Source organism: Caloenas nicobarica, chromosome 6, assembly GCF_036013445.1.
Source record: "Caloenas nicobarica isolate bCalNic1 chromosome 6, bCalNic1.hap1, whole genome shotgun sequence".
Taxonomy (NCBI): domain Eukaryota; kingdom Metazoa; phylum Chordata; class Aves; order Columbiformes; family Columbidae; genus Caloenas; species Caloenas nicobarica.
In genome coordinates, this window is record NC_088250.1 from 10798056 (window position 1) to 10919951 (window position 121896).

Consider the following 121896-nt stretch of genomic DNA (forward strand, 5'->3'; position numbering starts at 1 on the left):
AAAACAAACCGTCTAATTTTCCACAAACCCTTTGAAATCATGTCCCTTCAAGCTTGCGAAAATGTCTGAAAGTACAGAAATGTTCTTCTATACAACTCATTCAGTGGGAACCCCTACAGCAGAAAGAAGTAAACCAAAAAACTCTTGCCCAGAGATTGGGAATTTTCCAATTCAGGCTTTTGTGGCTCCCACCCATCTGCACTAGTACAATAGCGGGGCCATGTTTGGCTCCGTGGCAAACTCAAATGCAATTGGCAGAAATGGGGAAAGATATATAATTGTGTTTCTCCGGGGAAAGTGGTCATTAGGAGGGTATTATCTGGATAGTGGTTATATAAACTGTGGCTGAATGGGCTCTATTTACAATAAGAAAAATTGCCAGAAAGTGATCAGAACATATGCGATCTGATGAAAAGGCTGCACTTCAGCAACATGAAAAGCCAATAATCTGTGAGGAAGTAGCTGTTTGATAGCTAGGAATTTTAAGCAGGGATAGTTCTGGGGGAGGGATTTCAAATCCAATCAGACCATCAGTTTCAAAATTTCTCCGCAGTCCCAGACCTTGTCTGAAATTTGGAGTAACAGACAGAGAGCAGGCTGCTGCAGCCCCCGGGCCAGGTTCGAGCCTGATTTGTACTTTCTGCAAATCCACAGTGTTTACAATAGCTAATTCCTTGCCTTCACAAAGGCAAAGTCCTGTCCTCACACATTCAGTACTGAGGAGGTCCTACACATCTGAAAGAAGGAATCTGTCCCATTACACCACAATTTGTCTCATTAAGCCAATGCCAAACATGACATCTCTGTAATAACTTGTAACAGCCCTGAGACTCAGTCTCTCAATATCTCTTCTACATTCCCAGCCACAAAGCACTGGATCAGCCCCAGCCAAAGCCCTCTTCACATCTTGCTGAAAAAGATTGTGTGAATGACTACAAGATATACACAGGAGGTTTCATCTTTGATACAGAATCACAGAATCACAGAATGTCAGGGATTGGAAGGGACCTCAAAAGCTCATCCAGTCCAATCCCCCTGCCAGAGCAGGAACACCCAGATGAGGTTACACAGGAAGGTGTCCAGGCGGGTTTTGAATGTCTCCAGAGAAGGAGACTCCACAACCTCCCTGGGCAGCCTGTTCCAGGCTCTGTCACCCTGACTGAGAAGAAGTTTCTTCTCAAATTTAAGTGGAACCTCTTGTGTTCCAGCCTGAACCCATTACCCCTTGTCCTATCATTGGTTGTCACCGAGAAGAGCCTGGCTCCATCCTCGTGACACCCACCCTTTATATATTTATAAACATTAATGAGGTCACCCCTCAGTCTCCTCTTCTCCAAGCTAAAGAGACCCAGCTCTCTCAGCCTTTCCTCATAAGGGAGATGCTCCACTCCCTTAATCATCTTTGTGGCCCTGCGCTGGACTCTCTCCAGCAGTTCCCTGTCCTTCTGGAACTGAGGGGCCCAGAACTGACACAATATTCCAGATGCGGTCTCACCAGGGCAGAGTAGAGGGGAAGGAGAACCTCTCTTGACCTACTAACCACCCCCCTTCTAATATACCCCAGGATGCCATTGGCCTTCTTGGCCACAAGGGCACAGTGCTGGCAGCCTGAATTGGAAAATTCCCAATCTCTGGGCAAGAGAAATTCAGCCAGTTCTGCTGGATTTTTTTTTTTAAATGCATTGTTCTCTCTCTCTCAAAAAAAGAAAAATCTTCCAGCTGCCCTACAGTTATATAAGGTTGTATTTACTCAATATTTAGATAGGTGACCTTTAAGGAAAACATGGGGCATCAATGATTCAATAAAGTGTTTCCTTTCCTCTCAGTTAATGGTGCACAATATCCAGTTCTGCAAATGGCTGGAGGCTGGTTTTGGTAAGGTGATAATAAGATGGCCCAGCTGTTCCACCTATTTGTATTGTTTGAAAACCTAATGTTAAACCACTGGGCACAAAAGAAATAATTTTTATAAAGCTGTTTGAAATTTTCTTTAATTTATCAGCTTTCAAAATAGCCCCTCTTTTTACAAACACTGTTGCAGCACTCATACTAAGAGATTTTAGGGCTTTTCTGCAGCATTTGTAAAACCTAAATGATTTTCAAGACCGCTTTTTGAAGATTAATGAGAATAGCAATTTCTCTTTGAAATAAAAGAGTACTCACATGCAATTTCTAAGATGTTGCCAAAATTGAACAAAAAAAGCCCTCACAACATAGAACATCTCGACCAGCCATTTGAATGCTGCAGAAGTGTTCTGGTAAAGGTCTGCTTAGCATATTCACACACTATGCAAACTTCCCCACCAGCTCAGCCAGAAATTGGATGCTGTTCGTCCTGTTTTGGCAAAGAGATGTCTGGTAGCATGGACCACAGCTTTAACTGGATGACTACCTTGTTGGTACCATTTGTTTCATAGAAAAATAAACAGAACACCTACTCTGCCATTCATTAATGCATTGCATTCCCATGACAGCTGGTAGCCATTGCTTACTTCCTTAAATATTAGGATATAAGTATCCTTGCTTCTTTTCCCAGATGTAATTTATGAGAGTCAGTGCACGGAGAGAAGAAAAGAAGCTACGAATCTATTTGACCCTTCCATATCTGAGGAAATGATCCTCTGGGATCTCCATAATCCCAAAGAAATTAATGCAAAGCCTTCCAAGAGGATTCACCAGGCCTCAAGTCAGAAACACCATCCCCATCACAGATATTCACAGATGTATTCTTACAGCACTCTAAGAGAACAGGGCACACCTGTGTTTTCCTCTTTATCAGGGGAGACTGAGATAAAAGCCAGGGTTTGAATGGGATTAAGACTCCTAAAATGGCCAGTGGTACAATGTATGACTTACAAAAGCATGCAACTATAAAACTTTCCCTGATCTGCATCTTTACATACCTCATTTCCTGAAAAATTTGGCCCTAGGTGACTACTGCTCTGGATGCCATCTGCTTTCCACAGCCCTTTTCCCCTTTTAGCTGTCAGAATAGCAGGACCACCATGGCTGAGGCAGCAGCACGGAGCTGCTCCTTTGCATGTGCTGTTCATGGCTTGTACCTGAGCACCACGCAGATGCACCGGCGCAAACCAACAGCCCACAACAGGATTGCAGAGCTCCCACTGAGGATGTGGCTTGCCCACAGCACACTTAACTACTGGAGATTAGGCGTAAAAAATAAAGAAACCAGCATTGCCCTGGCAACTGAGGTTGCATTTGCAGGATTGCCAGCAAACAGGGAGGGCAAGAAGGAGGTGCAATTTAAAAAAAAAAAAAAAAAAGTCAGTAAAACCTTTTTGCTGGTAAGCAGAGCACATTTTTGGTTGTGTGACTGAAAGGCAACAAGCAGAGAGCCAAAGACAATAAGCGCAAAGGCATTGTCACAGAGCCTCTTTTCAGATTAAACTTAATTTCCCACTAGCTTGTCATTACTTTGATTATAGGACTGTTACTATTGTTGCAGCGTAGCTTGAGAAGTAATGCTGCCAACACATGAGTACACTGCAGCCCCTAACCAAGCAGAATTTCTAGGACATGCACCACTATTAGTCGCTGGAAGGACTCGAGAAAACTGGCTCCAATCTGCAAGATGCCAGTTTGCTACAGGCATTAGGAAAGGGAAATTGTACCGTAACTCCACGCAAGGAAAACCATGGTATAGCTTAGTGGTGTTAGAATGGGACTCAAAAACCTCAAGTTTAAGTGTTGACTTCTCAAAGGGCTTGTTGCATGAGGCAGGATGGGGAGGCTGTCCAGGGTTTTTTGTCCTTTTTCTGTGTCCACCACAGACACTAAGGGAAACCAGGGGCAAAAGAAGGGGACACTGTTGGCTCTCTGGTATGCTATGAGACCTCAAGGGCCAAGGAGATCCATGGATAAAGCACAAGCATTTTCCTCACAATCACAGACATTCGCAAATCAGCACTATCAATCTGCTTTGAACAAGCCACAGATGACTTGATGAAGCCAGCGCTGTAACAATCTAGAGAACCTGCTGCCAAGCTAGCTACTCACTATCTGGCTATAAATCTTGACCTGACATATGCATGTGCTATGTTTTCCAGCTTTCTGGCTTTTTATCCTTTGTTTTGTAATCCCAGAATGACTGCAATTAAGGAATACTATCTCATCAAAATGCCTAGCAGCACACTAACTTGTAAACACTTGTAATAAGTACGGCTAATAAAATACAGTTTATTAGCCAACCTTCTACAGTATTTTTACAGCCTTTTCCACTCATCATTGAGAAAAATAAATCCTTCGTAGCTGTGCTGGAGCTGGCATTGCTGCCAACCTCCCTTGGTCTCACCTGTAACGAGGTAACTAAAGACCTTATAGGAGCAGTAGGGTTTTTTATTGCCTGCCACAATCCCATCCTCTGCTCTTCCGACTGACTCAGAGAAGAACTGCTACAAATGTTGTTTCCAAAACAGATCACCAACGAAACCTGCTTTTGTTGTGTCAAATGATGGAAAAATTCAGAATCTCAGCTGCTTGACAGTCCTTGCTGCCTGTCCCAGGATGCCAAGGAAAAATCTGGTGGCCTCTCAGAAGTCTGGTGACTCAAAATCCCTGGTCAGGAGTGTGAAAGAGCAGCCTGTGAATTACTGTATTTAAAATGGCAACAAGCAAATAGCTGGAAGTGGGGTGGGGAGCAGCCTTCCCTCCATAAAATTCTCAGGAATCAATTAGTCTGTAGTGATGGTAGATAAGCGGTGATTTGTTTGGGGTTTAAGGGAACTATAAACATTTTGCTTTTATTTATTTACTTTCCTCGTTCTCAGCCACCAGCTGGGCAAATGATCCACAAAATAGGAACATTGTAAAAGGCTTAAACCATTGATTCAAAAGAGATTGTTTTACTTAGTGGAAAAACCATGCATAGTCTTCTCTAGCACAAGATGCTGTTTTGTAGCAAAGCTTTTTTTTGCAAAGGTACTTGGTGAGGTCAATTATCATGATATATGGAGTTACTTTCCTTGAGATAAACATAAAACCAAATGCTTGGCAGTAAACATAAACCTCCCAAGTTTTCCTCCTTTTTCTGTCCTTTTATCTCTTTTATTACCACATTCAGAAGTATAAATCGGTAATTTATTGAAAAATGAATGGTAACGTTTACTGAAGTGGCACTATTTGCGACCTGTTTTACTGTGAAGAGAGTATGGTTTTAGGAGCTTCTTTATATTTTCTAACACAAGCATAAACAAAAATGATCCTGAAAAGATGACTTTGATATTTTCCCTCTTTTCTTGTTTTCTTTAAAAAAAAGGAAACACTGAAATAAACCCATGAAAAGGAATAAGATTTTTTTGTGTGAATACTTTTCCCCAGCAGGTCCCAATGTGGCATATGAGCACTGCAGCCCGGAGGAGATACTATTGAGAAAGAGATGTATCCAGGGCACCTGGGAACCAGCCCCCAAAAAAACCTCAGCAGCCTCAGTGTGGGATCCTTATACAGAGTAACAAAAATCCCTTCGACCCCATGTACCAATTTAGACTACTGACCTACTTAAGGTAGCAAACTCATCAAAGGGATTACCCCTTATTAGCACCCAAGCTGCCAGGTTACACTTACTACCAGGTGTACATCCCTGGAAGGAGCAGGTCACTCCTTTGGGTAACGCTAGCAGTTGTTTGCCAGAGCAGAGCAGGGTTTGCAGGGAAGGTGAATTGCTGTTAGTGGCACAATTTACATACCTGGAAAAAAAGAAAAATATCCTTCCTCATGTTATAAAGCAACCCGTGTGCTTAGAGGGCATGTGAGAAAACCACTGAGCAGGAGCTCTGACCAGACAGACCAGACGAGCTGCTCGTCCAGCTTCCCCAAGTGCCTCCTGTCAGTGGAGGGTCACGTAAATCACAGTGTGCTAGAGGAGGAGTTCAACGTTATCATCCCCTCCAGCTGGGATCAAAGTGGTATGTGGTGCTGCTAACTACAAAATGCGGTAAATGCATATTCTACCACAAAACCTTTCAAGGTTCCCTATAGAGAATAACCTCCTGGTCTTCCTGAGGCTCTTCCTTACCCAAGCACCTACAGATGAGCTGCTGAACTGAGCAATTGAGGACATTCCTGACTGCCACTAACACATTTTAATGAAAACCATTTTATTAATATTTTCACATCTGTAAAGTAATTCAGCTGGACTGGAAAATGTCCACATAAATTCTCTGTGACTACACAACTTACACTCTAATTCTTCCATTTCTACAGAGCAAATCACTCCTATCTTCTGCTATGTCCCGGAGCTGAATAGACAGTGATAACTTTCCATGGGACACATAATTAAATTAAATCCATTCAATTCCAGAAGTTATCACAATTCAGAGCAAGCTAAACTCTCAAGGTTTGTAATAAAGGGCCTAATACTTTATATAATTTGCATAATGACAAGCGTATGAAAATTGTATAGGATTTTTCCCTAAGAGCAGGATCCTGCATTGAGAGGAAACATTTCCTTATTATAAATGCATCCTCTGAAGCACTCTAACCCTCTAAAAATACAGCTTAAGAGTGAAGTCAGACTGTATTAAGTACTATCCTATTTTATACAGACCTTACGCAACCTCCTCCACCAGATGCCTTACACAGTGCCCCCTAAGGATTCAGGCATCCTTGAAGTCATCCTCTCACCAGTGGAGAACCACATGTGAGTGGATTTGGGGGGTGGATTTGGATTAGGTTCTCTGAATAACTGGATTTTATACAGCTGCCCATTGCTATGGGTTAATGTCAGAGACGGAAGGCCGAACACCTCCACTGTGCATGGCAGGGGAATGCTGCGGGATCTGTGTTTCAGAGGGTGACGCCCCAAAAAAAAATAATGAGGCGATGAGCCCTGCTCCTCAGTTGAGTCCCAGGTGCACTGCTGCTGAGCACAGCCCTGAGCCTGCAGCGTTTGGAAGCTGTTGTGATGGTTTAGAGACATTTGGATATGACGCTTGAGACCTTGGCCTCATCAGATAGCACCTGAGAGAACTAATGTAGGATAAAAAACAGTTCCTTTTCTGGATATCTTCTGATGCAAATAGTGACTATGCAAAGGGAAAACAAACTCAAACCCTGAGCAGTGAAAGGAAGGTCATGCAACAGGTGAAGACCAGGGGTTACACCTTGACCCTTTCCTGCTGGCTAGAAAGGCCCTTGGAGAAGACTATTGTTAAAGTGGGCATGATACTGCAAGTCTAATGGCCAGGGGGGGTTGTTTGGGCAAATCCCAACTGTCCAGGAATGTCTGTTTACAGAGAATGAGACATGGCTTGTATTCAGCAAGTCATACCCTGGCTCTTTAGGAAGTCTGTAGCACTTGCAAGTCCCACTCAGTGTCCAAATCAAGCTTAGCAGAAGTCATAGCTCTAATGATTGGAAGGTCAGACTCAAGCCCAGCAAACAGCTGAGAAAAGGTTTCTAAATCAGCATAACAGCAACTAAAGACAACTACCATTAGTTATTGTAACACACAAGCAAAACTGTAATACATCCTGCCCTCTACACAGGTTTAATTCTCTGATTAGTACCAGAAAACCATTCAAAAAAGAATCCATACACAGCACTCAGACTGAAAGCATGAGTTTGAAAATCTAACCAGTGTGGAGGTGCTTTCTCCATCCTCTTCTCTGACAAACCTAACATTTCTGTTTATACTCTGGGAGAAGCCATTCTGTTTAGTTAATCCTGATCTGTTGAAGAAGATAAATCAATGCGTGTCACTTCTTAGTAATTCCTTAGAGTGAACAGCCTTAGCAATGGGTTTTCTCTGGCAAAGAATGTAACAAAAAGTGATTGTGGTAAATGAAGGAATTCTGCAGAAAAGCCACTCCCAATTTAAAGCAGATAATGAGCACCAGAGCTAGTGTGGAAGCAATTAATTCTAATCACTTATGAAACAATAAAATTCAATTATGGGTTATTTGAAAACTAAAAACCCAACAATTATTGTTAATAGGCTTTTGTTGATGGCAGATAGTGAACAGAATTTGTTAAAGCTGTTTTTTCTGCAGTTGATTTAAGAAAAAAATCCCAGCTTTTAGTTAAGGATACCTAGGCTTACACTAATATAATAAACAGTGCTATTGCACTATTAGATGCCATAGGACAGAAATGCAGTCTTTGAGGAACTCTCCAATATGCTTTTACATAATTGGCATTCCCCTCTCTGCTGAGGTCTCAGGTCTTTATTATATGTTCAGAGGTACTTTCATCTCAGAACAGCTGGATGTCTCCAGCTTCCTTTCAGGTACATTCACGCTAGTAAGAACAGAAATTGCAAGTGCTGGTTTTGTCGTGCACTCACTCAGGTGCTGCAGAAGAACTGTAGTTGAGGAGTAACAGTGGTGGTAATCCAGCCCACAGCACCACCAGGTGACTCCTGCTCTGTGTCCCACATTCACTCTCGTCCTGCACTAGATGCTGCTGCAATTTCAAACAGAAAATGAACTGCTTCCCCTCCAGTCTAGCAGTGTATCTCACCCAGTCTGAACTGCATGAGGAGAGCATGAGGATGGAGAAGGACCATCAGTTAAATTCTGGTATTTCTCATTTTGATGCTCCACTCCTCTGTTTCTCTCCCAGATAGCTACAGAGCATGACTTCTCTTGTAATAACTTCCAGCCCTTTCAAAGTATAACAACCTCTGAGGTTTTCATATATCTACCAGAAATGACTTAAAAGTATTTACTAACAAATGTAAGCCAACCAGTCCAGAATTTGCCCAGTGACTTATATGTCAGTCCTTTTTCCGCTGTTCTCTCTACCTGGGTACTTAGGGGCAGTGCCTAAGTGCCCTTTGGAGTCTGTAGGTTCTCTGTCTGGTTTGCACAGTGTTCAGATGTTGAATGGCGTTACTAGACTATAGGTTACTGATGTCCATGATAACATGGGCACATACTTCCTACTCACCACCATTACAGGACTTCTTTGCTTACCTGTGCCAAGCTCTAACAGCCACATTCTGTTGTCCATATGAAAACTGCACAGGAGACACTCCCCACGAGACACTCTCACTGAGGCACCATGTGTTTGAGTATCCGAATGAGATATAAACGATACAGCATTGCTGAGACCTTCATTTCAGGATTAACAGCTCAGGCTAAGCTGCAAAACAGATAAACACTTGTACCTTTATAGCTGTTGGAAGAACACTACAAAATATTTCAATGCTTATTTTAGGATATACTAAGAACTCAGACCCACTGGCAGTAAGAACACACTATTTATTTGCTTTCAGATGGCCACATTGCTGCATTTAAAACATGACTAAAGGCTCAGGTTTGACCCTCAGCAGAGGCCACATTTTGACCACTTCACCTCCAGCATCCTGTCTCCCAAGGATCACGAAAGGCAGCAAACACTTCAACCCAAGCCCCATGATGCTTAGTCAGAACATAACCCACTTTTCCAAGAGTTGTTCCAAGCGCATCTGTCATAAGAGGATGGATGCAACGCCTCTCAAAGATGGTGACTAGCAGAAGACTGTTTTAAGCTATAATGAGGTCTCATTACTACAAGAGATCTTGAAGGACAAGAGCTTGGCAGCATTTATTAATGCTCAGGAAGCCAGAAAATAAAAGAAGATTGCCTAGAGCTGGAAGAGCAAATGTTTTTTCCTGAAAAGGCATCTGATTCTCTATGATTAATATCTTGGGCAATCATTTACACCAAAGGCTAAAAGTGGTGTAAAATCAGCACGGCAACATTATGCTGGCTTTGCACTACTGTAGGCAACTCTGTAGAGAATTACAAAAAACACAGCCCTAGAATTTAAGAAACTTCACACTATAGGAGTGAAAAAATTGACCTTTAATAACAAGAAACATTCCCTGGGAGAATGAATTTTACCAGAACTACAAACTCTTGGCACTCCTTGCAGCTCCCTGCAAAACAGCTGCACTCGCTACTCTTGAATACTTAGACAATCCAGAGCATTCATCCAACATTATGATAATCCTGAAGCACTAGCATTACTCCTTAGCAGTTATTCATCTTTTCCCCAAAGTACATTATCATAAAGTTTGAACATACTTTGCAACAAATGCTTTTGTCGCTCAGTTTCATCTTTACAAACTTCCCTGAATTAAAAGAGTTTATCTCAACTGGCATTATCAGTCTACAGAATTCAATGTATTTTAATTACGAGGATAAGTGAGAGTTTAGCCTACCTAGTTAATGACAAAATATCATGTTCTCCATTTAATTAGGACACATTAAAAGGTTCATATTTAAATTCTCTTCAATGTAAGGGTGAAACAAATGTTACGATGCAACTAGATTATTCCCTGCAAATTACATTATGCAGCATTAAATGCTGAGATGCAGAAGGAAGAAAAACAGAGGCTTTGGATACTATTTGGCAGCTGACTGTTGTGGCATCACAGATTTCCATGTCTTGCAGATGGCTACAGCAGTAGCATTCATATGTATGGCATGGCAGCGCCTCCTGTCCTTGCAGAGATGACAACAGCACTGATTACCTCTGCTGAAAGCTTCCCAAGCTCCAGGGCTGCTCTGACTACAATTTGGTGTTATAAAGACTATAAACAGGAGCCAGAGGGGCTCTCTCCTTTTACCACCTCACCTTGGCTGTTGCATGAGCTCACCCTCCTGTTCTGGTTGTTGGCATCTGACTGGGGTCCAGGCGGCAGCCGTGCATCGCGCCGCCGGGATCACGCACACTGCAGGTGTGGGGTTTAGTACAGTGCTGACTTCCAATCCCTCCCCTGCTTTGATGGATCACTTGATCATAAAGATATAGAGGTGCTAATCTCCTAGCCAGACTCCTAGATGCCTCTGATGCAAGCACAGAGAACCAAAGCACAAATAGGCTTTTAAACCTTGAGAGTGCAAAATACACTTGGTACGTGGGGGAAGGAAAAAAAGACACCTTACAGGCTGGTGGCAACACCCAGGCCAGGAAAACCCAACGACCTGCAAACAAAGCAAGACACATTCCTCTGCTCACGGCTGAGAGTTCTTTTGGATCACGCAGGCTACTCCCTGGGACTTCCAGAAACCTGATTTTGACTGTTTCAAATGGTCTCAGAGCAAAGAAGTTTCTTAAAGCTTTTCTATGTATATTTTTTTTTACTTATATAAAGCATATTGTTTTATCTCGCTGTGTTTTAAGACCTCTACCAAGCAGAAAGTGGTAGCAATAAGTAGTATACACTCTCTTACATCCTTTTCTTATTGCTTTCAACGTGCCAAATTATCACTGTTTTGCTACTAACCTCTGCAGGGGCTGCCCAAGCAATCTCCAAGTGATATAAATGGTGCTAACTTGAGAAGAGTAAACCCAGGAAGGTGATCAACTGGATAAAAAGCCTGACCTCAATATTCAGCAGGGCCTCCCGGGAAACTGAGCCTCCAGCGCTTCCCAGCACACTGGACAACTGTGGCTCCAGAGAGTGGCTCAGCAGACTGACTACTGAGAAAAAAACATCTCTCTTACTAAAAATTAGGTCTCTTCATATTTCATCGTGGCTCTTGTCACTTTTTCTTGTGCTTATCTCAAAAGTTTTGCTTTGTACTGTCTCTTATACCTTCATGTGTCTCTTTATCAACACTCTTTTAAGACAGTAAAAAGAATAAAATGATTTGACTGCTCATAGATTAGCAAATTTCTTGCTCTGAATAGCATGCTCTTTCATCAGTCATTGTCACCCTCCGCAAGATTAATAAGAAAAAGAAATTTATAAGGCAGAATCTGTTGAAAGCAGAGATGAGCTTGTAACAAAGGATACTAATTGTAACTTTTTTTTTAAGATCTGAATTGATCCCAACAGCTGTAGATACTTCAAAATCTTTTCCTATAGTGTCTGCACCTTCATCACACAAAGAAGAAAAGTATATTGAGAAACAAAGTCAGCCAGATTCAGTGTTTGCACGGGGTAAGTTGGGGGATGATTTCCTGGCTCCTTCGGGCTGTGATAGGAGCTGGAGTTCCACCCCACATCAGTCAGAGCAAAAAGAACCTTTTTCCTTCAACAGGGGAAGGGGAGGAGACGACAAAAGGAGATGAAGGAAAAGACAGCTCAGTAAATGTTGTATTATATATATACACCTATATACGTATATATATATATATATATATATAAGTGGGTCTGATTAAGTGTGGAAGGACATTAGTATCACCTGCTTCAGAGGAGTGGGGAAGGGACCAGTGTTCAGCACCAGCAGCAAAATATTAACACCACTGCATAATTACAGAGTACTCAGCATACATTCAGCCCTGCTGTGTTTTTCTACCAAATTCCACCTTAATCACATGAGGGTCTGTGGACACCAAAGAAGCTGTGGTTTAAGTATCTGGAGCTGCTGCAGTAAGGAACAACAGGAATGTATAGATACATGTATACATAGATACATATACACCCATACTGTTAGCTAATTGGCAGAAGCACCATTTGAGAAAATTGAATTAAAAGCAGTGAACGTTTTCCCGTTTTCCAAAACTGGCAGCCTCCTCTTTGAAGTTCCCATCTCTTCAACGCTTCTTAGCCTGCTGCTCTATCATCTGGCTCCTCACTTAAATTTTCCTGGGGGATCAGGACTTCTCCTTCCTCTCGTGTACATGTGGCTGAAGAGAAAGAGCATTCACTCTGTCCTGCTGCTCTTTTCCCACCACCTCCTCACTTCTGAGGAATACAACAGCTCTACATCAAATAATGCATCTACTGTCAAACATAAGACTGATGGTTCCCCAACAGACTAGCGTTCATCTATGTTTTTCAAAAAAAAAAAAATGAAAAGAAGGGCAGAATGCAGGCCACATAGAATTTAAGAATGAGTAGTGTGACACTCCAGAGCATTTATTTCATTTTCAGTTAATGAGAACAGTGACAAAATAGAAGCAGAAGAACAAGAGAATGCAGATGTTTTAAGATGTTGCTTTGTTTACTACTAGAGGTAAAAACAGGGTGGGAGGATGTGAGGTGACACCAGTTGTTATCAGTATTCTGTCACTGAAAAATAAAGTGCAGGACGCATTTACAGAGTGCTGCTTCATTAACCACCATTAGTCATTCACTTCACAACTGAATGGGTGAACAGCTGATGACTTTGGGCTCTTCTGAAGGTTTTTTTTTTATTGTTGTTTTTGTTGGTTGTGGTTTTGTTTTTGTGGGTTTGTTTTTGGTTTTTTCAGTGACATCTCTACTCTAAAAGTGCAAAGCTCTCCCTGTGCACAGCAGGCAGGGTTGTGTTCATCACAAAAGTTAGTAGCGAAGAAATGCCTATGACAAGAGAACTTGGGATGTTAACCAGATCAGAAATAAGTCCAGACCTCATTCAAAATTTGGTCTGGGCGCTTAGCACCAATTGTTCAGAGATTCCCATGGTACCTACAGACATCCCAACCTCTGTCCACTCCTTTGCACCTTTCAATAACAGCTCTCGTGAGATTTAAATCCTTCCTGAAATGTTTTAGCAATAATTTTTAAAATGCCAGACTATCTATCCACCCTTATTCTCTCTCAACACTCAAAGCTTCTTGGGACCCAAGGGAACTTGAGAGCACGTGCGAGAAGCAGCCTAGGTTTGCTCATCTCCCCAAGCCAGTGCACTATTTCAGTGGTGATAGCTTCAGAAAAAGCAATTCTGGGCAGTATCCAGCTCTACCACCATAGACTTAGCACTAGCTGGCAGCAGCAGTTCTTGGCAGGACCTGCAGGTATTGGGGAATCATAAGAGGCGGTACCTACAAACTAGCAGAGCCCTTGGGCAGACAGAGTGTGGCTGCAGGAAAATGCTCCACTTTAGCTTACTCTAGTGAGTATCAGAGATGTCCAACTTTGAGTCTTCCCAACTCCAGGGTGTGCTGTCTACATACTGCAACATGGAGGAGGGTTGGGAAGACAGACTTATATGTTTCTTAGCAGGTCAATGTTTTGAGACAGGCACTGTATGTGCTTCTGGATGCAGTACCACTGGCCATAGAGCTGCTGAAGTCTTTTGCCACGCAGACAGCAAGCAATGACATGCACCACATGGCACAGTAGGTGTCTGCTCTGTGGACAGCATTTGCAGGCATTGCCAGAGCTGAAAAAGCAGCAGAGAAGGCTCAAACGAAAGCAAAGGGGTCACTTAATTGGGAGGGGTAAAGCACTGCAACACTTTCACCTCATTTTGAAAGGATTCAATTTTAATGCCCTCAATCATGGCATAAAATGTTGGACAGCAACACACAGAAGTCTTTGGGGAGTTCTCCATTTTTGAAGCCAGACGCAAAGCTGGGAGAATGCCTTTATGATAAAGAGACAGATGCCTGAATTCAGAATGTTGAACCAGAATTTTAAAAATAATAATAACAGTCTGAAGGAGTGAGCAGAACTTGGAAGCAATTCCAGGACACATACATACAGCCTTCCTCTCCCAGGCTGAAAAAGATGATTCCTGGCCAGGGTTAAAAACCAAACAAAAAGTAGCTGCATCATGCCTGTCAGCTGTTGCAGGGAATCATGGAGAATTGATGACCATCCATCTTCACAGAGCTGCGATCACAATTATCACCATGACAGACATCCATGGTATCATCAGGTGGATCTAGCAGGAGGATGGCTAATTGTTATGTAAATTTGTAGAATCCTCAATAATCAGCAATGGAAAGAGAAAGCTACTTGTCTTTCTATGGGAGTTTAGGGTCAGGCTCTAGTAGTCCAGCATGAGAATAGCTGGGAGCATGGACCTAAGGAACGCATTTCTAAGGAGGAGCAGGCTTAGTTATGAAAAGAACAACCCTGATGCAGGACCACTTGTGTCTCCTTTCATCTCCTCTGCCATGGTGGTGTCTGATCTACTCCTCTAGTAAGTAACTAATATTTCATCTTATGTGGAAATGGGGAGAAGATGATGGAGAGGCTGAGGAGAGGGTAGCTTTCCAATGAGCCATCACAAGTATTGCCTAGGAATTAGTTTGTGAGAGTTGGAAAAACAGTGTAGATACTATAAAATATATGCAAAGATGGTCAGATGAATGGTCTGAGATCTACTCTCTTTTCTGGTGCCAGAGGCAGATGGCAGGTTGGAGACGAACTTCTATGCAGTGTTTTCATTGTCAAACTGTCTGTAGTGGAAGAGACTCCTGGAGTCCAATTTCCCAGAGTATTTGACAGCTTCGGCAAAAAGCTTTGTCACCTGTCAATACAAAGCAGAGGAAGACTGAGCATTGCAAAGCCTTCTGCCAAAGGCTGAGTAACAGAGCAGGCTCCACATTTCTACACTGTCACCCTGAAACTGCCCTGTGAGGGTCCAGTCCTTGAGTCTACCCAAATCAATACCAATTTCTAGGTGACTGTGTTGGGTCCAGCGCTCTGGAGCCTGCCTGTCCAGCTGGAGAGACGTAGAGGTGCCAGGCTGCTTTGGCAAGACAGCTCTGTCCCACCGAGAGCTGTTGTTTCCTCCTATGGACCAAGCCCTTAAGAGAACACAGAATCGCTTTCCTCTCTCAAACTCAAGAGATTAAACTCTGTAATCAAAAGGGTTAAACGAAATGCATCAAGCAGGTGTGGTAATAAATTTTGGACGGGGACTCCTGTTCTGGTTCTCAGTGTGTGTTTCACTAGTAGCCAAAGGGTGAGTCTTCAGTTTCCCATTCCTGCTAATCATGTTTGGCATTATCCCGCTGGTGAACTTACAGCTTGGCATTCTCTCTGCTCTCCCCTCACTCTAATTACAACAGAAGATTTTGCACAGCTGGACACCAGTTCAAGTCACTGGGTTCCATGTCAGCACCCACTGAAATCAAGAGGAATTTGGCTGCTGTGCTTAATGAGAGCCAGATGAGGCTCTTCTGTGACAGTTGAAGCCACTTGCAAAGGAAGTCAAGGTACTGCTGGCAGCTGGAGTCCCACTTCACATGACCACATATCTCTTCCCCTATCAGTACGTGAAAGGAGTTTGTCAGGAGCTACAAACACATAATGACTGCCAACTGGGGACTACAACAGGACAGGCAGCAATTCCATGTTGATGGCACTTTGGAACTGGATGTTGCCCCAAGGATCATTCAAGAAAGCCCAGCTACATCCTGGTTTAAGGACCATACTAGAAAAACACCCCATTTAAAAAACTGTTCCCATGCATAATTTATACCTGTTACAGGCAAGCCCGTGCAAGAAGTTTGTTCTTAAGTGAAACTGATATAGCAGCAACTTCAGCTGCAGTACAGGACTCAGTATTTTCTTTTTTGTTTGTTTTACTTCAAGCAATGTATTTTGTATAGTAGCAAAAAGAAAATACATTCAAGCAATCGTGTTGCCATGACTCTCAGGCACATTATTATTTGTCAGAGATAATGAGGGTCCAAACACACTGGAATCTAAGGTCACAAGTGCTTGAAAGCTCTGAAGGCTCTTATTACTAAGAGGAGAAAGAACAAGATGGGAAGTACCTGGAAATTAGTGAGCAGAGCAATCCCGCTGTCAATAGCCATCCTCCGGATCACATAATTATCATGGACAAACTTGGTGTTGCTGTTAGGCAGGTTAATCACCAGATCTATTATCCCATCTCTTAACAACCTGAAGAGACAATGCACAACACAGTATCACAGTGTGTCTTGCTTAATGAAAATCTATGCTGAATAGCACAGGCATGCAGGTAAACAATAATGAAAAATTTTCATTTGAGTTTAGTCTTACATCCCAAGAAAGGAGGGTTGAGGGGTTAAGGCACTAAGAATTTGGGCTTTATTTCTATTCTATTCAGTGATACAAAGCAATATTCAGCCTTCATACAGCTCAGCACAACTCTGTTAAAGGCATGACTGACTGCCATTAAAAGCTAAATATTCAGGTCCCACATACCCTTGTGTTAAAATGCAACATGGAGCAATACATCCAAGCCATATTAAATAGGCCTGTTCAATGAGATGTTCATTAATTAAGCTGAAACCTCCCTGCTGCGGCAATTCCAGACAGAATCAGATGAAACAAACATTTTGAATTGAATCCGAAGTCCCATTAAATCACTATCATTGATCTCAACAGGGCCAGCAATTTGCCCTTTGTATTTGCTGTCCTGGATGTTAATACATATTTGACAAGCTATTACTCTTACCGCCTGACTGGAGGGAGGCTCGGACTCTGTCTTTCCTGTGATGGCCATGCCACAGGATTTGCTGGGATACCGTTAGCATTGAGCCAGTCTGAGGTTGCTTCTGTGGCATAAAGCTGTTAAAGGGGGGGAAAAAAAAAAAAAAAAAAAAAAAGGGTTACTTACTCTGTGCTTCATAATACCAAGACTTTTCATTTAACTCATGTGGGTCTGACCCAACAGATAGCCTGGTTGTCAGAGCTGATTTTGGAGGGCAATTTTCATCACGAGGGTGTCTCTCCATACAGATAGACACACAAAGAACAGCATGACCTTCCCAACTTTCTATTACCTGTGATTTGCTGGTGGATGATAGTCAATGAATAGTAGTAACACATCCAGAAGCAGTTAAGTGGCTTAGGAAAACCCAAGTTCCTCTGACTTTCAATAGCGCTTAAGTTCAATCACTAAAAATTTTTTTGCCTTTTTTTTTTTCTCTTGCCTAGCACTAAGTTTTGAAAGGCAGAACTGTAAATCCAGTAGTTATACTAAAGCCACTGAGGAAAACAGTACTTAAATACTTAATACTAAAAAGCTCTTGCCAGTCTTCTGTGGCCATGCTATTAGTTACCTTTCAGTAGGGATATGGATGCAAATTGATGCAGAAGAGTTACAAGAGGGATGTAAACAGCACAAATTTTATATGCCACAGCTTGTGAATATCACTGAAGATAAAGGACTGTAATGGCCTTCTCCATATCAAAGGCTTCCCCTTCTTCCCCTCCTGTTGTACATGGCATCCTGCTGGCACTTTTGTTTCTTGGAGAACTACTGATAGCAGAGCCAGGGTTGTTCTTGCCCTCATGACTCAGTCCTATTTGTTGAATTAAACAATCATGAAAACGTTTAGTTGGGTGATACCTGCTGACTTTACGGATCACTCAGCTAAAAATACCTCTTGTACTTCGAAAACTTCATTTCTTTCTCTGCCTCCAAATAAACTCCAAAGTTCTTCATTCCTGTAGCAGGCTGAGTACCTTTCAGAATTTGAACATTCTCTAGCTTTAAATAACTGAAAGCACCTACCTTGAAACCTTCCTCATGCAGTAGTTCTGCTACGCTGAGGAATCTGGGGTGGAAGGACTTCTGGAAAAGGAAATTTATTAGAGAGAGCATCAATGCTAGGACTTGGAAGGAGTGTTTTGTTAGGGAACAAGAAGCTCCTCTAGACGGTGCTAAGAGGCAAATGCAGCTTTCTGTGCTGAGACCTGAATGTTCAGGTACTTAAGGCACCTTTAAAAGACTCTCTCATAAAACGCACATAGATCCACCATAATTTAGAAGAAATAACGATAAGATGACCTGTAGACACCCTGTAGACATCTGAATTTGAACAAGCCATTTCAGAGCAACAGGTGAGTGAAAATTTGATCCCAGCATAACTTTCTTCTGGATGCTACAGCAATGCAAAGATTAGATGCTACACATGCCCTTCTCACTGCCAAGGCAGGCCAAACTTTGCTTTTAACCTTAGCTTGGTCTGGCCATTTGGAAGAAGGATTATTGCAAGTTCCCTTGTCCCTGCTGGAGCTACTGATGGCTTAACCTTTATGGGTGACAGAAGGATATTCTGAAGGGTGAATGACTTCCTATGAAGGAGTCAACAGTTTTGTTTGTGGGTTGGTTGTTTGGTTGGGGTTTTTTTGAGCATTCTAGAAAGAGCCTCATTCTGAAAGCCATCTCATTCTGTACACTAACTGGAAAATATAAATACACAATGTGACAGGGTTGGCAGCTTCCCAGTCAGAGAGAACGGTTCTGCCTTCTGGTCAGAGGGGCTGAATTTCACAACATTATTATAAACTTCTGTCAAATATGTACTGAACACTTGTGACACATAAAACAGCCTCTCCATGAAAAGAAATTACAGCTGTCAGCTTGCGTCGGAGCAGCCTCAGATTTACAACCTGGCTGAAAGAACCCGTGTAAGAAACCATTAGTTACTAAAGGTGAAAAGTACAAGCAGATTTATTTAGTGTAAGATATTTATTGTAGGAGAATTTTATCCTTTTTCCTTTATCAGAAAAGTTCTATTTCTTATGACCTCTCTCTCATTTGCTAGCATGCATTGCTATTTGTAAAGGGCCACATCCTCAGTTAATTCAATGGAGCTATACCAGTTCTCACAAAGATCCAGCTCAAAACAAAGCCAGCTCATCTCCTGTGATAATCTTGAATTCTGTATCCAAATCCAGCGTGGAGCATGTAAAAATTCTGATGTGTAAGGAACCAAGGCAGAAGGTTACCTTGAAACAACAGACTCGGAGTGCTGGGATTTAAAAATAAAATACTCCATCAATGCTTTCCGCATCTCGTGGTCACCAGCACAGATGTAAGACAGATGCACTCCATCTCGGAGATATCACTGAATAGCCCAATCAGGAAAGAAAATAAAATGAGCTTTTCAACTCCTCTTGCATAAAATATAAATTATTTAATGGCAGACTCAGGGTTTCAGCATCATAGATTTCTCCAAATTATGAAAAGAAAAGAGGTCAGATTATCAGCTTGCACAAACCAGCAGAGATGCATTTGTCTAACAAGAAAGCCGTACTCCATTTACTCGAGGAGAGCATCGGGCCTTTAAAATCCTGCAGAACCTCAACCTGTGCAATGTCAGTGTGAAGCACTTGTAGGGAAATGATGTCTCTCTCTCTGCTGTTGCTAGCTACACCTGGTTGACTTTCACCTTCTTGAAGGCAGCCTTCTCTCACCTCAACATAAAGGTGCAGTAAACAGAATAACCTAAATATTTTGAGGCTAGATACTTTTGAAGGAAGTAGAATTCATGACGATTTGGCTTATTTCCCTCTCTGCAAGAGCTAAAAGTCCAGTCTGAAAATCAGAGCAAGCTGGTAGTCGTGAAGCAATGAAGCCTCTGAAAGCGGGGTGTGTTTTGAGCTCACCATCCACTGCAGATGAAACATAGCACCTCCTTCAGAGACAAGCAAGTGGGCCGGTGTACGTCCTCCTGACAAGAACCAGCCCCGAGTGCACCGGGACAGCTGCAGAAGCCATCCCGCAGTTTGAAAGCCAGGGGCCTCTGCCCGGGGAAGGACCTGCAACCCGTCACCCCCTCACAGCAGTGACATTTAAATATTGAGCGATCATGGAAAGGAGTGACCTGGTATCTCTCCTTCTGAGCCTGTCCTCCTCCTCTGAGAATACGCTGACAAGTTTGCCAGTTTGAGGCAGATGACCCCGTGTTTGTGATTAAGATGAGAACAACGCTGCTGGTGTTCACAGCCCACCTTGTGGCTCCTGTTTCTGCAGCGAGAGGCTCCCTATTCCTCCAGCCTGGAACGCTCAGAGAAAACCACTCACAGTCTACACGTCAGGCCTAAGTCAGCATTTCAACCTGCCCTTCTCACAAGACACTATTTCCTCTCTGTTTCAAAACAGACCATTTAAAAGTAGGTAGGTGACAAATTCCAGAGCAGTGAGGGAGCAATATGTGGTCCTCAGCATTAACTTCACACTTCTTGTTTTGGACTTCAATTATCTAAGAAATATGCTGAGATGAAGAGAGACCTTTAAGCGATTGATCTGTTGTTTTCAAGTTTCTTTTGCAAGAAAATAAACTGTAAACCATTCATTAAAAAGGACAGAATCTTGTTACTTCTAAAAGGTTTGCAGGGTTGAGCTTCTGGAGTTTGGTTTTTTGTTGTTGGTGGGTTTTGTTGGGGTTTTTTGTTTGTTTTGGTTTTTTAAGACCTTTGTACAAAGAACCTTTGGCTCGGTTTAACAGCTGCTGACACAGAACCCACATAAATGCTTTCTATAGCTAAAATTACTCTTTGCTGCCTGTTCCCTTTTAGGTGCTATCAGGAAAATAGAACTAAATTTTAAACACTGTGCTCTCTCCTTTTTTCTTCTTTCGGATTTTCTTTTCCACTTTTTAAAATGCTGTTTTAAAATCTAAAGTGATTAGATATACAGTAGCCATACAGTACCAACTGCCCAGAGTTTCATACTGAACTTTTAAACTTTAGGTAGCAAAGACTTTTCTGCTAATTTGAGGTAACTTAGAGCAAAAGCTTCAATCCATAGGTGTGTGTACATATGTGTATGTTTAAGGACTAAGCAGTAATCTGTGTCAGCAGAAGTAATGTTCCTTTCTGGGCACTTTTCACACACTTCCTTCACATCCTCTGCTGGCACAGAGAGCCCAACACATTTTTCACACCCCAGCTGCCTGACAGGAAAATCCATCTATTCTATTCTTCTAATTTGCTTTATGCAGACATGTAGGGCATAAGATTGTTATAAGCACAACATGGAAATAGCAGGAGGCAATGAGTTGTTTTTATGAGGCCTGAGAATGTTCCAGTTGCAGTGGAAATGTCTGAATGTTTTGAGGAACACGCACGCATCTCAAGGTTTACTAGTGTATCTGACTTGAGTACCTCCTGCAGTTGGTAACTATCCTATGATAAAGAACCAACACTTCTTGCTTTTCTGCCTAGCTACCTTTTCATCTTGAAACACACATCCTCTTTACCGATACAGAAGCATGAATGGTGCGGGGCTGTTCCTAAGGCAAACCCATGGGGAACTCCCTCACGCAAAGGCTGTTTGCAGAAGTCACTGCACTGGAGGACATTCCTGTAATAACACCGTTTAAACTTTCTGTCACATATAACAATTTTGAGGGATGCTGGCAGCAAGAGATGAAACCCTAAAGCCCAAGTTCTAGTGTGGTATGGAATCACTGGAACTGCAGAACATGTGTCTGAGAGACTGCCCCTAAGAGGAGAGGGGTCTGGCAAAATACAGAAACCAGAAACATTACTACACAAATGTAGCATTGGTTCTTCCTTTCTGAGATACTTACAATATTGGCCACACACCATCATCAAACAGGGAAAGGAATAATGGCAGCCATGCCTCTGGGCAGCCAGCAGAGAGCGTTTCCTGCACTGTTGGACGATGCTACAGCTCTGCCTGGAATGAAATGTGTGCATCTACGGGGAAAGCTCAGCAGGCCCAGCTTTGCAGTATGGAAACTGTCTCACTGTTTTTGGGGAGTGGAGAGGAACTGGTTTCAAAAGTGCAAGAGGCAACGTACAGATGAAAGGAGTTTATATGTCAGGACTGGACCTGGCTCCCATTCGGGTGGGAACAATGAGTGGGCTCTGAGTTCCAGCTGGGACGTTTCTCTGAACTGACCATCTATGGGCTTGGTTCCCACAGGAAGGTGGTTTCTAACTCTGATCCCAGGCCTCTGCTTGCAGCAATCACGCGAGTTTGCCCCCATACTTCTGCAGCTCCCAGTAGAAACTATCAGGAGTCAGAGAATCCAGTAAAGATCTCTCCATGGTGTTTATTCCTCATTGTCTTACTGCACTTCAAGTTGGATTGCAGAGAAACACATTTAGGCCATAAAAACACATGAATGAAAACAAGGCAACAGTTACTGAGTTTTCCTGTGTCAGTCCTTTCTTAGTGTTGATTTTTAGGACTCACCTGGATTCCAACCAAAATTCCTTTCTTCGGAAATGTAAACCCTGCAGCAAGCATAGCCTTCTGGAAGGCAGTGTACACATCCTCGCCAAAGCACGCGACCTAGGAAAAGGCACAAAGGAGTTGGCATGAGAGGAAAAAAAACCAAACAAGCACAACCCAATAGCTTTGCTTTGAAAAGAAAACAGGAATGAAATTTTTGAACAGGTTCTTTTGACTTCTGCATGCAGAATCAGACTGCTTTTGCATGGAGTCTGCAGGCAGGAGGCAGGGGGAGTAAATCAGAGAGTCATTGCAGAAAAATCTCATCATTTTAATGAAGCAATAACGAAGGAATAAGCAACGCTTTAATTTCAAACAGCACACTGAGGAGCAACAACAATTGATTCCACTGAGTTATGGGAATGCTGTACACAGCCTCTGCTCCAGTGTTTGTGAGTGCCCTGCAAATTGTTTAAAGTTATATAACGCTTAACGGTGAGTGTTCTGCACGCAGGCACGTTTCTCTGTGTGTACACTGCAAACTAGAGTAAGACAGTGCTTGTGCTGTCAGGTACTTCTGGCATTTCTTGTGAAGATAAACCAAGGTATATAAAGATGCTTTTCAATTAGAAGTCCACAGATGTATGAAATCCAACTAATATGAAATTCAACTAGGATGTTGAATAATATACTTGGGAAAACAACAAAGCAATCATGCCAATTCATAATAATTTATTTTATATAAACAAAAGCCTGATAAAGAAATTGATCAAAATCATTTAGCAGTCTCCATCATTCAGAACTGCCTGTGGAACTCAGTTGCTTACAGGCTGTCATGCAGTAATGATCTTCTGTAGAACTAAACTGTGTTCCTTATCAAAGTTTGGAATTCTGATGACAAAAAGAGGAATGCATGAGCTTTTGTGAAAGCTAAAACAGGAAAGAAAAAAAACAACAAAAAAACCCCCCCAAACCCTCACTTTCTCTGGACAGCTCCACACTTGTCGAAAAACAGAAGCCGAAACTGTCACAGATTTTTCTCTTTGAAATAACAAATCTGCACACACGTACAGATGGGATAAAGGGACTGATTGAGAATTGCTCTCCATTTTCCTCTTGTGGTCCTTCCCATCACAGAGTGAGCCCTCACATTCATGGTCTCACCGTTACCATGGTGAGCAGAAACCAGTATATCATGTAAGAAGAACAAACAATGATTCGCCAGATCTTCTGAAGTAAAAAAAAGAACCAAACAAACAAAAATCCCACAAGGGAAGGGATAAAAAAAAAAATCATGACAACTTGTATCTCAGCCTTTCTCTAAAAACTCATTTCTGAGCATCCAGTCTGTTTTACAGTGTATCTGGCTGCAGGGTTCCGTGGTCCTGGACTTTCTTGGGTAGTGGAGAGTCCCCTGCCTGGTAGGCTTGGCCCAGGGGTTTGCAGCCTGCTGGGAGATGTTTATCATTACAGCATGGTCAGAACCGCCACAATACTCAAAGGGACCCCCAGCACTGTGTCTTCTACTGTTGTGGGAACCATGACTCCCAGCAAAATACATCTCTGCCAGACAGATGTGACAAATTCAAGCCCAAATCAAGCCATGAGTGTGAAAAATGCCTTTGAGGAATAACTGAGCATTTTACCCAAAGCAAGTGATTATCCTTACTTTCCTCACAAGAAAGACTTTCATAACTGTCACATTTTATGGCATTTGTGAATATGGATCTTTCCAAATCATAAAAGTTAATAATCCCTCCTTTATGACCAGCATAATCTCTAACTCCATACAAAGCTCAGTAAAATAATTCTTGCTCTTAGTTACATTTTTATTATTTTTTTGGGGGGGAGGAGGTATCCTTATAGTCAATTTTGTTCTGAAAATAAAGAAGTCATGGAAATCACTTGACTTTTTTCTGCCCATTAACTACACTGAAAGGAAATCTTCTGCAATACTCATTTCCCACACATTAGGAAGAGCAAAATAAAGTAATTCTGAAGAGATGTAGGAGACCTAAGGCTGTCGCTACCTTGTATCTGAGTATAGTGCTTTTTCATACTAACATAAGTCTTTCCTCATGAAAACAGCTCATGTAGATATAGGCAAGTCCATATCAAGCGGAGCGGCCCAGGCTCTGCTACCTGCCTAGCTATGGTAGAGCACTGTTAAGCCTAATCTAACTGTGTCAGTATTTAATCACTTCCCAAGCGGGCTGTCTAGCCCAGTTTCTTGCTACTGCAACTCTTTTCTAGAAGTAACAGAGCAAGCAAGATTACAGATGGCTTCTGTATATCTGTGGAAGCCATTGACAGCTCAGCAATAACTCATGAACAAACCCTTTCGTTCTAGATGAGTTAATATCTCTTCAAGTGACGTAGATGGAAACCTGTTCCCCTTGGTGAGGGTTCCCATGAGTGCTGAGCCTGCGCAGGGAGAGGAACAGCTTTGTGCCTTTACGGTGTGCCATGCATAACCAAGAGACATTTCAGAAGCACCTCCCAGCCCATCTGCAGAGCGAGAGGGGAAGGGAGCCCCATCTCCCTCTCATCCGACTGACAGCCGACACTGCAGCCAGCACATTTTATTCACTCTTTCTTGCCTTTTGCACCTTGGGACATGCCTTCATGGTTACCAGGCAACAACAATAACAACACCACACATATTTGCTGCCTTTAACTAACTAGCATGTTCCAAGACCAAACACTCATGGCCTGGAGTCTCGATACTGCTGTTCTGGCATGTGCCGATGGCGGGGTTTGAAAGCTGTAAGTGCTTATCTGTCTAGAAGCAGGTGATTCATAAAATGGACTGATGCACTGAGAACCTCCCAGAACCCGACGGCTCTCAGATAAACTCATTTCAGGCTGTCACATCAACCAGGTCCAACTCAGGCAGCTGACATGCAGGTAAAGAGGGACATCCAGTGGCTGAATAAACTGGATTTCACAGGACAATGTGTTTTTTTACAGCTAAGAAAGATGTTTTCAATTTTCTGAAGCAGCTACAGATGCCATCATGATTCAGGCAGTAATAAGATCACTTTCAAAGATTCATGATGTTTAAAGGCAACTTGGTTTTAAAAAAAAAATAGCAAATCTGAAAGATACCTCCCCAGTAGAGGCCATTTCACATCGGAGAACAGGGTCAGCATCTCTCAGCCGGGACCAAGAAAACATTGGGGCCTGGTGAAAGAAAGAGAGGGGAGGAGGAAAGAGAACGAAAATTTAATGGATCATTTAAAACAAACCAACCAACCAACCTACAAACAAACCAAAAACAACCAAAAACCCTCAACATCCAGTTATACTTGGAAGTGACAGAAAGAGACAGACATGAATTAATCAAAAAAAAAGCACTGGTCAAGGCTGCTAAGCAAAGGAGCACTTGGCAAATGAGTTGCCCCAAAATCTTGATGATGGACTGGAACAAGTAAACATGTATTTCACCAATAAATCATCCTTCTGACTCTTACAGGCTTGCTCACACTCTGATGGCAGATTGCTAATCTGTGGTAGCCCACTATCTTTTTTACGACACATTTTAAAACAGAAAGGCTGTGAAGGATCTAATTTATGAAACAAGGAGAGATACTGTCTGAAGCCAGTCAGTTTTACTGAGAAAACTGTTCTCCAACAAAAAATTTTCATACACAGGAATCAAACCATTCCACAATACACTCTTTTGGAGTAAACCAGATGAAAATTTGCATGTGATTTTCAGATTTTCCCTCTTCCCCCCAAAATACAAACCCATAACTTTTTTTTCTTTTGTATGAAAATATTAAAACTCCTGATCCCTATCATTATCTGGAGACTTCAGTCACTGCGGTCTGACTTCTTTTGTCTAATTTGACCTTAAAAAAAATAGGAGAGAAAGAAACACTCTGTTAAAGAGCCAATGACCACATGTGGCAAACATCGAACAAATTTTCTGTTAAGGAATAATTTTCTATAGGGCTTCTCTACCCCTTAAACTACTAATGGTATTTGCACAAAGACAGCATCCTTGCTGCTTTACAAATAATCTATTTTTAAATCCAAAGATAGAATTCTGTTCTGGAAGTCTCTGAGGGTAACACTGCAGACAGGACAGCTGCTGTTTCATGACACCTAACAACGACCAACTAAAATGTGACAGCAGAAATTCACTGTGAAGGGTTTCACAAAAAAAGTCATGTGTCTTCGTGACTTTTAGATCAGTTTGCTTCTTCCATAAGTAAAGAGAAAATTTTTACAGTGGCCAAGCCTGCAGTCTCAAGCTGAGATATGTCAGTCAAGGTGCATTATTTTTAATAGAAATATTGTCTGAAAGGCAACAAGGCACCAGCTTTCCACCAGCTCCCTAACTTTCATCTGCCATGAACATGAAAATGCATCAGCAGGAGCAGACTCTGGTAGTGCAAATAAATCCTATTTAAAACATAGTCAGTCCTGCTCTATCCAGGATTTAATCTTGGTCAGGCCATGATACTTGTGTCACTCTGCAAGCAAACACAACAAACAAAATTTCAGTCACTAAAGCTGAAGCGGTGGGACTCCAAATCCGCAAAAGACCAGCTACGTTGAGACAGAAGAGTTTCATATTCTCTTTTCAGAGCATTTAAGAACTGCTGAAGAAACAAAATCCCATTTCCATGCATATATTCCTAGCAATAAAAACGTAAGAGGACAGAAGATATGATGCCTGAATGACGAGAACCAGGTTTAACTGGAATGTTTTTCAAAGTTTAGGATTTTTAAAGGCATTAGCAGGCTTTTTGTATTTGGTAAATCCGCACAGAACACAAGCAGTATAAAAGGCTTTGTAGTGAAATCTTCAAGAATGTAGTTGGGTTTTCCACTCTGCAGCCAGCATTCCCAGGAGAGACAAAACTCTTGACAGTTTAGCTAACAACAGTGCAGAAGCCCCTTGTCTATATAATAGAAATTTATATTAAAAAAATCGAGACTTAAAAAATTAAAAAGTCTCAGATTAGAATTTCAGATAATGCTTATCTGTGGCATCAAAATAAAATGTAAAGCTATTTCTAGACTGACTGGCTTGCCAATAACCTGAGCTGGCCTGGGCCACAGATTTGGCTTGCATTACAATAGGTATCAATATTTTATTAGCAGAAAGATGTTAGGTGTTTTACATTTCCTCAATTTTCACTTGATTTGGAACCTATTAAAGCTTGAAAGTTTCTGTACAAACAGTTCTCATTATCCATTGTATTTTCTGCACTGGTGTTCCAGATTGTTATGATGAGGAACTTTATTTTTTTTTCTTTGACTAAGCATTCAAAAATACCTACAGTCCACTTCGGTATCTTGGGTGCTATATAAAGCTTAGTAATTATGAAAAGTAAAATCTTAGCCACAGTGAAATCAAAGGATCTGAGACTTTCGCCCTCATTTTAACTGGTGGTGCATATAAAGGGATTCTATGCATTCAATGGCCCATGTCACTGATCCCGAAGATAAAATCTGGGAGGCACTCGAAACACAAATCTGTACATGTCCACACATATATTAAGTAGTATTATGAAATAGCCTGAACTTCAGTGTTCAATTCTGCATGCGCATATTTATTATGCAGTTCATAAACATGATTTAGAGTAGGACAGAAGAAAGAAATAAACAGAGACTGATTTTGCCAATAATCACCGGAAAATTTTCCTTTGATTTTTTTTCCCTGTACATTTTTTCCCAATGTACATCATCTTAACAGAAACTGCAAAAGGTCAATTTGGCCTTTGTCCAATGAGCAAATTGTTCTCTCTGGGCATTGAAGTACTAATTGCCTATTAACGTGCTAGGTGCTGGTTCTGTTGTGGGTTTTTTTGGGGCTCTTTTGAAAACTATACCTTAATCCCAACATATTTAGAGGGAATAATGGGATGTTCCAGCGTGGGGAGGGATGACTCGTTAACCTCTTTTCCAATCATGACTTTTGTGGCTATGTCGATGAAGTCCACACCCAGAGTCTTTGACACAAAAGGGAAGGAGCGTGAAGCCCGCAAGTTGCACTCTATCACCTGACGGGATTAAAAAAGAGAAACAGCAGGGTCAGGCACTCTGTGGTGAAGAAATAGATTGATTCACATGTCTGGAAATCAGTCCTTACTCCTCCTGGCAGAGATGCTCTTCAGACTGCACAGAAATCATGTTTGATGTTACAAACAGCGAGGAGGGATGGGTAGTGGCCAGCTTGAGATACAAGGAGTCTGGTGTTCTGCAGCCGTTTCATCTCTATTGTCTGAAAATTAGAACTTTGGAAAATGTGTTGTACTATACCATAAGTTAATGTTCAAGAGGTGTGGAAACTTGGCATTAGGTACAATCTTTAGAAGCCCACCTTGTTCTTTTTCCATGGTAATGGCACTCTGTGAATAACTGGACTACCTTTATTGACTTTCCTCATCTGTAGGCCGAAGTCATTCAGTGACCCAAGCAAGAAACAAAGAAGTTCTGTATCCTGCTGAGAAGCCACCAGGGAGAACAATAGTAAAAGAATTGCTGTAAGTGAGAATGAAGGGGAAGTGAAGGGGGATAAGAACAGGTAAGTTAAGACAGAATGGAAAAAAGGTGCTATCCAGAGAAAAAGCAAGCACAGCTGAGGGAAAGCAAGGAAGGAAGAACTCCATTCTGTCCCTTTGTGGAGTTTCTGAATAACTACATGTGAAACAGAACAAAGGTGAAGAACGGTAAGTAGATTTTTCTCGACTAACAGCCCAAACAGGATCATTCACCAATAATGCATCTCTACCATGCATGTTTTCTTTCCATTCACCATTTCCTCAGTCATACTCTGCTCACATTCTTCTGACCTTCTTCCATTAGCCAGCTGTTACCCATAAAGGGTCAGACATCTCCTGTACTTCTGTTACTTATAGCTACTATGGCTACACTATTTAGGTAACCATCTTAATGGCTTATATTAAAGACTTAAACACTTAAACTGCCTTGCTTTCTTTCTGATGACTTGGAAGGCTTATTTTAATGATTGAAATAGCTAAAGATGAGCAAGGATATCAGAGATCTAAAAGCAAAGATATTCAGTTCATAGGATGAGGCGCAGGCCCAGTGCTGTCCATCTAATTCAAAACTGATGATTTTGGGAAGGACAACAGTCCACAATGAAACAAAGCTACTGCTGAGAGACAACACAGCCAGGCTCACCTCACCCCCCATGGCTGCACTGCATAGGGAGGGGAGGATGCTCCCTCCCACACGGGCAGGGACAGCTGCGTGACCAGGGTGGCACGGGTGACCCACACATCATCAGGCAAGGCAGGTTAGAAACGCACCACTGCTACTGCCACCGAGTTTTCACAGCAGGGACTGCAGGAGCCATACACCTCACTACCCAGAGCAGAGCCTGAATTCCTCCAACAATTAAAAGATTTCTTACCAACACATCGTTGCCTCGCACCAAAAACTGAATGTTGAATGGACCAGTGATGGCAAAGGCCTTTGCAATCTTTTTTGTAGCAGCTTTTACCTACAAAAATACATAAATAAAAATGTGTGTATATATATACATAAAACAAATAATTAAATCCCACAAAATAGACAGCATCATGTCAATAAATCACCTCACATGTGGATTCCTTTAAAAGTCACATCTCTCTGCCCTACCATATTTTTTGTCTATGCCTTCATTTTGGCAACAGCATTATCTTTCAGAAGCAAACATGTTTAATTTGCTCGGCAATGTAGAGTGTGAAGTGCCATTTGAGGGCAGAAGTAAAAAAGCAGCTTTGTGTGTGTGAGAAAACAAGGGAAAGAGAGAGAAAGAGAGAATAAAAGCCTGCCCTGTCTGTAGGAATTGCTACACTGCACACTGGAGTCTCTATACCTTTCTTGGTGAAATAATGAATGTTTTGTCATTTGAGATTTTCCACTTCGTTTTACAAGTGTCCCAAGAGGCTTTCACCAACATGCCTGTCCCATCACAAACCAGCGGGAGGTGTGTCAGTAGAAACACTCAGAAACAAATTGGGACAAAACACTATGGTTGTATTTTCTAAGTTTGTCAAGAAATCATGTGCCATTTCAGCACAAGGGTTTGAATAGTTTTGCTCCAGAAGATGACTATTTTCAGAAACGAGGCCCTCGACATTCTTGTAGAGCTGAAGCACAGACCATTGCATTACTGCTCTTGTTAGCTTCCAAGCAAATCCTTTCCAGGATCATATCATAGGAGATGGCACATTTCTTTTAGATAACACATTTTGACAATTAACTCTGTATCACTAGGTTTATTCTTGAAAGGGAAAAACGTCGAGTTTAGGTGAGGTTTGTTCATCCTGATATCCTTTCCAGAAAAGGGAGGAGGCTAGAAAGTCATACACCTGATGTAATCATTTAAGGATTGTGAGAGAAGAGGAAGTGGAAATGAACCATGGCATACATATGGATTAGACACTTCTCTGCTGCTACGGAAGCTGGTCCTAAACCAATGAAACAAAAAAATCCAGTGGGTTTGAAAGTACGTATATCTATTGCTTAAATTAATGGGATACAGTTCAGATGATCTTATGTATAGGATAGCTAACCGCAGGGGGCACAATGACATCCTACGTTTGCACATTTCATACTGGCCTATAAAAAACATAAGTGATTTGGTTTCTCCTTTGGTGATGGAGTTCTTCCAAGCAAAAGGGGAAAGTAGATGCAAACTCTTGTTTTCTATTCTCTTATCAGCGCTAGTGCAACACCTACCTTCTCCAAGGCCCCTTGGCTAATAGTCTGTGCAGGTAGCATGAGGGTGGCATCTCCAGAGTGAACACCTGCATCCTCCACATGCTCCGAAATAGCATGTGAGATCACCTGCAGACAGCAACAAGAGAGCAGTTGGTCACCGCATCCTCTCTCATGAGCTGTCTCCCATCTCCGTGTCCTCTGCTAAGTACAGCCCAGCACAGTCTTCTGAACAGAGATGTATCCAAAAGAGGATACAGACAGGGGAAAAAAAAGGGAATCACACAAGATGTTGAGGAGAATAGGCCTAAAGCAGACACAAGGCATATGAACAAGGGGATCACGTTAGTGTCTTCCATATTGCAGTAAAGCAAACTGCAAACATCATGAAAACCTACCACACTCTGGAGATCCTAAGGCATCCTTCTTCTCTCCAACACATGTTGACTCAGAAGGTAAAAGTTAGTTAGGCTTTAAACCAGCTCTCTAACTTCTGCTTGCCATGAACACAAAATAGTTGTCATTTCCTAGCAGAAACAAATATGGCCTAACACAATAATTTTTACATTTTTTTTTCCCACTCTTTTGTGGTGTTTTAGTCATGCAGAAAAGTGAGCAGAGGAAATTGAGGCCTAAGGATTTAAATTGAATTAATTGTATCAAGGTGCACTGCCTCAACACCAAAAAAGCGATCTTTTCTGCTGGTTAAAAATGAAGACCGAAAACAGAATACTTCTGTTAAATAAGAAGCTTGTGATTTTTTTGGTAAGAACTGTCTTTGATTAGTAATGAAATGCAAAGTGAAGTTGTAATAATAAAACAACTGTGGTAATATTGTAACACATGCTGATACAATTGTGATGAAAGTCATTTGTGAAGCCAGTGACTTGTGTATCCAGTGAAAAATTATATTCTAATTCACATGATTAAATATTGCTTAATAAAGGAACTATTTAGATGCATACGATAAGGTAGGTTGAGCTTTACAAGTATGATGTTTTTGAACCTGAGTTCATCTTTTCATGTTTCTTTACTCATCTCAGCATGAAACTATGGCCGTATAGTAAATCATTCAAACCACATATTTTTGCAAGTCTCCAATTCTGAAGGGAAAAAAAGTTTAATATTAAAGAAAATCAAAGTTCTTACTCTTCCTGCCTTGGCTACAGCATCCATTTCCACCTCACGGGCATCTTCGATAAATTTAGTGAGTACCACAGGATGATCCTGTCACCAAGACAAGAAGAAAGAATAAAGTTTTTATTTGAGAGTATTTGGGGAAGATCCAAGCACTCTACTATTCATCACTGGAAAAGCTTTGGAATCAGAATCCCACAAGACAAATCTATTAATAGCCTTATTTCCACAGATGAGTGAACTTTGCAAAAAAAAATATTAGGGGGAAATTTAGTTTGATTTCCCTAAAGCCACTGATGCATCAGTTTGAGTCCTCCATAATGTCACCATGACAGGGAAATCTGGAGCAAAACCACAAAGAGCTTTTAGGTGAGACCATGGTAGGAAGATGATTCATGATCCAGTGACCTCTGCTCCTGTCTCCTAAAGATGCTCCTTACCTCCAAGATCTTAAATTCTTCCTTCTTGAGCCTCCCAGTCACCTCGCTGGTGACTTACTTCGAGTGGTTGATTCTTGGCATACTTGATGACTTTGTATAGTGGCCATTTCCTCTTTTTAAAAGTCATACATTTAAGGCAACAGATCCATTATTTTCTCATTTCTCTGCCTCGTTTCCTAAGTCTCCCAAGGGAGAAGTTGCCACTAATTTTAGCTGGCCAGGAACAACCTGTCCTCGACACCCAGTACATTCACTTCTATACATGGTTTTCCTGTTTTCTTTCCTGCTTGTTTCCGGGATGCTAGCACACATTTCCCACTCTTCTTCCAGCCATCTGCTCCAACAGACAGTTAAAAATCTAATCCACATTCTTCCAGGCCAGCTTTATGTCTCAACATTTTACCTGTCCCATCCACTATTAACTGCCTGTTATTTATTAGAGAATAAAATGGAATAAATGACAGTCTGTGTGTGCTCAAAAGGCTCCTCTTGAAAAAATATAAAGCAACTCCAAAAGTTACCAGACACAGTTCCTTACATTTATCAGTGCAAGGGTAAATTCACAGGCAAGGACAATGTTGCAGCCTACACTGTTTCATAAATTTAGTGGCTTCTGTCCTTTAACTTTCTGTCTTGCTGCAGTTTTTCACCAGAAGATTTTATATGTGCATACAACATTGTTTATTCCAATCTGTCTCAACTCGCACAAGAAGTTTTGAACGCTACTGACAACATAAATGTGATAATGACACAAGACCATAACAGCAAAGTAGCTAAAACAACAGAACAATGCTGGTCAGGCACCCTATCTGGAGATGCTCTGTTCGGTGGAGTAGAATTAGGTAAGGCTTTGTAATCAGAAAAAAACCCAAGTGTGTGTCCCACAAAGATGCTCATATTCAGTTGTATGCTCACAGCTAATATTGCTAGCTTCTGTGGAAGTACTCACAGGCCACAATGCCTTGGATAAGGCTAAAAACCCCTCCCTAATTTAGGAGCAGAATAGAGTAATTTTGTTCTGGTTTGTTTTCTGCTAACTTACCTTCAACTATACTATGGCTTTTGTCAATATGAAAGTACAGGATGAAGAAAGAAGTCTTCCCTCAGCAGTTTGACTACACTAGAAAAAATTTAGCATGTAAGTCTAGTGTAAATCTCTGCAGGATCAGGGCCAGAGCACCCAAAGACTCATGGCATGCAGTTGGTCACATTTGCAGCAAGCTTCAGTTCCTTATTTGTGTAGCAGAACTGGACATCATAAGGATCCCATGGGAAAAATCCACTCTTTCCCCTAGGAATACATCACATATTGCCAGGACTCTATAACTTCAGGTCCCAGCAGGGCATCATGTACCAGGGGTGAGACCTCTCAGCAATGAAGAACAACCTCGCCCAACTCAAGTCAATCAAGCTGGGACAAGTTAAGCTGATCAAGGGCCACTTTCCTAGGCTTCAGCCTCCCACAGGGCACCCACTGCCACCATAAAGCCATCCAGCAGCAAAAGTGACCTGTCCCACTGAACGTGGCTTAAGGCTGCTGCCTTGCCTGCTTATGTGAGCATGGGGGGAAACACAATGCAGGGTACTCAAGATGAAGTACAGAGAGAAGCCAGGTGTTCTGGGAGGCTGAGCATTGCTGAGAATCTGGTTCCTACCACGAGCTGACCTCTAGTCTTCTGAGGATTAGTTACATGATTTCTTCTGATGGAAGTAACAGTGGTACTCTCCTGCTTTCAAAAAACCCTTTAAATTTGTTCCAAGATCATAACAACTGGTCCGCTTGCTTCCACACTAGCCCATCCTTCAGGATACTATAACTTTGCAAACTCTCTCCATTTCGTTCCATCTCTTCTTGCTGAAATGCTAAACTTCCACCATGTGCCTCATACAATTCAAAACCACCTGGTTTTGTTATTGTTCAAGGTTTAACCACCTAAGAAATCCCCTGAGTAAGCAGTAATGTGCCTGGTTTCCATAGCCAGTTGTGTTTTCAGGGAGTTCCTCTTTGACTTGTTTTTTAACTCCAAGATTCCTATGACAGTATATGACAGTAGTGGTTATGGTGCTACAGGACTGTTCTGAACAGTGATCATCCAAAAAAAAAACCCAACCAACAAAAACCCACCAAAAAAACCCAACAAAAAAACCCCAAAACCAAACAAACAAAAACAAACAACAAACAAAGGTGGGAAAACCTTAAGAAGAAAACAGACCAAAAGGCAAAGCCAAACTCAGAGACTGTTGAAAGGCCAGACTTCATATTCTGTACGTTCTTCATTCAACTTCAATCATTTAACTTTTTCCTCCTCCAATATTCCTATTTCTCCAAACATCCCTTGTACAATAACACTGATAGAAGGTATAGAGGAAATTCAGGCTTTGAGTTGATGTTCTGAAGCATTCATGTCTTTGGGCAATTGCTCAGATTTTTCTGAAGTACTAGACCAAATCCTTCCCTTTGCTAGAAAAAAAGACACTTAAAAAAAATTCCTCAAATTAGCTTTTGAAAAACATTTAGAAAGGAAACCAGAGCTCTCATCTTCTGCATTACATGGTCTGCAGATCAATAATCCCACTGGATTAACACTAAGCAGGCAGCAGTCTTGCTTTTGTATCAGAGGAAAACGGAACTCAGTACATGATTTGTAGTGTTAAATGTCACAGCAAAATCTTGCAAATGTTCCTGCATTTAAAAGCGTTAAAAAAAAAAAAAAGTAATTGGTGAGAGAGAAGGTACCAAGATGAAGTTTTAATGTGTTCAAAGAAGACAGGCAAAACAGTTCAGAAATTGAGTGAAAGATGCTATCAGTTCTATGCTAGATGGTATACCCTGCTACTAGCAAGCTTGGATGGTGTAGGAAGGGTCTCAGCCCGCTACACTACACCTGTTTGTATAATTAATACTTCAGAAATGGATGCCTGGTACAAGAGCTTACTGCTGGCCCCGCTCCATCCAAGTATCCCAGCGGTTTCAGTAAAGGTGCTTGCACAGGTTCCCAGAGTCTGCCCATTAGAGAACAAACTGAGGGGTCAAACTCCAAGTTCACTGGCTCCTCTCCAAACAAGGAAGAGAAAGAGCAAGGAAGACACAATACAGAAACAAAGGGATGGAAAACACAGTAGAGGTGAAACAAATACAGCAAACACAAAAAGAAAAAGCAGTAGCAGAATGAAGATTATTACCTGAGAGACTCTGGTGGCTTCTGCTAAGAACTTCTTCATTTCCTCTTCAGTGAATACTACATTCATGGCAGACCCACTGTGAGAACAAAAAATAAAACAGGTAAGCTTCCCTCGTGAGTTCAAGGGAGGTATCAGTGTGTTAGACACCACAGCACAGGGCTGCCAACTACCTTTATATGACAGACTAGCCAAGCAAAGTCCTGACTCAAGCCACTTGCTCTGCTCTTGGCTGAAAGAAAGGCAGAGCTGGTGCCTCATAAACCTCCATTATACTTCCCAGGGAAGACAGGCGACCTCCAGAACCATAACAAAGAATCAAAACAAGAATTGTGGTTGTGTAGCCTTAGCACTGCTGCCAAATCCCCTTTCGGACTCTTTACAGCTCCCCTAAGCTGGAGGAGATGCCTGTTCAGCCAGCTAGCTCCCCTAAGGACCCAGACTTTCCCCACATGTGCACATTGGCTGTGAGCTCAGGACAAAACAGATGCTTTGCTCACTGTAGGCCCATTGCTCATCAGTGACAGATGAAGCGAGGAATGCACAGGCCACTGGTGATGGTTGTGATAGAGTAAATGCAGATGAAAGTGGACAGTAAAGCTACTTTGAAATGTAGCTGTCAGTATCTGAGAGGGGGATCTGAGAGAACACGGGTGGAGAGTCAGTGATTCAGGCCCCTTTTAAGGACAAGAAGCTTTTAAAAAAAGATGTCGCATTGGTCATTTCTACCATTGGTGCTCAGCTTCCCCTTTGCTTCGGTGGGCAAGCCCACAGAGGCTGTGGGGAAAAGTGCAGAAAGAATTTATCCCACAAAAATCAGTCACTTCAGCCTAAAACAAATAGACACAAGTACCTAGGTGGTTATACTTACCGGACTACCTCTTCAGCTGATGTAAATCAATAGAGTTCAATTAAATCCATGGGCCTTTGTCAGTAGCACCACTGAGGATGTGAGCAGGCACCCACAGTACATAACTAGTGGGGAAACGCATTTAGTTTTCAAAGGCAACTGGCAAATACTGAAGGCCACATCTGTTCAAAGGACGAAGAAGTCTAGCAGTGGACCTGCTGCTGTTGTCCAAATAAAGGCCAGACAGTGTGCTCTGCCAGAGCTTTTCACTTTCTGTTTCCTCAAGTCTGACAGTCTGCAGTTTCATCTTTCTACCTGAAGTCCCCTTAAACTGTCCAAACACCCTTTAGCAAATACCTACATGGAAATGGCCTACATGAATTTAATACGGATGGAAACAACAGGCTAAAAGTGTTCCCTATCTGGAGAATGACATCAGGAGCAGTTTCTAACTTATCCTCCTGATCTGAGCCCTGGTTTTTAACTTTGCTTTATAACCTCACTGCACGATTCAGGGATTGGGTAGAAAAGTCACATTCCACAGTCACTTCTAAAGGATATTTCCTTGAGAGTTGAACATACAACAAATCCTTCTCCTCTTCTTCTTTTTAAATAATTTTTTTTGCTCCCCTGAAAATGAATACTGTGCCTCTTCATTTTGGTATTTGTCTCTTTTTCATATGAAAAGCATCCTGTCTTAAATTTATTTTCACTTGTAAATTGTGCCCAAACTGCCTCTCTGTGCCTAGTCATCCAGCTATGAAGAACAGCCTTGCAGAGAAGAATGATCACTCAGAACATGCCGGTTTGCTGTGTGTATGCACTGGTGTAACTTCTTCAAGAATTCTAGCTGTTGGACGTGTGTGGCTCTGTACAATGGCTATTTAAAGAGGAGCAGCTGCCACAGTGCAGGGACATAAAATACACCTGTAAGCAGAGAAGCTTAGCAAATAAGAAGCTGAATTCAAAAGGTGCGCTGCTGTTTTCTGAAAACAGATGCCAACCCAAATAAATGGTCTCAGCATGTTCCCTGTTGTTTTTCCTAGTGACAAAAAATCTTCTGGTTTAATTGTACAAGTGGTCGTCTCAGGAATCTTAAGGAATATCGCAGATAGTCCATGTTTTTGGCCTTGAGATACGAAAAAGGTAATGCAGCTAAACAGATACTGTTACGATTATGTTCCACCTTTGATCTCTGCCTGATGGACATAAGGGATCCATTGGCTTCCTTTATTGGTTTGAGCGGTTGTCCCACCTGTTAAGAAGCACAGTTAGTGCTTCACAGTTAGAAACACACATAGTGTTTTCCACACTCTTCCTTGTCTCAAAAAGGCTTTCGTAGTTCATAACCCCAACTTGATGAGCTCTGATGGCTGAGCCTTACCTCAGAACATAGGAAGGCCTCAGCAAACATGGGTAACTCACAGAGCTTGCAAATTCAACCGCATCTCTCTAAAGAAAGGGAGGAAGAACATTCTGTGAACACCAAAATATTTTGAAGTCATACCAAAATTTCAACTCTAATTGCATTTGCACTTTACTAGCCATTAAGACTAGGGGAGGGCAGGAGAGGGAAGTCAGGGACTATAGTCTGGGCTGAACATAATACATGACTTCTCTGTTCCAGAGTTGTCATCTTCAGACCTCCCCTGTCCATAGAGCTTCACCAGGAAAAAAGAGCAGTGCCAACACATCTCTATTCCTTTGCAATCTCTACCTGCTAAAATAGTTTAAGGCCAGCAGGATAAAGTAGATTATCCTGTCAGTAGCACTAACTTCTCCTGGGTATATACCCCACGTTGTGTAAAGGTGATTTAAAGACAATTCCCTTCCAGTTTCCACCCCTCTCCCAGTGATGCTATAGCATCACTTTACAGGGATCAAAAAGTTTTTTGCCATCAGCAATAAAAAACTGTCAAATGTCTCTGGAATCTTGAAATGCATCAGTAAGTGAGTCCCCCCGAGCAGATGTCCATAACAATCCCCAGCCACTTCATCATTTCCCAGATGCACATCCCAACTTACCAGTGTGCTGACTGTCTTCCAGGGAGCCTGGGCCACACGCAGCTCATCCAGAACAGCTGAGAACATGGAGCGATCTTCTGCTCGGTCAATCTGCAAAGGACTTGTGCCAAGGATCTTCACTCCGCTCTGGTGCAGTGGCACTGCCAAGTTATTGGGAATCTGCCCACCTACAGAAATAACGCAACCGCTGCATCCCTGTTGGCAGAGAGAAAGGAGCACAGTCATGTCCAAGTCAGCTTAACATTAAGAGCTGTGATAATTAGGAATCCAATATTTAGACTGCATCACTTTTGAGGTTGCTGTGACCAAAGGCAGATCATAATTGTGCTGATCCAGAGGCACCCAGGCTGCAAAGTGTGATTCAGACGTGTAGCCTCTCCAAAACAGCAATATCCTCCTTGATGTCACTCAGACAACAGTAACTTAAGATAAAATTCCCCAGGAAACCAAAGAAATCTGCAGTGTTCACATGTCTTTTGACATGAAGCCAAGATTTAACTTCCGCTAAAACCACAGACTGTTACCTTGTTTACATGTAATGTTTAGGTGCTTCTGCTTTCCTAGCGATGACAAGCGCTGAGCTGACGCACACTCCAGTGCTTTGCAGAGGAAGGGTGCTGCACTATGAAAAACCTCATGCCTCACAACAAAACTCAAAACTCCATTCAGTAGGGTCAGGTCTCCCTCCTGTGTTCTCCTACACATGCGGACATGGGCACCATCACTCCTGCCCCCCTGCTGCAACCTTTGCATGTGGTAGCATGAACAAACAAGATGTTCTAGGTCCTCTTTCTTTCTCAGTCCAGCTTTTCTGAGAAAACAGCCTCTCCCATGCACAGGCAGAGACTTCCTGAGTGGCAGATTTCATGCAAATTCTTTTTCACTACACATTTGCAAGGCAGTAACCTCAAGCAGAGAGGCAATGGGAAACAACTGGATTTTTTTTTTCCTGCCAGCACTGCTATTTGCTAGGCAAACCACCTTTCCTATCCCAGAAGCCAGTCTTTAAGGTGTGTTTATGGCTGAACCTTTGCTGGCCTGTACAAAGCAAAACACAGTCTAGATCAACAGAGCCCAGTCCATCAGACAGCCTGCAGTGGTGAATCACTCTGGATATACCTGGCCCTTTATTTTAACTCATCCTGGTTACTCCTGACTAGCTCCTCAGTTCTGGTAGCGGATTTGATACCAACAAGTATTTCAGTGAAACTGTCACATGTGCTCCTTTCTACGCAGGTTATTTGCAAGCACTTCAGTTCTGGAAGCGGAGAGGCAGGGGAGGTGGCACAGCGTCCACCAGCCGCAGTGGCACATCTCATGTCTGTCACTGGGCAACCACAACATTTTAAGCGAGGAAACAATGAACAGCAAATAACAAGAGACGGGTGAGTTCACTGGCAAACACACATCCTTCTTCAGGTGCAAATGTGGGCTTTTTTTTAAAATTTATTTTTACATAGAACTCCTAATGCTTTCAAGTACAATTTAGTCTGGTGTGAAAATTTTCAACAGTAAAAAAAGGCCATAGAGTACCTGCAACAATTATGAGCACATGAATTATGTTTAGATTGTGTCATAATTGAGGGTAATTAAATAATGGGCACTTTACTTCCAAATTAAAGCTGGTGAAACTTTGCCCAAAGGAGAATCAGGCACATGGTACAGCTGCAGTGAAGGGCTCTTTTGAACCAAATGTGTTTTACACAGTTTTACGCACCACTAACAAATGAGAAACATAAATCAAGTGATCCATGGTTTGGTTCTATCTTTTAGAGTATCAGTGTTCTTTTAATTAACAAGTATGTTTTTCCTGAGGGAGGTTAGACCCACTGGCCTTCCTGGAAGGGCAACTTCTTAATGAGGGATGTAAAGGGATTTACGGTGGCAGATCTGTAAGCTGAGGGCAGGATGGACTAGAAGTGACTGAGAAAAAACAGATGATAAATGCTAGTACAAACCCTGCTCAACATTAAGGTGGATAATTTCCTACCATAATAAAAATCCACTAAGAAGGCATTTAAGCAGCAGTTATTATTCCAAGGTCTACAAGATTATTATTTACTTAACATGCTAATATACGGTGCTGGAGATAATTTTTTTTTTTTCACCATGCAGTCACTTATGGGATGACATATTACTGCCAGCCAACAGCAACCATCTGAAAGAGCTTAAGACAGGGAGTGAAAAAACCCTCATTAGTAGAGGGTGGACCAAGAACAGAGGCTGCTCTGTGTCCACATGGGTTTGTCTCATGACATCGGAGCTCACCATCCCCAGCTCAGAAGAAAAATCTGTTCCTTACTGCTTCCAGATCCGTCCAAAATACAGTATTCTTCTCTAGTCCCCGGGGTCCTTATCATCCCACATGGATGAGACCCAGACGGTGAGTGAATAAGCAAACCTCTTCTTGCAGCTTGGAATGGTTCCTGCTTGATAACAAGTCAATCTAGCTTTGCTGCCAAGGTCAACCGACATCTTAATCTATCCTCAACATATCCAAAATGGGAATGTCTCAGCTAACAGCTTCTTTTCAGCTGCTGCTTATTTCTTCCTTTAAAACAATCCTACTCACTGAGCCTCTAAAATGCAAATACTGCCTACATCAAAGCTGAAACAGCATTAGGGACTCCAACCCCAAGGGGACAGAGGAGATGGCTTATTCAAGCAGATAGCAAAGGATCATATACTCATTTTCACTCAGAAAGAACCATAAATTGAGCCCCAGCTGCTGCTTACTTCTTCCTTTAAACACCTGCTGTTATTTCCCGAAGCCTGCCCTCACTCAAGGAGCAGCCCCCTGTCCTGCTGGGGAGCACGACTGCTCCACTGAGAAATGTGGGCAGGCAGACATGGAACCCATTCCATATCACTTTATCATCAGCCGTATTTTAATTATAAAGAAAACGAATAACATCCTTGCCATTAGATATCTTTAAAATGTATGCCACACATAATCCACTGAAAGAAGACTAGAGAGAATTATTTTCCCCTTTATAAGAAAAATCACTCTTTTTATTACTACCTTGCTTTTATGTCATTAGCAATAGAGTCAGGTTTTCTTTTCGCCCGAGTTTGAAAACAAATTAGACCATTAAAATTGTACCTAAGAGCCTCCTTTAGTTTTATGAATTGTTTCAGAATGATCCTAGAAACTGAAAAAGAATCAAAAGAGGCCCTCTAGCAGATAGATATTAAAAGAAAAAGGGAACATCTTCTCTGGAAACAAAAAGCCAATAAATCTGAGGGAAGGAATTTTTTTTTTTTTTTTTAAATTTTTGTCCTCATAGACTACCACCTAACTTTATGCATTCAGAATAAATTACATTTCTCTCCAAAGCACAGCTGTGTTGTGCAGAGCTCAGTCCCCAGTGAGTCAGAAGAGCTGTGAATGTTGACTGGAGAGGTAAAAGGGGACAGGAGGTACAGAGAGCAGAGGGACAGCTGAGTACGTTCCTGGGACAGGACTGTGTGAGTGGCTCTTGGTGGGCAGGTTCCAGCCACCTCAGTCTTGGTAACCTTGTGCCTCAATGTAGCCTAATTTGCCTGATCAGAAAAAAACAGGACAAGTCAGTGCACCTGTTTATTTGAGCTTAGTAGTTTCCCAAGGTTTGCTTCCAATCCTAACAACGTTTAGGGAGTTGATGTATCATCTCTGCTGAGGGCAAAGGATTGTGTCCATGGTTTGCTGATGGTTTTACATACGGTTTGCCAGGACTTTTCGGAGTATTTGCCACTGCTCATTGTACATTGGAACACTAGAGGAGGCTAATGAGCAGCAGAGTTTAAAAGTTCAGTCTGAAACCATGGCACTATTCACGCTTTGCATGTGAAGCTGGAAGAGATGGTTATCTGCAGGATTGGTGAGGGATCCCAGAATCAGATCCTGAATTTTTAACTTGATCGTTTCCTTAGTGACTGGCTTCCAACTGCATTTGCCTGAGCAAGTTTTCTGTTAACAGGATATTAGTATTTGGCTCACCCATTTAAAAAAAAAATACATATAGCAAATAATATATTTCAGACTACACCCTGCTGGAGATCTGGAGTCTGTCCCCAGGTCTGCCTATGTCCTTCTGCATGGTTCTGTGCAGCCTCTCTACTCCTCAGAGACTCAGTTTCCCTACTTGCAAATTAGGCATAATGATACCATTCCCTTTTGTCACTACTAAAGAAAAGTGTTTTAAAACAGCTGAGTAGTTATTATTCATCTTGGGGTGTTTAGGCTCAGACCCTGATGGCTTTAACACCTCCAGAGCAAACACCAAATTGGTTGTTTTCATACCCCAGCCAGAGCAGCAGAACCCTCTGCAGACTCCCAGCATGTCTCTTCTCCCGCTTTTTATTCCCACCACCTCAGCTCCTGCTGCCTCCTTTCCTGCCCTCTCTCAATCACTTTTTTGGCTTACTTCACAAGGAGGACAGGCTAAAAACATGCCCAGAAGCATGAGCACAGTCCAGCTGAGTCACAGAAACCACCACCAGAGCGTCCTTCCCCTTCAGCTCTGGGTACCACAGGATGCTGATATTAATATTAGACCTCGAGATCTGCAACACCTCCCATCAAACTCACCACGCCCTGCTATGACAAGCAGGATGATGCAAGTTTCAATATGCATGCATTATTCTCTTCACATATTTTTCTTACCCAACTTGGTAATTACTAGGGCTACACGTTTAAATGAGTAGTTGCTCCCTCATCACCTATCTCTGCCTTCTCTTTGATCCTGCAGTAATTAGATGTTGTGTTCCATCAGTGTTATTTGTCTGACAAACTGTCATACCAGTTTCCTCCATGGCCACAGTTCAGAAGTTCAGTTTTGCTTAAGTAAACAGGAGTTCAATGCTTATAGACCTGAGCCTCATGGATAATCCTAAAGCATTCAAAAATCAGCCCTTAAGACTCCAGAGCCTCCAGAGTCTTTTGGCCTACACTAAGTCTATGTTTTCCAGTAACAGTCTCTGTTTTCATGAAAATTTAAAGAAGAGGTAAAACAACATGTACAAATAGGAAAGTATGAACGCGCAATTTAAAAACGGTCCTAGACAGTATTTTGCAAATGGTTTAAGAACAGAGCCTAGAGACTGGGACTTGAGTTCTCACATGCTTTTGCTTGGTTCCAAATTTGGGAATGAATAAAATGTAGCCAGGTTATAAAACCATTTTATAAACTTGCACCCCTTCACAAAGGAGATAAGCTCAAATCGTCACATACTGGGAAAAAGACCCAGGAAAAAAATCGTTAGTTTAACATGACCTAGGTTCTGCAAAGTTGCTTCAGCAAGTTACATGGCCAACTCACACTGAATTTCAAGAGAGATGAAGTTCCTGTAAGCATCCTTGAAAGCCTCAGCTACACATCCAAGATGAGCGTGTTACCAGTTAGAAATCATTTTCCATATTGGGACCAACTATTTACATTACATATCCTCCCATCATCAAATCTGTCTGGGACTCTTCTCCACCTCTTAGTATCAGCACTTCTGAACACCTGAAAACTCTTAACAGAGAAGTACAACATCTGGATCAGGAGCCAGAATATGTTTTGGTTTGATGGCAATTCCAGCGTCCTTTCCTGATGCTGGTCTGTATTGCAGAGCAAAGACTGTAAGTTTTTCAGCACGTTAGCGTTATGCACATAAATTGGTCTACTGCTTCAGGGGGAGTACTTGTGCTTAAAGTCAAGGATTTGCTTAAGTGCTAAAGCTCTGCACCACAAGGGCAGAACAATTTGTGCAATAAATGACTGTGCAGCAAATTAAATCTGCTTGTAAATATTGCACAATATGGCATCTTGCAAAATAATTTAATATTTATTTGGCATTCATTATTGAGCAGTCTGCTAGGAACATCAACGATGTGTAAAATGCAACATTGGGATCCAAACCAAACAGCTTTTGCTAGCAAGCTCTCCCCCCTCACCCCCAGCTGCTCTGCCAAAGCAAGCTAGTGACATGAATTTTGAAAAGTTTGGTTTGCTTCATGGCTTTTTATTGCACTTCTGCTTTACCTCATATTGGTAGATGTCCAAGATCCTTTCCAATGACAGCTCCTCAAAGTACAGTCTGTCACACTCATCAAAATCTGTGCTCACCGTCTCTGGGTTGCAATTCACCACAACCGTCTTGTTGCCAAGCTGACGCAGCGTGCGGATGCTGGAGACAGCGCACCAGTCAAACTCCACACTGCTGCCTGCCAGGAGACAGAGAAGTGGGCAAGGACAGGAAGGACACAGAGAAGAAAATATAAACAGACGTTCTCAGCACTCAAGCTTGAAAAAGAAAAAAAAAATAAACACAAACAAACCCAGCATTGCCTTCTGTCAGCTCAGAGCAAGGAATCTAATTGTCTTCCCATGGAAACTAATCATCCACAAATGTGAGCCTCCGAGCACAACAGGTAAGTTGGCTCGGTTGCTGAGGAGTGACAGGCCTGTAACACGTCTGTCATCCTGCGCTCACAAACACTCATGTCTGCTCTTGCTGCCCATCCAGCTACTACCACCTCCTGACTGATGTGCTTTGAGATAAATGTAAGACACAGAAGCTTAGAGCACGTTGAGTGGCAGAAGTGTTCACAAAAAACAAGCATAATCACGGAGCGTTCCTCCTGGTTTCACCCATCTTAACATTCAGACTGGAAACTGGGTTCGAAAAGACGCATCCTACAAATGGCGAGAGGAGTGCAGCACGTGACCCATCCAGCCAAACAAAACAAATGGATACAGCTTTAAATTTCAGCTTTCAAAAACCAACACCACTACTTGTCAAATGCAGAGCAAAAATATTTCTGAATACCAAGCAATTTTTTTCTTGTCAATAATTGCAAGCTATTTGGAAGGATCCATGAAAAGAAAAAGTGAAAGTCATCATAGAGAGAATTCAGCAGTCTGCCTATCCAATACTCATAGCCATGAGGAAACTCTTATGCTGCATAATCATATGAGTGGGCTTAAAAAAAAGCATATGAAGAAATGCTTATAGAAAAGCAGCTGAAGATATCAAAATATTTTCACAGTCACCTATACTTAGAGTAGTAAAATGCATAGTATATAACAACATAGTCATGAGCTGGCAGTAAACATGTAAGATAGGTGTGGGAGCAAAAAGCTTCTATACATGGTATCGGGTTCTCAAGACCTTAACATGCGCAAAAAGATTTTAAAAATTCCCTGAAACTTTGTGGAAATCACAACTATGTGACAAGTGAAAAGTAATAAAATTCTCCTGTTTTTTCCAGTGCGTGAAATGAAGTCTCCAAGCAAGTGTAAAAGGCAAACCTTGTGTTAGGAATTGATGTCCTGTGCACTGTGCTCTGGAGGGTTTTGTCACCATAACAGAAGAGGAACAAATGAACCACAAGAATATCCAAAGAAGGCTCGAGGGTACAAGGAGAACAGAGGAGTTATAATAAAGATTTACCTATGTGATATGGTCCACAGCCCAAAACCATCACTCCACAGTCATCAAATTTTACGTCGTGTTCCTGAGAAGGGAGAGAGAAAAGTCATTAGGATCTGTACTCCACAGCACCTAACTCCATGCTTTTCAGAATAAACAGTTTCTGGTGCTCAGCCTGTATCCAATAGTTTGATCCTTCAGGGCTCAAGTCTGATCTCGTTTACTGCAGTGTAAATCAAGTGCAAGTCTACTGGAACTAGTGGTGGTGCACCTAAACCAAAGGAGACACGGCACCTCTGATTTGGCTGTTTGAGCAGCCTAAGGAAAATGAATTTTCACAGAAAAATGAATGCTAGGATGAGATGAGTGAAACAGGAGTTCTGAATTCCCAGCACCTGACCTGTGCACAGAGGACACAAGTACAGATGATACAGGACACGATCATAACAACACAGGGGCATTAACGCTAAATGCACTCGATCAGTATTTGAGCAAGAGAAAGTTCCAGGTCCGCTGTAAGGGGATTTTATGTTAACACCATCCAAAATAATCGCTAGAGACCAAGACACCTGCAAGATCTCCAGAAATAATGCAGCACAGGGCAAAGAGCTCAAACTAGACAGCAATGAGACTGTTGTTTCCGAATGTGCCTACCTGCCCGTTGTATGTGAGGTAGAGGTAATTAGTCACCGCTGTGTATTCTGCTGCCAGCGTGTCGATCTGTACGGGAGGAAGAGGAGGGACTGTGACTTGGCCAGTGCAAGATCTTTCTTACATTCAGGTGTTTTGGGGGTTTTGTTTTCCCTCTTTCCTTTTCTACTCCTATTTCTGTCCTATTATTTTCCCATCATGTCTTTCCTCAAAAGGAGATGATCTGAACTGCCGTACGCTGGCAACGCAGTATATGCCTGGTCTTCCCCCAGACCTCACAGTTCCGTCAACAGAAGACTCCACCATCTCTTTCTAAGCCGCAGTTTTAGCTTCGCACCTCTTTGATAAAACACCTTCACAGGAACTTTCCCCATCCACCCCTTCTTTGCCAAGGCCCTCATTCTCTAGTTAGCTTGGCAGCGCTAATTACACAGATCGCCATTCCTCCAGGTCTGGAGTCCTCTTTAGCTGCAGCGTCTGGGATCCTCACACTGTACTCTTGACCTCATCTTATCCCCACACTGAACACAAACATGCACATATTACCACTTTGAGATCATGCCGAGCAGCAGCCAGCAGTGCAAGTACCACGTATTTATGTTACAATATAACTCGTGCTTTGAAAACGAAGTGGTACACAAAGCAAGAGTGATTTTCAACCACCCCTTATATGTAGTTTTCAACAATTTCTTATGTAATTAGTCACCAGAGAGCACAGAAGAATAATTTGCCTACTAAGCTGTTCAGAAATTGTTTGTGTCAACTACTTATTACATGTTATACATGGTAACGAGTCCATCTAGGTCACCGGTGATTGCTGAAGTTCCCTGAATTAACAGCTGAAACATTTCCACGCAGAATACCAATCAGGGAACAATATTAAAGCAGTCCTGACATGAATTTTTACATGCTGTACCATTTAAAAAATCTGCCCGCTCTTCAAGTATTTTCAGGAATCCCCACTGGCTGTCCAAGTCCTTGTGAATAATGAAGAACGTGACCTCACGTCATTAGCACTATGTAAGTGTCTGCCGCTCATTACTGTTGCTAATACTGCAACATGGCTCAAGAAGAACATATGCTTTGAAGGCGCAAATGCAGGCCTAAGTAGAATGACCTTATTAAGAATACCTTGGCACACAAATCGATCCCACACCACAGTGCCATATGCAGCTGAAAGGCCGCAGTGCAAGACCAGGCACATTGCTGTGGGCCAGGTGAGGACGTGGAAAGAAAACAGCAGCTGGGGAACAGAAGGAGATTTGGCACCTGGAATTGGGCCTGAGGATACAGATGGGCTCTTTCAGAAACATTCAGCAGTTTGGGTTGTTCCCCCCCACTCCTCCCCACCTTTAAGGACAAAAACCAGCTGGTGGCAATTTAATACCAACATACCTTAAACGCAGCAGCGGAACACCTAGCAAAGCACTCGTGACACTGCCATGAATACTAGATGAGCTCATTCTGCTCGTGCTATCACAATGAATAGCAAATGAACATATAACAATAGCATACTTCAAATAAAGTATTACCCTGTAAAAAGTTACTACCAAGAGAAAAGACATATTATACTTTTTATGGTCACATCACGGTGGGCCAGCATTCTCGGCCTTCTCCTGAAGCCAGAGAGCTGCATTTTCCCCTCAGCCACACACAATATGAACAAGAATATTCTGAGTATCTCTTTGGGGAGGTTCATGCCATTACAATGATGCCTGCAGTGCAGAAGTAACAGCTACGTGGGTGAAATTTGTTCTCGTCTGATGCCAATGTCAAAACTCCCACACATGGTAACAGAGCCAGGGTTTCCACTTTGTTTACTTCAGCTGTTTCTAAGGACACGGAGGTCTCCTGCGCCTTGCACTCTTGGAAGCCCCCACCACGAACAGCGATGTTTCTCACGTACCTGCTTCACCCAGGGCACTATATTCTTCTCCAGTCTCAGCTGACGGCACTGGGCTTCAGTCAGCCTCAGGCATTTCCCAATCTGTTTGTCTGAGAACCCGATCTGCTTGGCTCTCCTCAGCGTCTCTTCCGGAACTGTTTCACTGGGATTAAGTAAGAAAAACACCTCTGCATGAGGCTTTACAGGAATACTTAGAAGATAATATGAGTGCTCGTGTCTTCCATACTGCATAGAGTTGCTATAGGATCATGCACATAAAGGCAACAAAAGGAAGAAGACCCAGCTAAGCTATGCAATCCTCATACACAAAAGATCTTTTTAGCACTCAATTCCCCACCACAAACACATATAAGGCAAAGTCTAAAGCCAGACTGCTGATGCTAGGAAGTGAAACACTCTCTTTCCTCACATTTTTGAGACAGGAATGAGTGACTTGTAATTGGGTCCATCGTCTCGCAGGTAGCCTTCCCCACCAGGCTAGTACAAGGTCACAGTATCCACAACAACTGTATGGTCGTTACAGCCTCCTCCTTGGACCTGCACTGATTCCTTTCTTGGATTCAGTATCCCCACATCTCCACGCCCAAACTTTAACTCAATCTCTCCCTTACATTCCTCCTCCCAGTCCAAATTTTAAAATACAGGCCTCACCAGACTGGGTTGGATCAATAATTACGTATGTGCTTGTATCTCCTGCCTCTCATTGCAGCTGCCCACTCCACACAAAGGCAAGAAATTCCTGAACGAGCCATTTAGAGGTGTAACTGCCCCTGACCCTGCTGAGCTGGGGGACAACTTGCCTCAAAACACTACAATTTGTCCCAAACAAGCTCTCCTTTCTGTTGTCGAGGATGCTCTGTGTACCTTCAGAAATGGCCACTTTTGAAAAGGCATCTGACTTCAGATACGCAATAGAAATGACCTTCAGAGGCTCACACGCAAGGCAGTCCTTTCCTTCTGACAAGTCTCAAGTATAATTTTTCCAAATTATTTGTGCTGTTTCTTGCATTATGAAAATGGAGAGGCTGATAGGGTAAACAGGGGCACATTTTTAATTTCATAGTTGTAGTCAGAGTCTCTTGATAATTCTATATGTTCTTGTTCTCCTGATTTTGCTTTTCAGTAGTCCTAGTTTTTGGTGTTTATTTCAAATGGACTGCTTTCCCATGCCATCTCTGCAGCTCAACAGTTTCTTGCCCATTTTGCTTTTGATTTTTTCATCTTCTCCATTCCCCCTTTATTCCCTCCACTTTTTTCTCTCCCACACTATCTTTGTGCCACCTCATTTTGACTCCACCTATAGCCCTTATAGTTTCTGCCTGTCTGTTTCTAAGCTACCTTTCCCAAGCTTAGCTTTTGCAAAAACAAAAAAGCCTATGTATTTTTATCAGCACTTCTGCTTTTCATCTTCATTGCCAAGAGCATCCTTGCCTGCCCAATAAATCAATATTTTATGAGCAAGCAAGCTCTGAATCAGGAAAAAGGAAATGATTAACAAACAAGCAATTTTCCTAAATCAGAGCTTTTGAATTATGTCCCTCGCTTGATGGTATTTTTAAATAAATAGCATTATGATATTTGAGTGGGAGGAGATGGGTAAGGCTGTTTTATTGGAATGTGTCAGGAAGGTGAAGCATGACAGAGTCACTGGATTGGATTTTCCACTCTGGCTTAGGCATAGAGCAGTGAAGTCAGGCTAGAGTAAAACAGGTGAGAGTCACCGAAGCATCAAACCAGCTGTTCTGAGAGCAGAACTGGGGACCAGAAACTTTTGAGTTCAGATCTCTGGGTGGGTTTTCCTCTGTGAATTCCCCAATGCCACCTCTCCCTCCCCTATAAAACAAGAACAGAGTGCTTCACCCACCTACAACAGCAGAGCAGACAGCTGCTGAGGATTTGCAGGAAGGAACTGCTCACTGTACCTGCTGTTCTCCAGGCAGTGTCCCAGCCTGGCACCACCAGCTTGCTCTGCCCTCAGGGGACTCCAGGTAGAGGCACCATCTACACCCTTGAACTTCTCCAGAACCCTCCACCGTGTCACCCTTCTTACTCCAGCAGAGCCTGCTCTTTGCTAGTGTCAGAAGGAAAGTTTACCAGGTTTTGGATTTAGTTCTGGGTGCAGAAAGACTACCCAAAATCAGACCCGCCTGGCAGCACCCCAGCGTGTCAAAGCCTGCGGTTCCCACGCACTGACACCTCCACCGCAAAACTCTTCTGCTTCCCCTCAGCCCTTTTGCACTTTCTGAGCTCAGCTCAGAGGCAGGACTTCATGCACAAACCATGAATGCCAGCTGAAGGCACGGTTGCATGTTTAACAGGAGCAAACACAGTAAGCAAAATCTGCCAATTCTCTGGCAAAACAGATGCCAGCCGTCGCTGGCTATTAAGAAGAACGCAGCCACATTAGGTTTCTCTCAGAGATTCAGCATTCCCTAAGTACGAGTGAGCAGACCTGATGACCCCAAGAAAATGAGCCTGTTTCAGTGCAGTTTACTCCCTTGCTCTCCCTCCCTTCTGCCTCAGAAACACACATAGCTGGCTGTCATTTGATTACTGACAGAGAAAGAAAATTGCCTTCATTTGCAGCTTGTTTCAATTCAGGTTTTTTGTATCTCATTATAACAATATCATTCATCGTCATCCCCCCAGCAGAATGAGTAAAGGAAAAACAGCAATTATTTGGTGACATGACTCATTTGCCTTGGGCTAGCAGCTTAAATTAGGTTAGGACACTTAGTAATCCATGCAAAAAAGGTAACCAGTTTTGTACAGGACAACCAGCGTGCAAGAGGAAAGCTGAGTACCTAAAGGGGAAATGAAACCATACATTTTTTCCTCTGCTACTCCTAATGCATGGTAAGATAAGAGATGTAGCTTTCAATGTGGCTAATAAAAAAGATGCAGTGGGAACCGCTATTCAAGAAGCACCCAGACAGGAAGAGTTTTCTTATTTCTCGCTGCCATGGAGGCGGCTTAATGTGGGGGAAATGCACGCAGCTCACCATGAGCCAGGAAAGGTTAGAACTGACAACCCAGCCCTGGGGATGTGGCAGTTTTGCCATTTAATATCGTCACAGAAAAATCGGCAAGAGTCAAACACCCAGCAGTGCTGCTTTCCGAGCACTTGAAACCAGAATCTGCCATGAGATGAGAAATTGCCAAAAGCCTCTGAGGCAGGTCCTGGGGATTTGGAGGCACAACGAGAAGGGCGGGCAGGGTGAGCCAGCAGCATTGCTCCATCACGTTTAAAGGGAACTGGATCACAGAGCTGCAAACCCTCAGCACCGGTATGGAAATCAGGCTGCCTCTCTGCACGTCCCGGACACGCATTTTCATACCTGGCTAATTTCCACTTACTAACAAGGGTAATTTTTAGCATTTTTATCTCAGCTTTCGTGGAAAGAATATAAAGAAACATGCAAACACTATGGTAAGGTGATGCTTATCTTACAGATAGTAAAACTGAGACACACAGATGTTAAGGGTTGATGATTCTTAAGATCCAGATGTCCCCGGCCTTTGCTCAAAGACAGCCCTTTAGACTTGCTGGAGACACAAAAGACTGTAAGAGCTGAATCAGGCTAATCTCTTTGAATGCTTAAGTGCAAATAACCCTTCCAAGAGCTCACCAGAAATTCAGCACTGAAAATAAAGAAGAAAAATTTCTCAGTTCTGGCTGTTCCCAAACACATGACCTGGTCCTACATCACTGCCTCCCACTTTCCCCTGGAGCATCACTTACTTTTCAAACACAGAGCAAAGAGTCTTCCAAAGATTAAACTCCCTCGCTGGTTTATAACCAGTCCTGAAACAAGGGAAGATTAAGTGGCCATGATTCCAGACTCCTATTATCTAATGCTCCTTTTTCCTAACATTCACCTTTGCAAAATGAGAGTCAGAAGTTTAGAGCTTCAAAACCAGATGATTAGACTTTTGCACACTGCCATAATCATTTAGTGGCTGTTCACTTCCTTGGAAAGCTGAAGTCCCCTGCACATTTTGCAGTTTATAAACAATACAAGCCTTTCTCGAATCTTGCTTGTGCCTTCATTTCAGCTTCCAGTGTCAATTGGTTGTTGCATTTTGTTTAAAATTCCACGTTGTCATCTTTGGAACTCCATCCGCTCACTTCTTCAATAATAAACGATAAAAGGAAATAGAATAAATTCCTCTTAATGAGGAAATTTTCACCTGGCACAGAGGACCTGGGGAAATCTATTAACTGACTGGAGGAACGCTGGCAGCATTGCAATTATCAGGAGAGCCTGCTCGCTTCAGTGCAGCCCTCTCTTCCACTTGACTGGCTTTCATCTGATCCACCAGTTAAGGAGTAATGCTAAATAAACGTGCCGGCAGAAAGCCCTGATTTGATACAGGAAGAATCGCTCTTTTTCTTGTCTCCCAAATCAGGCTCTGCTTAATTTTAGGTATGTTGCCAAGTTTATGCCCATCTGCATTTAACTTCGGCACATGCTAATGGCTCTTGATTAAAAGAATCAGGAATATTTTGTGAGCTGAGGGCCAAAGCCTGCGCTGGGAGCACCTGGGATGCAGTTATTGTGTCAGTTAACATCTGCCCTGTCAGCCCACAGGCTCACCCCTGCAGGTCACCTCTGGTTTACCTCAGCAGCTATTCACATGGCTTGGACACGCACGCAGGAGCTGCAAAGATGAGCATGTTCTGGATCAGCCCACCAGTTGTGAACTCATCTCCTCCTAAATCTGGAGGGGATGGATTTAAGCCCAGACTACAGTTCTGCTATGGCAAGCAAAGTGGACCGAAAGCAAGAAGCACTGGAACCAAAATGCCCAATGCCCAGTTCGGAAAGAGCTCTTCCTTTCTCAGTAGTCACAGACCTGGAAGGTTTCAAAAGCCTACTTGGTGACGTACAAAGGCTGAGTGATATACAAAGACATATTCCTCCTCTTTTCCTTATTGTCCCGCTCTGCTTCAAGGCTTCTAGTGGCTTCCTTGGTTGCTCCTGATGTTTTACAAGATTTTGAACATGCTACAATTAAAATAATGAGAGTGGTGTATAAATTCTCTCCCCGCTTCTCCTCTCAAGGAGACAGATTGTTACCGTTTTTCCCTTCCTGAGAAACTCAAGAAATGACTGACAAAAGGCTGTCAAATGAGCATCTAGGGAAGCAGGAGCTGTAAACCAACAAATCTTGCTCACTGAACAACTATCACTCCAGTGCTCCACATCTTTCACATTCAGGTGCCTGGGTTAATAAATCTCATTGTGGACATCTTGATTTAAGTAACACAAACCTCACACTGTGCCCTAAGACCTAAACGACTCACACCTAGGATAAAGTGATGCACCGAAGCAGCAGTTCACACCAAAACACCGACAAGAAACAGGTTATATATGCTTCCTCAAAGACTATTTACTATCCCTGGTAAAACAGAGCTTTGAGGTTTTTGCCGGGATGCCACAGTATTGACTCCCCTGCGTCTGGTATTGCACATACTGGTTACAGAGATTCCCCAACGGCTTTTAAAGGGTGAAGCCTGTATATCCTCTGTATCAAGGGAAAAATGCAAATTGCGTTTTTACAAATGTACAGATGCTTTGAAAGAAAATACAGCTGTGAAACTACTACCAATGGCTCTATAAGACAAACAGAAAGTATCTTATGTCAGATCCACACAAAGCACAAACAACAGTGCTGAAAAGCTGCTTATATTATATTCTCTTCACATACTGAATTCCTAATTTTTTTCCAGAGTCTTCCCTGCCCCACAGTTCACAAAGACGACAAAAGTAATCTTCCCAGTTAGTTAAAAGCAAGTACTACAAATATGTCCGTGACAGCTCCTCAAAGAGTATAAATCAGCGCAGCCTCATTTAGCGTCACCAGACCTGCTCTGCTTTATACCCACGCAAGATCTGACTCACACTCTCTGACCTGTCCCAAAAGCACACAAGTCAGCAGAAACACCGCTTTTGAGGAGAGCGGGTGTGCAGGCACTGCTGTGGAAGAGCACAGGTTATTGATGGCCTGTCTGATCTTTCCTCGCTGTATTGTTTCCCAGGTCACTTGCTGGGGCCGGGTTTTAATTCCAGCACCTGTATTTCTGTGGCTACTCCATCACAGCCACGTTTTGAAATCAAGTCATGCTCCCAGCAAGCAGCTTTCAAAGCACACCTTTCACAGACACAAGGCCAGGAGCTTCAAAAAGGAATTTGCAATAAGCATCTTCTTCCATGGGCCACTGAGCAGAGCACCTGGCTACAAATGCTGGGCTGAAGTGGGTCTGCACCTCCCACTTTTTTCTGCTTTTCCCTCTATTAACCTGTGTCTCTTTAGGAAGGACAAGAGCAATACTGAGGATTGCACTTACCCCTTTCAAGCAAACCACAGTTCAGGAGGTGTTTTCACTCAGTGCCCACAGAACAAGGTCACATTCTCCTCCAAAACAAAGCTCCAAAGCATAGCATTATGAAAACATGACTGGTGCCGTCATTTCCCACTGTTAGTAGGCTGCCTAGTTTAGTATCCACCAAAAGGAAGATCTGCTGTTTTCATCAAGGTTAATTTGAAGAGTTGAGATTTTAAGAAGGCAAAGTTCAGTTTACTGCTCTGCCAGAGTGTTTTTGAGACTTTGGCCCAGCTTACCATTTCTATGCTTTGCTCCTCAACTGCAAAATCAGGATTTATCATGCTCCTCTTTTCTCACTTGAATTCTACTTTACAGCCTGTTATCAATATTGAAATGTTCCTCTTCGGGCAATATACTCACACTTCTGTTTGCTGTAAGATGGCCCAATCTTCCCTGAGTCTTACTCAGATTTCCCCAGCAGCAAACTTGATCCCACTACCTCTCCTTTTCCCTGTCCCTGTGAGCTCCCAAAGAATGGCAAATACAATCAAGTGCAGGTTCAGTTGCCACAGAGATGCTTAAGTGGCTTAGGAGAACAAGTCATACTGATTTTCAACAGGCTTTTGTGCTCATGTTACTTGGGTGTAAGTGATGATTTCACCACAGCTGACTACCTCTTTATCTATATTTAATGGTATTTGTCATACACTCTCCTTGCATAGAGCCACAGTTCTCAGAGATCATAAAATCAGGAACAGGTTTAAAAAAAAAAAAAAGCCTACATGCAATAAAACCCTCACTACAGATGGTCAAAGAATAGATGCAAATTCCAAAAGAGGCTTTCCCTTACACCCAGTCAACCAGTGTCTTGAGTCAAACATGCCTCAGATGTTACTTCCAAGTCTGAGCTTCAGCTCTGCTTTTGGGAATGATGGTGTTACTGGACTCTACTGTAAACCTGACTCACTCTGGACTGGGTCCATATCCCTGGCCTTAAAGACACATCTCACTCCTCACTGCCTCACACAGCTAGACATGGTCTGTTCAAATTTCCACCCCCTTCATGAGCTGTCAGCGTGGCAAACAGCCAGCGGGGTCACTCCGGGACCCTTCCCCTCCATTTTCTCTCATGGGACAGGTGACGCCAAACCCTAGGGAAAGAATTTCCTGATAACAGCACATCCTATTGCACTGCCACTGCTCCAGACACCATCACCTCTTCATGGACTGACAGCATGGGACGGTGATTGCTCTTTCCATGTGTGTATGTATACGTGGTTTTGTTTGTGTGTGTGCATGTGTGGTGGGCAAGGTTATAGTTAAGATTACATTACTGAAGGTATGAAGGTAATCGGTCAAAAAACCACGATGTAAGTTTCCATTTAAAATGAAAAATATGTAGGTCACAGAAGAAACAGCAGAGGCACATGTTTGACATATTTGTGATATTACTGGACATTCTTGCAAGTAGTCTCAAAATGGCCTTTTTCCCCCCAATTCAACTCAGGCCATTTGCTTTCCTGCCGCCAAATCACACAACCTGAAACAACTCTTTCTCCATCTTACAGGGCCCAGAGGCAGAGTCACATGGAAACATTGCTGCAGCATTACAACAGCTTTACAGTCGCATCAGCACCAAATCCAACTTTCTTTGGAAAGAAGTTCACTGGAAAAAATGTAAATGGGGCAGATGGTGCCATTCCTAGTCTCGACTGTCTGCAAATGGCTGGCCATGCCTGTCCACCACTGAGAACAGATATTTACAGGTCAGAAAGGTTTTTTCCTCCCCATAACATTATCCCATGCAACCTTTCATGGATAGAAAGAGATTCCCTGCATAAACTGGTGAGGCCTTCTGCTCACCTCTGAATCACTGCATGTGGCGAGGATGCAAAGCAGCACGCGATGCACTAATGCTGCTTGCTGAGCTGCTCACAAAGGCCTCCACCTGCCTCTGACCCCCCTTTCCCATCTGTCTGTCATATCCGCTTGTTATAGCTCTAAATTTCCTCTTGGCAGAGACCATCTCCTTGTTATCAGTCTCTACAACAGCTCTGCAGGGCCCAAATCAAGACTCTTGGCAGAGATGTTACTCCAACTGCATCCATGACCTTGCTGCAAAGAACCCCCAAACCAATCCAGAGACAAAAAGGAAGGGATGGATTCAACCAAACAGAGAATGAGCTTGTAACCAGCAACAGTGCCTGGGAACAGAGCAAAAGGTTCTGGTAACCGTATTTCAACAGTAGAAAGATTTAAAGCAATGACAGTGTCACAGCTCATTCTTTTCAATTGGAAATAATCCTGCAGCACAGGTAAGACTCATGCCAGGCATGCCAGGGACTGGAAACAGCTGGCTGCAGGAAGAGCACACGTGTGCCAAGTCTCATTTGCATCACTCAATTAGCTTTCCCTTGGCTATTGCAGAGATGTGTTTCCTGATGCGGCTCACTGGACTAGTCTCTTAGTTCAGGTCAGAAATGTTTTTCCCTGGCTCTGTGCCTTTGTGCCAAAGTGTCTTCAACATAATGCAGTCAGACAGTCCACCCCCTCCAACACAGGTTCTGAGGTAAGACAGTTTCCTTGGGGAGGTCTGAGTACAGATAGTGGAGTGAAAATCTGCACTGATAAGTGAATGAGAGTAAATTAATTTATACCACCAGCAGCCAGAGTTGAATCACACGAATCCACTTACAAGGAGCACCACATTGGTTGTGTATGATACAAACGGAAGGCTGGATACTGCAAGAGGGCTTTCTGTAGCAGGCTGCCTAGTCACCAGAAGGATGAAAAACTCTGTGGGATGGTAACAGCTACGGATCACATTACTAGTAGTATTATCACTTGCCACCTGCTGCAGAGAAAGGAAAAACAACCTCTGTGGTATCAGACAGCCTCTGGGGTCTCAAGTGCGCCATTCCAAAGCATGTTGCTCCAACAGTGAGGAAATCAAACTGATTCTGGATATATTGTTTTTCTTCCTCAGGAGCTGCACATATATATTTAAGGTACTCAAGACAAATGCAACATGACATGGAAGTTAGAGGGCAAAAACTTGTGCAGCGAAACAATAGATTTCCGTAAATAATCAAGCTACTTCTCTTCGACATCTCCCTCCACATTTATTTTTCTTTAGCTCCAGATCCAGCTTGTTCCGGGAGGCAAGGAAGAGCAAGAGCTGTTCAATTAAAACCGTGCAGCTGGTCAAAGCAGCAGAAATCACAGCAGATGAACTAACTAGCGCCTCAGTGATGTACTGGCTACAGTGCGCTCCCAGTGCCATCATGTGGTGAAATGTGCTTAACACCACGGGTACCCGAAGCAGAAACACTGGCCAACATACAGCCGATAACTCAGGAGGTTCTCCCAACCTCGTAAACCATGAAGGGAAAGCTCAAGTCAGCAAGAGGCTGGAACTGAAATACAGCCCGGCACTTTAATTTACTGCTATCTTTCCTGCTTAGTTTTATATGGTCATTTTTCTTGAAGAAAGAAGAAGATTTATATTTAAATATGTCTGGAATTATAGATGTTTGAAAGCGTGCTACAAAAGCAACACATACTGCATGATCACAGAAAAGCAGAAAAGATTAAAAATCAATTGGCAAGGCAAGAAAAAAATGCAGAATATTTGACCCTCAGGTGTAGTAAGTGAGGACAAGTCCTGTGTTTGAATGCTAACTCTGTCCTAGGTACAAAACCGCAGTCTGCTGTTACTCATTGCAGGCCATCCACATTGCCAGCCTCAGAGATACAGTGAGGATTTTCCCAAATAAACCACAACTTCCACAATCCCCAAGAACAGCCAAGATGCTTAAGCACTCAAAGGAGTTCTTTTACCAAAAATAGTGTTCTCAGAAATTTCCTCTGTCTGGATGAGGTGGTGAACCAGGTTTTAAGACAACACTGCTTACTCCAAGCACAGAAATAAATTTCTCATCAGCGTTGACTGCATCTGTGCTCAGAGTCTATCACGGGTTTCCCAGCAGAAGGATCCCTAGAAGGACCATTGTGTCCTAGGGCAAGGCTGTTGATTTTTCTTACCCGTCTCCTTCCTTCAGGATCTTCTCCACGTTCACAATGTTACGCATCTTATACAGGAACCACTTGTCAATGGCTGTGAGTTCATGGATAACATCCACAGGGACTTTGTTATGCAAGGCCTGCCAAGAAGAGGACAGCACCAAACAGCCCCTTTAATACACACTTCGCAAATACAGATTTCATCTGCAAATGGGTAACAACAACTATACAACATACGAACATAAAAAGTACTGTAGACTAAGCAGGACGAATCAAAGGTTCATCTAGCCCAGGATCCTGTCTCCCGCAGCAACAGAAAACAAGCCCCTCAGGCAGTTCAGGGAGGCACCGGCCACTCCTGCATATGCTTTGGTACGAAAAGCTGGCTTTGGTTGGAGCAAGACAGAGATAATATGATTTTCACAGAGCCAGTAGCCAGATTTAAACTGATGGCAACAAGGCTTGGTGGCCACTGAGGATATGCCTTAAATACCTACAGCGAGGCACGTTCAGCCTGCACTGCCAGCTCCTCCATCTGCACCCCAGACCACTCTGAGACCACCATCTCAGACCTGCTGTCGACCTCTTAGCTGCAAATGTTAAACACAAAGGTCCAGATTTTCGACTGTGGTGGAATTCTTTGCTTTGGAGCATAAATCTTGATTTACCCTTGAAATACAAGGCTGAATCAAAACATGTGGTCTTGAAATAGCCCTGAAGCAAGGTAAAGTCCAGTCCTGAGTGACACTTTGCAGCTATAGTATAATTCAGGCTTCACTCTCTGTATCTCAAGTTAATGGCAAGATCATTCAAATTCCCCTGCATTATCTTGCTGGGGTTATTATTTTATTTTTATCAAACTACTTACAACCATGGGGTAAAAAGGAAACCCATAGAGTTATTATTCAAAAGATGATAGATTGCAGGACACTGCAGTATTAAAAATAAATCTCAGAGGAATATGCTAAAGAGTCCCCCAATACAATACAGTTGTGTCTTCTATCACTGCTATTTCTAGGGTCTCACTAGTAGTGTACAGTTACAACTCTCCTGATAGAACAACTATAATCAGCCATAATGATAATACCAGCACAGTATCTTTGCTGAGCCGAAGTAATCAAGCTCATTAATTTGTTACCATGTTTAATTGTTTTCTTGCAGGGCGGCATCCCTGGAACAAAGCCCGACCAATGCCACTGAAGAAAACATTAATCAAGGAAAGAGCCTGGCCCGCTGCACCCCAGCATTATTCCATCAAGTCACCAAGCGGTGGACACAACTTTGTACCATCACCACTTGCTTCAGCTCTGTGGCGTGGAGACTCTGCGCCAACAGAGAGAAACGCACAGGTCACCCCAGCACTGGGCTCCAAGCATGGACCACCTGCACAGACAAGGGACGAGTAACAGTTCATCGGCACTGCTAAATACTGGCACCACCTTCCACCTTTTCTAAAGGGTTTCCAGGCAGCTCGCCTGGACCTCGCTCTCACAACTATCCTCTTGTCCTGAGACGTAGTAAGACACTGACTTAAATATTCTGCTCGTTTATAAGCAGCAGTGAAAGTCTCTAATGCACATTTTGCTCCTTCAGAGCAACCGGTTATTTACACACCAAACTTTCAGCTAGTGCCTGGCACCCAACAGCCACCGCTTTTCCAAAGGCCTGCACGGAGAAGCGTGGGGCCATCACAGTGGTCCCTGGGCACGGGCACTAACAAAGTGGGGCTTCTCGCACATTTCTGGGTACAATACTGTTATGAGACAACTGCTAAAGGGTCCCTCCCATCCCAAATCCTTAGTGCTTGGAGGGTACAGTGACACTGTCACATTAGTGGGATGTGAGCAGGTCTTTCTTCTGCCCATCTACTTCCACAAACCACGTGGGAAGCAAAAAAAGAAAAAAAAGGCCAAGCCTTTCGGCAGGACAGCATGACTTTAGAGCCCTGTTCACCTTCAAGAGCATCCTGTCCAGTAAACACTGGCCCTGCATCCTGTCCAGTAAACCTGGCCCTGCACTAGAAAGCCATGGGTTTTATGGGACTGCTGGAGTCAGGGAGCAAGCCTGGTCTCCAGGCCAAGCAACGGAGGGTTGCTCAGCCACCTGTACCGCCTCTAGGGCAGGCACTCTTGTTCCTTCAGTCCCATCCCTGCTCTTCACCAAAGGAAGTATTTAGCTGCCTGTGGACAGGAGCACAAGTGCAAACTAACACATCTGTCACATGGACAAGTAGGAGATCAGAGCATAAGTCATCTGAGACCACTCGTATATAACCCCTAAAAGGGCCCAGAAAAGATCTGCTGCAACGTGAGCTGCTCTGATGAGGCAGTTACATCCTTGCAGCACTTGGACACTCTGGCCGTGAATAAGTTTCATTTATTTCAGCCTTTCTCCCAGTGCCTTCTTTTAGAACAGGGAGTCCCATTACAGCAGCGACAGCTCTGAATGGCAGCTGAACTCCCTTCCACCTGAACAGTTACTGTTTTCATCATCCAACAGACAAAGGAGAGAGAAAAAGTACGAAGCCTTGAAAACGTGACTAGTGGGCCTTGGAGGGAGGAGAAGACATGAAACAAGCTCCATGCTGTTTCAAACAAAGCTGTTGGCTAACGGGGACTAACTGTTGGCTTTTAAATGTCAGCAAGCTGGAAAGGGATTTCCAGGCAGGCAGCCCCAGCTGCCAGAAGTACCTCTTCCTAATATTGCCTGTCTCAGTTATTAACAGGGACGAATTAGTGCACTGTGTCAGGCAGAGACAGCCCTTTATAGGGAGGGATTAAGACTTTGATCTTGCTTTTTTCGACAGTTCCCAGTGAAAATGCCACCAGCTGGGAACACCCAGAGTGTTCAGTGGGACCCAAGCTCACCTTCATCTCCCCAGATCCCTTGTGTTAACATGAGGCTAAGATTAACCTTTCAAAAAAGCTCTCTGAGCCACTCAGGGAGACAAAAAGCAAGATTTTTCTCTCAGTCACAACAAAAACCTATAATAAAGACCAAGAACAGCTGTGGAAGGATGTTGTACGCTTACGAAGACAGAACATTTCCCCAGCTTGAAAAGCAAGAGTCAACAGCTGGATAAGCCACACATTTATAGAACATCTTGTGATTTTCATTCAGGCCATCCATAAGCATATCTATGTGAAAACCTTTTTACAAATACAGCACAACCTCAGCTCCACACACTCATGTGGGGGATGTACTGACATGTATCTACACATGAGCACAAAGGGCTTAAAGATTCCACCATGCAAAGTCAGTGCACAAAAAATAGTAACAAGTTAGCTGCAGCAAAGCCAAAGTGTGAAATTGCACCTACCTTGTAAAGTAACTAACCTCACATTTACCATGTGATATACACAGGCAAACACCATGGAGATGAACAGAGAAATAATTCCACAGCCTGGCCCCTTACAATAACACCCCCCGTTACCCAGACACCTTGAAAGACGAAGTGATTTGCCTGGTGTGAAGGGTTAAAAGAATGCTAGGGGCAACTGAGCCTATTTCAAAGAACAGGAGATTTCCTGTACTCTAAATTTAATGGAGTTTTAATTTTTTTTTTTTTTTTTTTTAGTTTCAAGCCCATACCAATGCAACAATTGCAAAACACAGCGCTCTCACAGACTGCAGCTTGCCATTCTTTACCATTCTTTATTTCGGTTCTCAAAAATCTCTTCATTTTTTCCCTCCTTCCCTTCCTATAAATTAACGGCAATCTGCAAAACTGGCCAACTTTGACTGACATGCTATTGTAAATAAGGGCTGAACACTAGCCAATATTTAGCAAACAGTTCTATTTTAGGACCAAGCAAAGGAAAGTGATCCAGGTCTTCATCAACACTCAGCTGGAAACTGAAGTGCAAGGGCACAGGAATGCACCTGCTGCTGAATGCAGTGAGCATTGGCTAAGATTGTAACAAAAGGCAAACACATTACCTGAATACAGAAAATGCAGGAAAATACAAATGTCAGCAGGAAAAGTCATATAGTCACCCAGCTATTGTGTTCTATAGAGGAAGTTACATGCAATAGCAAATATCTGTACTTCAACAGCAAGGATTCTACACAAGGTGCTCCCGGTCTGCTTCTCACCTCAGTTGACCCAATCCAGTAGCTATAATTCAATGGATATAGGTCAAGGGATTTCTATCTTTTGTTACCTTAGCTATCGCAAATATCCGAGTACTGGATGGCTCCGAGAGTTCCTTCTGGAGATCTACGATGTCTGGCCAGGCTTTATTCATAGGTAGATGTGAAGTGAAGCCATCTACAGATGGGTGGCACATTCTCAGAGCCTTCTGGAAGCTCTCTTCAAAAGTGCGTCCAATAGCCATGACCTGTAACAGAAGCACTTCCATATCAGCTATGGTAAACCCAGCCCAGCTGTCCCCTGAATTACAGAGAACTGCAAATTGAAAGCATGAAGACAGACATTCAGAGCAATTACAGCCTTTGGACCTCCTCACTAAGACAGTCCTGCAGGCTTTAAGACAGGCAGGGCTGACTGAGCCTTGGGAGTCTCACTTCTAGGCCTGACTCTGCTGATATTATCAACAGGGAGCTTCAGACAAGTGACTGCTTTCTGCTTTTGTCTCTCTATCCATAAAATACGGGAAACCGCTGCTCTCCTCTGTCAGCTGCTTTGAAGCACTTTAGATGAGGGAAGCATTATGCAGCAGCATGGGTGTAGTAATACAGAAGGATATTTCTGTTTAACAACCTGTTAGAGACAGAAACTCACAGTGGGAATTCTAAGGTTGACTCTCCCATATGAGTACTCTCTTAAAAGGATTACTCCTCCTTGGCATCGCAGCACTGGGGTTTCCCCTCCCTCAGTCGACATCTAATAAGAAAGCAGGCCTTTCTCTGTGGAAATCTGTGAGGTAACAGAGCCCTTTCTCAAATTTCTACATTTTTATTTCCCAGTGCAGTGAAACCCTACCAGAATAAAAATCTTCTCAAACACAAGTTGAAAAACATCGAAGAAAAAAAAAAAAAAATATTGTTTTCTCTTTTCTCACAGCTCCAGGCCCACTGCCCAGCACAACAAAGCTCAGGGGAAAAAAAAAAAAAAAAAAAAAAAAAAATTCAAGCCAGGTCAGAACATTCAGTTAATAAAAATGGAGTAGGTGCTGCAATCTGCCTTCAAGGTCAGGCCTAGGGAGACGACAGTGCCATACTAATAGAGATACAGCAGCAAGAAGCCCTTTGCTCCAGAGATACCCCGTCCTACTCGCAGGTTCTGAAAATGAACCTTTTTGCCAAGTACCTCCACCAGCTGCAACCTGCATCTCTTAAGCCTCTCCATCCATCCCTGTTTCAGTTCGCCCTGTAGCAGTCTGCACAGTTTGAACTCTGACTCTTCCAGTATTTCCCTCCTCCCTTTACCCAACAACCTGCCTTGAGAAGGACAGGGGGTTCGTCCCATTGTGCTTTTGTGATATATGGTCACTATGTATGTATATGATATACCTCCTCCTGCAAATGTGTATAGCCAGGAGGTGTTTACAGCTCGTGATGCACAAGGCAACTGTATTTAGGAACCCTAGCTCTACAGAACACTCCAAAAACCACTAAGCAGAGAGGGTTAATACCACTAAGACTCAACTCACTGAAAACAAAATAGAAACAACAAACAACCAAAACAAAAAACAAACAAACAAACCAACAAACCAAAACCTCATTGTCATTAAAAGTCAAAACTGCCACTGGAAAATCAAGTTCTAATTAATCCTTCCAGTTGTGATGAAGGCTTGTTGTCTGAGCAACAAGGTCTCACGTGCCAAAATAATTTAATAGAATAGCCACTTGAAAAGCACTAAGAAAAAAGGGCAGCTGAAAAAATACACAATTAATTATTTTGCTTTGGTAGCTGATACGTAATTAACTAATTAAGTGAGTAGTTTACCCATTTTGCTTCATTTCTCTCCTCTTTAAAAATGGTCTGAAAATGCTCTTATTGTCCCAGGCACCTTAAAATCAGGGTTTAGAAGTCACACTGTCACGTTCCAGATGTATGAGACTTTATCACTAAGAAAAGTCCAAACTTCAGCACAAGATTACAGGTTGTGTCTGGATTTCAGGAGCAGAAGTAGGCTGAGATTTGGCATATGGTTTTAACAGAGAGGACAAATAACTACGGGAACAACCAAGAGCTGTGGCTCACCGGCATCACTGAAAGTCTTAGCAGACTACAAATCTTGAAGATATACTCTAATTAACCACCATTACAGAACCCCAAACAAAAAGTAACTCAGAGAGTCCTGTAGTGAGTGTTAAGAATGAAGTCAATCTCAGGTGATCCAAAGTGGTCTCCTTCCCTTAGGAGTCAAACCATTTATGAATCCAAGATTACACAGTCCTAACTTATTTCAATTGATGATATTACTGGATAAAAATCATTTGAGCTGAATAAATATCTTCAAAAGCCATTAAGTCCCTGAAGATAGATATTCTCTAAGAAAGAGAAATGACTTTCCCAAGTGGTGGAACACAAGGGAAGGAGAGAGCCTTGCACTCACCTCTCCCACACTCTTCATGGAGCTTCCAATCCGGTTGGACACATGCTGAAAACGGTCCAGATCCCAGCGGGGTATCTTGGTGACAACGTAATCCAGGCTGGGCTCAAAGCAGGCAGAGGTTTTTCCTGTCACCACGTTCTTGATTTCTGGCAAGGGGATCCCCAAGGCAATTTTGGCAGCAATGAATGCTAATGGATACCTGCCATAGAGGAGAAGTAGACAACAGTAGAGTGGGAAGCACTTCGCTTTTGCAGATCCCAGAAGTGGATCAAATTAAACAGATGTGAGATTATTTTTCCCTCCTCAACACAACAGAAGGTTACTGTGCTCGAGCACAGCAGGGCCCGTCCAGCTTCCTACCTCAACACAGTGTAGAGCTACCTACCTAGATCTGGGACTTGCTTTATTATTTGCAAAGCCACCATTTTAAGTATCTGTCACACCCATGGTGAGACCAAAACATCCAGTTTGCTCCAAGTCTGTCATCCAAAAAGAAAGCAATCAAACACCCACTGTCCAACATCATGGCTTATCTCCAGTCTGTTATGGCACTTCAACAACCACAAGAGCTGTTGATAACTGCAAATTAGAGATTAATTTGTGCCTCTCAACAGCATCTGCAAAGTGCAATTAAGAAGCCAATTTTTAAACAGCCTGCCCTGACCATCCCTATCTTGATTAGTTTATGATTAGCCAACAAAACAAAGGCAGCTAGCAACACCATTTGCATCAATCTGACAGACAGCTCATTAATAACTGTGTCCTCTGGGTCCCAGAGGCGATTTGCAGCCAACACATGGACACAGTGGCTATGCTTTGTAAGGACAGCTATTAGGGTCCCCCCACACCCCTCCTGGGAGTTTATCCCACTTGCAGTTACAGCATCGGCAGGCTGGAGTGGACCTGGAGGGCTCACTTCTTCCATCTCCCAGGAGGACCAACTCTCCAATGGTCAGTCCTAGCAAATGCTGACAAGAACTGTTCTCAGAAGCTTCCCATGCAGAAATCTGCACCTTACTGACGTGGCTGCTCCAGAGTTCTCCCTAACAACCAACCTGAGTCTTCCTTGATGCAAATTAAGCCTGCACCTCCTTGCCTTAACTGCATGGAGAGCAGATGCAGGAACTCTTCTCCCTTGCAGCTGTCACATATTTAAATAACACACTGATCTAAGTCCCTTATCGTAATTCTCTCTTTCTGTTTTTCTCCCCTCAGCTTTTGTTTATTCATTTGTAGGTTTTTTTCTGTAGTTTTAAAATAATCTTACCCTGTTGCCTTGGAGGCCAAAGCTGAACTTCTTGAGAGTCTGGCATTAACTTCAATGATGTAGTACTCCAGGGAAGTTGGATGCAGAGCAAACTGGATATTACATTCTCCCACAATCCCCAAATGTCGGACAACTTTGATGGCACGATCCCTCAGCATCTGAAATTCCTCATTCGTGAGTGTCTGGCTCGGAGCCACTACAACAGAATCTCCTGTTTGTCACAAGGTAGTAGAGAAGGAAAATGAGAAGCAGCACAGCAACCATAAATTCTAGCCACACAGGTCACTTTCCTTGCTAAGCACTGCTAGTGATGAAGCTACCACAGGCTACCTCTGGATGCACAGTTGATGAAAAGCACAGATAGATAGAAGCTCAGAGTTGGAGAGGCCAGGCAGTCTTCTGGAAAATGGGATCATAGGGATAGATTTAGCCTAACAATATCTGTTTCACACCCTAGCTGGCTGTAACCAAGACCTAAAGGGTATTTCTAGAGCCCACTTCATCAATTACAAAACTATATCAATAACAACAGGCAGAAGGGAACTGAACAAAAAAAGTTAACGAGCCATTTCCAGTGAGACACCCTGTACCCAAGCCTACCTGTATGGACTCCCATAGCATCAATGTTTTCCATATTGCAGACAGCAATACAGTTATCAGCAGCATCTCTCACAACTTCATACTCTATCTCCTTCCAGCCAACAACTGACTTTTCCACAAGAATTTGGTTAGTCATTGCAAATGCCTGGGAACATGTTAGGGAAAATGAACCGTAAAAAAGAAAATCTTATTAGAATATGTTCCATATTTAAGAATTCCCTGGGTTATCTCCAGACATCCCAGAGCAACACGAAAGTTGAAAGATTAAGATAAGCAAAGTTCATAGCACCAATGACAAGCACTTTGTATTTCCCTTTTTTTTTTTTTTTTAAAAAAAAAAAAGCATTAGCGTCATTTGAAAGGCACAGAAAATATTTATGTGATGTCACGGGGAAAAAAAAGGCAGGGCATATGAGCTTGCAATAGCATATAAATAACAAATTGGAATATAAAAACATCTAAGGCTTCGATCACGCAACAGACATGTGCTTTTGTGTGTGTATGTGGGCAGTCCCACAGACTTAGGAGAACTCTGCAGAAAGCTAAATGACTAAGTGATGGGGAGTGTGGGTGCCAGCAAACACTATGTAATTAATAGCACTAATAATGCTGCTTATCATTGGCATGCTAACCAGAAGCAAGATTTGTGATTTATTCTTAAACTAATCTTGAAAGCAGTCCTCAGTGCAAGAGACAAAAATGAAAAATACAGTTTGTTGGTAAATGAGCATAATCTAAGTGAATAAATAGCCTCGATATTAGCAGATAAAAAACATTAATCAATTCTCGCTTAAAATCCTAGAAAGTAATGGGCATATTATCAATCCATCCTTTAGCAAAGCTGCTTGTTTTAATGCTTCCCATGAATCAGTCTTCAGTCTGGTCCCCTATGTAGTTAGATCAAGCTGTTATTCAAATGTTGCCCTTAGCTCAGTTGCCAAACTCACACACACACACAAAAAAATACTTTGGGCACTTCACGCCCAGCCTAAGCAGGCCCTGAATTTGAGGTGATGTAGTGAGAACACCTAACCACACTTGTAAGACAATCTATGCCATTCCTGTGTTACCATCTATTGCTTTCTCTCACCCAAAATGAGCAGACTCAGGAGACAGGAACTCGAGGTCAGATTACCTGAACTAGCTGTGCTATAGAACATCCACAGGTGTTCAGTTATCCAAATTATATACAATTCAGACTCCCGTGTCTGAAAATTCAGTTCACAGAATTGCTACAGATCATGTTCATAACTGAAAAGAACAGAGTCTCTGCTGGGCTGTGGAAATGAGCTAACTCAACAAGACCCAAATTGTTTTGCACTGTAAATTTTGAAATATTGATACCAAACTGGGAGGTGCTGCTGACATTCTTGAGGGACAGGAGGGCTTGCAGAGGGATCTAGATCAATTGGAGCACTGGGCTATGATTAATGGGATGGAATTTAACACATCAAAATGCTGGATTCTGCACCTGGGATGGAGTAACGCCAGGCACAAGTATAAATTGGGAGAGGGGTGCAGCCCTGCAGAGACGGTCCTGGGGGTGCTGGTTGGCAGCAGCTCAGTACAGGTCAGCAGCATGGCCTGGCAGGCAAGGGGGCAAAGCCCACCCTGGGGTGCATCAGACCTGGTGTAACCAGCCAGTCAAAAGAGGCGGTCGTCCCGCTGTATTCAGCATTGGTGCAGCCTCATCTTGAGTGCTGTGTGCAGTTCTACAATTTAAGAGGGACATGACTGTCCTTGAATGTGTCCGAAGGAGGGGAACAAAGCTGATGGCAGGGCTGGAAGGAATATCCTGCGAGGAGCGGCTGAGGACTCTGGGCTTGTCTAGTTTGGAAGAGGCTGAGGAGCGACCTCACTGCTCTCTACAGCTTCCTGAGGAGGGGACATGGAGAAGGAGGCGCTGAGCTCTTCTCCCTGGGATTCGGTGACATAAAAAGGTGGGAATGCTTCAAAACTGCACCTGAAGAGGTTGAGATTGGACATTAGGAAGCATATATTTAATGTGAGGGTGGTCAAACACTAGATAAGGCTTCCTAGAGTGGTGGTTGATGCTCTGAGCCAGTCAGTGTTTAAAAGGCATTTGGACAATGCACTTAACACACTTTAACTTTTGGTCAGCCCCAAAGCGGTCAGGCAGTTGGACTAGATTATCATTGTAGGCCCCTTCCAGCTGAAATAGTCTATTCTATTCTACTCTATTCATTCAAAGTGCTGAAGCTCTTTTAGCATAATTTTTGAGAAAATGAAAACATTCACTTGGAAAGTAAAACAGAATGAGACTTATAGTAGTTAATAAAGGAAAGTTTCAGAATGATGAAAAATTCACTAAAAATATGATCTGCCCCACTCCTAAAATTTTACAGATAATAAGTTGCTTATAAAGAGCAGCTGTTTTGCACATTTCAGGGGAAATGGAGATGTTCAAAATCACTTAAAATAAAAAAAGAAACACACCAAGAAATGCTGATCAAAACCAGATTTTCCCACTGAAAAATGTCTCTTTCAGACAGTTGCACTCCCAAGGTTTCTAGGAGAATTTCTGCTTTCCCTTAACACAGATCATGGGGGAGCTTGGGCAAGCAGTGTCTCCAATGACAGCCATCAACCCATAAGATGGGGTTACTGCACCCACTGCCGCCTCCTCCATCTGTCAGTCCTGTCCACGGAGTCTCCCTGCAACAGATGCTGCCCGAATAGATGTTTGTTCTGCACTAAGCACACTAAAACCAAAGTCTGTTTGTATGACAGCACTATGGAGGAATACAGAAATGTCATTTTCACATATAGCTCTTCCTGGCATCAGCAGTATCTCTTCCTAGAGACACATGAAAGATTGAGAGGTTCAGCAAGCCACAAAAAGAAAGAACCAAGAATTTTAGGAGACAGATCTCTACTATTTGATCTCTAAAATTCCACATTTTTGCTAAGGAAAAAAGCTTTTGTTTTCTTTTTCTCAATTATCTGTTTACTTTTCACAGCAAATCTATAGAAAAACAATCCCAGATTTCCTACAGAAAAAGCACTGTCTCTTCATGGCCAGAGACAGCTGGTGGATGTCAAATTACAAAGTGTGCTTCCATTACATCTCTACATAAGCTTCTGACCTAGCAAAAATACCGTCTTTAAACAGAAAGACAGCAAAGGCTGAAGCCTCTCAGCTCGTCTGCCCCTGATACTACATTATCACTCAGCATTTCAAATGTTTCAACTTCCTTGACATCTTCATGTGCCATTTACTTCTGAAAGTAGGTGAATTTAGCCCACTATGTTTCTTTTCAGACCAAAATTGCTGAAACACTTGTTCAAATTATGACTTGTTTCTCATGAATTCAACAGATCTGTCACCTTACCATTTTCATTACCCAAGTTGGCAGGAATTATGAAAAGAGGGCATTAGAAGGAATCAAGATAACGTTTTACTGCTAAGATGAAAGGTAAGAGATGTACCATTCCAGTGTCTCTATTAGATGAATATCTAAGAAAATCAGATGTTCAGCTCTGTTCTCAGAGTTTGCAATTGCAGACGTACCTTTGTACCAAGGTCCAGCAAACTTTCCTTGTCAGGACATATGCCTGACCCCAAACCACCAAGGGCATAAGCAGAACGTATCATGACTGGGTAGCGAATCTTTTCAGCTGCCTTCAGAGCATCTTCAATCTTAAAGGAGAGGGGAACACATTTCAGAGATATGATAACACACATTTCAGAAATATGATAACAGTTAAGATGAATAAAGTCTTCAACTCTGGTTACATGGTTAGTTTGAAACCCCACCAGTAAGACACTAAGCTGTCTGAAAATAAAATGAAAAAATAAAAGTTGGCTTTGGAACATTGCTTTGTTCTGCCAAACAGCAGAAAATTGGAATATGCACTCAAGGAGGTGACATCTGTCCTTAATTATCTGTGGACTTCCTTGCTGACTTTCCATGGACAGTGTCCTAACCTAGTCCGTCTTCACAGACTTCAGTATGAAATAACTCTTCCAAAAGAGTTCCTCGTGTAAGACCTGTTTGCTTTCTTCCAAACTCAAACAGGCCTCCCCACTGAACCAATTTTTTGCTTTCACATTCCCATCCTCCAGAAGGATTTCAGTACTGCTGATTTTGAGGACTTGAAAACCTAAGTCTAAATTGGTTTGTGCAAGATTTTTTTTCCCCAAAGTAGCCACTGACATGTTATATATTTTTCTGCTGCAGCACAGAAGTCACCCCAACCTAATTTACTTTTCTTGTCAATGGGCAAATTAGCTTAGGCTTTCCAAGTGCTTAATTGCATTTTCACTCATTTTAAATCATGGTGAACCACCATCAATCACTGTGGAGTGCTACTGAAAGCGTACAAACCCCACAGTTGTATTCAGCTTTCACTCAAGAAAACTGTAATTTTATTTGTTTTTTAATAACTCAAATGGGCAATGGTAATAGTAATCGCATCTTCAAAATTATCTGATTTACCGATTCCACTGCAAAGCTAGGAGCAATCTTTTCATTTAGCTCAGTCAGTTTATCAGAAAAAAGCTTTCTATCCTCTGTAGCCATGATGGATTCAACTGATGTACCTAGGACCTTCACACCATATTGCTGCAGGACTCCTTGCTTGAAGAGTTCCACTCCTGTGGAGTAAACAAATCCACCGTTTTGAGGACTGATGGCAGGTGAAGAAGAAAGTATTCAAAAGACATCTGACTAGCTGACAACTCGTCTGACCTCTTCAACAGCTAATTTTATTATTCTTTGTCAGTATTAGAACTTGGAACCATAAAAGTTTCTGTCCTCAAATGTATGAAACCTGGAATATTAGTAAAATTACTGCTTGGCCACCCTTTGCAACACAAAACAAAGCAGTGCGGTTGGATACTGTTGCAAGAAACCAAATGATTCTAACTGTCCTTTTCATCTCTTCCTCAAGGTGGTCTGAATATCCCCAATCCAACTACAATAACTGACACTGAAGCTGAAAAGCAGGATTTATGAAAACCAGTAAATTACACATTACATTCACAGCTTAGCAATTACTCACACCCTCATGGTCAGTATCTCTGTCTCCCTTAGTAACCTGGGCAATGTATCAGGCACGTGGGTCTGGGCATATCTGCACAAATAAAGTCTGCTGAACATGGGATAAAAACCGCTGAGTTTGCCTGCAAGGAGCGCCAAGGCGCCTGTATCATACTTACCACAGTTGAGAGCGGTCTGGCCACCCATGCCCAGAATTAACCCGTCGGGACGCTCTGCCTTGATGACTTCTGTGACAAACTGTGGAGTGATGGGGAGGAAGTAGACAGCATCAGCCCGCTTTAGGCCAGTCTCGTTGGTCTGCACTGAAGCAATATTGGGATTCATGAGGACAATTTTCACATTTTCTTCCTGAAAAAAGGAAAATCTGCATTAAAGCTAGGCATATGTGAAAAAAGCGCTAAGAGCAGCAGCAAGGAGAGATGGGGTTCAACAAGTAAATCACCAACAGCTGAATTTAGAAAGCCTGATTCCTTCTGTACTCTCTCATTAGGGATTACTGGTAGCTTGTACCAGGCTGATCTAATGCCACTTCTTTACTTTTGTGCCTCTGCCTGCCTGTGAATCTTGAGAGAATGGAGATTCCCACCTGATTCAGAAATTTGGCCGAAATTGTTTAATACCTTTAGGTGTTACATAGAGGAGACAGAAACAAACGGCTTTGGTGAAAAGGTGGACTGGCAAGTGCAAAGGCTGTGTCTTCATTTTTGTGGGAACTCATTCTAATCTCCATTATCTTCTTGTAAGGCAATAAACTTCTACAAACAAACCAACCACTTGCAAACAATGCCAATTATAGATGCAAAATACATTTTAAGAGAAAGATTTGCTGTATGGAAGTTGTGGAAGCTATGAAACAAGGACAACTCTCACTAAAAACAGGAACAGTGGTGAGACTAAAGAAAGAGTAAAAAGAAACAGGAAAGAGGTTGGTAGACCGAGTCAGCCATTCCTTGAGCAAATGCTATGGAAGTATTGCTGGGACCAACATAGAAATTGTTATTCTAACAATATGACAGCTGGGACAGTATACTTTTTCCAAATATTTTACTAGTCTTTCATGATTCTGCCCTTGTTCAGGGGTGAATTTCCAAGACGCTGGCAGTGCCCACTGCCCCAGGTATTATACTTTCCAATACTATCCCACACACCCTACCTCTCATAACTGTCCAGTCTCGGGGCAGACCTCTCATTGGTGTTCTTAAATAGTTGTTTAACCTTAAACAAGACCTGAAACACATTCAGGAGACATTGCAATAGGAACATGTTGGGTTGAAAATCCCAAGGATATTCCAAATTCTCAGGAGTTGTTGTAACTAGTCTGGAGGAGAAGGGGAAGGTGAAGGAGCAGGGGAAGCATCCCCTCTTGCCTCCCCCATAGATTGGCGCTCTGAGGAGGAAAGGTAAAGAGCATAATTCTTAATAGTTTCTGAGAGATGGCTCCTGAAGTATGGAGATGACGGCAATGCTGAGTACAAATACCAGATTAGTCTTAAGACCAGTAATTTTATCATATCATAAGGCAGCGTTACATAGTACAGAAAAATGATAACCTTAATCCAGCCCCCAGAGATGATAAACAGCACAACAGGGAACATATACAGCAAGTAGAGAGAGCTCTGAGAACAAGCACAACAGCTCTGAGAGAAGAAAAAAAGGAAAAAAAAAAAATTAATATGCTCTGTTCAGATCTGTTGTTACCTCAACCCTTTGAGCCCTGCATTGGGTGCCAAAATGGATTGTCCTGGTTTAACCCGGCAGGCAGCTCAGCACCACGCAGCCATTCGCTACTCCCAATGGGATGGGGGAGAGAATTGGAAGAGTAAAAGTGAGAAAAGTCATGGATTGAGATGAAGACAGTTTAATAAGTAAAGCGAAAGCCTTACACACAAGCAAAGCAAAACAAGGAATTCCTTCAAACAACCTTCACTACTTCCCACATGCAGGCGGGTGTTCAGCCATCTCCAGGACAGCAGGGCTCCATCACATGTAACCATTACTTGGGAAGGCAAATACCATCGCTCTGAGTGACCCCAACCTGCTTCCTCCTTCTTCTCCCAGCTTTACATACTCAGCATGACATCATATGTTGTGGCATATCCCTTTGCTCAGCTGGGGTCAGCTGTGTCCCCTCCCAGCCTCTTGTGCACCCCCAGCCTCCTTGCTGGTGGGGGGTGCGAGAGGCAGAAAAGGCCTCGGCTCTGCGTAAGTGCTGCTCAGCAATAATGAAAACATCTCTGTATTATCAACACTGTTTTCAGCACAAATCCAAAACATAGCCCCATCCTAGCTACTATGAAGAAAATTAACTACCCCAGCCAAAACCAGCACACCCCAGTTCACATGATGATGTCATAGGGGTTTTCTGTGTTTATTTACAATTTGTGATTGTTTGACTCTTTAGTTTGCGGGAACAAATATATAACTCACCCAGAGCAATGGGATTCTCACTCAGTTCATTTCTTCTCCTTCCTTAAAATACTGCCTTAAGACTGGCTGTAAATTTCTGCTGACCTTTTTTCCCCATTAAAAGTTGGATTTTTTTCACTGAAGTGCACTTTCCTTGGAAAGGTGTGGAACAGGTAAGGGAAAGGAGAGAAAATCCTTAGTGAAAATGTTTTTGGTTTAGACAAATGACCCCAAACTGGGTGGTTTTCATGGTGGTGTTGAGGAAAAGGGTAGATCTCTGACCAAAACATTCTCCTCTACTAAATATATTCAGAAATTCACAGCTATAATTCTGTTGTAATGAATAGGGTAGAGAGAGGTATATTGCTTTCTAATAAGCTGGAGTATCTGTACATCTCAGCCCTTTCCAACTTATCTGGGGGCAACGTGTTTTAGGGACCAGATTGCAGAGATGAGGAAAACTATTAATGAGAGAATTAATGCTCACTGTGCTAAGAGACACATTTTATTAATACCACATCCTCTGGCTCAGTTGTTCAGGATGCTGGATTTTAATCCACTTGCTGTTTGCCCTTGCAACCCTTTCCTTTGATTTCTGCCTTTTAAATTTTTGTAAGCACATAGCACTCTGCACAATGGCCGCCTGTCCTGATTGGAGACATTTGTTACAACTTAATTAAAACAGTGAACTAATAATACTACTTGAGGGCTCCATTCCTCTTTTTGTGTAATATTCACCTGTATTCAGACCAGTTGGGAGACTCCCCACAGCAAGTAATCCAGAAGGCTCTTCAGGTGACTAAAAGCCAGTCCCTATTGTTCACAGAGGCTTCCAGGCCTTGTTCTTCAGAGGATGTTCCTGCCTTCGATGAACATTCTTACAAATACAAATTCACCAACTGAGGAAGTCTCAGCTCCACAGTATTTTGCTCTTTAAAAGAGGCACCCATTTAACTGTATAGAACTGAATTTGAACAACGTCACCTTCTTACAATGAATCAGCATCCAACAGGAAGAACAGCAGTACACAGCAGAATGAATCAATCATCCAGCAGTGAGAATCAATGTTGATTATTTATACCAAAAAAAAAAAAGAGATGACATTTAAGGGGAGAGAAATCTCTCTTGTCTCCTGTTAATTATCCCTGTTCTTTCCCACCCAAGCTCTGCAGCTTTCTCCTGGCAGCCACTGACCAAGCACCTTCTCTCACACAGAGCTGTAAATCACTGTGCCAGAGGCAAGGTCAGGCAGCGCGAGCACTGCAGATCAGAGCAGTGGACTGGTGGCCATGGGAAGGGAAAGGGCACTGAGGGAGGCCAAGCCAGGGAGATTTATCATTAAAAACCCCACTTTCTTCCACAAACCGGAGCTGAGTTTGAAGGACGAAAGAGAAAAAAAGGGAGAGAGATGCCTCCTTTCCAACTCAGGTCATTATTTGCACTCACCAGCTCTGGGATCCTCCACTCCTAACTTGTTTTCTTGATGACTTGGCCAGCAATAGCAATACAGGACACACCCAAATCATATACAACACAAGATGTGTTTTAACACTGGTGCCAACCCAGAGCAACCCCAGATTATATTTCAGATTATTGTAATTGATTTTTTCCTTCCTTGACTTTGGGGTCAGCATGGAAATAGAATGGCCCTGGTGTCAAAACAGCCTCAGAGCCACTCACCATCACCACCTCTGAAGGCAGCTGCTGCATCTGCTCTGAATCCATCAGACCCTAAAACCTACTGTGTGAGTGTACCACACAGGACGCTTCAGCACAAGCATGTTTTAAATGCATGCACTACTCAGGCATGTACAGAAGTACACATGGATTTTTGTTTGCTTCAGAATAATACAGCTCTCCAATCTTCTAAAAATGAACATCAGCAACAAGGTAATACGTTTACTAGACAAAATTCATCCGGAGGAATGACTTTTCATTCATCCCTTTCAAGATTATGAATCTTTTCTGGAAACAAAACTTGGCATATATGAACTTCTAAAAGTTCATCCCATTTAAAATAAATACCATGCAGGAAAACCACCTGGATAAGGCATTCAAAATCTTTTGCATAAGTCTTGACAGCAGCCAACCATTTAGCTGTTATTATTTGTCTACTTTGCAGTGTATTGGCATATCACAAAAGTTTCAGTAACCAGCTCAGGTGTAACTGACCATATTCCTCCTCTTCTTTTCCATTCAATTTGACAAGCCTGGAGTGACCAGTCACACATCACAAATAACAAACTGCTTGAAGACTGCAATGGAAACCTTGAGAATGCCTCTCTTTGCAAGATAAGTTGGAGTGGTTAACTCACATCACTCAACCAACAAATTCCCAAACAAAAAAATGCCTAAATTTCTCTATAGTCATTTATTCTCACCAGCTTCCCTGCCACAGCAATACCATAGCTGGATGATCATAGTTAGCTGTGAGAAAAGAAAGTAAATTACATGACATTAGTATTTGCAGAGCATCCTCTCACCTTCAGGGCTTTCACAGCCTGGGATCCAGAGTAATCGAATTCCCCTGCCTGACCAATCGACAGACCCCCAGATCCTAGAATGAGAACTTTGGAAACCTAAAAGTGTCAAACAGAATGAAAAAAATCAGTCCCATGGTAGTGGGTGTTGAAATAACAGAGACTGTGCATCACTGAACAGCCTTAAATTACAAAACCTAAGTTCTAAAAAGAGAAGTCACCTCCAAAACCACAGCAGTTTTACTTCCAAGAATATTTCTACTAGACTTCTCACATGTATCTCTGGTTAGAGAAGCATGTGACTGATGCATAGGGTATACAATAAATGTGTTAATTGTATCATGCGCTTATAGACAGCTATGCCTCACTTTGGCTGCCAACAAAGTCCAGCTGCCTTCTAAGATAGCAAAACTGTAAGAAATTCAGCTCACGCTGGGAATTTCAGACTTATTTGCTAAGCAACAGAGCTTTGACATTATGCTGCTAGCACAAAATCTCACAGTTAGAGTATCCCAGGGCACCTCATATACTGCTATGAGAGCAGCCTCCTTGAGAGAACTACAGAGAAAAAAATACATGAAACATCAGATCTTAAAACTTTCTCAAAGAAAAGGGAGTTCACAGCACAAGGGATGCTTGATGACTGAGACAGGCAGCTGACAGGCCTTTTGCAAGGGAAGCCTCTTCTGACTTCCATGGTCAGCTTTTTGTGCCATTCCGTACCACGGGTTCAGTAGGAATTCCATAGCTCCCAGCCTCACTGGCAGGCACGAACACTGACCTCCACTCTGGAACCCGTCACTCCAGTCTTCGGCAGGACCGAGGAAATAGTAGTGCCTTTCCCTCTCTTAACCAGTGAAATAAATGAATCAAACAGGAACTAGGAAAAATAAACATATGTACTCAATCCTCAGAGTGGAATTAAACAAATACCAAGCAAGGAATGAAAAAAACAGGCTCAAGCTATCAACTCTGCCACCTTCAGAAGGCAGATTTACACCATCAGAAAAGAGGGGATCATTATTTGAAATTTATTTTAAAACTTTGACATATCTGACAAAGCTGCATTCAAGAAAGAGAGGTCATATCAGGAAAAAAACACACATCGATCATGTCCGTGTGCTTGGCTTGCATGTGGCTGGCAGAGTAATGAATGAGCATGCATTAAAAGCTAAAATACAGCAGACCGTACACTTAACTAGCTCAAGGGAACCATCTGGAACAGAGCCTGCTGCAAAGCTGTGATCTAAAAAGGTACATCTAAAGATCAGTTGTGCTAAGTCAGTATTATCATAGAATCATTTCAGTTGGAAGAGACCCTCAGGATCATCAAGTCCAACCATGACCTAACCTAACTCTAGCACTAAACCATGTCTGTAAGAACCTCGTCTAAACGCCTTTTAAACACCTCCAGGGATGGTGACTCCACCACTTCCCTGGGCAGCCTGTTCCAGTGCTTCACAACCCTTTCCAGAAATAATTTTTTTCCTAATATCCAATCTAAACCTCCCCTGGCGCAACCTGAAGCCGTTTCCGCTTGTCCTATCACTTGCTACTTAGGAGAAGAGACCAACACCCTTTCAGGCAGTTGTAGACAGTGATAAGGTCTCCCCTCAGCCTCCTTTTCTCCAGGCTGAACACTCCCAGTTCCCTCAGCTGCTCCTCATCAGACTTGTGCTCCAGGCCCCTCACCAGCTTATTGTCCTCTCAGAGGGGATTCCAGATCAGCTGTGCGAAAAGTTTTCTCCAGGCAGGAGCAGCAGCACCACCATGGGCATGCAGAGAGCTGCAGACATGGGAACAGGCTCCCCACTGACCCCACACTTGTGGAGCTTCTGGCCACACGGCCCCTGAAGCTGGCTGCTGGGAGTCACCTTTGGAGGAGCATGGATGGGTCCTGCAAGCCCAGGGGGATACGCACCGTGTTAGCAAACCCAGCCCAGCAGTAAGAGTGCACAGACTCGGAAAAGACACAGCTGAGGGTTGTTTGCAGTTTTCTGAGATTCACCAGTCAATCAGATTGCTAGGAAACTTCTTGATATCAAGAGATTTACTCGCAGGTTTAATCAACATCATCAAATTAAGATTAAAATAAGCATTTCTATGTATTCTTCCTCTCTCAAGAAATGCTAAATAGTTTATTTATGTTCAGATATGTCTCCTCTGCATTCCACGTCCCCTGTTGCTGCTTAGTCATACCCTGTGACTGCGCAGCCAGTTGTTATAGAATTTGCACGAAGTCACAGATGGGGACTTAAAATTTCATTTCACTTAGGAGAACCAGAGTGAAGAAGTGTGAATCCATTTACATAACTCTACAGTAATTATAAAATTTGAAAATGGAACTAAAATGTATTAGAAAGTTAATGATTTTATTACAAAGCATCTGGCTAGTATTTTTTCTCTGTTAAGATAAAATCCTTTTCCTTTTGTAATCACCCCAGGTACAAGATATTTGAGCCTGATCCTGCAAAAGCTTAAGCACTTCAGTAACTTCCGACACACAAATAATCCCACCAGGACTCAAAGCGTACGCATCATATGAATGGAATCATTGATCCAAAGCATGCAGAAGTCAATAGATGCCTTGCTGTTGATTGTAATTAGCTGCGGATCAAGCTAAGCAGACACAAGCCTATGCATGACTAGGCTCTCTGTTAGGATCCCAGTGTTTCCAAAACCAAGACTTAGGACCATCACCAAACTGAAGACGTGTCACTGTAGCTAACACGTCTGCACTCCCCAGGCCATCTGAAAGTAAGCCCAGATCAACTCTCACACAATACCTCTGTGTCTCTCGGCCCAGGATTTGCATCTGGGTAGAACTGTGCTGTGAAAATCGGTCTGGTCTCATGCATAATTCCCTGCAAGAATAAAAACAATCATCTTAGACACCTCCTTGCAAGCGGGCAAGAGAACAGAAAGCCACAACTTACCCCTGTAAGCACTGAAGGCCAAAAGACTGAGGGGTTTCTAAGGGCTGTCAAATTTACACCCATTTCGTTCCTAGTCTTCAAACAGTGTCTTATCTGAGGAGTCATTGAGCCTCTTGCTCTTGTGCTAACTCTCCAACGCCTGTATAACTCACCAAGAAGCACAGTGGAGACATGACTTTCACTACAATAGGAAACGCTACTAAGTTGTAAGCACTTAACAGAGCAGATAGGCTGGTCTCCCTCCAGAGGTAATCCCGACCCAAGCAGAGAAGAAAAACACATACTGCGAGAAAAGATCACCTTGGACAAGGCTGTTATGGAATGAATGGTTTTACCATCCTGATCTGGTTGGTTCTGTTACAGGAGAGAAAGATTTAGGTCATGCTCTTTACTTCCATAACTCACTTTAAATACTGACCACAGGGCCTTGCATATGGTCTCTGCCCTGGGCCGTTGTCAGGCCCATGGTGAAGTAGGACCTCTGCTCTGGCCAAACAAAAGGATCTAAACTGACTTTGGAGACAGTGCTTGTAGTTTCAGTTGGAACCAGGAAAAACAGACACCTCATTTTCATGGACTGATAGCACCAAGCAGTGTGGTCCACCGGGAAACTACCCTGTAGCTGCCATTGCTTACAGTCCCTGATTCCAGATGGAAGTAGAGCAGTCCCTCAAGAGGGAACCCAGGAAAAAATAGTCGATACAACCTTTGTCCCTTAAGAATGGACGAAGGAGTGCCAAGAGCTCCTGTGAAGCAACAGTGTCATCCAGAGCGGCAGGGTGGGATGCTGGGATAGAACGAGGATGAAAGATGAGCTACTGACCACAGCTGATTCATTATGGTATGAGTTTCTGCCCTCAGAGTGAGGAATGCCATCAGTCTTTTACTTCTAGTTGCATACAAATATCTTTTAAAAACATTCACTCCATGGCTTGTCAGTATTTGGAAACCTGCCCAGCTGTGATGGGTCAGGTCAGTCAGGAGAAATGAGTTTTTCTCTTTCAAACAGAAGAATGCAACAGACTGCACATAAGAGCCCATCCAATCCTGTTCCTGTTTGTGCATTCTACACTAAACAAATATTGCTCCTTGTCCCTCTCTGTCTATGAAGGTTTAGGAGACTGATGCTGCTTTGGGGCTCACAGAAATGGTCCTTCAGCTCACATAAAAGAATGTCATACTTCTAGATCCAGAAGACTCATGTCCAACCTTGTCACCAGCTTTATGCAAAAGCACCGTCACACTTGTCTCCAATCTTCAGCTAGAGCAAACATGAACGGTCTGGGGATGAAAGGGTTTGGTCTGTCAATACAGCTAAAACAAACTCGTTTCAAAAATGTAGCTGAACAGGTGCAATTTTTTTGTATTAATATCTTGTCTGGTAACATTTGTCTCTGTTTAGATATGTCTGTAAGGATAAAGAAAACAGCAGCTGACAAACAACAAACTTATTCTAAAACCATCAGCTGGAAATTACTGCTTCTCAATCCTGCGAAGTATAGCCACAATATGCCAGAACGGTGCTGTTCGATCTGTCAGACTTCGTGTGGGCATTTATACAAAACAACAGAGCGGCATATTCCTGGGGGAGAAATTGCTTTTGAAAATGCCTTTTCTGATAAACAACAAGACTTCACTGACTTGTACAACACTGGGCCTAATGGAGACTTGAAATGGGCAATTATAAAGCCTGAGATCTGTCTCAATGTCCATCTGACCTTGTCAGAACTGAGCTATGGGATATTGTTTTCCTTCCTATGCTTTTCCCTGTTCAGCTGTGAACCTCCAGAGGCCAGGCATTTTTAAATTTTTCCTTTCCCTTACACGGATGTCACTTGACATGACACCTCTGCCTTAGATCCTGTAAATTGTTCTCTAGAGGTAGCTGCCTGTCTCTCATGACTTCAGTCCTTGGAATTCTATTTCTAATAACAGACCAAATTAGACTGCAATAAGAGTCCTTTTCTGCACTGGGCCACACAGAACCAACACAACAAAACAGCGACACAGGTTGGCACACCTGTGGCACAAGCCCTAAGACAATGGGAACTGAGCGAGCACCACTAACAGCAGGGAAATCACAGAAGTTAATAAGGCAGCTCTTCAAGTGAAATTGTACAGTCACTGGTGCAATCCTACACTTTGGGTTAGTATGGAGAACACTAGTAATGGTTCACCCTCTTTTGGGTTGTAAGGCAGGGCCTCAAGTAAAGCAAACAGTCAAATCATCAAGTTTAGTCCTGATAACTAACTGTAACCTGATAGCAAGCTTCCAGGAGGTGACAAAGTGAGATGGAGCCTTTGCTCACTAGAGACTGCTATGTGCAGGTACCTGAAAAGCAAGAGCTCACCTCATTTGTTTGATCATTGGCATTCACAAAGAGAGGTTTCCAGCCAGGTGGGAGAGTAGAGCTGTCAATGGCATAACCGTGGTTCTGTGCAGTGATGACAGCCTGTCCATTCACTGCATTCAGGACAGGCTGGTTCTGTCCTCTGAAAGAGAAAGGATCAGAGAACAGGGGATGGAAGCGCTAGATGTGTTCGAATGCCACACTTAGGAAGAGCTGATAACTGTGGGGCTATACGTAGCAGTTCAACAGTAACTGCTTAATACAGATAACCAATCTCAAGATGATAAATCCTAGGAGAAACTTTGCTATCCTTCTAGTTCAGTGGGGATAAACTACATCACATACTTCCAAAACGCCCTCAAAAAAAGCAATGCATAACACAGCAGTTTAAATTAAAGGCAAGGAGAATGGCTGGAATGCAAAAGCAACATTACTGCCATGCTAGCTCCCGTTAAGGCAGCTCAGAAGCAAAGCACCGCTGCTCTGTGGCCTTTTGCAATGCTGAGCTGGTCTGTCTGGGCCCTGGGAAGCAGAAGAGCTGCTGCACCTGTTGGCCATCTGCATCTTGTAGGAAGTAGCTCCGGCTGCTATTCCAGTGATGAGATTCCCCATGCTAATTCCAAACAAGGGCTCTGGGCGATTGCTCTCCAGGACCTAAAATGAAAAGGTTTTCAGGAAATACTGGAGTACCTCTGTTCAGCAATTCCAGCATAAACCATGCTAGTTCCCTCACAGCAGCCACACAGACTTGGGAAAAAGCTGAATGTAAGGGTGGCAACAACCTATAAAGGAAAGTTTCCTTCTCTGCTTCAGAGAGAAGCCTCAGAGCACAGCTGGATGTCTGGATCTACTCGAGGGCAACAAGCAATGACACTCTGCACCACAGCCATTTAGTGTGCAACGTTATTTCAAATGAGAGCACTGTGAAACACAGATGGCTCTTTCATTAGGTCACAGAGGTCCTGAAAGGGCACAGGGTGCTTTAAGGAACCAGTAAGGTAATTGTGGTAATCACGTTTAATATGTATTAGTTGTGTAAATACTGGTCTGGAGACAGCTCCAAGTGGACCAAGATGAGGAATACCCCAGGCAGCTGAAATGACTGAACAACATTCGGTCCGTAACGTTACCCTGTTTCCCGGAAAATAAGACAGCGTCTTATATTAATTTTTGCTCCAAAACTTATTACTTTTTTACACGTATAGCTGCCCAGACGCTACTTAATCTGACTTTTTAAATGAACTGTAACTAGAGCTTATTTTTTGAGTAGGGCTTATATTTCGAGCATCCTCAAAAATCCTGAAAAATAATGCTAGGGCTTATTTTCAGGGTAGGTCTTATTTTCAGGGAAACAGGGTAGTAAAACCAACTGTTTAGATTTCAAACACCTAAAAAAAAGTCAAACAAACAAGAATAATTGGGCTGTAACTATTACACTGTACCTTTCTGACATTCTGAATCACCTCCTGGGCCTTCATGGGATCCCCTGGGCCTCCAGAAATTATGAGCCCATCATATTCCATGCTGGTGAAATCATGGTCCCATGGAACCAAATGCACTTCTGCACCTCGCTGGGGGAAAGAAAGAAAGAAAAAAAAAAAAAGGGGGAAGGGAACAAATGAATTTGTGTCAGGCGGTTGTTCCCATGCTCTCATGTCCGAGAGGCTGTTTGAACTTCAGTCATTCCTTTGCCAGGGACAATAATGAGGCTTCTCTTCACTATCTGCCCGGATTATTTTAACAAAACCTTAGTCTCTTTGAGCCACCTCAGTGTCTGTCAAGTTTGTCTGAAATTCACTAATGAGATCGAAACTTACTAATGGAACGCAAAATAAGTGTGTATGCACATCCATTAAATGTTCACTTTACATGGTGCATTCATCCTAACTGCTAAAATAGGGCTTCACAGCCTTGTTCTGTGACATGCCAGAAACAGTTCTGCACATCAAAAATGGGACAAACTTCCAGATTAACTAAAAAAACAAACAAACAAAAAACCAAAACAAACAAGCAAACAAAAAACAACACACACAAAAAAACCCCAAACCACAGAAACAGGGAAGCCCTGCACATCTAGAGAATGAGAGGATACCTCATTCATACCTATCGTATGCCTAGAGAAGTAAGGACTGCTATACCATTGTGCTAACAACAGGAAAAGATTTTCACAGACTCATAATATTCCAGAGTAACTCAGGCCGGAGGGACCTCAGGAGGTCATCTGGTCCAATCCCTGCTCAAAGTTGGGTAACTTCAACTTCAAGGCAGGTTGCTGAGGGCATGGGTGAGTTGAATTTTCAGTATCTTCAAGGATGAGCATTCCATAACTTCCCTGGGCCCATATCAGCCATTCACCACCTCATTGTGACATTTTTTCCCCCGTTTACTTATTTTTGACAAAGTTGGGTTGACCTTCGTTGTTTGTTCTTTAGAGCGACAGTGCCTTCTCTTTTTAAAGCTCACCTTCCAGGAATTCTCATGGCTGAGAGGCTGCTGCACAGGTCCTCTTCCTTAACAGCACCTCAATACAGTGTACCACGTTCAGAAAACACCTCCCAGTCCATAAAAATAATCCTAAAAATTGTACTTCATCTTAGGAGGGAAACTGCTGCTCAAATGGATATATCCAGGTGGAAGGAAGGCTAGTGAATTCAGGTGAGAATTTTACCAAAGCAAAACAAGAGATGGAGGACATAAAGCACTGACCTACCTTTACCAGCAGGCGGATAACGTTGTGCTTCAACCCACAGTCGACAGCTACCACTTTAATTGGGTTCCCTCTGCCATAAACCTTGACTTCCTATAAAAAGACAGACCATGCTGTAAATGACAGATTATCCCCTGTCCCCAAGACACAGGGAGAAAGGAATAACTTTTCACCAACATGCAGCAACTGGTACTTAACAATCAATTTACATAGAAATCTCCAGAAGTACTGCAGACATTAGTGCCTCCTTCATTTTTTTGTGAAAGTAGAAGTTATAATGTTCTTTTATACAGTGTTGATTACAGCAGTAACAACAATCCCTAAGAAATCACTTGTTTCCATAGTTAAGACAAGCATTTTTCCTGTGTTTCAGCTCATTAGCAGCGAAGCAGCAAGCCAGCTCTCACAGATTATTACAGCCCAAGAGAAATGCCAGATAAACGGTAAGAGATTTTCAGCTGAAGTTATCCTGCTGATGCCAGTGGAGCGAGGCTACTTCACACCAGCTCCAGGTCCATCACATCAAACACGACCCTGACCCTCCAGTCACAGTAAAACCAAAGCACAGCTGGAGATGCGTCTGACCTCCAGCGCATCACAGCAGCACAGGCCGCTGACTGTGACCTGTGTTCATACAGACCTGACATCTTTACATATTGGACAACACTCCTCCTCCTCTTCCAGCTGCTGTTCCTTAACCCATTCCACAAAGTCGACTGGGCCCGGTTTGGGGCTGCTGACTTTCTGCTTTGTACAGCCACTTACCTGTTAGCTGCAGCCAGCATGGAAGACAGTCAGATCAAACCACTGTATACGGGCCTTGATACTGCAACATGCAGACATATTGACAGACAGCTGTAGCACTGATCTAAGGGATTTTGGTGTGGTGGGGGGTTTTTTGTTTGTTTGGGTTTGGTTGTTGTTGTTGTTTCAGACAGCTGCTTTCTGACGCTTGCTGAATTATTTGGCTTGTTACATGACTGCAGTTAGCAGCAGGCTGGGACGTCATGCATCAATAAGTACATAAGGCAGGCTTCTTCCTTCTAAAAACTAAGTCTGTGCTTACCTTCAGTTATGGTCAGCTTCTGAATGCTGATATTGGTGAGTGCATTTTATCCAAAGTGGCTTTTCTCTTATGCAATACACCACTGAAAAAAGGTTTTATGTTTGGTTGGTTGTTGGTTTTGTTTTTTTGGGGTTGGTTTTTTTTTTGCCTTTTTTTTTTTTTTTTGGGGGGGGGTGGTGTTTGGTTGGTGGGGGTTTTTTGTTTATTTAGGAGAAAAATAAAATAAAAACCACACCTGTATAACTCTCTTTATAATCAGCTTCCCTGGCATTCATATTTCACAGCTGTGCCGCTATATGAAAAGATGCTAAAATCCATGCCCAATATGCCTGGTGCTAGGTGACAAACTGAATCTTTTCATAGGGGGATTATGACCAGCCATGAAGGAAAAATATCTCCGCTACAGGGAACCCAAGATTATTAGCAGAATATTACAATTCCTCCCTCTGTGTTATCATAACTCAGTTCTGGTTTTAACTTTTTTCTTCTCAAAGATTAGGATGAAGGGATTTTTAGGATGCAGGAGCATGTCCTGTCTGAGGACAGTTCTCATCATCATCAGGAGCGACTTACTGCCATGTCAAAAGTGAGGGTGGAAGAAATGGGTGCAAGGAGCCACTTCCTTTCACCGCCAGGTTTCAAGCTGCAACACAAGGACCATTGATGGTCCCCAGTCCACCTTGGAGGACACGACTCTCCACAGAGCCAGGAGTGTTACCAAAGCTGTCGCAACTCCTGCTGTGTAACGCTGAAAGGAGATCTTTGTATTGGAACTTATCTTGTAGTTCACACTACATAATCAGATGGCAAAGTACCCCACGATCCCCTTTTGGGAACAACTGGAATGGAAATCGTATTGAAACTGGGTCTTGTTATATCACTCAAGGTTTCTGATACAAAGCTGTGCTTGACATCAAATACAACAATATCTTCACAGTCACCAACATACAAGTGGATCCTACGTCCACAGTCCATAGTGGAACTTTATCACTGCACAGGAACTGTATGGGTCTTCTACCTGCTGTCCTTCAGGCTTCTGGAAAGTGGGTTTCAAAAATCTCAGTAACATTAAGGTGCCCAGTTCTCACAGAAACTAATTTAGTGTCATGTGCCAGAGTGCCTTAAGAAAAACTCACCCTCCTTTTTAAAGCGGCTTTTGGAAACCCCATAATTTGTCACAACATCCATAGCTAACCTGCAAAACATTATGAACCAAGCAATGATGTCCCTCAAAGGTTCTCTTTGGCTGTTCTAATGGCCAGAGCGAGTTGTGGGACAAAACTGCTTTAAGGTACTTTAATTACCTCACTCTCAAAACTCTTCCCTGTCCAATTAATTAGCCTATGATTTGTTATAACATTTCCTTCAGCAGCAAGACCAATTTTAGGTGTTGCTGCCTTCACAACCCTTCCCTCACTTCTCACACTTATTATTCCTCTGTACGGCAGACCACTGACCCCTGCACCTGGACAAGATTATGTCTAGACAGAAACAGACTGAGAACTGATCAGGGAGCTGTTAAAACACATTCCTTCTAAAGCCAGAGGATTTCCCTCATCTGTGCACTGCACACCCTACAAAAAACTGTCCCATTCTGAAAGGATGATGCAAGAAGGCTGCAAGCCAACAGTCAGGGAAAGCAATAGTGCTGAGAACAAAAAGAGTGTGTGGGTAGAAGTGACCTTGTAGCTTCACATGGTTAAATAGCTCTCATCTGCTTTGGGACACTGACCATCGCATGCACCAAAATACATCTCCGACAGTTCCTGCAAAATACTGGCAGTTTGCTACATTCCCTGCCCTGTACAGACAACATTAGCAAATAGATTCTATACCCTTAGCATCTAAAGAGCGCAGGGGAGAAAGAGAAAATAAATTTAAAAAAAAAAAAATTTTAAAAAATCAATCACTCCTCATGTACAATTGATAAGCAAGTTCCTGATCTTACTGTATCCTGATTTACATGAAAATAGCTGTTTGGCAACAGAAATATAATCATGTCCAATAATTACCACCATTGAACAGCTTACTTCATTTGCAGCATTATTTGTGATGTTGCTTTTTAAGCCTATAAAATAAAGTTATAAACATAATGAGAACACCAAAGCTCCGTTAATCTTATTATATCTCCCTTTTAGAAGCTATCTGCAGCATCTTTACAGTAATTCTCTCTTAGTAATTGCAGAGTTTAGCACCAGCAACCTTACCTATTTCGGAGTTACTGCTCAAAATGGCTCCACCTGCATCTTTCAATCATAGATCACAACCTCAATAAGCAATTGCCATCCTTCTGTGTAGCAACAAGGCCCTGACTGAAAACACAGCAGAGGCATTGGCAGGAGTTGGTGAGATCCCCAGCGGTGGGATTTGCCAGGTGGCCAATGTGTTCCAGTGGCATCTCAGGTGACCAGTTACTACTCTAAGTCCAAGCCTGGATGGAGACTGTGCTCCAAATTCCCACTTGCTCACCAGCCAGTTTGTTCAGGACTGGTTTGCACTCATGCCACCAACACACCAGCTTGTGTGCAGAACAGTACACAAACAACTATTTGCAGCACTCTTCAAGAGCCTCACTGGTCTTGAAGGAGCTGCAAACACCACAGTAAGCATGGAATTTGTAAAAGGGACTTAAACACCCAGTTCTCACTTCAGTCAATGGGATTAATCACCGAAGGCACTCCTTATCTCACAATTAAATCCCCACAACTTAACACATTAGTCCTTGCACTGGAACAAGAATAGCAATTTTTAGTATGGGCCTGGTTTGCTACAACCTCATGATGTATAAAGTTTTTCTCGCTTGTGGCTGAACAAAGTCTGCATGCTCAGCTAACAGAGTACAAACTTAACTGGTGTTCTGCACGTATGTGTAGACGAAGCAGCCAATGCCAGTAATATGAGATCCAGTGGATTCCTAACTTGGTCTCTTTTAGAAATCTAGAAATATCTCCTGGAATCACATCAATAAAACTATGCCTGAATACAGATCAGCAAATGTTATTGCGAGCCTTCCTGAAATGTATTTAAAGAAAGCAACCATTCTTTTTATTAATTCTTCTTATGTTTGAAAATGTCCACCATATACTAGGTCTAACTGTATCCCCAATACTTTTCAGTCCCGTCTTTGTAATACACAATCCTCCCATCAGAGTACTGTTCAGACCACATCCAGCTCAACACAGCTCATTTTACATCTTCAACACTGCACTTAAGTAGTCATGGGGATTCTACGAGGATGATGTTGAGATGACAGTCCTTCAAAGATCTGGAAAAGCATATGGTTTGGAAAAGGTCCCCAAATTTTTTTTTAGAAAGACTGGATGATCCCGAGAGCAAATGGGGAGCAGTTACTAACTGGAGTGTACAGCCCTGGGACTACAGAAGAACTTCTCACCTTTGTTGAAACTTCTGCAATTAAGTTTTGCTTATTTGGGTCCACAAACTCCATGGGTTGACCTTCAAATTCAATCTTCCCAAGTACCGTGCCCTGTGAAAATACTCCAGTAAACAACAAAGCATGAGCAAAGGAGAAGCTGTGAACACTGGGACAAGGTGCTGACAGGCACAGCAACTAGAACAGCTGTTTAAAGATAGTTTCTTGGCGGCTTATAACCATTTCTAGCATCTTCAGAAGTTTATGAGCCTACCTTGGTATCAAAAAATCTGTTTAAAATCATCCATTCAGGGGAAAGGCATTGTCAGCAGTAAAATTCGTTAATAGGCAGTTCAGCAAGCTGTCTAGTGACAGTAAAATGGGTTGCTTTCGAAGAAGATCAGCATTCAGATCCCCAAATAACTGTTGTGTAGATCTGGGAGTAATCCACAAAGCAGTTTGAAACTTTTTGGTTTTGGAAACCCACTGTGAGGTCTTCAGCCACCTCTTGTGGATATCCACAAAGCAGCAGACCTGGGGTAAGTTAAAGTTATGCAGGAGGCAGGTCAGCACAGCTGTTTTCTGAATAAGCTGTTAAAAAAAAAAAAAAATCACCTCCAGGAAACTCTACTTTTTATTGCTGTTACCACTTCACAGAAGCTAAGACACTCTTGCTCTGCCAGCAGCATATCCTTCTCCACCTTCTGCTCATTAAAGTTCCCAATGGAAAAAGAAATCCCTGGTTTGGCTTTGCCCCCCTCCTGGAGTAAGTGGAGTTAACCAGCATGCAGACAGAACTTTTCAAGGACAGAAGGGGAAAGTAAAACAGAGGAAGTAAATGTTTCATTGTAACTTTTAACGTATAACACTTTAATGATCAATCATGTTAAACTCAGCTCGCCCTGTGCATATCAGGCCAGCACGCACACCAGGATTGCTCATAGGGTTTAGCAATATTTCCAAGAACTACTTCCATGGTTGGCCACGCCTGAAGTACACTTGCCATTTTCCTAGGGCAAGAAAGAGCCAGAATATTGCATTGCCATGAGCACTACTAAGGGAAAGTTTTAAAAGATAGAGTTTTGCTCTTAACAGTAGCTGACATTCTATCTCATCTTGAGTAGCATCTTACACCAAAAGCTGCTCCAGGCTGCTTTGCAGGGAGCAGAGCTGAAAAGGTCAGCATCATCTTAACCAAGTCAGGTTCTAGGGAACTACAGAAACTGCCGAGTGTCACCACGCAGTCAGTCCCATAAATGCTGATGACAACGCCCTAAAGCCATCGCTCTCAAACAGGAACCCTGTACCTTACCTTGCTCCCAGATTATTCAGCCAAATGGTTCCCAACATTTACCGTTAGAGTCCCATTTAAGTCACTGCTCATTTCTACATTCATCATAGTGAATCCCTGTCCTCACTCCCACTTTATAAACATGGAGTAAAATTCTTAGCTGTTTTTTTCCAACCTGAGAAGACTGGGAGAAAGGGCTACATTATGCACCATTTTAAAAGCCATAATCCAATATCACTCAGAATCCTGGTACAATGGGCATTACTACCATACACTGCTAAGTTACAGGATAAACATTGAAAGAGTATTTACTCTGGATGAAAGGAACACAGATCCATTAAACAGTATGTCTCAAGAAAGCAGAAAATGTATTGCCATTTTCTATTGTATTAAACTGCACTTGTCTGCTGTCTATAAGAGCAGGACAACACCCTATTTTCCAACAAGAATTCATTTCTATAAATATTCCTCCACGCAAGCTGGGTCTTCATATTTTGCTCTGTGGAATGAAAGGGGGTGTGGGCTTGGCCTGCAGACTGCAAAATGATCATCTAAAGAACAGCTTCAAATAATCCATTACAAAAGAAGAGCCTCCAAGGCACATTTACATTCAGACTGGCTTTGATCAGTGCTTTAGCCAGTGTGAAATGTACCTTAACATTAACCTGCATTTGGTAACATAATCCTGCTCATGTCCTTCAATTGTCAGCTCTTAGAAACCAGAGAAAAGTAATGACTATTAAAAATAAAAACAGGCTTCGGCCAAAGTAAAACAGCCTGAGTTAGAAATCCAGCTCAGGTTACTGTAGGCATTTCTTTACCTGTAAGAAGCAGGAGAATTTCCACTGATCAAAGGTGGTGCTGTCTGAATTAATATCCACAATATCTCTCAGAGTTGTTGCTCTCTGACTGCAACATGTAGTTCACACTACTACCCGTTTTGTCTAACGCAGCTACCTGAGGCCTTTCACTTACATCAGCTTGTGCTGGTTCACTGATGTAGAAGAGGAAACGCAGAGCAGAGCCAAGGAAAGGGGGCTCCCTGGGATCAGAGTGTTGCCTCAGCTGTACAGAAGACACAGAGCCTTTGGAAGAACATGAGGACCTGAGCAGCATCTGAGGTCAAGGCAGCCCAGCAGTAGCATTGTTACCCCAGGTTTGCCGCACTGTTAGAGAAAGGGCCCAGCAAGAGCAAAGTTAATGCAACTGGATCAAGGGAAGCTGATCATACCTTGTCACGAATTAATTTGGACAGCTTTCTAGTATCAAGCCCATACAGTGCAGGCACCTGAAGAAAACACAAGAGAATGGTAAATTAGAGAACAAACAGTTAAGACAGAGGAAGAGAGCAGCCAGATCACTCTGCTGAAAAGAACAAACCCCTGTTTAAGGAGCTCTGGCTCTTAGCTGCACTATTACCAAGGCTTCCTCATTTCCAGTTCTTCACTTCTCCTCTCTGTTCCCACTCATAAATATCTTAATTCTTCAAATCTAGTTTATGCACTAAGAAGCACAAGATAAAAAGCTCATGGGGCAAATTCCTGTCTAATTTCTGAGCCCCATCTTGCCTTACTCATGAGCACCTAACCCTCCTAGCCGTCACAAGTCAATGACAGTCTACTGATAACATCTTTGACTCCCAGGGCTTCAGGTCAGTGGGGTTCTGGCAGTCAACATCTCTTGAGGTTACGACCGTGGCAACCACTAGGAGCAGCAATACAGAAACATTTGACAAGAGTATAGAATATAATGTGTGTTGTTTTTATGGAGAACCTAATAGCCTCATTTAATTAACACTCCCTCTAGACAGATCTTGGAAATACCATTGCACCCTGAAAAAGAGAAATGAATGAAGAATCAGAGAACTAAGGAATACAGAATGAGGGCGGTCCAGACTGGTAAAGACATCCAAGAGGAAGAGTTGTTGCCACCTCAAAGCCAGCAGTTCTTTCCCCTGTTCCCATACATACAACTCTATTCTCATAGTGTAGTTACCCCTAGATTGCTCACCTGTTCTTCTTGCAACCACTCTCCCAGGCTCCTCACAGCCTGCCAGTGGCTGTACTCATTGCTGTAATCCAGCACTAGCAAACCCGAAACCTGCAGAGAGAAGAAATGTCATTTTGCACTGAAGGATCACTCTGTACCTGACCTGTACCTTCTGAGTTTTCACTGTTCATCCACTGTAAACCATATCACGGACAGGACACGAGGTGAGCAGATGTGGTGTGGTTGCTCTTATATGACAAAAGGGCAGCAAACCTGGGTCTTCACAGGGGGAGCGCACAGGTACCTGGCAAAGGGGTAAAGGCTTTGGTGCCCTGTCATGAATGTACCCAGACCATTTTACTTAGAAAATTCATAGAATAGTGTGGTTTCCACATTACCAAAGCTGCAAATTGCATTGAACTGAGAAAATACTTCTTGTTAGAAAGAAAATGGAAATTTAAGATTAGACAAAATGTTTTATTTTGATTCATTTTTTTGTTTAAGAAAGCTTTTCAGTTCTAAGTGGCATTTCATTTCAAAAGTCAACTCCATTTTCCAGTGGAGTTAGATAGCTTATAAAGGAGTCATTTCACCTCAGGACAGATAAAGCATTTCACTGGTTCTGCAATTACATGGTTTTGTTTCATTTTTCAGTACTGCCAGCACTGCACAGGCACAGCCCTGCTCCAGGCAATATCCCCTGTCACCACAGTGTAAATACTGGTTCCTGCACTGGTACATACAGCCTTCTGCATGCAACTGTACAGGCATATAGAGAAAAGTCTCAGCACACAGACACTTCTCATTCTCACAGGCATTTGATCTCTCTGTGGCAACTAGTCCTGGGCAAAACCAGATAAATATGAGGCAGAAGAGAATGTGGAAAAAAAAAGCCATCCAGGACAGCAGTTCACAAAAACTGTAGCATGTCTGTCACTGATGGGAAACATGCCACTTTCAGACAGTATGTGGGCTGGCACAGAAAGCAAGATGGATTATCTCTTGACACCATAACTCCAAAGGACAATATCCAGAAGAAGAAAGGCTGAGTATCATTGATTCCTTCTAACTTTTGTGAAGGTGCCAGTAAACTCTTGCGCAGACACACACACACTCAGGCTTCTCACACCACTCTTTGATCAGCTCTGTCTCATGGTTACCTTGATCCCGTCAGACTCCAGAAACCTTCTGAGGCCCATTTCATCCAAAGCAGCTGTGTCAGGCACTCCACCATTCCCAACTATGGGGTTAGCCAGTGCAAGAATCTGTCCTTTGTAGCTGGGATCTGTCAAGGCTGTGGTATATCTAGATGAAGAAGCAATAGAAGAAAAGTACATTGGTCTGGAGTTGAAAGGAAAATGAAAGAGCCAGTGAAAACAAGACAGGTCTGAATTCCCATATGACAAAAAGACAGAAATTGTATTAATGTGAAAGCATTCTCAGTATAAAAGCAAATACATCTGTGAATCTGCCCTGACTTTGCCATCTGTGATTAAACATTTGACACCGAGAGCAAGCAAAGGCTTTGGCTTCTCATATTTCATTTAAGAAAAGCGCAGGAGCTATTAACAAACTCAGAGTCCTTGTGATTTAACATAAACGACCACATGAAGTGCAGAGCAATCACAGAACTGCAGTAATAAGTGCACAGCGTATCACTTGCCCCATAGGTAACAGCTGGGGCTTGGTCACCCCATGTGGGCAGTGCTTTGTCATTGCTGCCTCCTTCCCCTTCGTGCACTGTAAGAACTTGCCCCTCTCAGTGGCAACAGAAAGCTCAAACTGAAAAGCTGACAGAAAACAGAGCTGTTTGCCCAGGCTCAGTCCCTCCCCAGTCTGGAGCTTGCAGGTATTGAGATGTTCAGGGCTGTAACTGCTCTTTCTGTGAGGGAGCAGGTAGACAAATCCATGCCTATCTTTTTTGTCTGGGGATCAAGGAAGCGGCTGTGAATCACCCTTGTGATTCCTCACTGCTGCTCTGAATTCTTCTCTCCCACCTGCTCTGTCAACAAACCCTAGCACGGTACCACTTCTGCAGCTTCTTCCAGCTCTCCTCTTCTAGACCATCTCCAGGTTCCCACCCATGGGACACCACACATTTCACCTGACAAGACTCCTAAGTGCTTGCAGGTTGGTTTGTGTATCTCTGAAGAAGGCGATGCTTTGGGATCCAGCAACCCACTCTGGTCACAAGGCCCCAAAGCACATCTTTATATCTTTAGTCCATGCAGAAGTCCCAGGAACAGCAACTTTGTTCAAGCACCTGCCTGAACACAGCAAGGCGTTCTGCCTTCTCAGCAGGGACAGATCTAAAAGCATAGTGGAACATTCTTCTGCAGTGGAGGATCAAATCTAGAATTTTGCAAAACATCAGTCTAGATCCAGTAGAACTAGTCTCACTTTCAACCCCAAAGAGGGGGAGACAGGCTAAACATGGTCTATGTGCCCATGCTCCTATTCTTCAGCTTCAAATTAAAAAGCAGTCCTTCACTTTCTCCCATATACTGTAGCATACTGTTGCAGCAATCCATTAAACACTTGCTCTCTTTCAACCCAAAAGCAGCTGTAATTTAGCAACAGATGAAGTTATCCACACATATTTAGCCAAATGCATAAAGACACTTCAGGATGAATCTGCCTTATACAAAATAAAATTTATTATTGTCATTATTGTTTAAACAATACATAATTGGCAACTCCAGCCATCCACCAGATATCAGCAAGTCACAAGAGACATTTTTATAGAACATCAGACTTATTGCCAGAAGATTAATTGTCAAACATTGGGAAACTCTTCACAAAACCCAGAATGGTTGCAGGCAGATACAGACAACGCAGCACACCAGCCAGGTCTGAGAAATGACATGTCGAATGAACAATGTCCCTGAAATATTTTCAGGTAAGCCTCTCCTGCTGTTCAAATCTATATTTCCTGCTGCAGGTAAACAACCACACAAAGTGCAGCGTCAAAGAACTGCAGTAAGTGCATGGCACGTGCACATTTGGCATTGCTCTCCCCTTCCGAGTCAGTTGGTTATGCTTCCGAAAGACTCTTCGTTAATTACAAAGCTAAGGTAATTAACATTTGCATGTTATTTGTAATCAGCAAACAAGGGCAGAGAGGCATTGGGTTTGGCTGGGGTACGAAGGCACAGCTCTGCACTGAGACACAGTGCCCTTTAAGCAGGCACAATGCCTTGTGGAGTGCTGAGGAGCAGATGGGAGCACGAGCCCCAAAGATGCTGCAAGATCCAACCTGTGCTGTGCCTGCCCAAAGGCCTGTCTGACTTCAGTGGATTCCGTCAGTCAGTTCTCTCACTAGAATATCACGGGAAACGCGCGTAGACTTATTGGAGGCATAGGCATTTACAGAGCTGTTTCAAACATAGCAACATTTTATGGGTTGTAATTCTTCCTTCTTAATTGGAAATCTCCCCTCTTCCTTTTTGTTTCCTATACCAAACAGATGGCTGCAACACTAGGACTTTTCTTTTTTTTTTGAGCAAACGTTTCTGAAGAGTTCATCCTCATGCTTTTCTAATGAAAATTTGACATTCCACCCCCAAAACAGTGCTCTATGCCCTCTATTCTAGAGTAATATGACAATGTTTCAGCCAGCTTTAGCTGCTTCAAGCCTGAAAGCTGTATGTAAATAAAGTGCTTTGCCTCCCTGCTCTATGACATGGATCAGAATGTGGGAGTCCAGATGAAGAGACAAGGTAAAGAGAAGCATATTAATCATCCCAGTACAGAGCTCATGCTGACTCTCCTCAGAATCTAGAAACACCCAAAAAAAAGCACAAAAAGCAGTGGTCTGAGGCTTAACAGCAGCCACGGCAAAAATCACCCCCGTATCAGCCTCTTGCTCCCTATGCTGACAAATTGCTACATCCCCAGTCAGTCTATAAAAGGCCCCAACCCTGGGCACCCCCTTCTCGCAGGCACTTAACCTCTTACTGTGCCCATGAAAAGTGGTAGCTGGGTTCTTCCGGTTACACAAATTCTTGATCTCTGTGCTCAAGAGCACTAAGCAGAGCTACAGGGTTTCTTTCACTGGACAGCTGTCCCTGGACTGGTAGCAAATCTGACACGTTTATGATCTGCAAACATGCTGCCAAACTCTTATCTTCCTCTTCTCCAAATCAATCAATCAAGGTCATATTCCTGCAGAGGGCTTTGAAGATACAACCTTACATTTTGAATGTTCCCTCCATGCCCATATGCTCCCCAGCACTGAAGAGATCTCTCTCTCACAGGCATCCTCACCAAATCACTAGAAAATGAGCAAACAGCTTCAGCTGCCACAGTAACATGTGGAGAGGAAATTAATCCGTCAGGTCCTCCTTGACTTTTGTGATGTGACAAGATTTATTGCCCATAATCTATCACCGAGAACAGAACTATGGTGCCCTCCATCATTCTGATCTCTATTAAGCAGTTGCTTGTTGGCAGGTATATTAACACAGCCAGTAATTAGTGCTGTCAAAATACTTAAATAATTGCCTCCTAATGCAAAACTTTGCAAACAGATTCCCCTCCACAGCAATTTAACATTCTCACCAATGAGATCATTTAAAAACTCATCCTGTGAGTACTGGTTTCTCCAAAGGAGAGCAGAACTTGGGGAATGCAAGGCAGCTGGGCGAAGACAGCTATGAATGACCGCAGAACACGCTCAAGCACCATCAACCTCAAAGCTGTCAAGGTGAGACAGGGACGTGACCCTCTCCTAACTAAAAGCCTCATTCCTCTGGGCAGATTTCCTCTGCTCAAGCAGTTCAACGAAGAACGAGCAGCATTTGGCTGCCATCCTAAGTCAGCCAGCAGCTTCTACCACTGAAGAGGACAGAGTCTCACTAGGTTAGGCATGAATCTGATCCTACCCTTTAGCTGGAAAGGGCACAGAGTTTAAGTGCATCCTTACCTATGGTATGAGCCAACAAGTGTTTTAAGGGATGGATCATATACGTGACTAACTTGGGAACCTTGGGACTGTTTTAAAAATCTTGCACTCAGAAGCCAAGTTCCAGTACCCAGAAGGCTGCAGATGCTTCAAACCTCTATACTTGATCAGGGCACTGGAGGGAGAACAGAGACAGCCCTCTGCTCTGACTCAATGGCTGCATTTCAGTGGGAAGTGATCAGATCCCTACATACCTCAATATCACGGTTAGTTATATCAGTCTTTAAAGTCACTCACCACCACAAAGAGGATTGCCTGAAGTCTCTTCATTAACACTCACTCTCTCTCTCTCTGTATCCCTGGACTACGGTATTTTCTTATACAGAACATTCATGACTGGATCAGGACCCTACAAGCTTGGAAAAAGCAGCTGTCACACTTTAACATCTCCTAGAGAAAGTTTTGGTGCTCATCTGTCATTTGCTTTTGCCTTACCCAGAAAGACCAGTGTTGAATACGACTTCCCCTGCTGTAGAGGATGGATAGCCAAAAGAATAGCCCCTCATCTTCGTCCCATCTTCCAGCACCAAGTTCGCTGTCTGCGCCTAGAGAAAGGCACATGAAGAGACTCAAATACAGGAGGAAAAGACTTGATGTTTATACAGGTAACACCTACGACACCTTCTTTTCACACCTCACATTGTAAGTATTCCTGTCCCTCTCCCATTCCCAGCTGCCAAGATCTTGTCTCTTTCACTAGTCTCCTGATGCTCTTTTTCTTTCTCACATGTAGGAAAAATTGTGCTCCTAATGAGGGCAAGGCAGCTGGCAAACCCCACCGCAAGCACAGCACCTGCTGCTGTTACTGTGGGATCACCCTGGCTTCCATATCGCTTTGTTCATTTCTTCCACATGTTATATCTTGCACTTAACCAATACCATAACTCTGCAGGGAAAGGATCGCTTCTCTCATCAGTGTTTGCTCAAGGCTTGCTGCTGAGTACACTGGCTCTCATCCAGCTATGACCTTTGATAGGTGTTTAACTTTTGTTGCAACTGTACAGTTAAGCCGTTAAAAACAAGTGTATGCTTAGTTGGACTGGTGTCAGATGGCAAAATGCAAAATACCAGTCCATTCCCACTGTAGGACATAAGAATAGAGGAACTCATAGATCAAATGGACACTCATGGCCTCAGTTACCTCCGGGATAGGCACAACTTGTCCTGGAAGAGGTAGGTATGGAACAAGCAACCTAAAGGAAAACTTCCCATAAAACTGCACCTCTTTGAGAGAGTGTTCAGCAGGTCTGAGTCCCACACTGACTGTGGGATCCCTTACAGGCTTAATCATTACAGCTCAGGAAAATGGGGCACAGAGTGTGACTTTTGTGAAAGGTGTTAAGAGATTCAGTGGCACAGCTGGGTCTTTGCACATACCAGACTAAACACACCCTCTTTTGCCTCATTTGGAAACTAAACCTCTCTTAGTCTGTTCAGGAACTGGATGGGAAACCACCTGGCAGCTCCAGCTTCTATCAAAAAAAATACAACAGAAATGACCGAATTGGTTGGAAGATTCCTTCAGACAACAGGATCACCAATGACATGCAGGGGAAGAGACAGCTAGAAACTGATCTGCCCAAGAATTTCTGGGCTTAAAAGAATTTGGACAACAATCCTTTTGGGCCCTGAGAAACTTCACTTCTGGAATGCAAGTGCAGGTGCCTCCTGGGCACAGAGTGACCACCAGTGCAAAAACGCCAATGGTCTGTGCCACAGAAGATGTGCCAAGCGTGTCCACCACGCAGCAGCTCTCACAATGGCTTAATTTTTTATTGGGTTGTTTTTTTGTTTTGTTTGTTGTTGTTGTTGTGTTTGGTTTTTTTTGTTTTTTTTGTTTTTTTTTTACAGAACAAGTCCTCTTACTAGGATTTTTTTAAAAGAAGAATCAAGATCAATTTGCTGTAGAAAGGAGCAGGACAGCTACTTTCCATTAGCCGTAAATCAGATGAACAATCACAGCAAGGAGAAATTTCATTCCCAGCATTGAACATTTTGTAACAATCATGGCAAACATTCATCTAGAGCCCCTCTGCAGTTACAAATACTGCACAGATCAATTACTAATGTACTGCAAAATACACTAAAAATCAAACTACACTGCCAAGTAATTGAATTCTGTGCATCTGGGATGCTTTCAGCCTTGCATTTTTTCCTCATTAATGTCAAACTTTCAGTCATTTTCAAAAGGTTTAGCCATCATTTTCTGAACCTTCCCACACCATTGGATGGGATAGTCAGCAACACCAAAATCCTCCCCCTGCTACCATCTCCAATCCTAAATATAGTTTTTGTGGTACCAGTTGGGGTAATCACCTGAATCATAGTCCCAGATGCAAACATATCCTGGGAGAATCCTTCAGGAAGCAAAGTCCACAATGGTGGAATGATGAGAAAAGTTAAGAACCATCTAACTCCTGAGGGCCAAAATCTGGAGCAATCACTGTGACCTTTAGAGCCTTACCCTCGCCACAGTATTTGACAAGAATCTGCTTGCCTTTCCCCCCCACCACAGACCACCTGCCCTGCTCCACACCAGATCAGCACAGAAATAACTGCTGTTGAACAGAAGCCCCATTGTATTATTAGAGCCCCTAGATGATGTTCAAGTCCTGCAGAAGAATGTCCCTGAGCAGCTGTAACCTGCCTGCAAGTTCAGCTATAGCAAGGGATAGATGTTCAAATGTTTCCCTGCCTTATTTGATTTATTACTCTTAATTAAGTGGTTGGTTTGTTTGTTGAGCATTCTAGAAGCAATTATTCTTGCTTACATTTCCAGCGGAGGTGTTACCATGTCCCTAAGCTGCCAGCCTACCTTGTCTTTTCAGTTTTGTTTTTAATGTGAAAAGTGATTTACAGGCCATAGAGAAGGCCAGCTGGCTCAATCAGGGATTAGTTGGGTGAGATTTTCACTTTGAAAAAAAACAAGCAAGAAATAAACGAAAACCCCAGAGCTTCCATGAGGTCCTTTTGTCTCCACCCTTCTCAGAAGCTTCTCAGAAGCATCCCCGTGTAGTCTCTGTTGTAGTCTCAAGGAAAATGTTTCTTTCACACACAACCCCAATGTGAGACACTCTGTTTGCAATCTGATTTCTCCTTCCTACACACCAGTAGCTTTACCTTTAGCAGAGCTCCCTGTGCAGGAGGCTGCAGGGCTCTTGAAGAGCTTTGAGGATGGAGATGGCTAACAGAAAGGGTTGTGCTGTTGCTGCGGTACTGCTAGATATTGTGCATTCTGTCAAAGCAACTTGAAGAGTTAGCTAGTTCAGGTCCCGCCTCACACTTAGTTAAGCTTCACATCTGAAGTAAATAAAGCACCAGAGCAGTTAAAAAAAAAAAAAAAAGGAAAAAAACTAACCCAGATTCATTTACTTCCAGTCAGTTCCCTGTTCTAGCAGCTCTTCCAGTCTACAGGATGGATGATAAAGATTTGCAAAATCTCAAAAGATCTGCAGTACAACTGGATTTTTAAAGTGTGTCTGCTGTAAACTCCTCTACTAGAAAGTGAACAGGTAATTTTTCCTCTTTTCTACTTACCTCACGGAGTAACCCAGTCAAGGAAGACAAGTTTTTCCCCTTCCAAAGAAATCCCTCAAGTTTATATTGGCAAGGCCAAGCTCAATCCTGAACGCTGGGCTGCTGAAGGACTAGGAGGATGCCGAGGACCAAAGCCAGGATGGGCACTGATGTTTGCCAGAGACACAGCTCAGACTCAGTCTCAGTGCAGGCCAGTTTATCTCCCTCCAGTAAGATGATGATAAAACATCTCCTTTCTAAGGCAGGCCATGACTCCACGCAGCACAACAGCCTCTGTCGCATTTCTTGGCACACAAACCTGGCTGGCTATGTAACAGCCAACACATCAGAAGCACAGAAGAAGCCAAAAGCCACCAGATTTCTTCTACAGTAGAGAGCTGGTGCCAGGACTCTGCTACATCGACTCTCTCAAGACCAAATAACCAGCAACAAAGCAGAAGTTTTCTCTTTGACAGAAAAATGTCGCCTCTTGGGAATACTATGCCATCAGAGGCTGGAAATCTATCTAGACATTGCTCACAGGCAAAACTTCCTTTGCCAACCCTATATATATATATATCTATATAGATATATATAAATTTATTTTAACACATGTCCTTCTGGCTAAAATAAAAGAGAAGATGAAAGGGCAAGAATAAAGAATGAATGAAAAGCCAGGTCAGCATCTTGGGACACACCAAAGAAGATGCACATTTAGGCTAACTTCAGGGAGAGCTTTGGATTAGTTCCCTTACCATTCAAGCCAAAGAGAAAGCAAAGCCAGAAATGCGACACAGGTACCATGGTGCAAAAGTCACAGCTCCCACAACTTGAACTCTTCTTAAGACTGTTCACAACACCACCACACATATTCATGACAAAAATTAAAGGAGGAGTGGGAACCAAGACAGGTGAGGCACCTAGCAGAAGGCGCTGAGCACCCCTCCGCTCCCCACTGCAGCAGCTCACTAAGTTCCCCCATCTCTAAGGGAACCAGCCATATTTTAACTCCCCTTGACTTTTACCTCCAGAGAGAGAGGAGTTGAGCAGCTTGTGACTGATCTTTCACCTCCTCACCCATCTCTCTGCTTCACCTGCAGTCATTTTCTCAGTTACTTTCCACCTGCCTCAAAATATATTTGAAGAGCCGTTTTACAGTAATCTGAAATAGTTTCTAAAGCCAGTGCTCAAAAAAAATTTATCTCCTTTCCCTCTCATTTCTAACTATATTTTTAGCTTGCTCCTGGTGATTTTTGTAGCTCTCTCAATTCTCTCCTTATGGAGCCAGCTATAATGTTACAAGCCACCTATTTATTGCATGTACTACTCTTTACATCCCCATTTAACTACATTGGCCTCAGATGAGCATTAAACGATACGAGCTCCGAGCTGCAGTCTCTCTGCCCATTCCTGAATTATAAAGAAGCCCAATTACCCCCAAACCAGTGATGCTAAGCTACCCTCCAGAAAGCCCACAGGGGCCTCCAATCTGCTCTCTGTGCTGCTCTTTCACCCATGGGTGCTCCATCTCTCCTTTAGAACTGAAGGATGGGGTGCAATAGGGAAATACAGACCTGCAAGTCCCCACATCTCAGACTGCTCACCTGCAATGGTGTTTCCCCACACAGGCTGAGTTTAACTGGACAGAACACAGACTTGGGAGAAGAATTATTAGGCACTCTACTAAAACTACCACCTCTCCCTCATGCTCTCTAATACTTTACTTAGCTTATATATAGACTAGAAATACGTTTTCATTGTATTTTGTTATGCTCCCTAAAATAGCCCACTGAGAAAAAGCAATAAAAGGCAACCAAATGCTCATTTAAGCCTGCAATAATGGGAGAATGGGATCATTACCTACACTGCCGTTAGCCCACACACCTTAATTACTTTGCATTTCACTCTTTCTACAAACTTCTTACAAATATCCATTACCCCTAATGATGGCTGGAACACTAAACCCAGCCATAAGCCACTTCTTGGTCTCTTGTCTCACAACTACAGTTAACTTCCACATCTGATGCAGAGCTATGCAATAGGTTGGATTTTTAGGACCACTTATCATTAAATTTTCCTTCAGGTCTCCTGCTTTACTGCTTGCATATATATATTAGAGAGTGTTTCCACTTCTGGTTCTGTATGTTCCATGGAAAAAGGTGTATAAGCCTGACACTGTCTTAAAGCAAAAGCCCCAGGTTAGGAAAGGTTCAAGTTTTTGTATTCCAGATTCTGAACTGAAAAAGAATCATGTGGTCCCTGGCAATGGTGGTGTTAAAATCTGAGCTGAGATCTCAAGAGCTACAGGATCCTAAACTACACAAGACACCAGCCTTCTTACTCTCCACGAGTTCAAGCATCCACTCTGACAGCATGAACTCCTGTAGGTATTGAACTCAATTACTCAAGTCTAATAAGGAAACAACTTTCCCCAGTTTCAATGCCAAGGCAGAAGATGTCAAATAATATATGTCAGAAAGAGACTTCTGGGGCTGGTTGGCTGGCACCACACCTTGCAGGGAGCCAGCTAGTCAGTGCAGGTACAAATGCCCCACCAGACTCAGCGCTTCAGATGCACAGTAGGTCTTGGCCACCCTGCATTAGGTCCAGTCATGTGCCTTGAAACAGAGAGAGGGCTGAATTCATTCTGACCCATCTGGGGTGTATTCGTAATCACTGGGACTGATGTTAAAATAGCTCCCCAGGGTTTCACTTGGCATTGTTTTCTTAGCAGGTATTCATTCTCCTTGCCTTCAGCATTGGTGTCATTTGCTTTAAGGAATCACTCTCTAGCTTTACAAGGACAGCATCAGGTAGATGCTAGAACAGCTGGTACTGTAACTCCATCAGAGTAGGGCAGCAGCTTTTCGTGAGCATGAAATTTCTTAATTGGATACCTCAGCATTATGAAATATGACCTTGTAGGTCTGTTGCTGTGCAGTCCTTCAATGAGTGACACCATCAATCTGTCATTCAAGATGCCAAATCCAAACTTGAGACGCTAATCCACCAGTACAAGAATGCATCAGATCCAGTCTGCTACAGGTGCCTACCAGAATTACCCTGGAATGTGTAAAGAAAAATGGTGTCTCAAAAGTGGAACCAGCAATCCAACCATGGCCTACAAAGCTTTTCCAGCACAAGACAACTTTTACTGCAGCAGACTTACAACCACAGACCAGTGTGTCTTTGAACGCACTTTTCTGTGCACCACAAGCCTTCAACTACTGTAGTCTACAGAGCATGGCAGAAATAACTGAACCAGCTCCAAAAAGCGAGAGAGGTATCAGAGGCAATAGAGACAAGCAATGATGATGTTCTAACAGAACTCTTCAGTCCTGCTTAGTTGGCCTGACAGTTTCTAAAACCCTAGTGAACTTGAGCGTACTTGCGTGGACTCCTGTTCTGCAATACACAGCATCAGCATACTGATGCTACAGGTTGTCACCAGTCATAAAACAAGCGGCCAAGCACAAATCCTGGGTTCCTGTCCTCTAGACACTGTGACATTTGCCAACAGCACCTCTCAGCGCATTCACGGCTTCCACTCATCCAGCAATATCGGCAGTAAAATTGCTGATGGCTTTCTAATTCACAAGCAGGACTCCTGCTGTCATCACAAGAAGGAATAACTTCCTCCTAAGCCAGATCTGATTGCAGAGTCAGGATCAGTCTGCTGGGAGGAAGATTACTGTGCTATGTTTTAAGACAGGGAACAAGGTAACAGCTCATGCCTGCTGTGCACTCTCCAGGAGGGGAAGACAGGTCCATTAGCAAGAACACTAGTCACCAGACAAGCTCTGTTTTCAAGCGTGGGTAAAACAAACTGAGAACTCACATACTTAAAGCAGGGATGAAAATGGGGATGCCTCTTTCATAATCCAGTTTTTCTCTGCAGCCAATTTTTGTTTTAAAAATAAGAGTTCTGTTGCAAGGAGTTCAGAGAACTCCTGAAAAAAAAAAAAAAACACCAAACAAAAACAACAACAGTGGCTGTGGGACAAGCAAGGGAAACCTTAGTACTCACTGGGCAGAAATGACACTGATCAGCCATCTATGCCACCCTGCCAGGTAAGGTGGCATCCACTGGGTACCCACAGTCCAAGTCTTTGAGAGCTCTTCCCCACAACACACTGAAATATCACTCCTCTGGTTCTAATTCTATTGTTATTCTATTCACTAGCAAAGCTGCTCAAACGCTGCTCTTGTAACGAAGAGCAGAAGAAAGCTGAGGAAGTGAACTAAAGGGTTCCAGCACCAGTACATCAAAAGCCAATACACTGATGCATGCACAGAATTGCGTACCTCTCCAATTAATCTCAGAGCCGCCATGGTTTCCAATATATTGAAAATGGATCCTTTGTGGATCATCACATGCTTCAAGTCATACACGTTTTTAAATAGCTAGCTGATTCATGCTCACATGGACTGAAAGATCTGTTCTGTTAGCTCCCAGTCCTACAGAAGGGTGAGGTATTTCTAAAGAAAATACCATATAATAATTAACTGAAACCCTGAACTTCCACCTTTTGGTGCAATTTACCCTATAATTTCCATTCCAGACTACACAAAAAGTGCATTTGCTTCGCTAATAAAACCATTTAGCCAAGCAACCTGCTTGCTTAGGGTTCAGGCAAATCTCCTTGGGTCCAATTTTATGTTTCTAGGTAAGCCCTGTTATCTGCAGCGAGCTATCTCTCAGCATGCCAAACACATCTATTAAACCACAGTTGCTCAGTTACTGTTACCTTGATGCTCAACAACCTGGTACCAGTCCTTGAGAAACTCCAGTGATCAGCAGACACATTGCAAAACTCCAATCTGCTTTTCAAAGTCTTCACCACTTTGCAAGCTGTCAAAATTCTTGTCATCTTGAAAGTTGCTGATCGGTAACTGAAGTTTAAAGAAAACAAAACAAAAATTTGCTTGTATATATTTCTTCAAGATCTGGCACAGACAATATACTCTTGCAGATCACAGGGAAGAGAACAGAGACCCAGCGGGTGCGCTAGACTGACTGTATAGCACTGCCCTGCACCTTCCCATTTATTCTGCCATTAAAACCTCTGGTGCAGCCCCACCTCCTCCCGCCCCTCCTGGAGGGGTGCTTGCTTAGACACCCTTACAACACTTCTCCTCAGGTCGATCTCTGAGCACTGTTGTAGGGCTTGCATCATAGGCCATACGCTCGCTCTGCCTGCTAGAAGACCGCAAAAACCTGCTAGAGAAATCACACCCGCAGCAATGGAGATGGTCCTCACGCTCCGAAACAAACACTTTACATTTCAGTAAGAGACAAGGAACAGCAGCACTTGTTTTCCCAACAGCATGTGCTCTAGACAGGCTGTTCACAGGGTGCTTTTGAGTGCTCTCCAACGCGTGATCTGGGGTCAGCACGTTAGGTAGCGGGACAGCGTGTGACTGCTATGAGCTTACTTGTACTAAACGAAGAAAAGTGGGAAGACCAAATTCTGTGGAAAGCCGTAATCTTTTTACTCTGTGTTTGGAGAATACAGTCACCAGAAGCCCTGGCACAGGTCCCAAAGTGCTACTCCTCCCCAGAAAAATGAAAAGGACATCACCAAGAAAAATAAATGGATGCAAGAAAAAACCATCTTTTGGTAAAATTTCAATAAATTTAAATGGGCAACAGTTGAAATAAGGTGAAAAGTTCCATTTGCTATATCCTAACTGACTAGAGACCTTTGTGACTATCGCTACAGTCCTCAAAAAGAATCACGTTCATCAGACATTTTAATGTCTGGCTAATGAGGAAGACAGAAGCTGTGGGAAAAGCATGCACGCTATTGTTCTTCAGGAACTAAAATAGTGAGTGGGGCATCTTTTGAAACCCAGGTGATCAAAGCTTCAATTAGCTCAAAGCAAGAAAAAAAAAATACACTGACTTTTTTGCAGCTGGACACATACTGCTGTAAAGGATTTAAGTGACCTTTTCTAATCACTGACAGTAATAAACCACTGTATACAAAGTTGTGATTCAGATTAGTCTAAACTGATGCCAGTAGCACATAAAATATTTCCTGCACAACTCATTACAGCACCAAGTTGAACTGTCATGCACGTAATAAAAGACAGAGAAGGGAGGACGATGTGTCGAGTACCCTCTGTGATGTGGACAGCTTATTGGAGACTTGGGTGAGAAACACACTGGAAAGGCCTGAAGCTAGGGAAGTAAAAGAGGCAGAGAGGGTGGAAGACAGACTGGGTGTAGAGGAGCTCTCTGCTTTAACATGAGCTACACAAGGACACAGAGCTGGGAGAAGCAAGCCAACAATGGTTCCCGGTAACTTGAGTGTGGTTGAGGAATCACCTAACCGTTTTTCCTACAAGAAAATACCTGACAATCATTCTGATTCATACAGGGAGCTTGAGAGACATGGATTTCACTTTTTGCAAAGAAACAAAAAAAATTACAGGGAACTGGGAAATGTTTTTGTTAGCTATTTCTCTATTTTCTTGGCTCTAGACTGTAGTGATCCAGGTTGGAGATACACATGGGAGAGGAGACGTACAGAAAGCAAAGACACACTTATAAGTGAATGGATTGCTAAGACCTATACCTTGTACTACAAGGGTCATCTTAATATACAAACACAAATGCGCTCACACATGCAATTCAGAATCCAGCTTTCTTCCAAAGCCACATTTCACATTATGTTAGCTTTACACCGCCACGAGTGTCATACACAGCATTTGGAAGGTCACCAGCACTACCCTTTGTTACGGCTATACTGCAGGGCAAATTCTGCACGCCGTTTGACTCTCTGCCACCATCCAGAAGTTACTCTGCGCCCTGGGCATACTTGTGTTTGAACCAGAACAAATCCACACTGGCAGTTTCAGCACCCTCACTGCTAATTCCTAACTACTCGCTTCCACCACCTGAGTTTCAATGTGGCTGCAGAGTGAGGCAGGTGGATCCAGCTAAAAACAAACCCTTTCCTTTCACCACAAGGCCATCCATGAACATTGGGGTCAGGAGTGAGCAGGAAAATGACCATGCCTTTTAGCAGAGCAGCATCTTTTGTCAGGTGAAAACAGCTGCAAAACCACATAATGAATTGGACTCAGTTTGTCAGGGATCTGCAGTACACACAGATCTAACATGGCAGCTGTATGTTAAGGATGAAATGCTATATGGGGGAACAACAGGCAAAAAACTACTTTCCTTCATCACCACCACAGCAAGGATGTCCCATTGACTGCCATAGATTTGACCCTGCTGTCTTCTCTTTTTTTTAATCCATGTTTTATCATCAGAGTTGATTAAGCCCACCTCAGACCTTCTGAAATGAGGAAGATTATCCCTCCAGTGTAAGAATCATCTCCCTTTTCAAAGCCTTCACCATGATGGAGGAACTTCCCTCTGCCAAAACCAGGGAAAAACATCCAAACTATTTGTCTCGTTGTCAACATGCTAAAAAGAGGTGATGAACTCTTCAAGGCCAGAAGATATATCAGGTATTCCCGAGAGAAGCCTGAGTTCAGAAAAACTTGCCAACATACAAACCAGCCTTCTGTGGTTTGGACAGATCTTACATATGTGCTTCGCTAAACATAAAGAGCAGAAGAGGCAGAATCACTAAGACACAGGGAATAAACAAGGAAAAAGAAACCAACCATAGAAGAGTTAAAAAAGAACAGAAACCAATGGTTTTATGGAGATGTAACCACACTGTCTGAGCTTAAAACTTGCCTGCCAGTACATGACTTGCAATCATACCTTCCCTTCAGGAAAGAGAGTTTGGGCAGGGGCTCTGGAGGAAGGACACATATCAGAGAAACAAGGAATGTAAAGCCATGAAGGCAGAAGATTCACTCAGACAAGAACAGTTCAAACACTGAGGGAGTGGGATGGGGAAAGTACTCACAACTGTGGCTTACTTAATGCTGAGACTTGGCATAGCTGTTTAGAGAAAGGCAGACTTGCTTGTGTTTCATATTCAGTTACGCTGTACCATACACAGATAGGGAGTAGGACAAGAAAAGTGCTCATTAAAATGAAGAGCTTTTTCTTAATATTTACAAGTGAAAAGCACCAGAAATGAAATTCATCACACAGTCCCACTGTACCGTAAAAATCAAACAAAATCAATGGGCTGTGGCTTTGTAAATCCCCAGGGCCAAGATTTTCCAAGAAAGCTAAGTGCCTGCATTTTCAGAGGCTTAAAACAAACTGCGTGATTGTCAGAAGAGAAGCGCTCGGAGTCCTTGAGGCCCTGCTCAGGTGCCCCAGGTCTGGCACCCCAAAACAGAAGCTCCCAAAGCCGCTCGTCACAGCTGGGAAGCTCTGCTATAAGCAATCAACTCAGCAGGATTTTTCATTTTCAAGTTATCTGTAAAAAGCACAAGATATTTCTGTTCTTACTTGAAAGGCAAGAGATCAGGGCCAATTTGTGGGCACACTGGCCCAGGTTCACGTCAGTGCAAATCCCAAGTAACTGGAGCTGCAGTGGCAGAAGTTTCCCCTGGACTGGGATCAATGTAACAAGCAGCCCACACGAATTGCTCAGACTCTCTTCCTTGTAGCTGAGATCAGAGAGGAGGGGTTTTTTTTCTCCCAAGTGTCCTTCAGATGCTTTTGGAAACCTCTCCTCCCATCTATCAGGTTGTGCCTGATTTCTGACCACTCTGTCTTGCCCCGACTGAAACATATTTCAAAAATATTGAGTGAAAAAGCAGAACAGTTGAAGATATCAGCAAAACTGAAATCCTCTGCTGCCACAGAGAACAAGACAAATACTCTGCTCCATCCCTACAGCCAGCAGAAAAACCCTCAAAGTGATTTGGAAACCCTGTCTTCTATTTCAAGGCACAATCCACTTGCTTCCCAAGTCCCTTCCAACTCGAGACATTCTATGATTCTATGAACTTCCAGGAAGAGTTTTGAAAGTGCCTGAAAAATATTAAGATTTGCCATACATTTTCTAATCAGGTGTTAGTTTATCAAGCAAGATCACTGCAGTGGAGACAACATTAAGTTTGGGCTAGATAATTGTTGTTCACAGCACACTGCTAACAACTCTATCAAACCCCATTACCTCAGACACCATAACTTACTTTTTTGGAGCATGTAAAGGGGCAATAAACTGAAGTCATCTTGTTCACATGCAAATTAACTAACCACATCCAGGCATCCCCCATCACCTGATCCTCTTGGACTGCTGCAGGAAAGAAAACAAGCTGAGTTACGCTTTCAGATCTGCTGCTTTTAGCCAATCTCAGATCAAATGAAGCATTTCAAGCAAAACCCACAATGTTTAGAAAACACAGTAGTTGTGATGTAAAGTGTGACAAGCCAAGAATTTCAAAACTAAGGCTGATCTTCACCTGAGTATATGGAGAGAAACTGAAAGGAATAAGAATCGAGTGCAAGCCTTACCCCTCAGCTCTCCTGAATTCTGTTATTTGAGCCACAGTCAGAACATGGGGGTTTTTTCCACATAGTTTTAGAGGAGGTCTGAGGAAAAGGGTATTTTAAATTTTAATGAGAGAGGTTCATAGCAGATCAAAATACAATCTTCAGATTCAGGTGTTGCATTTTGATTCACCGTTACCAACTCACACGACTGTACAGCCTGATATTTTTCCTTCTTCCTGAAGTCCGGCTGAACAGTAGCAGTTCATTATTAGAGAGCTTCAGCCTTCATGTTTGAAGCAAAAAAAGTTTGTAGGTATGATAAAAAATTTTTAAGACGTGGTTCTGACCTCAGCACAGAAGATAAATTGTTTAAGGTTACATTTCAAATTACAGCAAATTCAAGTCTTGCCAGATCCTATCTTTTTCCAGACAGAAATTCTGCATTAGCAGAAATTGATGGTTTCATATATTCATTCAGGATTTCTGGACAGCTAGAAATACTGGCTGTGTCCCCTCTGCCTGTGCAGACTGACTCCCTAGAACTCACATCTGCAGATCAAAGTTCCGTGGAAGCATCAGATCTCCTGTGTGTTCTTGGAAAGCAAGTCTGGCACTGCCCTGCCGTTGGGAATTCACATCGCACAAACCACACTGCGTATCCACAGAGATACGACCGGCACAGTGCATGAAACCTGGCAGAAGAACACATGCAGGTTAGCATGGAGCATGATTTAGGGGAATGGCTAATCCACTCTGCAACACCTGGGATATGACAGCTCCTCCCAACTGGTACCTTGACAAAAGTATACTACAGATATATAAATACATATATGGGAAAAAGACCAAAGTTTGGCCATAGCAATTCCCTTTCGGTCTCAGTCAAATTTTGGGTAAACAGCAGACATTCGAGCCTGTATGCTCTTTTACTGTTTCAGAGTGCCTTCATGTGGCACAAACATTGATAACCACTTCTTTTGCTTGCCTAACTTACTGACGAGCTAAGCAAATCTTATTAAAAATCCACCTGCTTGATTCCTCAGAGATGGAGAGACTGGTTGTTATCCAAAAAGTCAAGCGTTGCTGATTGTTGACTTTTCTTTTACCTATTTTTCTGTCATAGACTTGAATACATTTGGGCAAAACTGCGAGCTTTCATCCTCCTATTTCAGTTTCAGTAAAGCACAGAATGGATGTGACAGTAGCTCAAGTGAACTAGACTTCACCCTAAACTTTTTTCTACTCTGAGCTTCTCAAAGAATACAACTAATGAGACAGGAATGATTGAGTATAAACTCAGATGACTTTTTTTTTTTTTTTTAGATGGAAACAATTCCAAGTGACAAGGCAAGAAGAACAGGAACTAAAAATGGGCTCCTCCTGGCTGCCCTCTCTGTCCTTACAGGTGTGCTCTTGCTTGCAGCTTGTTTTCCAGCCAGCTCGGTGCCTTCCTGAGATGCAAACTGCCCAAGTCCCCTCTGGTCCCTAGTTGTCCTGGCCCTGAGACCTGGCTTTTTGCTCTCTGCTTCTTTCCAGAGTTTCTCTGCATGAGCAACATTCTCCCAGCTCTTGGATATGACCGTCCTGCCCACCACACTCTATGGGTCTGAAAGCTGCTTTCCCTTGAGTGCACTTCAGAGAAAAGAGTCATCCTCCCTTCTACAAAAATTCAGTTTCCCCATTACTACTCACTTACAGGAGCACAACAAAAAGTAAGAATGAACAAATCAGCTGTTGCACCTGCTGCATCTTTTTTTTTTTCTTTTTTTTAATTTGCCTGTGTAGTAGTAGCAGGCACTTCTCCTGTAATGCCCTCAAAATGTCTGTGATTGCCCCAATTTGTCAGCCAGTAACACACCAGTCTTACAGGGCAGCTGATGTCTTACTTTACAAATATGCTGCTGCCTTCACCAGGAACTATTTTGTAATGCCACGCAGAGTTTTGTAAGCATGGAAGCATTCAAGATTTTAAATGCGCAGTTTTACCCACCAGATCAAAAGGTATCTGGGCAGCATACTCTGCACTCATCCACAGCTCCACTCTGTTATTTCCTTACAGTGACCAATTTACTTTGCAGAGTGTTTCAGAAAATTTGCTCTTTTCAGTGCTGAGAGTTACTGAGAAAGGCCCTCCTGTTGAAGAATAACAGATATTGAATAATGTGGTTGAGCAAAAATTGTTAGGGAGAACATCTGGAAAAACTTAACTCTCAGCCACCATAATGATGGCAAGTCCATATCAGATCAATTACATGGTCATATGTTTTTATTTTTTTGGTCTTTTTATATCTTCATGCTCATTTTTTTTCATCCTCTGTATCTATTAGCCGAAGACTCAGCAGGTTTATCTGCTTCCAAAGACAAAGCTGTAAAGATTTTATTGATAACTGCAATTGGGTTGTAGAAGTCAACCTGAAAAGTGCCATTAATTCCTGTCTTTACACCTCTTCTCTTTGTTTTTTGTATACTTTTCTACTTGATTCTTTTTCCTGCAAGGACAGATTCCAACTGCCACCTCTGCTAACTAGCACCTTGCACTAGAAATGGCAAGAGTCCTACCAAACCTTAACTATTTCCTGCAGAAGGGAATAAACAATATGAAAAACAGTACAAAATCTATTTCCAGCAGCACAATGAAATCTTATTCCTAGGTTCCAACCCTGTGTTCCTCTCTCACAGAAAACACACTCCTGCATGAAGGAGAACTCACAGATCTGAGCCCAAGCCAATATAAATTAATAGAAAACACAATCTGCAGGTGCTCTTGGAATAAGATGTGCAACCCTCAGGTTGGTGAGGGTGTGTGATACAGTGCAAAATTCGGCCCGCTCTCCTCATGGGTCATTGGCTGACAGAAGCCCAGTCTAAAGAAAACATGGATACGTTCATACTTTTGGATGGAAAACACAGTAACTGCAACCTGAAACATCTTCCTAATTCTGATTGAATGTCATTTTTTATTTGGGAGTCCAAACAGAAAAAATGTAAAGAAATGTTTTAAACAGAGTTGCTCAAAATCTAATTTTATGAAATACTGCAAGTAGTTGTTTTTCTTTTAGAGAAACATTTTTCCTCTTTTAAATTAAAATTTTCCTTTTGTTGTTTTTTTGGTTGGTTGGTTTTGTTTTGTTGTGGGGTTTTTTTGTGTGTGTGGGTTGGGTTTTTCTCCTTCAAAACGCAACCCAAAAAGCAAATTTCAGTTAAAAAAAAATGAAGACTTGTTTTGGTATTTTAATTGAAATGTCAAAAAGCATCAGAATCAAACTGCAATGCAGTTTTACTTTTCTTCAAATATATTAGTTCAGTCTAGCTGACAGCTAATAGTAATTTAGTTCTGCAAGCTAAATACTTAGCTGTGGAAACAGACCCTCATGCCCAATGCACAGTTTTATAAAAAGACGGAAACGTGCCTCAAAACAACCAAAGTATCCAGGAACTGTAGCAAATACCAAAGGCATTCAGGATACAAAAGGGTTAACGATCGATCACAGGCCCTATGACAGTTTCAGTTAACATCTTATATGCTAGTTTTAAAAGCTAATTGAGACTTGTCATTTCATAAAAGGAAATGACACTGTAACAAAATAATTGAAAATCTCAAACCAGGGCCATGGGAAAGACAGCTTTAACAAAAACAAAACAAAACAAAAAGACAAATTTCGTGTTAAAATTTTGTGTTAATTCTGAACTGCCTATCTTGGCACCTTTCTTCTTTTCCAGATTTTGTGTATAAGCAGTAATCAACACAGCCTTTTGACCAGTAATAGTTTATATAATGCTTCACAACAAGACTGTTATATATCTATTCCCAGGTTAGAGAAAATCAATTTTCAAGGAGATTAAACTTTTCTTTAAGGCTTGAGCAGCCCAGGGTACACTCATCTGCTGTCTGGGGTACGGAGCCCATGCTTGACCCAAACTTGACAAAGATAAGGCTCTTATCTTCAGCAAGAAAAAAAGAACGAACATCTTGAAAATGGGTCAAATTCCATTGCCACTGGGATTAGCAGCTCCTCTTAGATCAGCTGACTTGGAAGAAACAGAGAAAACCCTTGCAGTGCCTGAAAGAGACTGACACGATTCCAAAAGGCCAACTTCAGAAAACCCTTAGTTAGCTAAAAGTGAGTGTCCCCAGCAGAGCGCTGCCCGAGGGGCAATACCAACCATACAAAGTGCAGTTTGCTCCCAGTGCCACGACGGATCCATCAGACACCAACTCTAATTTCCACGTTGATGCAACCAAGGGAGACCGGCCCCAGGACAGGACCTGACAGGAGCCGGCAGCGTCCAACCACAGTCCAGAGCTGAACTCTAGTTACTGGAAGATGTTTGGGGCAGCAAGATTCATCGTGCCTGGACATTTTCTAAAAAAAAATAAAAAAATTCAAAAAAGCATTTTTACAAATGAGGGCCAAGATTAGGAGTCATCCCTTTTCCCTCGCGATTCCAGAGGCTCAGACGTTCGGCTGGCTTGTTCCCAGGGATCACTAAAAAGGCCAAATTGGCTTTACAAAATAAAAACAAATAAAAAGGGCTACGCTAACACTGTCTCCCCTGTGCTACGTATTATTTACACAGTTTAAAAATAACATGACCTTACAGTGCAAGATTAGCTACATTTGCTCAAGATTCACGTTACACTTGCTTCTTTCTGTTGCAGTCCTATCATGGGTGAATATTTGATAGGTTATCACACCCCAGTGTGCCTGTTGTAGCAAAGGAAGCAAAATTGACTTGCCCTTGACTGGATTATAAATAAATAGGCTTTTATCTAGGATGAAGACTACAACATAAATGAACCCTGAGCTGCTAATTTAGGCATATAAAACCCTGTATATGCATTCACACAAGCATGCACTGTGCTCACTGGACAGTTTTGTCATTTTTCTTTGATTTGATAGTCCTTGTTTCCCAATTAAATATAACTTCATTAAAATCAAAACTTCTATGGCCAAATTGTTTTCATGGACATTTTGACCTGACACAGATCCAACCTTGGTTGGTCCAGCCTTCTCGGTGGACATCTACAGAGGATCTTGGCCAGCCCCATCACACAGCACCCTGTACTCTGGGATCTCACATCTGTGACTAGGGACACCCAAAGGGAAATAAAGAATTGAGTAAAGAGAGAAAGCATCTATCAGAAGAGAAAAGGACCAGATGGGAAAAGCATGTTATAGACTTACATATTTCCTAGAACAACAGGTCCTTGCAGCTAAACACTCTGAAATAAAATTCACAATAACTGCCACTGGTAGGACAGCCAACCCTTCCTTGGACTGCAAAACCCCAAATAAAACAGGCTTATTACTAGGTCAGGCCTAAAGCTAGGCTCGTTTCGAGGAAAGCAGCAGCTCCACTGAAATGGTGGAACACAATGTGTCCTGATGATTACCTTATGGGCTAGTCCCTTGAGTATTTAGGCAAAGTATCATCTCCCAGCCTTATTCAACCAAGCTTGTCCTGAGAAGGAAATACTCTACTAATAGTATGCTCTACTTTTCTTTTACTACAACAGATGTCACATCCAGCGACAGGATGCATGGGAATGGCTCAAAGCTCCACCACGGAGGTTCAGAGTTGACATTAGGAAGAGAGGGTGCTCAGACACTGGAACAGGCTTCCTAGAGAGGTGGTCAATGCCCCAGCCTAGCACAGTTTGTAAGGCATTCAGACAATGCCCTTAATCATGCACTTTAATTTTTGGTCAGCCCTGAAGTGGTCAGGCAGTTGGACTAGATGATCATTGTTAGTCCACTCCAGCTGAAGTCTTCTATATGAGAAGATACAGAAATGTTTTCTACAGAAAGCTTCTTCCCTAACTTCACGAGAATAAAAGTGAATTAATCTAACCTTTGGTATAAATATATTTACTCTTTGAAAAGGAAATAGACAACATTTGTCTCCAGCCTAGTTTCTCACCCATTAGCACCAGTCTGTGCAGTGCTAGACATTGCCGGTTTTGGTGGGAGAGGGAGTTAACATTTCATAGGAGTTACTTAACATGGCCTTGGCCTCTGACCATACATACAGCATCCCTGATCAATCAGCATTTTCCTTGCTGCTGCATGCCTGGTGCTCCAGATGGGAAGAATTTGCAAAATTTGTTTGTATTTTTTCTTCTCCTCACTCCTATTTTTTTTTTCCTGTGGTTAGCCTGGGAGGGGGGGAAGAAAAAAAAAAAAAAAAGGAAGGAAAAAAAAGATAAAAAGTTTGGCTGTTTTACACCAGGCTATGCATTGAAGCATTTGCTTTAACTTACAGATAGATATGCAATAGGCGGATACATGCCTGAGGATGGAGATCTCTTTTTAAATAGCAGAGCAAATTCTTGCTATATGGATCTGTAATGTAATTTAGCTGAGAAGACAGAGAAGGGACATGATTTTTGACTGAAAAACATTTTTATGGCAGAAGAGCAAAGAGGTTTGAAGAATAATTGATGCCGTCACATAAGTGTTCATGACTTTAACCCCAGAACTCCAACACTGTCTATTCAGCTAGTATTTTTATAATAGCGAGGAAACGTTATGAGTGAGTTAATTTTAAGACTATACCATACTCCATGGGGACAAGAGACACTTGATAAAGTTTTATAACCAGCAATACATGCTGCTGTACTTCAACAAATACAAGACTCCCAGAAATAGGCTCCTCCCCACAAAGACCAGTTGGCTTAAACAGAGTCTGTGCTTTTGAGCAGGGGCTTTTATTGCACACCCTAAAAGAGAGGCACACAATCCTGTCAGACAAGTGAAACAGACTGGTGCTGTAGGCTTTGGGGGCAGTCAGGCTGCCCTTTCCCTGAAAATATTCTATACTGTAATGTCCCCACCGCCCATTTCACCCTGACACCTAGCAATGTTCAGCATGGCTTAAATGAACCACTCCATGGAAAGAATTCTCTGCATATCAAAAGGCAGCAGGGTCCTAGTTATTTGTTCATTTGAAGAAGGCAGGATCTCAAATACTGAACCATTTGTCTCGTTCAGCTTCAGGAAAGACAAAGCAGATGATCACTGAGGAAAACAAGAGAGCCCCAGCTCACACTGATAAGGCCAAGATAACACAAGATGCTTTTCTTTTCTCTTCTGAGCATCCAGACCCACCCCCCACGAGAGCACATAACCAACCACAGAGCTGGAGACACCAAAAAGATCCAGCTGGCTAATGCTCCTCCAAGAGCCCTCTGAGCCAGCTGGTATTGAGTTCCTTGCACAGCCACAGTCAGGACAGTGTAACATGGTACAGTACTATCAGCAAAAACCAACAAACACACACCCCACACATGAAAAAAACCACACAACACACCCACATCTGTGGATTTGCTTGGCTTAGCGCCACAAGAGTCAAATCTGGGGCCTGAATATATCAAATATATGGGATTTTTTTTAGTGCCTGCTTCAGCTAAGAGCTCTAAGGACAGGCTTTGGTGCTCACATAGTTAACTCCATGAACAGACGTGGTTACAATATTATCAGATTTTAGGAAAATGAGCAGTCAAATCATAAAGGAGCATAGTACAAAAGGTAGCTTATTCACTTTCCTATATTGATTAAAGTAATTTAAATACTCCGTTTTCCACCTTTTTCCACTGCCATAGAGAAAACAAAATCAATTCTATTCATTTATTTCCACTTCCTACTGATTCCATCATGCTGCAATCCATTATATCCAAAGCAATCATAAACTACCACATCCAGTGCAATGAAATTGCACTAACCTGATAAAAATCCACAAGAGCTAAGCACAACTGGAAAGTTTTCATTTCATTACTCTGATCAGAGGGCTCAACAACAGTGTGTGCTTCAGAGATCACAGCAAAGATGAGGAGTTGACTTATACAGGCCACATGGTCAAGAAGAGCTTCAGTTTGTCATTTCTGGTTTGAGGGAAGGAAAAGGGCTTGAAAAATACAGACCACTCTTAACTGGGAGCACTTACATACCAGGTATCCATACAGAGAGATGTCCAAGACCACTGGCTGTTATCATCCATGGTAAGCTAATGTGTTGTCTGTGAAACTCTGGTTCAAGCCTAGCCCAGGGTTGTTCAAATATGGACAAAAATACATGGAAGTGCTGCTTTGTCTGAACAACTGCATATTGCTGCATCCGCTCCCTGTAACATGGGCTTCTTACAAGCATGATCTCCATTTCAGACAGCTGTCCAGAAATCAGATGCATCCCTTATTGCACAGGAGTCTCTCAGACTACAGAACAGGACCACCAAAGCTGATTGTGAAAGCTGAAGCAAGGGAAGAAGTGGCTATTTGAAGTGTCATAGCATGTGTGGTGCAGAGAAAAAAAAAAAAAAGAAAAAAGAAAAAAAGAGAAAAACAAAAAAAAGTTCTCTAAACCAGACTCCTAGGGGTGAGAAAGCTTATGAAGAGACAACTTTGTAAAGAAGCACTGCTGAATTCTTCCAACCAATGCAGAAGGGCCACAGGCAACCAAGATACAACTTGCTGCTGTCTGAGCCTCACACAGTCTACCTCTGAGCAGCAAGAAGTCACAGAAACAGAAAGCACCATTTGAACTAAGCACACGATATTCAGAAATGATATAGTGGAAGGAGTATATCAGCCAGTGGTTGGAAATGTTGCTAGGGTCATCATCCACAACAGAGTGCTTTGTACAAGTGTTACCTCTTTCCTGTTCCAGTCAGGGAGTCAGCCAGTCAGGCACTTCTGCAATCACATTTAACCTTTCGAGACAACCTAATTCTCTCCCTCCTTCCCTTCCGTCCCTCACAACTCCCCTGCAGCTGCAGCACGCTCGGGAGCGTGCTTTGAAGAATTTGGAAACTCATTTTGGGCAGCGTGGGTCTGACTTCCAGCATCAACAGCAGGAAAAATTGGTCTCAAGCCATGACTTTGGAAACGACTCAACCTTTTTATTCTGCCGATTCACATGAAGCTTAAAACCTTTACCCATATAAATTTCTGGTTTTGCCCCAGCCCTCCTCCTCTCCCAACCCTTAGCACAACATCTCATCCTGGCAAAATACACTCTTTTCATCAGTGCTCTGACCCTAGAACATTTACCTGTGCAATCCAGCAGGCAGAACAGCAGCGCGGGTACACTGTGAATGCTTCCAGTTTTACCACCATCCTCTCATTATCAGCTTCCTACAACAGATGGACTGTAATTTCATAGACACAAGAAGATTCAATAACTGAGTGGGAGAAGTAGAAAGGGCTGCTGCTTCAGTAGCAAGAACCTGGAAGAAAAAAAATCTGCAAGATTTTGGAAGAAATACAGAGGTCTGCATTTAAGTATCAGTCCAGTATCAGCTATGAATACAGCTGCAGCCAGGGGAATTCAGACTGCCTTCTGTTGCAAATTCTGCCTTTTTTTCCAGGGAAATGGGTTCCATGAGATGCAGCTAAAAATATTATAAACCTCTGTTTCAAGCTACTATGTTCCTTCTGTTGGGATGGCACCCATTTTGATAACAATAGCCACAGCGCTCTCTAGTAAAGGTCCCTAACAGCATTTCCATCCATCCTGCCAGTCAGCTAATACATACTCTCTCCAAATTTGCCAATGATTACGAGGGGAACTGAGATGAATTTCATCATTTTGCTGCTTTCATTCCCCTGAAAAAGTCACAATGCAATCCTTTTTAGGCTTCTCCAAAGGGCAAACAAATAGCAACTAAAAATCATCCAAGCAAAATAAGGAATGAGAAATTCTTTATGTTTCAACAGTCATCAGCTTTCAACCTCACCACACTGGAAATGCTGTGCTGTTATGCACACACTTTCCCACCCTCCATGTACTTAAAATAATACATGTGGGACACTTCCATCATATTGCTCCAAGGCTGAAGAATATATAGGCAATAAATCCACATCTGTGTCATTTAGTGTAAATCTAGACAGTCCCTCACAGTCAAACCTGTAGATGCTTTGCCTGCGTTCATAATCCATTCAGCGCAAGGTAAACTCAAAATTGAAGTTCATGAACTTCATGGCTTGAGGACAGCACTGCTGCTGGCCAAGTGAAGGAATTGGTGCTTTCACACTTGTTTTTTCTCTTGCCTCTTGGGGAGGCCTGCCTGCAAAGATCCATGCCAATGTATATTTAGTCATTCAAACTGGAAACAATATCAACTAATCTAGCCAAGTGAGAACACGATAACCAGCAGAGTGGCAGACACTTTAAGTGCCAAACACCTGCACCCCCCTAAATCCCAGAGCCTTCTTTGGGAAGACTCCCTCCTTCTGCACCAGGATTCTTCTTGTTTGCATTGTACACTGGTTTGAAAACTTCCTGAAAGGGAAAATTAGAAAATGATAAATTAAAAATTAGTTACTTGCAGAACAGAATCCTAGAGGAGGAATATGTTCAGTACAACATATACACCTACACTCTGAGCAATTAATTTCTCTTCCTTTCATCTGCATCATAAGAGAAGTCACAAGAAAGTGAACCGAGATGAAACACTCTTGCAAAGCGGGAAGCCACAAGGTTGAGAATGTAGTGAGGAAACTGCCCCTTTGCTTTGAGCAACATTAGGAGCTGGCAAAATATTTTCAGTCCTTATGGGCTAAGCCTTAAAAAACCCCTTCTGAAAACAAAAACATGGCAAAATATACAAAAGACAAGGAGAGTAAGAAACTCTGCGGCACACAGCAAGCTCTGTTCCTGTGTTCCAGGCGGCGACCCATCAGGAGATGTCACTCTCTGTAGAAGAAAGCGTGGTGCTGTCTCCTGGCACTGCTGTCACAGCATGGCTTGTGGCTGAGTGACAGGCAGCTGTGCTGGCCCCACGCCAGCTGGGACGAGCCCTCCCTCCGAAAGCCTCAGCACAGCAGTTTGCTTTTTTATCAAGAAAAAAACAACACGCAG

General features: G+C 42.7%; 1 protein-coding gene across 1 annotated transcript; it reads right to left on the reverse strand.

Annotated features, from left to right (window-relative positions):
- Nucleotides 1-14273: 14273 nt before the first annotated feature.
- Nucleotides 14274-106532, reverse strand: CPS1 (carbamoyl-phosphate synthase 1). The gene is made up of 38 exons (XM_065637724.1): nucleotides 106410-106532; nucleotides 98581-98690; nucleotides 94343-94487; nucleotides 93204-93293; nucleotides 92425-92481; nucleotides 89924-90016; nucleotides 85467-85556; nucleotides 84199-84327; nucleotides 83304-83410; nucleotides 82757-82898; nucleotides 80256-80333; nucleotides 78251-78349; nucleotides 77473-77568; nucleotides 72742-72931; nucleotides 72020-72177; nucleotides 71092-71220; nucleotides 67560-67704; nucleotides 66960-67170; nucleotides 65693-65891; nucleotides 63332-63508; nucleotides 59190-59308; nucleotides 48815-48956; nucleotides 46912-46977; nucleotides 46279-46342; nucleotides 44868-45049; nucleotides 38860-39054; nucleotides 38219-38286; nucleotides 35988-36063; nucleotides 32377-32454; nucleotides 31249-31356; nucleotides 29936-30025; nucleotides 28389-28559; nucleotides 25651-25725; nucleotides 22564-22662; nucleotides 18124-18183; nucleotides 17062-17174; nucleotides 16394-16523; nucleotides 14274-15138 (listed from the first exon to the last, which is right to left on the reverse strand). The coding sequence occupies exons 1-38, from the start codon at nucleotides 106530-106532 to the stop codon at nucleotides 15040-15042; spliced, it is 4503 nt and encodes a 1500-aa protein (XP_065493796.1). The 3' UTR covers nucleotides 14274-15039.
- Nucleotides 106533-121896: the final 15364 nt, after the last annotated feature.

Bases quoted from the DNA above. Each gene is read 5' to 3' on its own strand.
- CPS1 (XM_065637724.1), bottom strand. From the start codon at position 106,532: ATGACAAGAATTTTGACAGCTTGCAAAGTGGTGAAGACTTTGAAAAGC. The intron at 98,691-106,409 runs GTAACAGTAACT...GCCTTTCTCTAG, and splicing joins CCAGGTTGTTGAGCATCAAG to GCGCAGACAGCGAACTTGGT. The intron at 77,569-78,250 runs GTCAGTGTTCGT...TGACACTTTTAG, and splicing joins TGACGGGTTCCAGAGTGGAG to GTTTCCAAAGTTCTCATTCT.